Raw genomic sequence first — 144,179 nt, forward strand, 5'->3', positions numbered from 1 at the left:
AACGACGTACATGAGCACTCTTTCTTCTCATGACTTAATCCATGATCAATTTGGCTGGTAACTTCGTCATATATTTTCCTCTGCTCAACGTTGAGTTGTCTTTCCAAATCTTCTAAGTTAACCACATCCTCCTGAGCATGTGCCATGGCTCTTTCCACTTCAATCATGGCAGTGGCAGCTTCATTTTCGATAACTGGTCCTCCTAGTGGATCCTGACTCAATAAAACAGAACTCTGACTGTCCTGTGAACCGTCTCTAACAATCTCGGCTGCTATTGTTGCTTCCTGCTCGATTTCTGCATTCAACATTTCTAGATATTTTGGAAAAACAGGACATTCTATGGACTCCTTGGCTGCATTGAAAGAGTCTTCGTAACAGAGGAAATCTCCAAGCAGTTCTTCTTCTGCACGCCAAGGCTTGAAAAGTTGCAAAAGAGCTAAATAGAAAAACTCTTTTCTTTCTGGAGATTCGCAATCCAGTTTTCGATGATTTACCAATAGACATTTTTTTTGCTTGACCAGACATCCCTCACTTCTAATTACAGCATACACTCCTTTATCGATATCTTCTGTGATGTTCCTCTTGAAAAGGTAATTTTGTAGAACCTCATACAGACAAACATTCTCCAGGTGACTGCTTCTATTTGGATAATATGTATCCAACATGTTGGTCTTCAAAATATCTGTACTGCTTGGCTCCTTCTCCGCCAAATACTCAATTTCCCGTACAGGTTTGAGAACTCGATTACGCGTTGCAGCAAGACCAAGACTTGCCCAAATGATACTCCTAGATTTGGCATAGAGACTTGCTGAAGATAACCGGTCAGAACATTCGTAAGCTCCGATTTCTCGATGCGACAACATCTTCAGACTGAAACTGTACAACTTCTTACTGAGGCTCTTTTCATGGGAAATGTCCTCCCTCCCAGTGCCGATCGCGTGGAGGGCAGCTCCATCAGCGCGGCTTCCGTGCCGGACAGCTGTAGAGTGGGCACCATATTGGAAGCAGCCGGAAGGGCGCGCACACCGCAGGCAGCGGTCTAGCGGCCCGAGGCTGTCCTCCATAAAACGCCCATGTGTTACCGGAAGCGCAGCGGACGAGCGCAGCGGGCACGCCTTTTGCGCGCCGAAGGTGCGCCTAAGGTAAGCCCGTCTGCGCCCGTCCGCGGCCAGACGGGGCTAGGGGCACGACACTATGCCAATTTTCATCATTATTCGCCTGACCAGCTGTGTGCCTATCAAGGCCCTTGGAGTTTGGACTCTGCCACTAGGGAGCATATTAGTCATCTGAATATTGCTCGCACTCCGTCCTTGCCTACCCTACCACTCAACCTACTTCCCCTGGCACCCGGCCCCCCTTCTGCTGGGGTTCCCCCTCACATCGATCCCATTCCTTCCTCTTTACCTTCAGAGACCCCTCCCCCGCCCATTGCAGCTTTTCTGCTGAATACTCGTTCGGCGGTACAGCATCAGTCTGACTTGTTTATTTTTTTAGACACTTACAAGCCAGACCTACTGTTCTTTACGGAAACTTGGTTCCGCCCGGAGTCACTGCCCAACCTATTGGCTGCCCTACCCTCCTCGTATTATGCTTTGCGAGCTGATCGGCCTGGCAAAGTGGGAGGAGGGGTTGCCCTGTTGGTTCGCTCTGGCCTCCAGTTTCAGCTACTCTCCTTTCCTCCAATACCGGATGTCGACTTTTTAGTTGCTCGATCGACATCGCTCCTAACTCCCATCACCTGTGTCCTAATGTACCGCCCACCGCAAAAAATGGCTCATTTTCTCCCGGCCTTTCAGGAATTAATTGCAACCCTTGCAGTCAATCATTCATCGGTTCTGGTATTGGGGGACTTCAACTTCTGGCCCTCTGATCCAGCGGAGGATGCATCCTCCAAAGACTTTACCGATCTACTCAGCAGTTTTGAATTTCACTCCTCATATTCATATTCCCACCCATGTTCAAGGTCATATTTTGGACCAAATTTGGTCCCTTGATATTTCCATCCCTGCTCCCATTGTTTCTCCTTGTCCCTGGTCCGATCATTTTTTGATTTCCTTCCTTCTGGATCTGGGCCTAGGGAAGAAGCCGTCTCTCCCCAAGAACACCTGGGCACGCAACTGGGGTAAAGTGGATATTCCATCTTTGTGTTCCTCTCTTCTAACATCAAGCCCTGCCATTAAGAACTTGTCCACCCCATCTCAAGCAGTGGCCATAAACAGTTGGCTGTCCTCAACATGCGATCAGGTGGCCCCCCTCAGGCACGTCAAAGTGAAGCGCTCCCACGACGCGAATAAATGGTTCGGTCCTGAACTTAAGGAGAAAAAGTTGGCGGCCCGTCAGGCAGAGCGCACTTGGAGGCGTAACTACAGCGAGCCCTCCAAACTCCTGTACAACACCATCCAGGCGGAGTACAAGAGAGCTATCCTCAAGGCCAAGACCTCCTACTTCTCCGATAAGATCCTTCAGGCGGAGAACCAATCGAGGGAAATCTTCGCTACCGTGTTCGAACTGGCAACTTCAGACAGGACTTCAGCTAAACCAGTCCCTTCTCAACCTTTATGCGATTCCCTTAATGATTTCTTTATAAGTAAAATTTCAGATATTAAATCCAATATTTCACCTCCTTCCCCTGTTTTTGTTGACATCATTCTACCGCCCAATACTTTTCACCTTGATCAATTCACACTGCTATCTGAAGAGACCTTCCTCTCTATTCTCCCCACTGTAAAATCTGGATCCCCGATGGACGTCTGCCCTGCCCACATCATGTGTAAGATTTTTCAAACTTGCCCCCTTCCTCCCCTGACCTTTCTTAATGACTCCTGAAGAAGGGGAATAGTCCCCACTTTGCACAAGTCAGCTATGATCGTCCCTATTTTGAAAAAGCCTGGGGCAGATTCCACAGTATTATCTAATTATCGCCCTATTTCCCTCCTCCCTTACTTGGCGAAGGTCCTCGAGCGGCACGTCACTAAAATCTTCAGTGCCTTTGTTGAGACTAGCAAGTTCTTAGCCCCCTCTCAAGCTGGTTTCCGCCCCCTGCATTCTACCGAGAAGGTGGTGGTATCCGTTATGGATACACTTAGAGAGGGTCTGGACTCCAATCTCCCACAGGCGCTGGTTCTCCTCGATCTTTCTGCCGCCTTCGACACGGTTGATCATACCATCCTTCTTTCCCGTGTCGAGGCGGCAGGCCTCGGGGGCTCCGCCCTGTCTTGGGTCAGATCGTTTCTCAACGACCGTACCCAAGCTGTTCACCTGGCGGATTTTTCTTCTACTGCTCACAAGGTACAATGTGGTGTCCCTCAGGGCTCTTCTCTCTCCCCCCCTTCTCTTTAATCTTTACATCTTTCCTCTTATTTTTGCGTTACAGCAGATGGAGGTCACAGTGTTTAATTACGCTGATGACCTCCAGCTTATTTTTAATTTATCTGATTCCTCTCTTTCTATTTCCAACTTCCAGTCAGTGATGGTATTCATCAGGGATTGGATGAACACTAACCATCTAAAACTTAACCCTGACAAGACCGAGCTTGTCCTGACTGGTGGTAAACTCAACCCTTGGTCTTCTGCCTTCTGGCCTTCTCTGCTTGGTTCCCCCCTCTCCCTTCTTTCTCCGTTAAAACTTTGGGGATTACTTTGAATCAACATCTCACTCTTCAATCCACGTGAGCACGGTGGTTTCGGCCTGTTTTTTTGTTTTGCGCACCATTCATAAAATCTCACGCTTCTTTTCAGTATCTGCCCTCAAACTTATCCTAATGGCGATGGTCCTTTCACGATTAGATTATGGCAATGCATTATATAATGGCATTCCCAACTACGCTTTGCGCCGACTCCAACTGGTGCAAAACCAAGCGGCTCGCCTGGTCTTCAGTTTACCTAGATCTCACCACATCACCCCGTTCTTCGCTCTCTCCACTAGCTCCCAATCAAAGAGAGAGCTTTGTTTAAACTTGGCTGCCTCGCCTTCCAGGCCTTGGCTGGGACAGCCCCGGCTTTTATGATTTCTCATATTCACCCTTATACTCCAAGCAGACAATTGCGATCCTCCGCCCTCTCTCTTCTGGTGGTTCCTCGCTTTAGGAGGAAGAGATCGGGAGGATGCAAGTTTGCTGTCCTCGCCCCGTCCTTCTGGAACTCCCTACCCCTCTCTATCCGTACCTCGGTATCCTACATGGAATTCCGAGGGAAACTGAAAACTTTTTTATTCTCACAAGCATTCTCAACCTGAGCCAGTCTGGAGTCTCTAATTTGAATTGAGCTACCCCACAGCGCCATGAAACCGTCCGGTAAACGTGCGCTATACAAATACCTTTAAATTCAAATTCAAATGCCTATCCTTGAGTTCTGTCTTTTCTTTTTTTGTGATGTAAGATGTCACATACCGAGCCACAGCCATACAGTTGTCAGCCACAAACTGTATATCCATGTTAGCATTCCACATGGACAAAATCACTGGGTTGTAGTCATTGATGTTCTTGGACTCTTCGTTTCTCTTCAAATTGTATGTATTTTTGGGTGATTTCCTCGTCACATTATGTTGCAGCGAAGACATCAAATTGTTCACTCTTCCTTTAGATATCACCGATCGTGGAAATCCAAAACGACATTTTGTATAGTACTTGTTCTTGTTTCTGAATTTACGACGACAGTACTTTCCACAACGATGGCTTTGAAACCGTAAAACTTGTTCTCTTAGACTTTTGCCTTCCTTTGTCTTTGGAACAGCACATGTAGAATACTGTTCTATGAAATTCATCACTAAGTCATCCGGATCTGTTCCAAATGTGGGTGCATCTTTGATCCATAGCAGCATATGTATATGAGGAGCACCTCGTGCTTGATACTCCTTTCTCCAGAAGAAATCCAACACCTCTCCAAGAGGTGGATTTTTCTTGTTCGTGATGAAAGACATCATAGCTTCAAATCTATGATTGAAGTACCTGCATACATTCACTGGATCCAAAGAGCACAGTTCTCCGGGTGTCTTGAATTCAATATTTTCAATGTTTCCATTTGCCTCTCGTAGAAATTCAAGTAAGTCTTCCCAGCCATACTCAGCACAGCTGAGAGTGAGGAACCATGTGGGAGTTCCTAAGTTCCTCAGCATACATTTTAAGTCACCATGACGACGGTACCAATACTCATTAGTACCACGTTGACATGCCATCAGATTAATCAGGTGAGAATCCAAAATACTGTCTTGCACATTGACTTTATCTATAAAGTCCCTTGCTGAGATAATTCGCAGTTGTAGACCACTTTTCAGGATGTGGTTCACTGCATAAGACAGTCCAGACAGATCACTTTCAAACAATAGATGAAACAAATAGGGAATGCATTGACGAAACCTAGGATCTTCTGCATACAATCGTAAAGTCCGGTATTCAGAAGCAGAAATTTGATCAGGTCGCTCATCATATCGTCCTCCTCGACCTGTGGGAAATAACTGTGGAAAACACCGAGCTTCCAAACTTTCCTCCCAAACACTAATGGGACTCCCTTTGGCTTGTTTCATTTGAAACAACTCAATAGCATTCCCCATGACTTCCTTGGAATGCAAAGGATGAACACTATAATGTTCATATATTTCTTCATTTTTAGAGCCTTCTACTTTCTCAATTTGTCCAGCACACAATTCGCTGTCTTCTTCTTCACTTACTTCCTCTTCTGCAACACATACATTCTTGTAGTACTCATTGTTTTTTATCAAATACAATGTTGCCTTTTTGACTTTCCTAACATCCACTAAATCTTGCCAGATTTTCTTACTCTTTGTCGGAACCCCATTAACTAGGATAACCAGAGGTTCCTCTTCCACTTTCTCTACTCCAATTGTATTAATGTTTTTTTTCAAATCTAAAGGCAAATAAACAACTCTTCCCTTTAATCCTCTCTGTTAATCTGATGGAGGCAATTTCCCTGTCTTTGGCTCCATTCGTACAATAGCCTGAAAGGGATGCACACTTTGAATCAAAATAGATTCATAAGTATTTAAATCCTTCAATTCAGAAGGAATGTCAACCAATTCCAGATTATTATGAACCGCTCTAGCAGGCATCCGGTTTTGGTTTAATTTGTTAAAACAATAAGTACACATACGTTGGTCCGATCCCAAATCAAAACAATTTTCTACCATCAAGTATGTGGCAAAATCCTTCCATTCACTATTGTTTTCCATTTCACTTTTTGCATATAAATCCACAAACTTAGTCTGATTCTTATAATAAGTCCGTCGACAACACACACAAGTGAAATTAGGCCTCTCACTTGATTTCACCTGAAAGATTGTGAAACTTATCTATATTAGAAATCTGTACACTCTCTTCCACATTACCTTCTTCTATTGGGTCAATTTCAACATTGTTCTCTTTACTAGCAAAGTAACAGAACTCAATTTCTTTACAAATATTCTTCACATGTAGTTCTGAACCATGCAAAAGAGCACTGCTCAATTGTTTAAGCATAATTGCTGGACTCTTAGCATAATACAACATTCTCACTAATTTCCTCACTTTATTATGATGCACTGCTAGCATCCTGAAATGATAAAAACACTCTGGTATACTCTTCTGGAAAGACAAGCCAGTGAATGCCCATGCAAACCTGTTACTTCTCTCACTCTGCAAGGATCTAATTCTTGCAACAACTTCATTTTCTGTTTTAAACTTTTCTTATTAAATGTACGTACAAAATCACAAAACAAATTGATGGAATCCTGTCGCACACTACAAATACTACTACATTTCCAGGTGTAGACTGGTCCCTTAGGACGTCTTCCTAAAATCTCATCACCTAACACCTCTTCTGTATCTGCAGACACAAGTTTTTCTTTTTCAACCGGATAACCATCTTTTACCTCATATGCTCGACCACTGGTGTCAACTCCATGCACCAAATCATTGTCCTGAAAGTAACTCTCCTCATTGAAAAATGCCTCACAACTTGAACTATGCATCCATTCTCCTGAGAAAACTTCACAAAAATTACTACGATTAACTACTCTCTTCCATCTACTATTTGATTTGAAATCAGAAATTACCTTGTTTAGTTTCCTAATTCTATTGATTACCAAAATAAATAACTTTCGCTTAATTTCGAAAGCCTGATCAATAATTTTCTCTACATTTTTCTTTTTCTTATAAAATGTCACTTTCTGTTGGCCTTTCTTAAAAAAATTTCACAAATTGACAATTATCCTGTTGCGGAACATTCGCCTACGAATGTCCCTGAATTGATTTTCCCTTCTACTGCCATGCACAGACTTATCTCCTGCTCTAGCAGAAACTTTTTTGACGGGCCTTTCCTTTTCCTTTAAATTGTCTCTCTTCTTATGCACTAAAACATGTTCAATACTGGTATTTTTTTGTCTGCAAATTGTTTTTAAAAATGATTTTATTTTCTTACTCTGAGCTTTTTTGGCGACTTGATACGATTTAATAGTAGAGGACTGCTGCAAATCTTTACCAAGGTGGAGTGTAAGTCGCTTTGCTTCTTTTTGTTTTCTCTGCCTTGAGGGCATTTTTAAAGTTTTCTAAAGATCTTCAGTTAAATCTGTGGACATTTTAAAAAAAATTGATATTAACCACTATTACCAAACAGTAAACCAATAACAGTAGGCAAACAATTAACACACTAGTTGTCAATTCTATCTACAGTAATTTAACAACATAGACAAAGGGGGTGTATTTACAAGGCACTTGCACCATGGGGGAAGTGAGTTAAAATTCCAAGAACACATAGGGTCGTATTTACAAGCACCTTGCACCAGGGGAAAGTGACTTAAAATTGCCAAGCAGACATGAGGGCGTATTTACCACACCCATGCACCAGAGGGAAGTGAATTAAAATAGCCAAGCACACATGAGAGCGTATTTACAAGGCCATTGCACCAGGAAGAAGTGACTTGAAATGGCCAAGCACACATGAGGGTGTATTTACAACACCCTTGCACCAGGGGGAAGTGACTTAAAATTACCAAGCAGACATGGGGGCATATTTACCACACCCATGCACCAGGGGGAAGTGAGTTAAAATTGCCAAGCACACATGAGGGCGTATTTACAAGGCCCCTGCACCAGCAGGAAGTGACTTAAAATTGCCAAGCAGACATGACGGCGTATTTACCACACCCATGCACCAGGGGGAAGTGACTTAAAATTGCCAAGCAGACATGAGGGCGTATTTACCACACCCATGCACCAGGGGGAAGTGAGTTAAAATTGCCAAGCACACATGAGGGCGTATTTACAAGGCCCTTGCACCAGGAGGAAGTGACTTGAAATGGCCAAGCACACATGAGGGTGTATTTACAAGACCCTTGCACCAGGGGGAAGTGACTTAAAATTACCAAGCACACATGAGGGCGTATTTACAAGGCCCTTGCACCACCATAGGGTGTGGCCTATCCAGAGTTATGCTGGATTGTCTGTCTGCCATGGTAAAACCAAGAAATATCTAGGAGCAAAAAGGCAGGTCTTGCAGTCACAAAAGTTTGTTTGAGGTGAGGCCTACTCAGGGTTGCAGATGAAATTTTGGCTTGTTGAAGAGTACAGAGGACATAATACATGTGCAGGCCAACAGATGAAGTGAGTCATGTCCACTGCACACTTCAACAAAGGCCAGACCTCCTCTGTCTCCCTGGACAGGCCTAAACCTCATCTGCACAATGTGATTAGTAATGTTAGGAAACACAGGTGATGTAATTGAAAAACGTGCAAATATTTTTGCTCATTTCACAATCACATCACCTGTGTTTCCTCAGCTTAGGTATGTATCTCATTGAGCAGATATAGTCTAGCATATCCAAGAGTACGCAGAAGGTGAGGACTGTATGCAGCAGTGCAATGTACATAATTCTCCTCCAATGACAATTACAGAGGCCTCAGCATATCCATACCCCTAAACAGTCCTAAATGTATATCATAATTATCATAGTGACTATGAAACTCTAGCAGTACATATTGTGAAACCTAAATGACTTCAAGAAACGAGTTTTTAAACCATCAAACAAGCAAATTATTCTCCCATATTCATGTTGAGAAATGAAATATTTATTTAAAAAAGCAGACCCCTTGTTGTCCTTCTCATAAATGTGAAAGGTATTTCTTTTTTTTAAAAAACGATTTTCTGGTCATAATTTCAAAACACAGCACAGCTCCTATGTACAAGCACACCCTAGCTGGCTTCCTTATTTTCTCCAAAAAGCATACTAATCTCTTTCTAAATTAAAGGAATCTTTTCTCACCTTAGCACCATTTTTAAACACATCATGTAAGCAAATTAGTCTCCCAGATTCATGGGAGAAGTACCTTAAAATTGTCTAGCACACATAGGGGCGTATTTACAAGGCACATGCACCAGGGGAAAATGACTTAAATTTGCAAAGCACTCATGAGGGTGTTTTTACAAGGACCTTGCACCACCTTTAAAGTCACTTTTAAAATGGGGAAAATGACGCAAATGTGTCTCATAAGCCTTGTAAATATGCCCCTGTGTTGACTATGTAACTCTTGCAAAACATATTGTGAAACCTAAATGACTTCAAGAAACGAGTTTTTAAACCAACAAACAAGCAAATTATTCTCCCATATTCATGTTGGGAAGTGAAATATTTTTTTTAAAAAGCACACACCCTGTTATCCTTCTCATAAATGTAAAAAGCATGTCTTTTTGTTAAAAAATTATTTTCTGGTCATAATTTGAAAACACAGCACACCTCCTATGTACAAGCACACCCTGTCAGTACTAATACTTCACATTATCTATAATTATAATTTGTCAAAGAAGCAAAATCTTTTTGGAAAAAATAATGAAAACACTTGACACAAAACAACATTTTAAATGCACAGCTGGCTTCCTTATTTTCTCCATAAACTATACTAGTCTCTATCTAAATTAAATGATTTTTTTCTCAGCTTAGCAAATGCTTTTTGAATTTCAAAACAGTCTCAGAAACACACCAATTTTTCTTTAGCAGAGCAAAAGGTATGCACTCCAGAGGCTGCAACCAACAAAGGCACAGAAATGATGACATTCATCACACATATCTCTCATGTGACCCAATCAAAACTCTTCCCTCACTTTTTTCAAATCAACACCCTTCCCCCTCTGCCCTTTCTGTCCTTTTTCCATAGCAACTACCTCCTGCCAGACCTCTCATGTTTACAAGTTCACACAACAATGTTTCAAATGAACTCTGAAGTCTCAGTACACCTGCTAATCCACTGCAATGTTTCTTAAAATCATGTTTTCTTAACCATTCAAATTACATGTTTCAAAGAACACATCCATGCACCCTAACTTTCTGTTTTCAGCAATGGAAATCCACCAATCACTGCTACTGAATCATTAGCACTGAAACTCCACAGTTTTTTTCTTTACAAACTCCTACTGTTTCAACTGCCATTTCATTCCCACACTTCATCTGACTGCAGCAGAACCTCCTCTCACCATGTTTTCTGTCTGGATTGTTGGACATAGTTACATCCACTGGGCTCACAGGTATGCTGATAACAGAAATTTACACAACCTCAATTTACAAAATGTGGAAATCAAATGGATTGGCCAAAGAGGATTGAGATGTCACCAATTGATACCATTGGGGAAAACCTTTTTACATTTGCCAAACCCTGACCTCATAATAGTGCACTGTGGAGGAAATGATTTGGGCACTATGACTGGGGTAGGTCTGGAAATGCTCTTAAAGGACACCTTTGAGCAATTAATGGCACTTTTTCCTCAAACTGCCTTGGTATATTCCAATATATGCCAAAGACAGAATTGGAGGTGGTCCAATCAAATTTGTCCACAAATTGAGAAAGCGAGGAAGCATGTAAATAAGTCTGTTTCAGCTTATATGAGAGACCATGGAATGGGCGCCATCTACAACAATAACTTGCGTTACTACATGCAAGATATCTACAGAGGAGATGGTGTGCACTTCTCAGATGAGGGAAACAGAGTTTTCATACAAAATTTAAGACTGTGTATTGGTACCTACTTATAAGTACCTAGAACTTACACAGAACCCAAAAGCTCTTTTCAGAGCTACCTTAACTATAATTACTCTTTTAAACTTTCGAATGTACCTTTTTTCAATAATTTTCACTTATGTTCGCTTCCCGGTTCGCTACCCGGTTCGCGTACCGGCAGCTAACCGCGCGAAAATTAAAAAAAAAATTTCGACATATATGAGCCTCCTCAGCCACCCTCAGAAAACCTAGGGGGTCAGGATACGTCTCCCGCGCCCCCTTATACCCATTTCCCACATTGTTATTCCTCCATCTTGTGATTAAATTTGTCCGAAACACAAAATGGCGAACTCATTTTACGCTACCGGTGAGCTACCCGGTTCGCGTACCGGGTAGCGCTTCTACCGCAAAAAATCGAAAATTTTTATTTTTTTATTTTTTGCCCCACTAGACCCTTTAATAGCCCCCTCATCATTCCTAGGGGGTCAGGAGGGGTCTACCTTGCCCCCTTTCATTAATTTCCCCCTTCGTTTTTCTCCACCTCTTGTCTCTCGATCCTACCGAGAGACAAGATGGTGGCCGATCCGGACTGTTTAGAATGTTGACAGACACCGGAGAGCCAATCAGCTTCGCTTCGCGAAGTTCCGTTACGCGTCAAGTACGCGAACCGGAGCGCTAACCGGAGCACTGTTACAGATATATCTGTTTTTTAAAACGTTAATTTCTCAAAATCCACTGGAGCACATATATTGAGACATAGCAAAGGCACGTCGGGCAAACCATATCTACAATTTTGCCAAGTTTCGTGTAAATCCATTCAGCCGTTCGAGCTAAAAGTGATTCCAACCGCCCTATGGAAAAATGAATGGGAAAAAAGCGTTTTGGGACCCCCTTTTTTTCTCGGCCCCCTTGATGAAACCCCCCCACATTTTCAGGGGCTGCTCAGCAACAAAATGTGCCATTTTCCTGAAAATTTCAGCCAATTCCGTCCACAAACGCCAAAGTTATTCGACATAGAATTTTCAGAAATCCCATAGGAAAAAAATCCTAACTATATATACCTACTGGCGACTGCCAGTAGGTAATATATATATATATATATATAGAGAGAGAGAGAGAGAGAGAGAGAGAGAGAGAGGGAGAGAGGGAGAGAGAGAGAGAGATAGAGGGGGAGAGGGAGAGAGAGAGAGGGGGGAGAGGGCTAGAGGAGGAGAGGGAGATAGGGGGAGAGTGAGAAAGGGGGAGAAGATTAGAGGGAGAGAGGGGGAGAGGGATATAGGGTGAGAGGGATAGAGGGGGAGGGGGAGAGGGATAGAGGGAGAGAGGGGGAGGGGGAGAGTGAGAGGGGAGAAAGAGAGAGGGGGAGATGGCGAGAGGGAGAGATGGAGAGATCTAGAGATTAGTAGTTTGAGAGATCTAGAGAGATCCAGAGAGATCTAGAGATATATATATAATATAATATCCATTCGTTTTTTGGATATTCTGGTTACTATAGAGGATAGTAAAATTGAAACTAGTCTTTACCAGAAGCCGACGGCAGGCAATACTTTGCTCCATGCCAATAGCTTTCATGCCACCACACCATAGCTAGTTTGCCATATGGTGAGTGAGTTTTTGAGAATTAGAAGAGCTTGTAGCACCAATAAGGCTCTCGCTGAAGCACAAGCAATAGCGTAGAGTAGAATGCTTGAGTGTGGCTATAATGAAAAAAACTTGAATGCAGCCCTGCGAAAAGCTAACCAGATTGACAGAGCAATGCTTCTCCAGAAGAAACCTGAGGTAGAAGCAAGTAGTCTAAACAAGGAACAAGGGACAATTGAAACCACTCAGGAGGATAAATCCGGTAGAATCTGCAGATTTATTACAACTTATAGACGACAGTCCCAGACCATTAAAAAGATAATCATGAAAGAATGGCCTATAGTGATGATCGATAATGTCCTTAATGGGGTGTATGTAATTAAACCTAACTTTACATTCCGTAAGGCTCATTCCATGCGAACAGACATAGTCAAGACTAGACACACAGAACTCAACTCCCGGAGCAGGGGAGAGAGGGGGTCACAGGGAAAATATTTAAAGACCCAACCAGTTTCAATCCCCAATCCTACTAATAAATAACACAAGAAAACTGGTGGTCTAGAAAGAAGAGAAAAGTAGACACAGAACAAGGGTACGAGCAGGATCAAAACCAGATAATTTTGAATGTCTGACAATTAATAATTAGTAAAAAAATAATGGCGCAAATGCAACTTCATGCCAGGAGAAACCCTGAGGAGGGGAGAAAAAGTCAGCTAGGATTTCCATCATCTGCCCTTCGTGGCCAGTGTCATCACCTGGAAACGAAAAAGTACCCCTGTCACCTCAGCTCTTCTGGCAGCAAGCCAAATGCTGGTAGGCTAGGCGTATTGTGACAAAGATGGAAAAGACTAAGTATCTCAAAAAGTATACTGATGCAGTGCAAAGGCAAAAGTGAAAGTGTGAGTGAATTAAAAAAAGATACAGAAGTGGTCCAAAACACATTTATTAATGACCACTGGTGTACTTATTAAAAAACACAGTCTCGATTTTGAATTAATCTACCGTAGATTAATTCTTCTCCCCTCCTCAGGGTTTCTCCTGGCATAAAGTTGCATTTGCGCCATTATTTTTTACTAATTATTAATTGTCAGACATTCAAAATTATCTGGTTTTGATCAGTCAAGACTAGCCCAGAACTATACACCAAAGACAATTGGTTAACCGCCAGGAATTGCTTCCATAAGTGTAGCTCGTGCAGGGCCTGCAGATTTGGTTCTAATGCCACCACATACACCAATGCATTTTCAGATACCCCTATCAAAATCAAGGAGCACTACACGTGCAAAATGGAATTTGCCGTCTAGGTGTTGACATGCATTTGTGGCCTCAAATATGTAGGCAGCACAAAGCTTCCGGTACAGGCGAGAATACTGCAGCATCTGAGAGCCACGGTCAACTCTGACCCAACTTACCCAGTGGCCAGGCATGTAAAAAGTGAACATGACAATAACGTAAATGTTTTGCAGTATTTTGTGATAGACAACGTTCCGTCAAATAAGATGTAAATGTAAATGTACAGGAATTTATATAGCGCAAATCACCAAGCGGTTTCTAAGCGCTTTCTTAGGGAACCCGTCCTGGTATTCCCCTGTGAGATAACCCCGGCAGGGTATCCGCAAGGTGAAAGCCAGGCATCCCACCGCGAGGGGCCGTTGTGGAGATTAAGCAAGCTATTGCCCAGAGTCGCAGAGTGTGAACCCATGAATTGAGTAGGCACCGGAGCGAGAATTGTCGAGTCCATGGACATTTTAGGACTCAAGACCCCGCCGAGCCAGGAATTGAACCCTGGTCCCGGGCTGACCTCTGCTACCAGGTCTGCCTCCTCTAACCAGTGAGCCACACTTCTCCACAGGAGAGGGGGCGATAGAGAAAAACAGTTGCGCCGATTGGAAACAAGGTATATAGTGGAACTTGAGACAAAGGCCCCTAGGGGGCTTAATATTTGCAAAGATTTACATCATTTTTTGTAAATAGTTTGTCGTATAAAAAAAGCTGGTCTTGAAATACCTTGGGGTGGGGTTTTGATATGGACTCATTATGAATTGCATATTTATGCATTTAATAGAGTCGCTAGTTTGACACATTTTTTCACATATTTAATATTCTATATGTTTTAAATGTTTTAAAATTATATTTATCATAATGAGTGGTTTGTCCCCAATACTGGTATTTGTACTATCATGGAGTTGTCAGCTTATGAAGTTTAAATGAGATATGTGCTCTTTCTTTCCCTGGTGGGATTATAACCTATCATAACTACCGGGTTCACACAGCACGTAATTGCACAATGAGGAGATTATTCTTGCACTATCTTCAGTCATTTAATGGAGGAATAATACAGATATGCAACATTGTCATTCGGGGTTTTATGAACAAATGTTTTTACTGACAGTATGAATAATGTGCAGGTGTTTTTGTATGATGTTTTTATTAACATTATGTATAATATGATAGCACTTTTTGTATTTGTATTTGAACAGTAAGATGAATTATTCCCAATTGTTAAATTTGGTGTATATTTAATTATGTATATATTGAATTTATATGAATTGTGCTTTATTTTAAAACCAAAAGTATTATTTAAGCACAGGGGGATTTTAGACAGAAACCGTAATGAAGGGGTCTGTCGTTACATTCCAAGTTTGTCAGTATCTACATGCTCGTAGGAGTCTGTTCTCGATTTCCATGATTCCGTGATGACTGGGGATTGGTGGTGTGTTTATTTAAAAATTAAGGGGATTGTGAGCACTTGTTACCAGCGAGCAAAGCGACAGGGATCGCCGAAACGCGTTTGGTTTGGTTGAGCACGGCAATGCACTGATTAAATGAAAAAATAAACTGACCAGTGGCTGCTGAAAGAAGGAAGAGTATGTCTCTCTTTGGCGCGTGCTAGCGGCGCTGAGGGTGGAAACTGGATATATATATATAGAGAGAGAGATAGTGATATAGAGAAATATACATAAAGAGAGGGAGAGAGAGGGAGAGTGAGGGGGGGAGATGGAGAGATTGAGATTTTGAGAGAGAGAAATAGAGATGGAGAGAGAGAGATGGAGAGAGACAGCGAGAGCATGTGAGAGAGAGAGAAGTAGAGATGGAGGGATATATATATATATATATATATATATATATATATATATATATATATATATATATATACACTGAAAAAAACATAGGTTTCACACCAGTTATAGTTAGGAATTAGCATATAAAAAACCTATTAAATTCACTGAAAAAACCATAGGTTTCACACCAGTTATAGTTAGCTGGAAATTTTACTGACATAAAACCATTGAAATTCCACGTTATAGTTAGTTGGACTCACTGTAACTTGCGCGTGTAATGCACTGCTGATGACGTCACATATTACATCACTCATGACATGGTCAGTGACATCACTATGTCACAATATAAAACTGTTCAGAAAACCCCAAAAAAGTTAAAAATGTTCAAAAAAAACAATAAATAAAATATAAAACAACAAAAAGAAGAAAAAAACTGTTCTTTTTAGAACTACCTCCAATTTATAAAAAAAAAGGCTTCATTTTTTGAAAACTCTGTCATTCTTTTTTCACCATGGTCCGCTCCCAGGTGCGCGTACCGGGAGCTCCCCCCGCGCAAATCCCCAAAAAAAAATTTTTATTTGCCCCGCGGGGCCTTTTTATGGCCCCCACATCAAACCTAGGGGGTCAGGAGGGGTCTATCCCTGCCCCCTTATGGTCATTTCCCCCTTTTTTTTCCACCTCTTGTGTCTCTTTCCTACCGAGACACAAGATGGCGGCCGGGACGGTCTGTTTCGAATGTTTACAGACACCCGAGAGCCAATCAGCTTTCCGTGCACACCTCGCGTGTTGCGCCCGGACCGCTCCCCGGTGCGCTTACCGGGGCGCTGCCATAGATATATATATTTTTTGGAACCTAAATTATTCAAAAACCACTGGAGCACATATCTTGAGACATAGCAAAGGCACATCGGGCTACCAGTCCCTACAATTTTGCCAACTTTGGTGGAAATCCATTCAGCCGTTCGGGCTAAAAGTGAGTTTGACCGCCCTATGGAAAGGAACATGGGGAAAACACGTTTTGGGACCCCCCTTTTTTTCAGCCCCCGCTTCACGAATCCCCCCAAACTTTCAGGGAAGGAGCGGAGCGGGGCGGGCCATTTTCTTGGAGAAATTCGCGAAGATTCGGCCACCGGCGCCAAAGTTATTCCCAATAGAATGTTGCGGATATCCTATGGAAAGTAGATCCTAACTATAACTACCTACTGGCGACCGCCAGTAGGTAATATATATATATATATATAGAGAGAGAGAGAGAGAGAGAGAGAGAGAGAGAAAGAGAGAGAGAGAGGGTGAGAGAGAGGGGGGGAGAGGGAGAGAGGAGGAGAGGGAGAGAGGAGGGGAGTGAGAGATGGAGAGATGGAGATTTTGAGAGAGAGAGAAATGGAGATGGAGAGAGACAGAGAAGGAGAGAGAGGGAGAGTGAGTGAAATTGATAGAGAGAGAGAGAGAGAGAGAGAGAGAGAGAGAGAGAGAGAGAGAGATAGAGGGAGAGATAGATAGAGAGAGAGAGGGAGAGATAGATGTATTTAGAGGGAGAGATAGAGAGAACGATGAAAAGGTAGAGAGAGAGTGTGAGATAGAGAGAGAGAGTGATGCATTTGTGTGATTATAGCGCCTGTACGTTGAACTCATCAGCCTCGCGCCAGACGGTCATGGAATGCGCTCCTGCCCCGAACCCCCACAGCACTGCCAGTAGCTTGTTACTTGTGTGATGCTGAGCGGGTGCATGCTCGAGGCACACACCAATTTTTTAATTTTCTTTTCCTATGTTACTATTACAAAGGCAATAGGTCCAAACGTAGCAATTGCAAGACATATAGCGTTCTAATCGATCAAAAATCCATTTTTCTTTTGTTATAATGTGACCTAAATTGTCCCACTGCATGTGGAAGATAGAGGCTACTCTGTGTAACATATTACACCTCACTGCAGTTCGTGCAGCAGTTGTGCATGTTAAAATTGGGAGATTTTCTCCTCGGTCAAGTTCGGGCAGATTCGAAAGCACACACTCTCTTGCTTCATAAAGTTATAAAACAACGTAGAGCAGAATTTTGTTAACTGAAATACGAATTGTTTTGGGCATTAAACGTTGCCCCTTGCTCGTAACGGACGAAGCACTGCACGTGTTAATGTTGAGAATTTTTGCTTTATTCATCAATCAATATTGAGTTGATTACAAAGCACACATTCTCTCGCTTGCTAATGTTCTAAAACAACACAGAGCTGATCATGTCATCTATTTCTGCACCTAAAAATGCGTGTTTCAAACTGACAATGCAAATGTCATTTTTGCGTAAACATTGGCAGGTACTTACAGGATATCCGGTTGTATGAGCGCGACTTTAGCAAAATCCTCTCGAGACAATCTCAGTATTATCTGTGAAATAATGATTAAAACAAACGTTAATTTTCCACTCCACATAAAACAATATGTTGTTATTTTTAATGTTAGAAAATGCGGTAGGCCTACTACTTGGCAAACAATGTTACGTTGCTTCTCAATGTATTTAACGACAATTCTTTGAATTCATAAGACCGAAATTTTAAGAATAATAAAAAAAATTATGTATTGTGTTTTAACTTACAGTATTTTTTGTCAAATCATTAAAGCTTATTGTTGCAACGAAAAACCAAAATGAAGCATTGCATTTACTAAACATTGCACTTACTATTTCAAGATGTGTAGCGTAGTCTTCTTGAATGTGGTTGTAGGTAGCAGCAAACATAGCGTCGTTCCGTAGGTCACTGTTGTCTTTCCGGACAGAAAGAAAACGGCTATGTTTAAAAGTGACCCTGCGGGGCGTGGCTTGAACGCCGCACAAGATGGTGGCTTGATAGCGGAGCTCCGCTGCTCGATCACCGGAACCGGCGAATTTCTCCACGTTCACCGGGAAATTGTAGGCGCAAATAACATATTCCGCTGTCGGAACATGAGGTGAGCAGAATGAGCTAACCTGCTTTCCTCTACTCCAGCGTTTATGTGCTCTTCTCCTTGGTGACGCGGTTCGCTATTCCAGCGGCCGCCATTTTCTTCAATTCAGCCGCGCTTTTCTTCAGCCACCAAGCGCCGCTTTTCTACCTCAGCATGCGTGCTGCAAATACTTCATATGCCAGCCTCATGCTTTAACGAGACTCTCCTATACGTCATGTCTCTCCTCTTGAGACACTCCTTGCCTATTTTTTGACGAAACAGCGCCATTTCCTCTCAACCAACCTTAGCGCTCATTCCTCACGTATGACACTTTTCTCTACAGAATATGGTGACGAGCTAATCTGCATGACATCTATAGAACCTCTCAAGTCGACATAGGAGTTTCAATTTGTTATTCCTTGCCATGCGGTGATACTATATTTACATAATTTTTTCTGGCTTTTTCTGCGGAGAGGATATTGGTTTTGGGACTACTATTTGGTTGCATCTCGGCATTCCTCGTGCAACATATTTACGCTTTTCACAGTTTTTCACCATAAAGCGTAACTCCTGTTTCTTATTTACAAAACATCTCATCTGAACTCTGTGGTGACATTGCACTTCCTTCCTTAGCCATATATGGGGAAGCTCTGCACCCTCAAACTTACAGCTTCTAAGGCCAAACCACAACTTTCTTCGGATTCTGACTCCGCTGCGCACACTATGGATGATCCTGTTCTCCATAAACCAAATGCTGCTCACGGCGCAATTCCTAAAGTTACTCCATCCAGTAAGCTTCTACAACCTGGTTCAACGAAAAGGCAGAAAAAAGACCCTCCCTCTCCAGGTTCTTCATCGCACTCAGCGTCCATGGATCTTATCTTGGAGGAACTTCGTGCACTTAAACCCTTCATGGCCGAAACCACTAAAACCTTGCAATTTCTTCATGACAAATGGTCTACTTTGGAATCGCGGGTTCTTTTGGTGGAACAATCTACAGAATCTCTTCAATCTTCCTGCGCAAAAATTTCACTCTTAGAAAAAGATGTCTCTCTCCTGAAAAGACAGTCGGAGGAGTTGGAAAACCGCAACCGGAGAAATAACCTACGCCTTTATAATCTTCCGGAACTTACAGAAGGATCCAATCCAACAGCTTTTTTCCAAACCTTTTTACCAAAAATTTTGGATCTTCCTCCTTCCTCTTCACTTAACATCCAATGCGCGCACAGACTGGGTCCGAAAGTTTCCACCAAACCCCGCGGAGTCATCATGCTGTTCCTCAAATATACTGACCTCCTTCAAGTACTTTCGGCAGCAAAGGCTAAGAAGCAAGTTATGTGGGAGGGCCACAGATTATACCTTTCTCAAGATGTTGCTAAAGTTACAGCTGATCGTCGAAAGCAGTTCCTCGATTTGAGACCACTTTTGAGAACCCTTGGTGCCAGATTTGGACTGCTACATCCATGTCTCTTCAAGGTGACCTACAAAGACAGGACAACAACATTTGAAGATCCACTCGTCCTTGAAGATTTCCTTCGTCGGCACGAAACTGAAACCATGGACACTGCAAGACCTGTCTAACCATCTTTGTTTTACCATGTGTTATTATTTGTCTGCCTCTCCGTCACCCTGCTGTATCTTGTTTTTTGCTTCCTGTATTTGATTGAGTGCATTTTGCCCATGTATGTCTGACCTATTCTGTGCAGTGTTATCGTGCTACTTCTCTGTTTCGTTTACCACATGTTTCTATAATGTTTTCTTCTGATTTTTATCTTCTTACAGATCCTCTCCCCGTGTTTCTTCATCCCGGTGTTCCCATATTTTTCCTTCAATTTGTTCCTTCGCTGGTTCCTCAGGTGTTCGACGGTGTAAGTCTCCGTTGTTGATGTCGTCCTCTTCTGACGTCGTCATCCCTCAGTTCTTTTCTGACTTGTTTTCTATCTGTTGAGATCTTTTTACTGTCTTCATGCATTGTTCTCTATTTACTATTGTTCTCTTTTTCTATTCTTTTCTTCAACCTTTTCTCTTCCTTTCTCTTACTATGTTCCCTTTATTCGTTTCTGATTTCTTTCTCTTACAATTACTATTTTTCCATTCTCATTACTATTCTCTTACTTTTTCAGCTTATCTTTTCATATTTTTATATCATTTTACTGAAGTTGCAAATTCCGAGTAGTTACATGGAACGTTAAGGGGTTAAATAACCCCATTAAACGTCAACGTGTTCTAACACACTTGACACGGCTTAAAGCCGACATAGCTCTCCTCCAAGAATCCCACCTTTCAGACAAGGAGGCTAACAAACTTAAACGTTGTTGGGTGGGTCATGTTTTTCAATCTCCTGCCTTAGGTAAGAAAAATGGTACTGTTATTTTATGTCATAAAAAGTTAACAGTTTCTGTTTTATCCCATGAAAATGATGCTAATGGCCGTTGGGTTCTTACTAATCTTCTTATTGATAAAATTCCTATCGTTATTTTCAATGTTTATGCTCCTACAGGTGTTGATAAACTATTTTGGCCTGCTATTTCTGACAAATTGGTTACAATTAATGAGCAATATGTTATTTTTGGTGGTGATTGCAACCAAGTTATGGACCCCTTTCTAGATAGAAATTCCAAAGTTAAGTTTATTCCCTCTAAGATGCATTCCCAGTTTATTACTTCTATTCGAAACTATGCTCTAGTTGACATTTGGAGACTATGTAACCCTGACCTTAGAGAGTACTCGTTCTATTCCCCCACCCATCACTCCCAATCCCGTATTGATTACCTCTTCCTCAGCAAGCCCCTAGCACAGCTAGCTACTCACTCAGACATCGGTTCCATTTTAATTTCAGATCATGCTCCCGTTTATGTCGATATAGATCTTATCCCCTTCTCTCCTCATTCAGGACGCTGGAGATTTAATAACTCCTTACTTCTAGACCCCATTTTCTGCACTAAATTTACAGCTTTTACCTCTGAATTCTTTGCACTCAATCAACTCCCTGAGACTCCTTTTGTCACGGTGTGGGATTCCTTCAAAGCAGCTGCTAGAGGTTTTATCATCAATTTCGTTTCTCAAAAGAAAAAACAATCAATCACCAAATCAACTCAACTTTTGGACAAAATTAAGAAACTAGAATATACCTATTATAACTCTACCTCTGAATCTTCACTTTGCGAACTTATTTCTGCCAAAATTGAGTTTAATAAATTTACCACAAATGCGGCTTCAAATTCTCTCCTTAAATGTAACTCCCGCTATTACGGCGGCCAAAACAAAATGGGTAAGCTTCTAGCAAATTACCTTAAGATACGCAAAGAAAAAACAAAGATTGAATCTTTACAGGGTCCAGCTGGTGTTTCTTTCTTTAAAGACAAAGACATATTAGCTCAATTTATCTCTTTCTACCAGAATTTATACACTCCTGAATCCAGTCCTGACCCCATTGATCTTCTTGCTTATTTTCAGGATATTCCTTCCCCTCACTCTTCTCATGTTGATTTTCAATCATTGGACTTAGCTATTTCCCTCTCTGAAATTTCACACGCTGTTTCGATCCTCCGTCGTGGCAAAGCTCCTGGACCTGACGGTTTTACCATTGAGTTCTACAATCACTTTTCTTCCCTTCTCCTTCCTAAACTTTTATTATTATTTCATTCCTTTGTTAATTCTGGTTCCTCTCAGGGATCTTTTCAAGAAGCGTTAATTTGTCTAATACCCAAACCGGATAAAGATCATACCCAATGTAAAAATTATCGCCCAATCTCCCTAGTAAATACAGATTATAAGATTTTTGCCAAGATTATAGCCCTCAGACTAGATCCTCTATTACCAGAACTTATTGGTCCTGAACAATCTGGATTCGTTAAAGGTCGTTTATCGTCAGATAATTCTCGTGTTTTCTTTAATATTTTGAGTAAGGCCACCTCCCTCTCTTCTCCACTAGCTGCCATTTCTCTCGATGCCGAGAAGGCTTTTGATAGAATAGGTTGGGATTTTATGTTTCAAGCTCTTCGTTGGTTCGGTTTCCCTCCTAAATTCATCTCTCTTATTTCTTTATTGTACTCTAGCCCCCACGCTTCCATTTTTGCTAATGGAATTACTTCTGACTATTTTCCCCTTCGCCGCGGCGTACGTCAAGGTTGCCCTCTATCTCCTCTTTTGTTTATTCTAGCTTTAGAACCCTTTTTAACCAAGATTAGACGCGATGATAATATTTCTGGTTTTCAATATGGTCCCCAAAAGCAAGTTAAACTATCGGTATACGCTGATGATATTTTATTTTATTGCTCAGACCCTCAAACAACTTTACCTTCCTTCCTGAATCAAGTTTCCTCATTCTCTAAGGTCTCTGGCTATCGGCTTAACACGGACAAATGTGAAATTCTACCCCTAAATCCTTTATGTCAAAAACATCTATTTGATACGTCTGGTTTTTCCTGGCAACCCTCTAAGATTAAATATCTAGGTGTCTGGTTTGCCCCTCGTCTCTCTGATACCCTCAAATTCAATTTCGAATCTCTCTCTACTAAGCTCTCTACATCCATCAATCGTTGGAATCCTCTCTTTCTTTCTTGGTGGGGTCGCCTGGACTCCATCAAGATGATGCTAGCTCCATTGGTCCTCTACACTATTTCTATGATTCCCATCCGCATCCCTTATCACCACTTCAAGTCGATAGATTCTATTTTGTTAAAGTTTTTATGGAAAGGTAAAAAATCCCGAATAGCCATCTCTGTTTTAAAGAAGGATAAATCTCTAGGTGGAGTCAAATTTCCCAGTTTTAAAACATATCATAATGCCTTCTCCTTAAAACAAGCCTTGCGTTGGCTTTCTTCAGATCTTCCCTATTATCCTCCACTCTGGCTGATGTTAGAATCATCTTTTCTTCATCCTTATGAATTCATTGAGGTTCTTTCCTTTTCTTCTACTGTAACTTCTCTTCGATCCCCCATTATTACTCACACTCGTTCTCTTCTTCAGCCTTACTTGTTATCCTCCTACCCTTCTACGTCTTCTACTCACACCCAACCTATTTGGCATAATAAGCACCTTAAAATCCGTAACCGCTCACTCTATTGGAAATCTTGGCATTCACGAGGTTTGAAATGGATCTCTCAACTTCTTTCTGATACTCATCCTCTTCCTTTTCATCTCCTTCAAACCCAATTTTCGTTGCCATCCTCTTCTCGTAAACAATATTTATCGCTGATCCCCTCCCTTACCCAGTATCTATCCTCCCTCCCTGCTACCAACTCTATTCCTGCAACACACCTTTCTATTTCGAATGCTCTTGACCAATCCCCTCTGCTTCTTTTCTCTATAAATCTCTACAATCATCTATTGAACGTACTAAATCTAAGGTTGAGTTGGCTTGGGAAAAAGATCTATCTCAAATCTGGCCCTCTACTCTTTGGGATAAAATTTGGTCTAAAATTCACAGCACATCTAGAGCTGCTAACACTACTCAAACTTTATTTTTTATTTATAATCGTACACTATTTACTCCCTTAATTCTGTCATCTTTCTCCTCAGACACTCCCTCCACTTGTTGGTCCTGTCCCTGCCCTTTGGCCGATCTGAAACACATGCTCTTCGAATGTCCTCCCATTTTACTTTTCTGGCAAGCAGTTTGGTCCCAAATTCATAAAATTCTCAATTTCACTCTCCCCTTTTCAATCGTTCACATTTTTCTAGGTTCCCTTTCCCCCGATCTTTCTGGATCCCACCATGGACACAAATTACTTGATCTCCTGATAGCCATTGCTTTCCATCATATCACTTCACATTGGAAACAAGCTAAGGATGTTTCCTTCTCTGCTTGGTGGAACGCAGTTTGTTTCAATCATCGGCTAAACACCAATTTTGTCTCCCCTATTTCCCTAGCAATTAAACGTGACCTTCTATGGCTTCCCCTGACCGAATATTTATCCAGAATTGCCAGGCCTTCTCCCACTTCTCCAATACGCAATGTAGAAGTTCAAAAACCACCGTGATTGTTTTATCTTAATTATATGCAAGACCATTGATTGTTTCCTATGTTTCCTTTATATCACTTCTACGTTATACAATTCCAATATTTTCCCTCCTACCCAAATATTCCTGAATTTTTATTGCAAATTATTTTTCTATATACGATATTCTTTGATTAATTTCTTCCTATGTAAGAGAAATTTCTTGTTTTTATAACTTATGATTGTTTTTTCATGTACTGTCTTTACTTCTTTATGCCTTAATAAACTTCAAACTTAAAAAAAAAAAAGTGACCCTGCGCCAAGCTTAAATAGGGTCAAACGTTGAAAAAAGTCTCCCTAGGTGTTTGAGAGTGAACAAAGGATGAAAGATGAATTTCCTTCCCTTGCGCCGAATAGATGGTGCAATAGATAGTGTGTCTGACTTCGAAGTGTGAAAAGTTGTATGTATATGTAGATGTCGTTTCGCTCATGGCGCGACTGTAGACTTTCCCGGTCGATTCCCTTCCCACTGAAGTTGGTATTTCCTGTATACAAACTCCCTTATTTTGACCATTATTAATAAAATAAAAAAGTGGAGTAACACAAAGACTAAAGCATTTTTCTGTGCAAAGGGTAACAAGATGTAAGCAAACCAAACTGTAGTTGTATAAGTCCACCTAAAGTATCAAGGATTAAAGGAGGAGTCATGTCTAGTTTGTGCTTTCCTGGCGCCGCGAGTCAGGTAACTTGTTACACTTCTAAAAGTCCTATTGTAAAGCATCATTATGGAACTGGCGCTATCGGCATGCGTGCCCCCCAACGAGCACTTGTATTCCATATCCTTCGAAGCAAATACAGTACTGTTTCCAGCGAATATTTTTAGAACCAGTTAGACAGTTGTTAATGCCTTTTGATTTTAAAGCGCATTCAAGCAACTAAAATTTATGTCTGAAAACATTCCAAAAGTTAAGCTTCAAAAAGTAGTAATTTTGTGTTTCTTAAATTCATTAACATACACATTATTTTAAGACAGTGTGAGGCTGCAGTGTAGAAGGAACAGTGTGGAGGTGGCAGTGTGTACAGGTAGTTGTGAGTGCTCGGTGTAGAAGTGTAAGTGTGAGTGGTGTGTGTGAGAGTGATCTGTGTGAGTGTGGCAGTGTGTTATCGGTGTGTGTGTGTTTGTGTGACAGTGTAAGTCAGTGTGTGTGGTGTGTGAGAGGGGGACAGTGTGTGTACTTTGTGTGAGGCAGCAGTATGTGTTGTGTGTGAGAGGTGTTAATGTGGTTTGTGTGAGAGTGTGGGCTATTATGTATGGTTTGTGAGATAACGAGTGTGTGTGCAAGTGGGACAGCGTGTTTAGTTTTTTGTGAGTGTCGCAGTGTGTGTGGTCTGTGTAATTGGGGTCAGTGTGTGTGGTGTGTGTGAGAGTGAAGAGCAGTGTGTGTGTGTGTGTGTGTGTGTTGTGCGTTTGAGAATGGAGCAGTGTGTGTAGTTTGTGTTAGACTTGTGGGCTGTGTGCTGTGAGTCTTTGTGATGTAGTGGTGTTTGCGAGTGATGTTGTTAGTGTCCCTGAGTACTGTGTTGGTGTCTTTGAGTGATGTGGTGTTATCCCTCAGTGCTGTCTTGGTGTCCCAGAGTGATGTTTCAGGTTTCAGGTTTTTTTATTAACTGTACAATTAATTAAAATCTTTACAGTAAAAGAGAAAGTACAAAGATCGATAATTCTAAAAAAACTTTCTTTCATGTTTAAAAAAAAAAAAAAGAGTAGAGGAGTGTACCTATGCTGATTAGGATAATGGTATATAAGGAGAGAACAATATGGGTAGAGAGGAATACAACTCCCACAGTCTTAGTCCCATTGATTAGGAGTTCCCAGCATTTGTATTGGTTCGGATAAGTCTTTACGTTCTAGGTTACGAGGGCGAGCAGGTGGCATTTTCGGTGAAACAACGGGTCTGGTTCAGTTCAGCTCGTGTCAGTTCTTGTTGTGGTGAGTATCCTGGATGAAGAGATACTCTCGTTATGAGTTTTTAGTGCTAAACTAATTTGGTGAACAAATTTCGCTGATCTCGCTAGGAACATGGTGTAAGTGGTTGACAAGCACAGGGCTGACGCTTCTGAGCATGTTGTTATGCTCTGATTAAGGCAGATCAGGTGCAGCAGTCGCCGATGTTCGCTCTTGAAATGCGGACAGCAGCAAAGAAGGTGCAGCCAGGATTCCCTTTTGTACGTGCAAAGCCTGCAGGATATGGAGACCCCTTTTTGGGCCCAAGCGGGGTTGAAATCAGCTATCCCGAGCGTGATCAGCCTCATGGATAGAATTTTACTTCGGCATGTGTTGTGATGGCCTCGCTTAGATATGGTTGTGCTTTGCCCACCGTATAGGAGTTGTTTAGGGGTTCCAGATTAGAGCTTCGACAAATGGATCTATAATCAAGTTCAAAGGAGATTTCATTCACTTGTTTGTTGATAGCTCTCTTCCAAAAATTCAGCGGGATGTCCTGCCGCGATAGATTTTCTTCTACTAACTTAAGGGCTTTAGTTGCTTTTCCCAGCCTAATGTGCCATGTCGATGCTGGGTCTTCAAAGATGGGTCTCAGGTGATATTTTAGGGAATTAGCCGGGGCCTTTAATGTCCTTAGGTACAGTTTGATGAGCTCCCCCTGGCCGATCACGTCTGGCCTTGCTAGGCCAAGCTCCAGTCTCAGCCTGGTTCTCCTTACAGACCTTGGGATATGTAACACCGACTTATACGCCTTAATTTGGGCAGAGGTGAGAAGTGCGTCCAACTTCCCTGGAAATGCCAAGTGCCCGTAAGAGATTGCGGGCAGAAGTTTTGCTCTTAAAGCTATCAAAATTGGGCTAGCGGAGGGGCTGATCAGGTTCCGGTTTAGTTGTCTTAACAGGTGTATTACCTTATTGGCTTTTGAGACCAGATGGTTGAGGTGGACATTTGCTTTGGCCCGTTCCGAGAACCAAACTCCCAGGTAGGTGTAAGAGGCCACAGAGTGTATTTGAGCGTTCCCCAACTGCCACTGTGCGTGCCGTTTATGACGGAACTATCCGAAGATGATGACCTTGGTTTTCCCTTTGTTGACCGTCCGGCTATTGGCAATGTTGAAACTGTTTAGGGCCGTTAGAGCTCTTTGTAAGCCTATCCTCGTATGATCCATTATGGCTGTATCGTCGGCGTACTGTAAAAATGGTAGCCTTATTGTTGGACTTGGCTCTTCTGGCAGGTTCACCCCTAATCTTTTTGCTTTTAATTTATGATCTGTGTTGATGATTTGTGGTCTGTGCGCACTTTTTCCCTGTGTCCCAGAGTAAAGTGCGTGCATGTAGTTAGGCTGGCCTGCTCTCCCATAGGGATGCATGGGGAATGCCTGTGTCCCTGGTAGTTCCTGATGCATGTGGAGTGCATGCTCAAATTTGGTATGTGCAAGCTCGTGAGAATGAATGCTTCGCGATGATGTATGTGGCATGAGTGTGTCTTGTGTAGAAATGCCACTTCTAGGACTTGGCATATTAATGTAAAATATGCCTGCCGTGTGATTGGCTGGAGCTGGCTGGTGAGCCTGGCTCCAGGAAGGCTGGCTGGGTCTGCCCGGTGGTGAGTGTGAGATTAGCATGTTGATGGCTGGGGAGGAGTGCACCTGGTCCCTGATGGGGCTGGACTTTCCCCACACAATGCTGGCTCCACCCCCTGTGGTGCGACTGATGACCCTAGCCCTGCCAGTGAATGAAATGGGTGGTTGAGCTATCAAGGGGGCTCCAAAACCAGCTGCGACTGGTTTCTCCCCTACCCTGCACCTACAGACAAAGGAATTTACAGTATAAGAAGGGGCTGTGTCCCCATACAATTTGTTCTGCTTTTGGATCCTAGCTGAGGGGGCTGCTGCTGTTGCTGGGGCCAGGAGGACTGCCACTTGGACTGTCTCCCTGCCTGGAGACCCAGTGAGCTGGCTCTGGGCCCAGCCTTGCCCCCTGCCTGTCTCCAGACCTTGCTGGAGCTTTTTCTTTTGCCAGGGTGCCTGGAAGCGCTGTATTTTTAGTCCTAGCCCTGGGGAGCGCTCTCCCTTGTCCCCAGCGCTGGAAGCGCTTTATTTGTGCCTTTTAGCGCTGTGAGCGCTTTTCCCTGACTGCCTAGCGCTGAGAGCATTTTTCTTTACCTATAGCGCTTGGGAGCGCTTTGCCTGCCCTAGCGAGTGCCCACCTCGCTTATTTGTAATTAATTTGCCCCCTGGCAGGTGCCCACCCCGCCAGGGACCTTGCCGCTATCTGCGCGGCCCGATTGAGTGCCCACCTCGATTAATTTTGTATTTTGAAGTCGCCGGTGCCCACCCGGCATTGCCCCTCGAGATCACCGCCGCAGCCCAGGAGTGTGTGCAGCCCCCGCCGGGCCGCCACGCTGCCTGCGATGACCCGGAAGTGCTGGGCCGGCCGGCCAATCACTGCGCGGCCCGGGAGAGGCAAACCGGAAGTCCCACCCCCGCAGCCGAGCAGCGAAGAGAGAAGCAGCCGGCCGTGTCCACGAGGCTCCTGTGAGGAGTGGAGAGCCCCGCGCTGCCCAGAGGAGGAGCCCCCGCTACAGAGAACCGGTGAGTGGGGCCCTGGTGTGCAGTATCCAGGAGGAGGGCGTCGGGGCACATTGCCGGTGCCTGCCCCTCCCCTCCAGTACCAGTGTCTTCGAGCCCGAGAGGCTCGCAGGGGCATTATTTGATTCTGAGTCCCCCGTAAGGGACTCCAACGTGCCCGCAATTGTATTTACGAGCCCTGAGGCTCCTGGGGGCGATATGTGTGTTTCAAGCCCTGAGAGGCTCCAACGTCGTGCAGGGGCATTCTTCATTAGAGCCTGAGAGAAGGCCCCCGCCCCAGCCCACATTGTCTTTGAGCCCCGAGAGGCTCCCGCCCTAAGTGATTTACGAGCCGGAGAGGCTCTAGGGGCATTTCATTGTTTCAGAGCGCTGAAGCTCTATAGTGCCAGCATATTTGTTTTGCGAGCCCTGAGAGGCTCTTAGGGGACACGAGTGTGGTAAGAGCCCCGAGGCTCCCACGCAGTACTTGCCCTCCCCCTTGTTCTTGAGCCCACGAGGCTCCAATGTTGGCCATCTGTGATTTACAACTGTCCAGCACTTAGTGGACAGTTGCTACGTTTAGGCTTGTGTTCTTGGCTGCCTGCGCAGCCTCCCTGACAATTTGAACTCAGGGCATTTCAGCCCTTGCGAGGCCAGTTGGGCTGAGGGACAGTTCTAGTGTTGTGCTATGTGCACCCTGCGCATTGTGAGTTACTTGCTTATTTTGATTCCTGCGCAAATATTCTACCTGCACCTCTGAATGTGTTTTAATGCTTCATGTGCAATTATTTTATGTTTTATCCCCTTTGCTAAAAGTGACCTGCTTAGAGGATTGTTTATGGTATTACCTTTGCTAAAAGTGACCTGCTTAGGTGATTGTTTATGTTTTATCCCCTTTGCTAAAAGTGACCTGCTTAGAGGATTGTTTATGTATTACCTTTGCTAAATGTGACCTGCTTAGGTGATTGTTTAGGTTTCCTTCCCTTTGCTAAAAGTGATCTGCTTAGGTGATGGTTTTCCTTCTATAGGTCCTGCTGTTAAGGTCCTAGTTCGCTGCGTGATTTTCCTACAGTGTTTAGGGTTGCATAGGAGGTATTTACCCTTACCAGTGATTACTGGTTGTGTGCTGCATTTACTATTTTGGTGCTACAGTCATTATATGTTTATGTGCTAAGTGTTATACCTACAAGTATTATTTCTAACAAGTGCCTACCCCTGACAGTGGTCCATGTGGCCCTGTCCTGTACATAATCCCTTCTAAATTCTGCCCGTGCCTGTTGGCATATTGTAAAGTGTGTGTGTTATCTAATGTGTTTTTACTATAATACAAAGGCTATTTTTTATATAACCTTGTGTGGAGTTTCCTTTGTGGTGGGCTTTGGGTGTTGTTGCTGGGTGCGCGCGCAAGCGCTTTACACATCGCCTCCGAGATTAGCCTTGCTGCTCGCGTCACGTTAACTAGAGGGTGAGGAGGGGTTATCTTGGTGTGTAACTCCCTTGCCCTGACCTTAGACATGGTGATCTTTGACTGACTTTGGCGTGAGCCTTGGCCAGCCCGGGGTCCCGGGTCTAACACTTATGCTTCCTAGTCTGTGCTACTAAACTGGCACCTTTTAGGGCCTCTCCCAAATCTGCAGTGTATAGATTAAATAGGAGGGGGGCCAGCACGCACCCTTGCTTCAGCCCATTTGCTGTAGATATTTTGCGAGTGACAGTGTGTGTACTTGTTTTAACCCGCACCCAGGTGGCCTCGTAAAGTGCCATTATAGCCTTTAAAAGTTTTGGTGTTATCCCCCATTTTTCTAACTTCCACCAAAGGCGTTTTCTGTCCACTTTGTCAAATGCTGTACTATAGTCCACAAAGCAGCAGAATAGTGGGGGATGGTTCTTCTGGGTTGCCTTGGCTGAAAGATGTGCTAGCGCCAGGACATTGTCCATTGTAGAGGCCTTGGCCCTGAAACCAGTCTGATATGTTGGTATTATTTTTTCGTCGAGCAGGGCAATGAGCCTGTAATTCGAAGGCTCAGAGCGGTCGCCTTTTTTGAAGATGGGAAACAGTATGGAGCCCCTCCAAGAGTCGGGGATTATTGTGGTCTGGTAGGTGTAATTAAAGAGTGGAGTTAAAAGTGTCGCCCAGAACTCTGATGTCTGTTTAAAGACCGGCGCTGGAATCCCATTGGGCCCCGGCGCACCGTCATTGCTCATCCGCTTGATGGTATTGATGACCTGTCTGGTGTTTCTCCAGGTTAATGTAGTTGTGAAGGCGGCGACCGGGGAGCTATTACCCCTTATGTTGTTTCTTGGGGTTGAGGTGGCTGTTTCTAGCTGGAGGGAAGGCTGTTGGACTTTCTCGGTTAGCTCCGCCTTGTCCGTTGTCAGGGGTTCATGGCTGGGGGCTGTTTCGTATAGCTGTTTCACATATTGGATCCAGACTTTTTCAGCTACCCCGTTTTCTCTCGTTGGCCCTCGGTTACTCAGCTGATTGATGAAACTTCAGAGTCGAGCAGGGTTCGTTTGTTTGAGAAGAAGGAAGGCTTTTAGCCATTTGCTTTCCGTATCCGTTTTTTTTAGTTCCCATAACTTCTTCCTTAAGGAGGTCCTCAGTTCCGATATTGAGGGCCCTTCTGCTTGGCGGCCACCTCCTTTCTTTACTGCGCGGGCCTTGCGCAGAAGTCGTTTAAGTTCCCGGATATCCTGGGGGCAAGTTTTCCGATTCTCGAAGGGCACTTTTGTCGTTGAATTTTGTGATTTAGAATTGCCAAGTTTATTTTGTAGGTCCTCGATGATTTGCACCCATCCTGTTGTGGGGGGACCGAGTGCGAGCAGACTCCCTTGCTGTGTCTGACACAGCCATGATTGGAGTTTTCCCTCTGTCTTGTCTGTCCACTTGATTCTCCACAGGGCAGTGTGTGTCTCCTCCCCGCTTGACTCCCCAATGGTGTAGTAGAGGGTGGCGGCCGGTATGACCAGCTGAAATGATGCTTTTAATGGCCTGTGATCGCTGTCCTGTCGGTTCACGACTTCAAAGTCAATCATTTTATCCGCCAGTATTCCACTTATCAAGATGTAGTCAATTCTGGACAGGTTCCGAAAAGTGGGTTGTGGCTGCCAGGTGCTTGAACATAATGTTTTCTGCGTATGAGTTGATGTCAGTTTGTAGCTGCGGAAGAGGTCTTGCAGGGGAGCCGCCCTTCCTGAGCCTCGGGGCTCAGGAAGGGCCTAGATTATCTAGGTCTTTTAAGTTGAAGTCCCCTGCTAAGATGACCTGATGTGTATTGTATTTGTTTAACAAGTCCTCCAGGTTAGATGCCAGTGCCTCCAGGTGGTCTTTCATAAGGGTCTGTGCGGGGGCGGAATGAGTGGTCAGGGGAAGATGGCGGCCGGGTAGGACGCCCGGTCGGAGAGCTCCGTGACCAGACTGCAGTCCACAGAAACTATGCGCTAAACTACGCCGAGAGCACCGTGACCAACGAGAAAATAAAGCGGTAAGGTAATGAGACAGTGTAGCCCGATATCGACATGCTCCAGGGGAAATAGGATGGCACAATAACGTAATAACAAAAAAAAAAAAAAAGAAGACGGTATAGTAAACGAGCGGCGTAGCGCTTTAAAAGGAAAAATACTCGCAAGAAATGCTTTTCTACCTCGTATCCAGCGGACTCTCACGACGAGGGGAGTGTGGGGAACCCTGCACACAGGTTTTGAAACGTGGTACGGCGAACTGCGTGGGTGTTTAGGAGGCAGCGGGGAGAGCCAGAGCAACTTTCAGGAAGGCTTCCGGGAGGCTCAGCTTCCAGTTCCGGGGGATAAGCGGCAGAAGCAGCTCAGAGCAGGTTCTCTTCTCTTGGGGAAAACGCGATCAGATAACTGAAACCTGGAAAGCTCAGATTCCAATTCCAAACGGCACTGGCAATATTGAAAACACGAAGAAGAATACTATTAACCCCATAAATGCCTATCTCACAAACAGAGAAGAGACTTGTTCCCAGCCACAACACATGAGCGAGGCACTGAAAGAGAGAGAGGAGGAGGAGGGGGAGGAAGGCAAGAAAGGTGTGGAGAAGTGGGCTGAAAGGAGTGAAGAGGTAGAATAAGACAAAGACAAAGAGCAAGATAAGGCTGAAGCTTCTGAAGATTCTGTTACTACCCCTGAAATTAAGAGCTTGGGTGCACAATACACAGGAAATAAAAAGGGAGCAGAAGGAAAAAGGGGCCCCTCGAATATAGTATCCTGCTACAGTCTTAGGAACAGAAGCTTTTTAAAATAGGAGCAATATCCAGAGAACATTACTCCGAGGCAAGTTAATAAAAGAAAACCTAGGAACATCAAGAAGAAAACTCAAGAAGCCGCCAAAAATATTACTGTTAACGGGAAACACACCGCCGAAGATAAAACCGATGCAACCCTGAAAATAAAACCTAAGATTACCCCTTCATTAAGAACGTTTTTTAAGGTTCAAAAACAGCAACAAGTGCATACGGTAAGAAACAGAGGGTGTCAACTTGATCTTTTATCAGAAAGTCCTGATCCAGCATTAACGCAGTTGCAGAATAATCAATCCCTCATAACAGCAACTGTGACTACTGCGACTACGCTTCAAACAGTGAGCTTTAAAGAACCCTACAAGATGCAAAACACCCGCACTGACACAGCTGTGCAAAAAAAAATGAAGACAACATTCATATGCACACACAGCCCATAAAGAAGCCAATAATTCTCCTTGTCGCACAAAAAATGGCGGAGGCAGCTGCAGAAAATAGTACTCAAGAAAAAGATAGCAATGAAGAAACAGAAGTGAATGGAGAAATCATACAGAAGCCACAAGAAGCTGAAAAAGAAAGTTCTAAAAATCAGACAAACGAGTTTCTGGAAAAAATATGGACCGATATGAGAGACAAATTCACCATATCAGAAGCAAAACAAGACAAAATTCAAGAAGTATGTGAAAAGCTGGATGGAAAATTAAATGCACTAGGTGCGAGAGTGACAGCTGTGGAAGGAGAAGTAAATCTCTTGAATAGAAGAGTGGAAAGTAATTGGAAAGAGCTGAAAGCATTAAAACAGGAAGGGAAATATTTAAGCGACAAGGTGGAATCGCTAGAAAATCAAGCAAAGAAGAATAACATACGAATCCTAAATGTGCCAGAGAATGAAGAAGGGACTGACATTAAGAAGTTTGTGGTAGAACTATTAGTGGAACAATTTCCCTGGATTGATGCAGAGCAATTAAAGGAAGACATGCAAAGAGTTCATAGAGACCCGTTCGGAAAAAATAAAGAAAGGAAAACACCTAGAAAAATACTCATTAACTTCAAAACCTACACATTAAAAGAAAAAATTCTCGGAGAGGCGCTGAAAAAAGATAGCTTCAGTAAAGGTACATGGTCCTTCAGGATTAGATCCGATATGTCAAAAGCATCACAGGACAGACAATAGGAACTAGGAAAATTCATGCCAGAATTACAATCGTTAGGCGCCACAGTGCAAATGAAGTTTCCACCCTCTCTAAGAATAATGTGGCGAAACAAAATGAGGAACATTAGAGATCCTGAAGAAGTAAAGAATCTCATCGACCTAATGAAAGACAATATTCGAATGGAAAATCCCACATGTTTAAGAAAATATCAAAATGAAGTTTAAAAAAAGGGAAAAAAAATACATATAAGTAAATACAAGATAGATCGGTGTAGAGCGCGATAAGTAAAAAATTCACTCACAACCAAGTCTAGAGTCAAGGAGCTACAAAGGGGTCAAGATGAAGACCCAGAGAAAAGAAAATGGAGGCTTCCCCAGGGAGGGTAAAGACAAAGCACAAAAACAAAAAACAAAAAAAAACGCAGGACACAAAAAATGGGTGGGGAGCATAAGAGAGAAAAAAACAAAAAAAAAATAATCCTCAATTATTGGGAAAATGGAAAAAATGAAAAGTCGAAGCCCCTATCAGAATGTTCAATCTTCATAACCAAGATGCACCAATAATAAACACGAAAGATGGGAGAAACTAGTAAAAAAAAAAATACTCTGCTGGAATGTAAATGGTATGAGGACCAAAAGTAGGAGGAGTAACATTCTTGAATACCTCAAGACAACAGAAAGTGAGATCATTATCTTACAAGAGACACATCTCCTAAAGGAAGAATGGGATCAGGTGATGAAAAACCTAAACTGGGTGGATATGCATGTCTGCACAAATCAAGGATGTAACATTAAAGGAGTAGCCATTATCTTCAAGAAATCATTAAAAGCAATTTTGGAATCTTCGGAAGTCGATAGCAAGGGTAGATGGGCAATAACTCACATAAAAGTGGGAAACATCTCATTCACAATAGCAGGTTATTATGGTCCTAATCTTGACGACCCCGAACCACTCCAAAAACTATATACACACCTGTTAACTGTCACTACCCCGGTAATCCTAGGAGGAGATTTTAATCTTATACTAGATCCTAGAATAGATAGGTCCCCTCCAGGAAGACAACCTAATTTACCAAAGATGAGGGAGTGGATTGGGATATATAGAAAAGATTTAGACTTGATTGACGTATGGAAGGAGAAAGGAGATAACAGTCAGCCGTACACATTACACAACAAAAAACTGGGACATAGGTCAAGAATAGATTATTTCTTGATAGATAGAAGCCTAATAGAAAATGTAAAAAATCTGACCCACATGCCAGCCCATCTATCAGACCATTCCGGTGTGCAGCTAACTCTTCAAATTAAAATAGCCCAAACACAAAAGAGATATACAGTTGAAAAGGCTATGTTATTAGATCAACAAATTATACACGAACTCAAAACAGAAACAGAATTTTTTTTGGATGACAATAAATTAGGTACAACTAAACAAGTCAACTGGGATGCATATAAGGCCGTAATAAGGGGCAAGCTACTTAGTTTAGGAGCATATTATAAATCTATCGCCACATTAAATAAGATCCCTCTAACGATACTGACTGTCGATGCTGCTAAGGCATTTGACAGAGTAAACTGGGCTTTTCTGAAAACAATAATAATTAAGAATAATTTAGGTAATTTTTTCCTACATGCTGTAGAAGAAATTTATAAAACTCCAAGATCAAAAATATTGGTAAATGGAAACCTCACAAATGACATTAAAATACAAAGGGGTACCGGACAGGGATGCCCCCTTTCCCCCTTGCTTTCCAATTTATATATTGAGCCCTTGGCAAACAAACTCAGAAACAACAAGGAAATAACTCCCTTTAACCGTCTAGGATGGGAAAAAAAGATTGCTCTTTATGCAGATGACCTGATGTTATTTACAGAAAATTATGCCAACTCTAAGTTAATCATAGAAAAAACCTTAAACAGCTTTGGGAAAGTGTCAGGATATTTAGTTAACCATTCCAAAACTGAAATTATGACATGGAACACAAATTTCAATAGCCCAAATGTTAAACAAGAGCTCAAATATTTAGGTATCTTAGTGAATCAAAATTTAGAAACAATTCCACAGAACAACCTAAACAGAGTGGCACAAGAGGTAAGGAAATTATTAAAAGTATGGTCTAGTCTTCCCTTAAGTTTTATAGGGAAATCTAACATCATAAAAATGACTGTACTACCTAAATATACATACCTCTTTAATAACATTCCATTAGAATTTAAAAAAGATTCAGTAAGAAAACTGCAAGGAGAAATCACCAGCTTTATATTGGCATCTAAAGGAATAAGAATATCAAGGAAAAAACTTAGGAGGAAAAAAGAATACGGGTGGATAGCAAGCCCAGACCTGATAGAATATCATAGGGCATTTCACTTAAAAAATATGAGAACACTCTTAAACATTCATCAATACTATCCAGAACATTTACAGGCAATGACAGCAGATGAAGATCAGTTTCTTTTCAAGTTTGGACACGAAAAGTACTTTAAAAAAATGAAACTTAAGATATTAAAGGAGGCAGCTAAATTATGGCTTCAAATCAGAACAATTCTAAATATCTCATATTACAGCACAATGGCACCGGTAAGGGACTCACCAGGAACCCCGGATTGTTTAAAATATGCTATGGCTAATCCTCTGAAAAAAGCCGATATTAAATATTGGGGCCAACTTTTAAACGGAACAACACTAATCTCTTGGGAAGATTTCCAAAAGATTTCCTATGGAACGGTCTCAAAATTCAAGTTCTACCAACTAAATAGCTGGGCAAAAACATTACCGGAACATGATAAGTACAGAACTAAGCTTGAAAAAGAAATGATAAAAACTTTACCTATAAATAAAGAAATTGCAAAATGGTACTGGACCTTTATAACGGCAGGAGACGAAAATACCCAGATTGAAGGTCAAATTTGGGGGAGAGATCTGCCTACGTTAGACCTAGACAGAATATGGGAAAAGTCTCTACAGTTGTGCTGGTCAACATTAAAAACAGCTGCCTTGAAAAGAAATCATCTTTACACACTACACAGGGCATATTGGACGCCGAAAAGACTAGCAAAATTTAACACCTTAGCTGCGTGTAAACATTTCTCCCCAGTGCTGCGCTGTCCATTAGAACTAGTGCTGAATGGACGTTCAATGGTCGTGCGCAGCACTGGGGAGGTAGCGCTGCTGACGACCATTGGCCGTCAGCAGCACTTAAGGGGTTAAAAATGCAGGAGTGAAAAAGTGCCCTAAATGTGGAGAAGAAAGAGCAGACGACATTCATGTGTTTTGGAATTGTCCATCTTTGGAAAAATTTTGGAAAGAAGTTGGTAAGACTCTAAACTTGATCCCCCAAAGACAACTGAATGTAAGTACAAGTCTTATTCTTTTTGGGATTGTTAAGAGGGGCAGGAGCTAACAGTAAGTGAGACAAATTTACTTTTCGTATTAATGGTGATAGCAAGGAGGGAGATTTGTATTAAATGGATCGGACAATTGCCTCCAACACATGAAGAGTGGCTGAAATCAGTTATTAAGATTAATAGACTAGATAGAAGAGGGAAAGTTAGCAAAAGATACAAATACTGGGAAATCATGGAAAACTATCTGACCTCCAATAAAAGAACAGAACATGCGGTCTCATGATTAATGCGAAAATATTTTCTGGTTGATGAGTATAATACTCATAGAGTAGCCAGGACGGCTAGCTCCCCTCCCTCCGACAACAGATATGCCAATATGTAATGGTTTAAAGGGCTCCTCTGATACATCCAACTAAGGGAAACTCCCCAACCGAGAAAGAGCGAGGAGTAGTGAAGGCACCAAAGTACAGAGATAGAGACCTGAAATTCCATACACATAGAATTTTCGCAATATGAGGACTAAAAAAAAAAAAAGGTCTGTGCGGGGTTAATGTAGCAGTTTAATACAAGCAGATGAATTGAATGACTAGTGAGGCTCGGACCCCTTATCTGTAGCGCTTGTAGACCGACCATGTTCACGTTGATGGGGGAGGCATCGAGTGCGCACTCATGTTTTATGAATATTGATAGTCCGCCTGCTGGGCGGCCGAAAAGGTTCCTTTTCGTTGCTGGTACTTGGAACTCGTAATACCCAACCAGGGGGGTGGAGGTCAAGGCACAGGTTTCTTGGAGACAGATTAAGTCCCCACATTCCAGGAACTGCTTCAAATTCTCATTGTTGCAGATTTTACTAACCCCTGCTATGTTCCAGGAGATTACTGAAAGTTCTGGTTTTGCAGTGGCTGGATTGCAGACTATTATGGCGGCTAGGAGTGCTGTGTCATCTTGCTTTCTGGTCCCTTTTGCTCAGGGAGGGGGGAGATGTTATGTATGATTCGTTGATTGTTTTCATAGAGTATTCTGATTCCTGTGTGTACTCTCGGGCCCGTCTGGCTGCTGTTTTGGGGGCCCAAGCTGGTTGTCCCTTTTAGGACTGATCGGGTGACCTTTCTCCCGCTGTCTGGGACCAGGACGAGTGGGTATTTTGGAGGTGATAATACCTGAACTTCGATGCCCCACTCCGCGAGTAGAGCAGAGTTTTGTTTGATGGCTTGCTGTATTTCTTTGTTCTTCAGTCCCACCACAGTAGAATCACCATGTGAGTCCCCTTTCAAACTCACAAATTTCACCCAATCTATGTCCCCTGATTGTGTCTTATCCAGGGTGTCCAGATGTTTAAAAAGACGTAGGAGGTTACTCAGGTTCAGGGTGTCATGGTGTCCTGCGCTGGAGAATCTTGGAGTAAAAACCACCTCGTAGACTGTGAGTGCATTCAAGTTTTGAGCCCCGCTGCCCTTTTTTATAGGTGGTTCGACAAGAGGGGGCACTGACCTGTGACTGCCTTGGAGGGTTGGGGGCGTACCTCCTTGCGACCTCTTGTTTTGGTAGTCATTTATCCTGGTTGAGAGCTGGGGACTTGTTTGGGGTCGATGCAAAGTGGCACCTTGAGACACGGATGTTAACGGAGTTGGCTGTAGAGGCCATGTTTGGACTGGTAGGTTTTTCCAGCCATAGGCTGATTTGCCGTGGAGCTAGTTTGCGTTGCTGGATGCTTTTCTCCCTTTGAGCTGGGGGAACCAACTGATGTGAGTTGATTGTAATGCTCTCCCTTTGGTGGGGTGGCCTGAAGGGTCCTTGTGCCCCATTTTTTATCTGTAAATATTGGATACAGCTGGGCCACTTTTGCTTTTGTCCCCTCATTTGATGGTTGGTACTTGAGCTTCAAAACCTGTGGTTGTCTAACTTTTAAATTTAATTTTTCTGCTGCTTTTTTAGCTTCTTTTTTGCTCTTCTTGACAGTGGGGGATTCTACGTGTCTATTGTACCTGATGAGTCATCCGGCCCGGCTGTTTTGATTTCTTCACTGTCCCTATGGTTGGGGCTGTGGACGGTTATGGGTTCTGGTGAGCTACTCACTGGCTTTGTGGTTGAAAACCCTGCGCTTTTGCCGTTATCAGCTGTGTCCCAGAGTGATGTGGTGGTGTCCCAGAGTGATGTTGAGGTGTCTGTGAGTGATGTGGTTGTGTCACTAGACTGATGTGGTGGTGTCCCTGAGTGATGTGTTGTTGTCCCTGAGTGATGTGGTGGGGTCCCTGAGTGATATGGTAGTGTGGCTGAGTGATGTAGTGGTGTCACTTATTGATGTGGTGTTGTCCCTGAGTGATGTGTGTTTGTGTCCCTCACTAAGGTGTGGTGGTGTCTATGAATGATGTGTGTTGTTGCCCATGAATGATGTGTGGTGGTGTTTCTAATTGATGTGTGCTAGTGTTGCTGGTTGATTTGTGGTGGTGTCCCTGAGTGGTGTGTTGGTGTACATGAAATAGTGTGGTGGTGTACATGAGTAATGTTGTGGTGTCCCGAAGTGATGTAGTGGTGTGCATGAGTGCTGTATTGGTGTGGTAGTGTTGCTGAAATCTGTGGTGGTGTCCCACAGTGCTGTAGTGTAGTCCTTCTCTGTTGTTGTGAGTTCCTTGAGTGCTGTGGTGGTGTCTCTGAGTGATGTGGTGGTGTATCCCTTAAGTGCGGCGGTGGTGTCCCTGACTGCTGTAGTGTTGTCCATGAGTAGTGTGCTGCTGCCTCCGAGTGGTGTGGTGTTGTCCCTGAGTGCTGTGGTGATGTCTCTGAGTGGTGTTGTGGTGTACATGAGTGCTGTGATGGTGCCTATAAGTGATCTGTTGTTTTTCAGTAATATTACACACATCAAATGTAATAATGTTGTGGATTTATCCATTCTTTTTCATTTGAGTACTTGTTTTTTGCCAGTTGATTTTCCAGGACTTAATATGTATTGTTAGTGTTGTTGGGTATGTTAGTAAGTTGTTACTAATAATATTCAAACAGATCCTATTAACAGCATGTGCATATTTGACAATGGCGAATTACATGTACAAATTAGTGGTGCCTCAGTCGCAGTAACACTCGCAGTTATAGGGTGAAGTTATAGGGCAGTTATAGGGTGAAGCTTCCTGGCCTACAGTATTGTAAAGAAAGCGAATGTTTTAATGTCCCTGGTTGATGTATTTGACGGTTTTTATAAATGTGTTCCCTGGCTTGCTTCAATGTGTAAAAGATAGTCAAGTAACTGCCAAAAACTAAAAGGAATTGTCTTTATGCCGACAAACTAATACCATTCCAAGTGCATATGAACGTTTGCGAAGGGGGATTTGTGTTTTACCCCTTACTTCAACAGTTGGTTCCCTTGTTTTTTTTTTTAACCCGAGAATAGCTTTGTGCTGCTTTAATTTGCATTTTAAAGATGCTGGCAGACAACAGATACCAATCTTTACGACGCAGCTTAAAGCACTCAAGTATCCTGTTCTAGTTTTGTTTCAAAATGGTGAAAACATGTCATGTTTCACACAATTGCAGACTTTCAGCCGTTGTTTTGTTTTAGTTTGATGTAAATGTTAAGACTTCTCAATAACTTTGCTCCATTACAAAATGAACGTTTGCAAAATGTGGTTTACATTTCCGTTTAAAGTACAACTCAATAATGTATTTGTCCGATGTTTTTTTGTGCTTTTTTGGTACCTATAGAGGCGCTCGGGCTAATGTAAGTAAAATACAATTGTTGGAAATATATTTACATCTGTAAAGTTATTTTTCAGTGCGCATATTAAATGTGCAAATGTGTGGGTGAATTTTGTTTTTACACTTACAATGCTAATGCTTCTGTTGCATTGGCCATGGTTCATCCTATTTTAGGTCAAGTTTACTCGAACCTATTACTGCTAAACTAGAAAATTCCTAACAGGCGAATTTCAAACAGTTCACGAGAATAGAATCACGTGACAAGCTCCTCATGCACGAGCTTGCCTGAGCCTTCCCCCTGCCAGCAGCATTTCTCCTGCACTCGGCCCACCCCCCTCCCTCTCCATATGGTGCGCTCTGCCTCAGGCCAGCATCTCTCCTCCCCTAATTATTCACTGCATGGCCGGCCGGCACATCAAAGGCTGCTGCTCCCCATGCGTCTCGTCACCCTTCCTCCATTGTTTTCACTTCCCAAGATTTGACGTGGGGATGGATGAAAGCGCTTTCTGGGATATCTTAGGCCTATAGTGTTGCCTTAGAGCACCCGGAGGAGTCTCACTAACTTCTCTGGACATTTACTAGAAATCATCACTTAATATAACCCCGGAGGGCTGAGTGTTTCTCTCCCGCAGCTCCCTGAAGGGTTACCCAAAAAAACAGCTTATATTTTTTGGTCATGCATCAAAACTCGTATTTCATCGCTCATCACAAAATAACTGCGGTCCAATCCAACACATGTAAACCCCTGACCCGTTTAAAATCCCCTTTCCAACATGCTCTCCCGCCGCATAAATAAGGAACGCGCTTGCACAAATTTGGAAAAAAATGACGTGTGTTTCAACTCGGTGTGAAATGAAGGACTCGGCGCCCAAAGCAGCAGCTGCCCCAGGCACTTTTGGTCTGTAGTGGCGCGCGCTTACGACATTAACTGCGAAGCACAAAAATAAATACCATAAAAACTCAATGAAATATGTCAATTTCTTCCAGAGTAACTGAGATATTATCTTGCAGCTGGCGCTTTTCTGCTCGAAGGCAGCATAGAACAGCTCCAACTGCCGGCCTGACTCCACAGACCACCACGGAAGACATTTTAAGGAAACTGTGCGTCGAATAGATGGATTGCTGAATCTATATGGTTCGCTATAGAGGAATCAATGTTCTGCCTCTGAGTTAATTAATGTATTATTGAGAAAGTGCAGGTGTTCCTATGGCAGCAGAAAATGACGCACTCAAGGAAAGTGCCAATAAATTAGATTTCATGCAAAGAGTAGAGTACTGCTAATTTCCGCCATGCTGCGAGTCATGACAAGCGCTTCCCTCCCTTGTGGGGGGTAGCAGGAGGGAGTGGGGCGGGAGGTGAGGACGTGACTGCTCAAGTACTTTCCTAAAGATTGAAAGTGGAAGTGTTTGCCTCGAGAGTGCCGTGCGCAAACAATAGTACAAAAGGTTGATTCCAGCACTGTAGTGTGAATGCACCCAGAATAGTACTCAGTGGTGCAGAATAATTCAAACTATCTTTCAATCACTTGTTTGCTGTCAAGGGGTTTGCTTGTGTTTTAGTTCTTTAGCTGTCTGGGCTGGACTGTCGTTTTTATGTTGTCCCAAGACTGATTTGCGCACCGGTGCAGAGGCGGTTCTAGAATTTTTGGGGCCACAGGCAGAAAGGAGAGTCTCCTCTAATTCGCATGCACTGTGAGACATTCAGGGGTGTTTTAATCTATAGATGACCTTGCTCCTGTAGCTGCGTTATGCCACCAAAAATCTTCACTGCGCCAAGACCTCAGATTCACAAAAAGGTTTTACTGACACACCACTATTCTGCCAGCACATGTGGACACCTCACGAGTGCACCCAGGACCCTAGGTTATGCATTTATAACCAGTTTCCCTTCTAATGGATCATTAACATGGGAACCACATTGCCCAGAAGTACAGTAGATTGCATCCTTACTGCTTATGCAATCAGTCACAACATGAGCGGGAGGCAGCACTACAATTCCCAACCTACCAACCCACTTGACTCTTTAAACCAAACACTAGTCTTGCAGATTTCAGTGGTTAGTTTCTGGTATACCCCCCGTGCATATCGTGCACCACCATTTGTCTGCCTAGCCCCAGGCATCAGTCTTCAAAGGCTGCAGCTTCCCCGCCTCCCCCCCCCCCCCACCACAGCAATGCCGAGAGCTTTTTTTTTTTTTTTTTACGAGCAGAGAAGTCCCAGCAATTGCTCAGTTTTTCACTGTACTTGCACCACTGCCGAATACACCATGACTTCCCAGACTTGCACGCAGAAGACAGCATTATACTGGCCTGGGTTCTCATCAAGTATTTTACCAGAAAAGTCCCAGCAATGGCTCCGTTTTTCACCCTACTCGTCTCCTCTGTGCACAACCCTCACCCACCCTCACTCACCCACACACCCTCACTCACCCTCACACCCTCACCCACCCTCACACCCCCTCAAACTCACACACCCTCACCCTCACACCCCCTCACCCTCACACCTCCTCACTTACCCTCACATACCCTCACTTACCCTCACACACCCTCACTTACCCTCACACACCATCACACACCATCACACACCCTCTCACCCTCACACCCCCTCACCTCACCCTATCACCCACACACACCCTCACATCCTCACTCACCCTCACACCTCACCCCCTCACCCTCACACACCTACAACTCCACCCTACAACTCCACCCTACAACGCCACCCTACAACTCAACCCTACAAATACAACATCCAAATACACCCTCCAACTACAACATCCAAATCCACCCTACAAATCCAACCTCCAACTACAACTCCAGCCTCCAAATCCACCCTACAAATCCAACCTCCAACTACAACTCCAGCCTCCAAATCCACCCTCCAAATCCACACGCAAGACAACTACAGAACCCAAGTCCACCCTCAAAATCAAACTCCACCCTCCAACTCCACCCTCCTACTCCACCCTCCTACTCCACCCTCCTAATCCACCCTCCTACTCCACCCTCCAACTCAACGCTCCAACTCAACGCTCCAACTCAACGCTCCAACTCAACGCTACAACTCAACGCTACAACTCAACGCTCCAACTCCACATTCCAACTCCACATTCCAACTCCACATTCCAACTCCACATTCCAACTCCACATTCCAACGCCACCCTCCAACGCCACCCTCCAACTCCAACCTCCAACTCCAACATCCAACTCCAACCTCCAACTCCAACCTCCAAATCCACCCCTCAATGCCACTTCACCAATCAATGCCACAACACCACTTAATGCCACAGCACCACTCAATGCCACAGCACCCAACAACACAACAGCACCACCCAACGCCACAGCACCACTCAATGCCACAGCACCACTCAACGCCACAGCACCACTCAACACCACAGCACCACTCAACACCAGAGCACCACTCAACGCCACAGCACCACTCAACGCCACAGCACCACTCAACGCCACCGCATCACTCAACGCCACCGCATCACTCAACGCCACTGCATCACTCAACGCCACTCAACGCAAGAGCAACACTCAACGCCACAGCACCACTCAACGCAACAGCACCACTTAATGCCACAGCATCACTCAGCACCACTGAAGGCCACAGCATCACTCAGCACCTCTGAAGGCCACAGCATCACTGAACGCCACAGCATCACTCTTTGCAACCAATCAACAACAACTGGTTCTAATATGTTCTCTCAATGTTTTAAGCTTTATTAGAAATGTTACAAAATAATGTTAATATTTCACTTCTGTTCTTGGATTTTCATCACAGTAAAATACACTGAACATAATCTTCCCATAAGTTATTTACAAAAGTTTAAGCTATTGCCATTATACATTACAATAACTTTTATTTAAGTATTAATTATTAAAACAAATAAAAGCCCTTGTTATTTGTAATATTAATACTTCAAAGTCATGTAAATACAACACATATTGCATTAGAATGCTATAGGTGTCACGTTTGCAAAAGTTAAAAATATTGGCATTGTAAATGACAAAGCTAGTAATTTAACAGATACAAGACCTTGTAGGCACAAGGTGGATAACCTGAGCACTCCTATGTGCTAAAAAAGCAAATGTATCCAATGTTGTACGATAATTCAAAGTTTTAATCACTTTGTCTCATTCATGTGAGCAATTTTATAGTTCAAAAGATCTCCATGTAGAGAAAACGAAAACAAATTTCACACAGTAATATCCAAATGTTCCAAAAATTGGTTTATGGCGTCATGTAAGTAATCCAAGTCCCCAATGCATTTCGAGCAGGATGCTCTTCGTCAGGGGATTAAAGTTGTACTGTGAAAAAGTGGGAAAAAAGGGGTAAGTAAGTCAGGAGCCGAGTGTTTTTAAAAAAGAGAAATAGTAAAGTTCAGGGTTGAAAACCAGTTCCAGAAAAGGTTTGCATGGCTAAATGAAACATGGAGTCCAAGGTTTACAGGATGCTAAGAGTGGAAGAAGTGGGGAAAAAGAGTGATCACCCTATGTGTGTAGTGCGCAAATCAATTAAAAAGTGGTGAAGCTAGTAGATAGAAAAGGTTTTCAAGTGAATGTGTAAAAACGGAAATAAGAATCGTGCATTATTACACGCCAACGGGATGCCCACAGTGGAGTATTAATGTTATGAGCAGCATGACTTAGCGTCGTGCAGGAAAAATGCTAAATAGTGATCGCCGAAGAAAATGCGAGATAGTAATCACCGAGGGAGCTGTGTTTACCAAAGAAAACCACAAAGTAGAATTGGTGTGGTGGCAGAGATACCTAGTCACTTACCAAATGTGCAAAGATTAAACGCTACGTTGTGGATAGAATACGCCATCGGGAAGATGCGGAAGTAACAAGTGATACAGCGCATGCGTCTAAATTCTTCTAGCGTGTGCGGTAGAAAACGGACTAACTGCATAAGGAAGTAATGGAAGAAGAAAGAGGGGCGAAAAGGTGGAAAAAATAAGGGAAGAGACGTATTCACAATGTATGCGAATGGGGTGGCTGAAAAAATAAAGTGGTACAAATCGGGTGTGCAGTAGCGGTGTGAAAATAATGAAAATAAATGTGAGAGAAAGAACGGAAATATAAAAATAAAAAAATGAGAATATGAAAAGGATGAAGTGAGGTGAAATAATATAAAAAGAGAAATACAAGGTAATGTATGAAAAAACAAAAGCTGCAGTGGAAATAAGGAAAGACTGTAGAGTAAAGGCTGGGTAAAGCGGAAGATGCACAGAATAAGATCAATAAGACATTAAAGTACATTTAGTATGCAGGCACAAAATGGCGTTTGGTGGTGGTGTCCCTGAGTGATAGGGTGGTATCTCTGAGTAATGTGGGGATATCTGTGAGTGATATGGTGGTGTCCCTGAGTGTTCTGGTGTCCCTGAGTAATGTTGTGTTGCCCCTGAGTGTTGTTGTGTTGACCCTCAGTGATGTGGTGTTGCCCCCGAGTGATGTGATGGTGTCACTGATTGATATGGTTGTGTCCCAGAGTAATGTCTTTGTATCCCTGAGCGATGTGTTGTTGTCTATGATTGATGTGGTGTCCCTGAGTGATGTGTTGGTGTCCCTGATTGATGTGTTGTTCTCCCTGAATGATATGATGGTGTCCCTGAGTGATGTTGTGTCCCTGAGTGATGTGTTGGTATCTCTGACTGATGTGCTGGTGTCCCTGAATTGCATGGCGTGGTGATGTCCCTGAGTGGCGCTGGTGGGTCCTTCAGTGGCCTAGTTGTGTCCCGGAGTGGCGTGGAGAAGTGTGGCTCACTGGTTAGAAGGGGCAGACCCTGAAGCAGAAGTCGGCCCGGGACCAGCGTTCAATTCCCGACGTGGCAGGGTCTTGGGTCAATGTCCGCGGACTCGATAATTCTCGCCTAGGTGCCTACGCTAACCATGGGTCCCACTCTGCAACTCTAGGCAATAGCTTGCTTAATCTCCACAATGGCCCCAGCAGCGCCGGGGATGCCTGGATTCACCTTGGGGGTGCCCTCTCACAGGGAAAGCCAAGACGGGTTCCCCAGCGGTATACAGCGCCAGGACACCACGTAACGAGGTAACAGTGCACTTTACAAGTATACATACATTACATAAGTGATGTAGTGTTGGCTATGAGTGATGTGTTGATATCCCTGACTGATGTGGTGGTGGACGTGAATTGTGTGGTGTTGTCCCTGAGTGATGGGGTGGTATCCCTGAGTGATGTGGGTATATCCGTGAGTGATGTTATAGTTTCCTTGAGTGATGTGTTAGTGTGGCTCAGTGGCGAAGTGGTTTCCCTGAATGGCCTTGTTGTGTCCTTGAGTGGCGTTGTTGTGTCGTGGTTGTGTTCCTAAGTGATGTGCTTGTATCCCTGAGAGATGTGTTAGTGTCCTTGCTTGATTGTATCCCATAGTGATGTTGCCGTGTCCATGAGTGATGTTGTGGTGCCCATGAGTGTGTGATGTTGTGACTCTTTGTCGTGGTGGTTCCCCAGCGTGATGTGATGTTTCCCCTGCAGGATGTGGTTGTGTGCCTGAGTGATGTGTTTGTATCCATGCATGATATGGTGTTGTCCCTTATTGATGTTGTGTCCCTGAGTCAGGTGTACCTGAGCAAAAGATTGTTCGGGGTAGGATGCATGGGCAGTTGAATGTGACGATATTTTGAATATGAAGGGGGTGGCCTGCCTGGTACTCGAACGAAGAACATAGGTTGGAGGAGTTGTGTAGCAACCTACAATGACACGCGCTGTAGAGAGAGGCTGGGGGCTGCCTGTTGTCGTTTGTGAACAAACGGAGAGAGCGCGGCGCACCATGGGGAGGGAGGGGGTGGGATGAGTGGGCACTTGAATGAGTGTGGAGATCTAGGCGCACACTGGAGAGGAGGGAGGGGATGGCCTGCCTGCAACTGTAACGAAGAACATGTATGCTCTTAAAGTATTCCTTTGTTATATATTTTTTTGAAACCGGCTCTGTATGTACGCATTGTATGTTTTGTTAAAGTATTTAATAATTGTCTTTTTTTTTCGAATTACGGTTGAAAATGTATACACATTTATATTATTGTTCTCTTGACTATTTTGACATGTTGCATATTTTCTGTAATAAAATGTATCTGTTTTATTTTTTGGGCCGTTTTTTCATTTCGTATCCAAATGCAATGTGTCATTGTATGTGCCTTTATAAATCCTCAAGTATTGTTTTTTTGTTGTAAATTCAGATTTCCTTTTTTGAAAGTTGTGCTAACTCTATTTCGAGTGCGTTTAATGGTTTTATAAAATGTTTGTTTGGGTATTATTATAAGAGACATTTCTTTAAGCGTCTGACAGACATTGTTTTCCTGGACCGCACACAGTTTTGTCTTTCACTATGTTGTTGGTTTTTTGGGGCGGCTATTGTTGTTTCGTGTAGTGTGTTTGTGTGTGGTACAGTGTTTGTGTGTGGTACAGTGTTTGTGTGTGAGAGATTGTGTGTGTGTGTGATTGAAGTGGTGTGTGTGTGAGGGTGTGTGTGTGTGGCAAAGTGGTGTGAGCTGTGTGCCTTAGGGGGTAGCAGCGGAGGATGGACGAGAGGCTGTGCATCAGGGGCAGATTGTGTGTTGAGCTGCAGGGAAGGGGGTCTGTGAGGTGTGGCAAAGTGCTGTGAGCTGTGGGTGCATTAGGGGGAGCAGCGGAGGATGGACGAGAGGCTGTGGAGCAGGGGCAGATTGTGTGTTGACCTGCAGGGAAGGGGGTCTGTGAGGTGTGGCAAAATGGTGTGAGCTGTGTGAGACTTAGGGGGAGCAGCGAAGGAGGAAGGAGAGGTTGTGTAGCAGGGGCAGATAGTGTGTTGAGCTGCCGGGAAGAGGGTGTGAGGGATTGCGAAGTGGTGTGAGCTGTGTGTGCCTTAGGGGGTTGCAGCGGAGGATGGACGAGAGGCTGTGGAGCAGGGGCAGATTGTGTGTTGAGCTGCAGGGAAGGGGGTCTGTGAGGTGTGGTGAAATGGTGTGAGCTGTGTGTGACTTAGGGGGAGCAGCGGAGGAGGAATGAGAGGTTGTGTAGCAGGGGCAGATTGTGTATTGAGCTGCCGGGAAGGGGGTCTGTGAGGTGTGGCGAAGTGGTGTGAGCTGTGTGTGCCTTAGGGGGTAGCAGCGGAGGATGGACGAGAGGCTGTGGAGCAGGGGCAGATTGTGTGTTGAGCTGCAGGTAAGGGGGTCTGTGAGGTGTGGCTTAGTGGTGTGAGCTGTGTGTGACTTAGGGGGGAGCAGCGGAGGCACGAGAGGCTGTCGAGCAGTGTCAGATTGTGTGTTGAGCTGCAGGGAAGGAGGTCTGTGAGGTGTGGTGAAGTGCTGTGAGCTGTGTGTGCCTTAAGGGGTAGCAGCGGAGGATGGACGAGAGGCTGTGGAGCAGGGGCACATTGTGTGTTGAGCTGCAGGAAAGGGGGTCTGTGAAGTGTGGCAAAGTGGTGTGAGCTGTGTGCGCCATAGGGGGTAGCAGCGGAGGATGGACGACAGGCTGTGGAGCAGGGGCAGATTGTGTGTTGAGCTGCAGGGAAGGGGGTCTGTGAGGTGTGGCAAAGTGCTGTGAGCTGTTTGTGCGTTAGGGGGGAGCAGCGGAGGATGGACGAGAGGCTGTGGAGCAGGGGCAGATTGTGTGTTGAGCTGCAGGGAAGGGGGTCTTTGAGGTGTGGCGAAATGGTGTGAGTTGTGTGTGCCTTAGGGGGTAGCAGCGGAGGATGGACGAGAGGCTGTGGAGCAGGGGCAGATTGTGTGTTGAGCTGCAGGTAAGGGGGTCTGTGAGGTGTGGCTTAGTGGTGTGAGCTGTGTGTGACTTAGGGGGGGCAGCGGAGGCACGAGAGGCTGTCGAGCAGTGTCAGATTGTGTGTTGAGCTGCAGGGAAGGAGGTCTGTGAGGTGTGGTGAAGTGCTGTGAGCTGTGTGTGCCTTAAGGGGTAGCAGCGGAGGATGGACGAGAGGCTGTGGAGCAGGGGCAGATTGTGTGTTGAGCTGCAGGAAAGGGGGTCTGTGAAGTGTGGCAAAGTGGTGTGAGCTGTGTGCGCCATAGGGGGTAGCAGCGGAGGATGGACGACAGGCTGTGGAGCAGGGGCAGATTGTGTGTTGAGCTGCAGGGATGGGGGTCTGTGAGGTGTGGCAAAGTGCTGTGAGCTGTTTGTGCGTTAGGGGGGAGCAGCGGAGGATGGACGAGAGGCTGTGGAGCAGGGGCAGATTGTGTGTTGAGCTGCAGGGAAGGGGGTCTTTGAGGTGTGGCAAAGTGGTGTGAGCTGTGTGTGCCTTAGGGGGTAGCAGCGGAGGATGGAAAAGAGGCTGTGGAGCAGGGGCAGATTGTTTGTTGAGCTGCAGGGAATGGGGTCTGTGAGGTGTGGCAAAGTGCTGTGAGCTGTGTGTGCGTTGGGGGGAGCAGCGGAGGATGGACGAGAGGCTGTGGAGCAGGGGCAGATTGTGTGTTGAGCTGCAGGGAAGGGGGTCTGTGAGGTATTGCAAAGTGGTGTGAGCTGTGTGTGCCTTAGGGGCGAGCAGCGGAGGATGGACAAGAGGCTGTGGAGCAGGGGCAGATTGTGTGCTGAGCTGCAGGGAAGGGGGTCTATGAGGTGTGGCGAAGTGGTGTGAGCTGTGTGTGCCTTAGGGGGTAGCAGCGGAGGATGGACGAGAGGCTGTGGAGCAGGGGCAGATTGTGTGTTGAGCTGCAGGGAAGGGGGTCTGTGAGATGTGGCAAAGTGGTGTGAACTGTGTGTGACTTAGGGGGGAGCAGCGGAGGAGGCACAAGAGGCTGTGGAGCAGGGGCAGATTGTGTGTTGAGCTGCAGGGAAGGGGGTCAGTGAGGTGTGGCAAAGTGGTGTGAGCTGTGTGTGCCTTAGGGGGTAGCAGCGGAGGATGGACGAGAGGCTGTGGAGCAGTGTCAGATTGTGTGTTGAGCTGCAGGGAAGGGGGTCTGTGAGGTGTGGCAAAGTGCTGTGAGATGTGTGTGCGTTAGGGTGAGCAGCGGAGGATGGACAAGAGGCTGTGGAGCAGGGGCAGATTGTGTGTTGAGCTGCAGGGAAGGGGGTCTGTGAGGTTTGGCAAAGTGGTGTGAGCTGTGTTTGCGTTAGGGGGTAGCAGCGGAGGATTAACAAGAGGCTGTGGAGCAGGGGTAGATTGTGTGTTGAGCTGCAGGGAAGGGGGTCTGAGAGGTGTGGCAAAGTGCTGTGAGCTGTTTGTGCGTTAGGGGGGAACAGAGGAGGATGGACAAGAGGCTGTGGAGTAGTGGCAGATTGTGTGTTGAGCTGCAGGGAAGGGGGTCTGTGAGGTGTGACAAAGTGGAGTGAGCTGTGTGTGCCTTAGGAGGTAGCAGCGGAGGATGGACAAGAGGCTGTGGAGCAGGGGCAGATTGTGTGTTGAGCTGCAGGTAAGGGGGTCTGTGAGGTGTGGCAAAGTGGTGTGAGCTGTGTGTGCCTTAGGGGGTAGCAGCAGAGGATGGACGAGAGGCTGTGGAGCAGGGGCAGATTGTGTGTTGAGCTGCAGGGAAGGGGGTCTGTGAGGTGTGGTGAAGTGGTGTGAGCTGTGTGTGACTTAGGGGGGAGCAGCAGAGGAAGATTGAGAAGTTGTGTAGCAGGGTCAGAATGTGTGTTGAGCTGCATGGAAGGAGCTCTGCTGGTGTGTAATGCGGGTGGGGGGAGGGAGCAGGGAGGGAGGGAAACAGCATATGAGTGAGGCCAAGCGTGCGCTGGCGAAGCGTCACGCTTCAATGGAACACATGCATTGGGAGAAATCCGCAATAGAAGTAGCTCTGCTGGTGTGCGAGGCGGGTGAGGGGGCGGGGGAGCAGGCAGCATATGGGGTGTGAGTGAGGCCAAGCGTGCGCTGGCGAAGCGTCACGCTTCAATAGATCACATGCATTGGGAGAAATCCGCGATGGAAGGAGCTCTGCTGGTGTGCGAGGTGGGTGAGGGGGCGAGGGAGCAGGGGAGCAAGTGAGAGGGAGGGAAACAGCATATGGGGTGAGAGTGAGGCCAAGCGCGCGCTGGCGAAGCGTCACGCTTCAATAGATCACATGCATTGGGAGAAATCCGCGATGGAAGTAGCTCTGCTGGTGTGCGAGGCGGGTGAGGGGGCGGGGGAGCAGGCAGCATATGGGGTGTGAGTGAGTCCAAGCATACGCTGGTGAAGCGTCACGCTTCAATAGATCACATGCATTGGGAGAAATCTGCGATCTAAGGAGCTCAGCTGGTGTGCGAGGCGGGTGAGGGGGCGGGGGAGCAGGGGAGCGAGCGAGAGGGAGGGAAACAGCATATGGGGTGAGAGTGAGGCCAACCGCGCGCTGGCGAAGCGTCACGCTTCAACACATCACATGCATTGGGAGGAATCCGCTTGGAATCCTCTTGTTCAGAGAGTTTGTTTCAACTACATCACTCTTGTCTATTTATCCCTGTGGGATAGAATAGTCGAGACCTAAAAACAGGTAATCTTTATCTAAACCAAACAAGACCAAAACAACAAAAAACCAACATACAGTTATCAAGATTTGGCTTTTGAAAGGTAAAAACTGTTTTGTACATAGCAAACTATAGATTTGACACATTCAACACAAAGTACCTAGGATGCGTCAAAATAATAAGCAAAAACAGCCGCAGGAAAGGTGCTGCGTCAGTTCCTTACGCACAGCGAAGGTGATGCATCAGGTGCTTGCGTCAGGGGGAGGTGATGTGTCGGTTCCTTACTGCCATGCAAGGGAGGTGATGCGTCGGTTCCTTACTGAAGAGGAGGTAATTCTTTGGTTTCTTACTGCGACCCTACGTTGCCGTAGATTTGGCGCCCCGGTGCGATGCATGGGGATTTGGGAGGCATCAGCTCTCAATGCGGTAACGTCGCTGAGTCGATGTCTCCAGGAGCGGTCACCCGATGCGTTGGTTCTTGCAGCCGCATAGCAGGGTGTTGGAAGTGGCCATTTTTGCAATGTTATCCCCAAACGTTTTGCTCCTCCCTCCTATTTTTTTCCTAACCTGTGGTTGTTGGCTTTATAAGTCTGGGCACCTTACCACTGCTGATCAGTGCTAAAGTGCATATGCTCTCTGTGTAAATTGTTATTGTGATTAGTTGTCCATGATTGGTATATTTGTTTTACCAGTAGGTCCCTAGTAAAGTACACTGAGTGTGCCAGAGCTGGTAATCCAAATGCTACTGGTGGCTTGCAGCACTGATTGTGCCATCCACATGAGTAGCCCGCGAGTGTAGGTGGTGACAGCTCCTACGCTATCCGCTTGTGTTCTGGGGCAGTCTGCGAGTTGGTTTGCTATTGTTTGACAACTCTACTGCTGCACTGATTATTCCCTGCTTATTATCCATTTTTAATTCCCTTTTTAAAGCCTCGCATATTAACGCCTGAATTTTAAAGCTTTACTGTTTGCACTGTTTACGTACCTTAGCAATGAGGTGTGCTTCCCCTGCCCCGTTCCACCACGGCTTTCTGTGCCGCTTCATTGGAGGGCAGGGCGCCATCTTGGGGCAAGTCCCGGATCCCGGCAGGACCGTAGACAGCAGTCTAGATGGGGGAGGGTTTTTTGCACAAATTGACAGGCTGTGTTGGGCGCGATGCGGCGAGTGTAGGTGGTGGCAGCTCCTAAGCTATCCACTCGTGTTCTGGGCAGTCTGCGAGTTGGTTTGCTATTTTTTGACAACTCTACTGCTGCACTGATTATTCCCTGCTTATTATCCGTTTTTAATTCACTTTTTAAAGCCTCGCATATTAACGCCTGAATTTTAAAGCTTTACTGTTTACACTGTTTACGTACCTTAGCAAGGAGGTGTGCTCCCCTGTCCCGTTCCACCACGGCTTTCTGTGTCGCCTGCGTGGAGGGCAGGGCGCCATCTTGGGGCGAGTCCCGGATCCCAAACTGCACATGCCGGCCCGGACGCGCAGCAGACGTGCGCAGCGGGCGTGCCGCGTGACGCGCCGCTGGCGCGCCAAAGCCGTGCCAAAGGCAAGCCCGTCGGCGGCTGTTCGCGCCCCGGAAGTGACCAGCGCCAGCTACTCTGGTCGGGCTGAGCCTGATTCCATCAGCGGCTGGAGGTTTTACACTTGCGAGGAACTGCTAGCGCTCGATAGATGGTTCTAGTTGTGGTGGAGGTAAGCAGTGGGCTGTCCTCCACAGTTTATCTAGAACGTACCCTTTCTGTAAATTCTGCCCCCACACTAGCATTTTAAACCCTCCTATTTTAGCTATCAATGAGCCCAGAATTCAGGCAGCACTCATTAATGCGGGCTCCATGGCCAAGCATGCACCTGACATACATGAGCTTTTGTTGGATGCTAAATTGGATGTTCTTTTCATAACAGAGACTTGGCTGAGTGGGTCCTGTGCCCCGGCAGTGGAGTTCGCTATCCCTAGGGGCTATAAAATTGCCCGTGGTGACCGTAGAACCGGGAGAGGCAGGGGAACAGACTTGGTGTTTAGGGACTCGTGGTCTTTTACCTGCGAAGTCTCGGGTGGAGGGGGAGGCTTTGGATTTTACTTTCACCCTTTCCCCTCACTTTACGCTGGGTGGTATGTTGGTCTATCGACCGCCCGGTCCTCCTGGAGCCTTTTTGAAGGCGCTTGATGACATTATTATCCGCATGCCCGTCTCTATTTACTTCTGGGGGATTTTAATATCCATCTGGATCCCCCCAATGCACATGATTCTGGGGCTCTTTTGGATTCTCTCAATTTGGCTCAGCTGACTCAATGTGTCAAGATGCCATTGCACTCGGGCGGTCATCTTATTGATTTGGTGTGCACTCATTTTGCCATAGAGGAAGGGGATCCAGAACCCTTTACTTGGTCCGACCATTATTTGATCAGGTTCTCCTGGTCTTTGGGCAGGCTTTTTCGAAGTCCTGTTCTACCTCCCGACCTGCACCCTGGGAAGATCAATCTTCCGGCTTTCTCAGAGGGTTTACGTCAGACATGCCCGGTCCCTGCTCCTGATCCTGAACGGGCAGTTGACAGCTTTGACCACTGGATCGGCCGGGGGGTTAGCGCCTGCTCCAACCCAGCCCGTCGCAGCAAACAGCACTCTCCTCTCTCACAGCCTTGGTTTTCGAACGCTCTCAAGTATCTGAAATTGGGGTGTAAAAAACTGGAGCGCTGTTGGCGCCAGAAGTACTGTACTTCCGCCAAGTCAACCCTCCAAATAGCGCAGAGGGAGTACTACATGGCCATTAGAAAAGCCAAAAGCGACTATAATGCTGGGAGGATTCCGATGGCTAGTAATAAAAACAAGGAGATCTTTGCCATTGTTAAGAGCTTTTTATCGCCTTGTGCGGAGCAAAGGACTCTTCCTGTCTCCCAACAATGGTGCGAGGAGCTGTCCACCTTTTTTGTCAATAAGATATCAAGGATTCAGGACAGCGTGGGCTTACATTCCAGGGAATTAGGGGTTCCTTCTGTGGTGTCTTCCCCCATTTCCAGCGTCCCTACCCCTCAGTTCACATTTTGTATGCCTGCTGTTGAGCCCGACATTCTGGCCATTCTTAGATCTCTTAAGTCAGGCTCGCCTATTGATCCCTGCCCAGCTCTCGTATTAGCTGGGGTAGGCGAGGAGGTTTGCCCTGAAGTAGTGCCGATCGTCAATCTCTCCCTTCGGACCGCCACGGTTCCAGTGCGATGGTAATAGGCTAAACTGTTACCCCTTCTCAAGAAACCTACGCTGGACCCTTTGGTTCCAGCTAACTATCGGCCTATTACTCTTCTACCAGCCTTGGCCAAGGTTTGTGAGAAGGTGGTCTTTTGGCAACTCGAGACTTTTGTTGAATCATCGGGTGCTTTACACCCAGCTCAGTCTGGGTTTAGAACTGCCTATAGCACGGAGCCCTCTCTGGTGGAGAGGTAGGAGGCCATCAGGGAGTGCCTGGACGGGGGCGGTAGGGCGGCCTTGATTTTACTTGACCTCTCTGCCACCTTCGATACGGTGCCACACCAGCTTCTCCTTGCCCGATTATCTTCTATTGGCATTGCGGGTCCGGCTTGGGAGTGGGTCAAATCTTTCCTGGATGGTCGTACGCAGCAGGTTTGCATGGCTCCTTTTTCATCCTGTGTCAGGAAACTCTCTACGGGGGGTCCTCAGGGCTCTACATTGAGCCCTCTGCTTTTCAATATATATCTGACCCCTTTGATTTATCTGGCAGAGGAGCTAGGAGCAAAAATTATAGCGTATGCAGACGACACCCAGTTGCTATTTACCTGGAAGGGCTCGGATCTGGAAACTAACATCGCCCAGACGTGCCTAGCGTCCGAATTTCGCTGGCTTGCCCAGGCCTCTTTGAAGTGCAATGAGGACAAATCGGAGGTCCTCTTGTATGGCAAGTTCCTTCCGGCCTTCAGACAATCTCTGTGGCCACCAGATTTCCCTTGCCCTAACTCTGAGGAAGGCCCGGCAAAAAACTTAGGGGTGTGGTTCAGTGAGGATCTCCGGTTTACTGACCATGTAAAAAAACTTACCAGTGTCTGCTTTGGCACCCTCAAGGCCCTTAGAAGGATCTTTCCCTTGCTCACTAGAGAGGCCAAAGAGATGGTAGCTTGTGCTTTGATTCTATCCCGCCTTGACTATGCCAATGCTCTATTCATTGGCATTCCCGTATATTAGCTGACAAAACGGCAAATTATACAGAATGCCGTAGCCAGACTCCTTTTTAACATCTCTAGGAGATCTAGTGTTCGGCAGCATCTGCGGGATCTACACTGGTTGCCTGTGGCCCAGCGAGTACAATTTAAAGCCCTTACCCTTTCGCACAGGGCCGTTCATGGCCACGGTCCGGTGTATCTCAGGAGGCGTTTCGCTCTATATGTTCCCAATCAATCTCTGCGGTCTGCTTCTTTACATCAGATGGTTATTTCGCGTTTCTGCAGAGCACGCTTGGGAGGTCAGTTTCTCTCTGTTAAAACATCAGCGGCCTGGAATACGTTCCCCGCGGATCTTCAGCTCATTCAAGACTTCCAACTTTTTTAAAAAAAAATTCAAGACGCATCTGTTCAGTCAGATTTTTTAAATGGATCCCACCTGCTCCACCCCAGTTCACTCCTGCACCAGGACACTCCAGAATATTAGTGCGCACTCCAAGTACTTTATAACATAACATAACAAAGAAATGTCTCAGGTCTGCCACCGCAGGGCCTGCGTGCAGTTTGCTAACTGCCATTTTGACCTGACCAGTGTACCCTCTTGCCAGGCCTTACCCTTCCCTTTTTTTAAACATAGGACACCCCTATGGTAGGCCCAAGGTATCCCCCTGGGCAGGGGGCAGTGCATGTAAAAGGTAGGACATGTACTGGTATGTGTGCCATGTCCTGATAGTGAAATACTGCCAATTTCGTTTTTCACTATTGAGAGGCTTTCTTGCCCGTAGGACAGAATTGGGAATGCTGTGTTACAATTTAGAAGCACATCTTCCCATAGCAGTAAGATAGAAAATTGGAGACTGGTATCCCTGAACTCAGAATTTAATAACGCATCTTTTAGTAAGGATGTTTTTTAGATTCTGTGTTTGAAAATAGAACTTATAGAAAGGGGCTGTTTTCTCGTCCAACCTTCCTGTGTGCTTTTGCCTGTTTGTGGATTGACTGTCTGGCTTTGAAGTGAACGGGCCGGGGGTGGCTCCAGGAGTCTGGGTGAGTCAGCCTGGTCTGAATAGGTCAATCTACATTTGGAGTGGTGGGATGAGTAGTACCTGTCCCTGACTAGGGCTGTGCCTGCCTTCCACAAAAGACTGGCTCCAACCCTGCGGTGCGTCTTAAGACCCTGGACCACATCCACAAAGAAAGAAATTGTGCACTGGCAGGGTGCACCCAGAACTGGTTTGGACTAGGTCCAGAACCCCTTACACAGAGAGAACAAATATGTTTGGGGTATAAATGTGAGAGCTGAAACCCCTGTAATTTAAATCATCCTGCAAGTAAGAAGAATCTTTGCCAAGGAGAAGAGGGTGAGAAACTAAGAAGAAGGACTGCCCTTGCTGTGTGTTCTGGGGCTGACTTGCAGTTGCTATTCTGCCAAGGAAAGGAGAAGGACTTCTGTTATGTGCTGTGTCCTCTTCTGAAAAGGAAATCTCCAGGAGCCTGAGGAGAGCTGGCCTCCTGTTGTGGTAACTCAGGCAAGTCGGAACTGCTGTGAGTGGCACTGCCTGGGGCGGTTGTGGCTCTGTGGGGAGCTGTTCCTACTAGTGGAGCTCCTCACCTAGGGGTGTCAACAGCCCGAGGGAATCGGCGGCACCGGGGGCCCTGTCTCCATCATTGTTTCTTGACGAACAAACGTCTGGGGGCATATTTTCCTAGCGGCTGCCCCCGGAGTCAGGTAAAGCAGATTCTTGAGCAGGAGGGGTACCGCAGCCGGGTGCCGGGTGACGTGAGCTAATAACATTACGATTACTAAAGAAAGGAAAATATAATCCCCGGAAGTGTCTTATTTTTTAGACTGTTTTTGATCATGTCATTGGCCGAAAAGAATACTGCAACTACAAGGTTGTGTTTAATAACACCAGTGGAATGCAGATTCTGCAGGTTGTTTTCAATAATAACATTTCAGAGAATAAGCTTTCATTGTCTATGTTGGATGTTTGTCATTTTGGTCTTGTAAAACTCAGATAAAGGAACTTTATTTTTCTAAACCTGTGTGGTGTACATTTGTGGTGTTATCACTGTGTTACTGTGAGTGTTGGTACAAATACTTTACACATTGCCTTGAGGATAAGCCTGTCTGCTCGTGCCAAGCTACCAAGGGGGAGAGCAGGGGTTATCTAGAGTGTGTTACCCCTTACCCTGACTAGAAGCAAGGCTCCCTATTTGGTCAAAGGTACCTACCTCTGCCAACTAGAGACCCACATTTCTAACACAGGGCCTGCATCAGAGTCAGTGAGGTGATCTCAGACTTCAGGGATCGTGCACGAGACCCGGTGTGCAGTGATTTCTCCAGCCACAAGCAGTTGCTGCATCCGATTCTTCAGTGGGACGGCAGAAATGCGTGGAAATTCTTCTTGTACAGCGGTGCTGCATCAGAAACGGGTGCGGATGCGTCATGCTTCTTTAGTTGCTTCTCTTTTCTCAGCTTCCAAAGCAGGAATAACCTCAGAGGCCCAACATAGGACCAGACAGCTATTGACAGGTCCGAACTCCCAGCAAGGGAGTTCAGGTTAGCTGGTGGTGAAGTCCCTGTGTCCCTGAGACTTCAGAACAGGAGGCAAGCTCTACTTCAAGCCCTTGGTGAACTTCTTCAAGCAGGATACACAACACACAGCAAAGTTTTTGTTCTCTCCATGGCAGAAAAAAGCCACTGCAGACCAACCCCTGACAACACACAAGAAAAGGGCAGCACTTCTCCTTCAGCTTTCCCAGCCCTTCTCCTTGGCAGAGATTTCTCTTGAGTCCAGAAATATTCTAAAGTTCTGGGCCCCAATATTTATACTGCATTTTCCTTTGTTAGCTGGTGACAGAGAGGCTCTGTTCTCATTCAAAAACAGTTATGTCCTCCCTGGTCCAGCTTGCCGGCAAAGGGTGAAGACAGCGTTGTGTAAGGTAGACCAGGCCCGTTCAGGTGCAAGGAAATCTCCTTCCACTACTCTAAATGCAGCCCTGGTCTAGTGAGCCCAGAACTGACTCAGCCAGGAAAGCAGGGCACACCTCAACCCCCCAGTGGTTGTCTACAGTGAATGCACATCCCTAGCTCCTGTTACTCCAAAGCCAGACAGTCAATCCACACACCAGCAGAGGCACGCAGGAGGGCCAAGCAAGAAAATACCCACTTTCTAAAAGGAGTATTTTCAAACACACAATATAAAAATCATCTTTACCTTTTATATTCTGAGTTCAGGCATACTAAAATCCCATTCTATCCTATGGGACAGGTTGCCTTTCAATAGTGAAAAACTAAATACACTGCATTTCACTATCAGGACATGTCAATCAGCCGGAACATGTCCTAACTTTCACATACACTGCACCCTGTCCACGGGGGTACCTTGGACCCACCTTAGGGGTGACTCACACGTAATAAAAGGGAAGTTTAGGGCCTGGCAAGTGGGTGCACTTGCCAGGTTGGCATGGCAGTAGAAACTGTGCGCAGACACTACAGTGGGAGGTCTGAGACCCTTTTAAAAGGCTGCTTGTCTTGGTGACACAATCAGTGCTGCAGGCCCACTAGCAGCATTTGACTTACAGGACCTGGGCACCCACTGTACACTGTAGTAGGGAGTCAGTAGTAAGTCACACAAGCCAATCATGGAAACACCAATCAATATTCACAATTTACAAAGGGAGCACTTGCACTTTGCCACTGATCAGCAGTGGCAAAGTGCCCAACGCATCTAGACTCCCAAAAACAAAATTCATCACACAGCAAAAATACAGGAGGCAGAGGAAAAAAAGACAGGGGAGAACCATGCCAATGATGCCAGGTCTAACAGTCAGGCAGAAGCTGGTGCTTCAAGCTCAAAGCAAGTGTTCTTGATTCTCTTTGGTGATGTCCCCTCACCCAGCATGGGAGACTGGCAGACACTCAGTTCACAACTTATGCTAAGCTTTTCCACACTGATATACAGCTTTAGTTTGACATTTGGGAGTCTCAAATTCCACTTTATAGATTCAGTTTCCAGATACAATTACAAGTTAGTGTCTCTCACTATGAACTTTGTATTCTAGGTGTTTCCCACTTTGTAGTGCCCATTTCTCTGTCTTGCTCATCCTTCGGAGAGGAGTCTGTCACAGCAGGTTTATCTCCAAATCTGATGGCCCCAAACTAAACACAGGTCATGGGAGTAACTAGAGTATTACACCCAGATGTCAGCCCTAATCGAATGTGCTTCAAAAGCTTAGCAAGCCCCAGTCTTACTGTTTATGCTTTCCTTAGCCCCATGTCCCTCCTAAGATGTGCCCTGATCGCTTTCAGAATCAAATTGCACATGTGGGAGTACTGAAGATCCTGGCTTTTCCTTCCTCCAGTATGATTACCACCCAGCTCTCTGGAATGCAGCAATCCACAAATCTGTCTGGGGGAGGGGGGGGGGGCAGGGGGGGGGTCCCCTACATGTTCCTAGAGCAGGCCCTGGTGTTCCCAATATGGGACCAACAGGTCCTCATGTACCTCACCACCAAGAGGCACATGTCCATACCAGTGCGGTGGCTATAAATATGCATGCACCGCCTCCATGTACTGTAGCACTCACTGGTTCATGTACATACCAGTGTGGTGCACTAAAACATGAAGAACCTGTCTCTATATACTGTAGCACACACTAGCTTGTATACCTAGCATTGTGGTGCGCAGAAAACTGCATGTCTCCATGTGTTGTACCACACATTGGCTCATGTGCATAGTAGCCCGGTGCACTCAAACAGACATGCACTGTCCTTATGTACTATAGCACACACTGGCTCATGTGCATACTATTGTGGTACAGTAAAACATGCATACGCTGTCCCACGTATTGTAGCACACACTGGCTCATGTACACACAGCAGCTGAGTTAAACAGACCACTCTTACCCAGTCCAAAGATCAGGGCTTGATCCATCACCGTTATTTATCTCACTGCCCCATCCCAGCTCAGAACCTGGCTATATGCAAATCAGTCTGTCCCTGGCCCAGTGCATCATGGGAACAGGGCAGACTAAACTACCAAGCCAATTCTTCACCAGAAAGGAGACAAGCTACCGGGGACCGGTTTCTGGCATTTCAGCCTTCTTCGGCCCGGCTTGCTTGAATCCTGATGGAGCAGTGAGAAAGGGACTCATGTCTGAGTATACCCTGCCACACCTATAGTGGCCAAAAACGATTTAGAAAAGGGGGTGGTGATGAACAGAGTGTCTGAGTTAAACAGACCACTCTTACCCAGTCCAAAGATCAGGGCTTGATCCATCACCGTTATTTATCTCACTGCCCCATCCCAGCTCAGAACCTGGCTATATGCAAATCAGTCTGTCCCTGGCCCAGTGCATCATGGGAACAGGGCAGACTAAACTACCAAGCCAAAGGGTGATGGGGCGGAATTGATCAATAGAACTGTACCATAAACATTTATTTGCAACAAAGGGGGAGATGTTGTGACCCGACAGATAGGGCGACAGGACAGGAGGACGCTAGGACCCTGTGGGTCATGAGGGAGGTGACCAGGTCACCGGACACCACATCCGGTTAGGGGACAGGAAGGGACACACACAGAACTCGGACGGACAAGAGGACAGACGTGCAGATGATCGCTCCTGTATAAGTAATAAAAGAACATTGCATTCACCAACCTGTGTCCTGTGTTTGGTTGGTGAATAGCGTCCTCCTGTCCTGTCGCCCTATCTGTCGGGTCACGACAGTGACGTTGGACGGCCGGGACCATCCGACGCATGCAAGGGGTTAAAGCCAAAAAAGGCTTTATTTTACCTGTCTTCTGCTTAAAATTGCCTCTACTTCAAAATACGTCAATGAGGGAAATACATTCCCCTGATTGTGTTTTACGAAAAATCTCCCACTTCTTAGTTTCAAAATGTTGGCATGTATATGATATTAAATGTTGATGAGTTGACAGTTATGGATTGTTATTTGCCCAGAAACACATATTTGTATAGCAAAAGCCTGATTCAAACCTGATTCCCCAGCTCTAAAGTCATCAACTCTAGCTGCTGTGCCACATTTAAGAAAATAAATCTCCTTGCATGTTTACAAACATCCATCGCTCTCCATTTTTTTATTAACACTTACTTTCATTATATATCCCTTCTAAACGTATGGATGTACTCTCATTCAAAAGACAACAGTTTGATAGGTATGTGGCTTTATTGTGCTCTTTCATTGAAACATGAATAAAAAAGCCTGACCTATTGACGTTTCCCATGCTTGTTTTTATTGGTCCTTATTTTCGCTTAGTGTTATTGGACTTCTTATTGTAGGATTCGCACTTGTTCTGAAGGGTGATTGGGCTTGTTTTAGAACTAGCATCCATAAACGGCATCATTGGAATCACCGCACGTTCTGCGTGGTCGCCATGATGGAATGGGAGCGTGTAGAAAGAAACGGGCACTGCTGAACACCGTCCTATCCTTCCGTTTCTTTGCTGATCTTCTTCTTTCCCGGCGCTGACACTTATCCTTGGATTGACTGGCTATGCTTTGAGAAACAATGGGCGGTTTGGTTGCTCGCGCGTTCAGAAATTTTAACGTGGAAAGCAGGGCTCACAAGGTGGTCAGCCAAGATAAGCCGAAAGCGGCTCCTCTTCACCCTACAACACCACATGAATTACGCATTCGTAAGTATTTGTGGCATGCGCGCGTGGAGAATGTGCACGTGGCAGGTATCCTTGTTTTTACACTTATTGTGTCTATGCCGCACCTTCGAGAAACTCCGTTGGATGACATTTGAGTTATATGCGACAAACGTTTGTGCTTGCCCTCTACAAAGGAACTTGCAAGACTCAACTGCCCATGCGCAGCAACATGTCACCTTGACATTTCTAGGGTGTGTGTTTTGTAAACGATGACTTGTATTTGTCCTTGATTGGGAGCCATACTAATGTCAGGCAGCGGCTTCATAGTTGTGCTACTACGGTGTAGAGGTGCCACCTGCTGGATCGTACCTGTTTGACGTTCTCATGGAGCCTACGGGCGTTGTGTTTCTCACATGTTTTTTGTTATGAAAGTGGTAATCTATTTTTATATCTGTTTCTCGTCCATTTCTTGTTATGTTTTTTCATGCTGAACATTAACAACGTGTATAGTAGGTGACTCACCCCCCCCCCCCAACTTGTTGCCTCCACCCAGCACTCGCACACACCCGAAAAAAGTAAGCAGCGAAATTCGCTTGTGCAGTGTATATCACAACACTAGTATACATTGACTTTAGTGAAACTTCTTTTAAGGGTGTATTTTGATTCAGAGATCAATATAGGAATGGATGTATGCTCCATACATATATATATTTTTATTTTATGCGTATTTGTTATAGTTCATCTTTAAAAACCTGCAAATAGGTTTCATTGAAGTATGGAAGGTACAGGCCCGATCAATGGTAATGAATGCCAAGTTAGATTGAGTAGTAATTGAACACATATGCCATCTGTCTAAAGTACTTAACAGAAAGATTTCATTATTACAAATAAAGTACACTCCCCTGTGGAGGTGTACTACTTTTGTTAGCAAGTGACATTTTTTCAACTTTAATCAAAGTACAAAGACACAGGCAGTGTCTTTACAAGCCCTGTTTTCCTTTGGAATATGGGAATTTCTTCTTTCAATAGTATTGGAGAGATAGGCGACAATCTAACTGTAGCAACATGCAGACTGAATGCGGCCACTGACAGTGCGAAGATGAAATGGTGCTGCTTGCTGGCTCTCCAGTCCTTAAAATAGTTCACAATACATTTGACTGTTGTCACTCTAGCTATGATTATGTAAATCAAGGTTAAAAATTCACCAGATATTCTAAAAGTGTGTTAAAATATTGTATTGTAACATCGAAGCACAATCCCGGCGACTGTTGTCCAAATCGTACAGCTGCAGTTTTAACAAGCATTTGCAATGCAATAGGTCTCACATTTGCAAGCGTTTAGGCTATTGCATTGTAAATGATAATGCCTTTTATTTGTTTTGATAAATAAATAAAAGACATTGGGCCATATGTATCAAGCAGAATTGCATTTGCAAACGCCGAAATTCGCAGAATTTCTGCGTTTGCGATCGCAATTTTCCAAATGGTATGTATGAGGCAAATCTGCGTGCAAAATTTGCGATTCCTTATTTTGCAATTGCATTTAAGAAATCACAAATTTAGCAATTCCTTAAATGCAATGTAAGAACCACAACAAAAGTGCAATTTGGCCTTAAGGAATCGCAAATTACCACCAACTTCAAGTTGGTGGTAATTTGAGATTTCTTTGAAAAATGCACTTTTTTGCATTTTTTAAAGTGCTATGTGAAGCACATACAAGGGCATGTATGTGCGCCCATGCTTATTTCAGGGGTGCAACAGGGTGTCCTTTTGACACCCCTGCACCCTTGAAATTGCATTCTCAATTTGCGATTCGCTAATTGCGAATCGCAAATTGAGAATGTCTTCCCATTCATTCCTATTGGCCTCTAGGCATGAATGGGGAAGTATTCCTTAATTGCGAATCACAATTTGAGATTCGCAATTGGGGAATATGTAGGATTCGCAAAATTTATTGCAAATCCTACATACATAGCATTTTGCGAATCTCAAATAGCGATTCGCAAAAGATCGCAATTTAAGAATCGCAAATGGAGATGTTGATATATATGGCCCATTGCCATTTACAAGGCCAATAGCTCAAATTCGTGTAAATGCGAGACGTATTTCACTTCAAAGAAGCAGCTGCCATTGTCTCGGGCTGCTTGGAAAGTGAAAGCGTGCATGGCGAGCTGAATGGTACACAAAAGCATGTTGTGCCTGCAGTAGAAGAAACAAATTATTAGTTTCAGACTAAATCAGACCTGCTGTGTAACAACAGAAGTAAAAGGTCCCGTCTCATGGGAGGTTACAATTGAAGACAAGGCGGTACTTAGGAGGGACTAACAAGACAATTAACAAATTAAAAGCCCGGAAGGACAATGACCCAAACCTATGGAAAATATGAGCGGAGCGTGGGCGGGGCTTCACGTCCTTTCTCAAATGCAGCATGCCTCACAGAGCAGCGCATGCGCTTCCCAGCCTTAACCTAAAAACATGCAATACTGAGCTATCTTTCACAACCAATAGCAAATCTATCAGTTGTATATCTACATGTACTTTTCTGTAGAGACATGGGGAACTCATTTATTTAAGTGCATTTTCTCATACCTTCTCTGTGGTTTGGTTCTGAATATTCAAGGCTGTGATCAATAGCTAACAATTTTGCTGCTGCAATATCGGGATCTTATTGACCAAGACCCTTGGAAAGAGGGCACCGCACTTCAATCCTTTAAGATAAAAGCATCAGAGTGAATAGTTGCTCTATTGGCAGAGGGGCCCAGCTAGGCATTTGCATGCAATTTTCAGAGCCAAGAAAGTAAGAATGTGAAGGATTTTGAATCTGGTCGGTTCATTAACAGGGCTCGAGAAATGTACTCGCCCGCTCGCAAATGCGAGTCAGTTTCTTTCAGGGCGAGACACTTTTCAGGCCTACTTGACCGGCCTGGCGAGTGAGCTTTGTCGCTGTGCTAAAGGCAGTACCGGTAGAAGGCTCTAGAGGGCAGCTGGGTGAAATGTTCAGGAACTGCCGTGATAAAATGCGGGAAAAGCAAAGGTGTTAATTGGCTGATTGCAACGCGGGTTCGGTCTGCTGAGGCCTAGTTGCAATCAGCCAATCAGATGGTAGCTAATCATCTGCAAAGTAAAGTTTACATGCTTCTCATTGGCTGATTACAATGAGCCACAGCAGGATATACTGTCTGAAAAGCGTGTAAACTGCCTTTGGCAGCCCCAAAGGCAGACCCTGAACGAGACTGGTGCCCTAGCGAAGCAGAATTTCTCCTGCACCTTGGTGTTTAACCATGATCCTGGGAGCCCTGCGAGTGGAGCTCTGGCTGTGATGTAAGCCTGCGCCTGCCGAGGACGGCTCGATCTCTCTGCGGGGGACCCTACGGTAAGTGAGCTTAAATGGGAACACCAGGGGTTCTTGCTCCGATTGTTGGGGAGAGTGGCTTTGAAGGGGATTGACGCACAGCCGGGGCTATTGTCATGCTTGTTATTGTTTGAGTCTTCTATCCTGGAAAAGCACAAATTTACCGGCAACGTAAATAAACCTAGTTGACTAGAAATTAGGCATTAGACATCATTATAATTAACGTGTGCGATCACATTAGCACTGCGAACTGCCTGTGACATGATATGAAATAGCGAGCGACACAGGCAGCCAGAGGGCACTCACTGCTTGTGCCTTGTCAAATGGTAGCTCGTGAGGTGCCAACAAGCTGCCAGCAGTGCCCATCAAGGCGCCAGATATCAGCGCAGGACATTTTGTGTTTTGAATTACCGAGCTCTATAAAGGGGGTGCAGTCGAGGGTGCACAGTCTGGATGCAGAGGGTAAACAGCGCCCCAAGATTCCCTTTGTTATTTTAAGTACAAAAATATTTAGCTGTATAATACGAACTATAGTAAGGAAGGAGTGAATGGGTGGGTTGGCAAAGATAAAAGTGGTATAAATATAAGGAGGCTGGAGGAAAGTGGACAAGAACAAAAATATATGTCCACTCCAAATTGTACAACCAATCACGTTAAACAAAACACATATCTTTTTATTTCCCGGGGTGATTTGCAATTAACTGTATATGAAGCACGGCCGTTCACAGGGAGGACCTGGCTGGCGCCGACTTCTTTAAGTTGAAAGGCCAAGCCGTGGAGCCCACTAGGAAGGGAAACAGGTGTATGGGCAGGTTATAATCCCTATCTATGGTGTGAAATCGCACTGAAAGGCTTCACCGTCGCTTGACAGACAGGTCCCCACGTCACCAACCTGGAAAGTAGAGTGATGGAAAATGACGATATCATGTCACGAGCAAGCAGGGCAGTATTGTTTATGTGGCCTACTTGTGCTTACACAGCATGCCTGGTCTGCTAGCTGGGACATAAAATACAAATGCATGTAAATAAATTCCAGTCATACAGTTACTTCTGTCCCAAGCCATGGTGCGAGCTGCCCTTTCCTAGGCTCTGCTCTAGTATGTTTAAGGTACAGCAGTGTACTGAGTACTGGGAAGAGTGTTTATCCGGGGCCGTACTCTAAAATGTTTAAGTTACATCGGTGTACCCGAGTACTGCTAAAAGTTTTTTGTTGTTGCAGATTTATATAGCGCTTACCCGACCTGAAGGTATTGCAGTGCTTTACATGAGCACCAGTTAGGTTACACAAGGACACACTAATTTTTGTTAGGCACAAGGAGATTAAGTGATTTTCCCAGAATCACTGGATGCTGAGCCACCGGAGCCGTACTCTAGTATGTTTAAGGTACAGCTGTGAACCTGAGTTCTGCTAAGAGTATTCATCCAGGGCCACACTCTAGTATGTGCAAGGTTTAGTGGTGTACCTTATTACTGCTGAGAGTGTTTATCCAAGGCAGTGCTCATAACTTTCAAAACATTGCAGTGAGAATAGTAATGAGGCTAAAAATTTCGATCATGTCTTACTGGTCATAGATCAACTGCACTGCATATGTTTTGAAGTAAATTTGTATTCAACCAATTTGAGGGTCGAGTGCCTTGAAGTTAGGTCGAGCAGAAAATTCTAGTCACTAGACCTGCAGGTCAAGTACGATTTTTAAGATTTGTCGAGCCATTTAACTTAGTGATCTGTGCAAACTAATTGTGCTCCTATTTATTCATTTGATTGGAGCTGTAGGTTGATCTAAGCTTCGATTCCAGCTCCAGATTCGACATTTTGCTTGGATTTGGCAGTATTACATGAAACTTGCATTTAAGGCCCATAATAAATGGTAGTTTGAGTTTGAGTTTAAAACATTTGTAGAGCACACGTACATCTGGCGGTTTCATGGCGCTATGAGGTACTGAGCCCGAGAGGGTAAAAAGATCGGGGAGGAAGGGGAGAATAGGACAGTTATTGTGAGAAGGCTTGTGAGAAGATACAGGTAGCAAATGATGTCCTTGCAGCTCACCAGTTGAGTTCCAGTGAGGCTTTCTCTAGGCTTCATCTAATTTGTACACTTTTTGCCGCTTGTCTTGTGTCCACTGAGCCTGCACAGTATTTGTCTCCCACACTCCCATTTTGTTTGCACTTGATTGTGTCTTCTCTCTGTTCCCACTGTACCTCCATCAAAAGGGCTCACGATGGGCCGCTCAAAATGAGCAGTAAGCAGAGATGAAGGATGTTAACACTTCTGAAGTTGTGCACCAAAAAGAAAAATGTTGGCGGCTAAACACATTTCCTACCCAAAGAGAGGCATCCAAATAATTCTAGGGCTTCAGCTGCCCATTAGTTTCTAACCATTACAAAATGTGCACGATGAGAGACTGCAGTTAGCACGAGGACTTTTTTTTAAGGGAGCAGATTAAGAATGCAAATCTGGCTAAACATAAGTGGAAAAGAAATTGAGGCAAGGAGATTTTTGAGAGCCACATGGCCTACACCTGTCCATAATCTTGTCTATAAGAGATAGGAAATTAGGAGGTAGAAAGAAGAGGCCGGGCAAAGAAATCTGGACTCTCTTGCGAGCTCTAGTATCCACTATCCAGAACTCTGAAAACTGTTCTGAGATATTTTACAGAGTATTATGGGCTCCAAATTGTATGCCATTAGGACAGCAAATGTCTGAAATGTATTTATATTCAGATAGTGTGCCCTGTGGTAGTGTGGAGAGACAGTTACTGACATACTTCTGCCTCCGTGGCGATCGCACCCACACTTGTTATTTCACAGCACCACTTGCACCAGCATTTAAAAATCTTCAACAGTATTGACATACAAACAGAATTACCTGTAATGGTCCGTATATGGTTCCACCACTGTGGCTTGAACTCCCTTTTAGAAACTCAGAGACAATAATTTTTTCATTCTCATGCAGCATTGTGAATTTATGCTAACACATGTGGTTACTACCCTCATTTGGACTGTTCTTGACATGCTGGCAGTTTTCCCCCCGCTTATCAAGGACACTTGTAAGCCAATCCCTAGTGGACTTGGCGGTTTTCCATGGTGGTGGCATCTGAAATCATGAGATCTCTGCCAGCGTAACTAGGGAGGTTGGCTGCGCACCTTTTTTGGCTGCATCCTCTCTCATATTGGAGCTGGTGTAGACTCCGCCATCAATTTCATCTGTTTATAGGTCCACCGTCCTAATAGGGTAGGGGAACACAGATGGGTACAGATGGTGCTCTTGTTTTTATTGGTGCAGTTTACATTAACTCCTTCTATAAAACAGTCTTAATTCTTGGCATGGTATATCTAAATCATATTGAATCCACGTGGAATGCTTGTGTTAATCTAATCCATTGTCTGTATTTGGTTTTATTTTTTATTTCTGTTTGCCAAAGGCTTGATACTTAGAGTGCATTACATAAACTTAAGTCCTTTGGTTGAGCTGAGTTCTTGAAATGTCTGCTGGCTGGGGTATGTTTTGTCAACTCTTGTTTACAAGCCAAAGAGCTCACTTGAAGATGTGCCTCCATGGAAAGGGAGGAAGGATGGCATATTTGTGAGGTACGGGAACCCAATTGTTGTTCTTGGGGAAACACTTCTGGAGTTTTTGTGTGCTGTATGAATATGTAGGCATAATGTATTCACACTATTTGTGTGGGTCTATAATCTAATTGAGTAGCAGTTCACCTAAGACAAAGACCTGTGAGATGCAATGGTTGAATAACTGCACATCTTGAATAAAAGAATGTATTTTTCTTGAATTCTACAGAGTCAAAAAGATTGTATGTGTTCTAGTTTATTATTCACATATACATTTCATTTCATCAACTTTATTTCGATCATAACAGATCATAAAAGTACACAGCACAATACAGATAAAATGCAGAAGAAAGATAATCTTAAATAACATCATTGTCATAAAATATGTAAAATTACAGGGACTAAAAATGTAATATATCATAATGTGCATTTAGTGTGCCTAATCCAAAGTGCATGCCAGTATCTAGACAGGTCAAATACCACTCCTCTATGAGTATCGGTTATTAAAATTCTTAACACCTCAAGGTAGTGGCCCAGGCCGACTAGTTTTCACAATGGGATTATCCATTTTGTCCTTGAGGATTTATAGTCTGTACAAAAGAATAACAAATGTACAATTTTTTCTGGACTGGTGTTGCATGCAGGACAGCAGTCGTCATTAAGAACATCCTTACACCACTTTGAACAAAACTGTTTTGTGGGAAGGGTCTTCTAGCGAAAATGGAAAAATTTACGTGCCATTGGGGGAACAATTTCATCTATTGTCCTCAAAACAGTAGACCGATTTAAAGTCTAAAAATTCAGAAGTTAAGCGACCCTCAGTTTTTACGAGTTCTTTTTTTAGTATGACGTCCCAAAACCTTGCTTTCAGCGTTATTCTTGAGGTGGTGGCTAAGCTTTCTGGGTTTATCCAGAAACCCTCAATTCCCAGCCTCCCCAGTAGCGCTCTTAGTGATCTGAACCAGGGGATCGAGGATGTTGATGGTAACCTCAGGAGCTCTATTAAAGGCTCCCAGAAAGGGCCACGCTCATCCACTGACCATAACCTATGCCAAAACATCAAGAGGTTGTAGCTTAGTTTGTGTACTAGCTGTTTGTGTGCAATGTCCAGGTAAAGAGGCACCAACAGAGTACTTGAGGGTAAATCCACCAAAGTTCTAAGGAAAGGTTTTAAATTAAAGACAAACACTTTGTGATACCAGTGCCCCACTGCTCAGCTCCATAGAGGGCCCCTCTTAATACCTTTATGTTATAGATTTTCAGGGCTTGGGTGAGTTGTCTGGACTCTGTTTCCCTGTGTATTTTGATAATGTTTGCAGTCTGATGTATTAATTGTATTTTAACTTTCTCAATATGAGCAGCCCAATTGATTGTTGGTGTCAAGCGGATGCCACGGTAGTCAAATATGTCAACTCGCTCCAGCTTACTATTTCCGATTGACACCGATCTTTTGGTATTGATAGCTGCTCCTTTTTTTTTTTAAAAAAACCATATACTTGGTTTTAGACTTGTTTAACCCCAGGCCACGGGCATCACAAAATGTAATAACATTATTTAAGAGCTGCTGTAGTCACTGCGGTGATTTAGAAATTAAAAGTGTGTTGTCTGCAAAGAGAAGGGCTGGAACTCTTTTAGCACCAATTTTTGGAGCATCACACCCACCTCTATCTAAAAAATCGATGATGCCATTAATAAAAAAGAGTAGGGGGGAAGGACACATCCCCAACTTACTCCACACTGAACTGGGTAGGGATGTGTAACTTTGTTGTTCTCCCCCTACCTCTCTTGTGCTGTGTTAGATGTGTGGAAATGTACCTTTTTAGGGGTACACTGGTCCAGGTCACCCTTTTGTCCACTGGTTCAAAGACCAACAAAATCGAGATCAGCACTGGAGTAGGAATAAATAACAAGTTTATTAATCACTCATGAGTGGGACAACATCCACACAGCACTCTCAAGTCCTGGAGGAGGTAATACACTGAAGTCACAGAACACCGGTCTTTTATACATGTGTTCTGCAGTGTAAGCATGTGAACAGAAATAGGGAGAACACGTTTTAGAAATAGTTATCAGCAAACAAGGGCAGATGAATAACCACTTGGTCAGCAAAGTGGGATGGGAGCAGAAATGCTTATGGCAGCAGTAAATGATTGACTGTTAACATCTGAGACCAGGTGCTCTGGCAGCTACGAACTCTCAGCACATACATTGCTTTTAGCGGAGTCAGGAAGTCAACTAAAATAGATGATTCAGAAAAGGGGGTGGTGATGAACAGAGTGTCTGAATTAAGCAGACCACTCTTACCCAGTCCAAAGATCAGGGCTTGATCCATCACCGTTATTTAGCTCACTGCACCATCCCAGCTCAGAACCTGGCTATATGCAAATCAGTCTGTCCCTGGCCCAGTGCATCATGGGAACAGGGCAGACTAAACTACCAAGCCAATTCTTCACCAGAAAGGAGACAAGCTTTCGGGGACCGGTTTCTGGCATTTCAGCCGTCGTCGGCCCGGCTTGCTTGAATCCTGATGGTGCAGTGAGCAAGGGACTCATGTCTGAGTATACCCTGCCACACCTATAGTGGCCAAAAACGATTCAGAAAAGGGGGTGGTGATGAACAGAGTGTCTGAACTAAAATAGATAGCACAAGCAGAGTGAAAAGACAAGCAGCAGAGGACGGGAGACTTACAAAGGAAACGAAATGGACACCACAGCCAAAATGGCTGCAGCTTATGCCAAGTAAAATATTACATGTTTTCCACAGACGGCCCTTTTGGCATAAGCTAAGACATTTTCTTATGCTTTAAAAGGGGAACGATAAATGTTATGTATATCAATTAGCATCATGTTGCTGACTTCTTGATCTATTGCTAAACGGGCATTGACATTTTGGACATTTGTTTTCGATGGTAGACAAGTAATAGAAGTGGAAATACAGATGGAACGAAGCATTGGATCACATTGGATACATAAACAACAAGAGAAGGGAATTGCAATAATTATGAACAAGGCTGATATTTTTAAACCCATACAGAAAATATGTTCCAGAGCCATCCAGCCCAAGTCCATGTTTGAGTCTTGATGTATCTCAGTAGCTATTTTGTGTAGTTTGGTGATGACTGCATATACTGAAAGTGAATTGTCCGGTGTGAAGACACAACAGCTGGATCCGATGATACAGCAAGCTCCAGTCTATATTGTTCCCATGTGGTCTCTGTCTGGTCGACTACAGAGACATTGATTGCACTTTTTCTCCTACTACCAGCATAGTGATTGAACAAATGCAAATCTTGATGGTAGGTAGTTGGGAGCTAAAAACACAGGTGGTAGAAGGAAGGTTACGTAAAAGGTACCAGACCAGGCTGGGGGTAGGAAGTAGTATGCCTTAGTTCCAGAAACAAAATAACTGTGACATGATACAAGGAATCTGATTCGGCCTCTCGTAGATATCTGCAACACTGTAGTATAGTTACTGGGACCCACTGGCCCATCGCCTGTGCTTTGTACACAAAGGGGGCCAGTGGTCATGGCAACAGGTATAACAAGGGGTCCATTTCCTTTAGCCAACCTAGATTTTGGATACACATTGTTTGTTGCTGCACTTCCTTTACTATATTCTTCCATTTCTAAAGCAGTCCCGTTTGCTTTTGGGACCCCATCTTCGTTGGGGTAACAGACTTTGTTCATTAGAGGCACATAGAAGTTTGAACCAAGCTGGGCATGAGCCATTGTGAAAGAATGGCAGCAGTGACAACAGGATTCCTTTTATGTTCTGATTAGGAGGAATCTTGCCAAAAACCCAACAGTTAGTAGCATTGCTTAGCTAATGTGTCTGATGCAACATTTGAAGAAATGAATTGTTTCTCAGATTTTGCCGGTATCCCTGTTCATGTTGCGGCAAATCAAAATGATGGTGCTCTTTTCCACAAGTGATGTAACAGAAAGTTAGGTAAGGAGGCTCCAGGCATTACTTCTTCCACTACCCACATTACAGTAGCGATGATGGCAGCAGTCAAAGTCAGACCAAGGATGCAGACTGCACAGCCGTTGCAAATTGTTGGGTGATCTCCTTCTTCTTAGTCAAGCTCATTTTCATTGGCAAACAACAAAATAGATGATGCCCTAAGGTCCTGGGCAGGCGTTGGTTTCTTCACTACTGTTGAGACTAGTAGTCGCTAATGAGCTACCCCCCTTTGTAGTCAGTCTTTAACCACCCAGGACAGTGGCTCAAACAGTCTCTTTCTGCAATGAAATGTCTTTCTTCCTGGATCAAAGCAGATATCTAGATGTACCAGGGATCGTGTGGTCCGGGAAGACTTCCTCAGGTCCTTCAGGTGTGCAGCTTGTCCTCTCTCGGTGACCAAAATGTCGCAATGATCTGTCAGCATAGTAGGGCTCACGAAGGAAGAGCCTACCGCACCAGCTGATAAATTGAATACAAGCTGTCAGTTAACTGAGACAAATAGTCACTCATCAACATGTCTGGGGTACCTAATACTGCTGCAAAACAAAGGGCTTGGCGTAACTGTTGGAAGGCGTTCGCTCTGGCTCTCAGCGGTCCATGGCAGGGGCATTGGAGTGTCTTTAGTCAAAAGGGCCAACAAAGGTTTAATAATGTGCACAAAACTGCCTAAAAAGAAATTCGGCCAATCCGTGCACGAACATTCTTCTGAGTGCGGGGTACAGGAGTGTCTAGAATGGTCTGAATGTGGTTTGCTGTGAGTGCACGTCCCTCCTTAGACAGGAGGTGACCTAAATAGGTAACCTGCTGTCTACAATATTGCAAATTTTTTTAGCGAGACTTTGTGATGATGGAAGGCAGGAAATGATCACAATAACTGTGTTCCTTCTTCACACTAGGTAAGGACGCCAAAGCGGCAACCTCATTGATAAGACAGGATCTCTCATTTATTGGATAATTGTTATTTAAAATAACACGTACACCTTCCGGAGAATATCGTATTGTGGCACGAAAGTATTTAAGCATATCGATACCCACAATGTTGTTCGGCATGTTAGGGGAAAGCAAAAATTGACATGCTGCAGTGAATTTGTCAAGTCCAAATTCAAGTGACTGAAAGTGGGCTAGGTGTAGGTGTCCCATCGAATCCTATCAATGTTATCATTGTGCCAGACAGGAGAGCCCTAGTGACCAATTTTTTAGACCGAGCACTACGGGTAGCCCCTGTGTCAACCAGAAACCGATCAGTAAATCCCAAGACGTTTGCGTCAATATAAGGACCCATTTGATCTACTGGCACCTCAACAGGTTCCATACCCCATCCTAGGGGATGTATGTCGTTACTACGCATGCTTTTACAACGCATGCCTTTACCACGCAACGTTTACAACGCAAGTCGTTACAACGACTTGTGTTGGGGGGTGCTGGATAGTGAATAGTTTAATTTACTATTCCAACTCCAGTCCCCGTGGATAGTAGGGAAGGTTTTGGATAGTGAATTAAACCATTCTCTATCCTACAGCGCCCCCAGCGCAAGTCGTTGTAACGACTTGCGTTCAAGTCGTTGTAACGACTTGCATTGTAAAAGTTGCGTGGTAAAGGTAGTGCGTGGTAAAAGTTGCGTTGTAAACGCTGTTCCCCATCCTTAGCATCCCTATGCATAATCGGAATCTGCAAGGGCATCAGCAGAATAATGAGACATTTGATATTCATTTTGTCTAAAAGTTTTAGAGTAATTTGGTCCTTGTTCAACTGCCTCAAACCTGGGACTATCTCCTGTACCTCCCCTGTTTCCTGAATTCCCTGGGGGTCCTCTCAAATTACCGCTTCCCCTTTGGTACTGCTGACTTCGCAAAAGAGGGCACTCAGAACACCAATGCCCAGTCTCTTTACAATGAGCACACTGAGCAGGGGACACATTTGCTCAAGGGAAAGGGGGTGCTCCAGGTATATACATCGCACATCCGCCTTTTCCACCTCACCTAAACGGTGGACCATATATTTGAGCCAACATCACTTTTGTCTTTAATTATTTAACCTTCTTATCCTCCCTGCCTTTCGCTTCCTGTTCCTGTTGCTCATAATATTGGGCCATAGTCAAAAGGGAAACTGAGGAAGATGTGGTCCAAGAACTCTCGCTGGCCTTTAAGCGACCAGCCATTTCTGGTAACATATTAGCGACAAATTTCTCAACAAATGCTTACCCGTATCATCGACTAATTACTTATCATGGACTGTCTCTTCAAATCTTGAAAAGAAATCAGAAACTGACTCATCCTTTTTTTGTTTACAGGATGCTAACGTAGTCCAATCTATTTTCTTAGGAGGTATGGGAGTTTATAACTCAGTCACAATAGCTTTAGAAAGATCTAATATCTCCTTTTGAGGTTTTTACGCAGGCTCCCTTTCTACGTCTATTTGTTCTAGATGTTCCCAAGTATCCCCTTATGCTATATTGTCATCTATTGTACGTATCGTTCTCCACATATCAGGGGACAAAATAAGTCCAAAGAACATATCAATATCTGGCAAGGTTATAGTGCAGGAGCTATTGCCTCCTTCACCTCCTCATAGAAGGCGGCAGGATTTTTCCGGGGGTCAGGCAAAGCAGTCTTAAGAGCCGTCACATCTGTTCTACTCCAAGGAGTATAAACCCATTTATATATAAAATACCCCTTTGCATCATCGGAAGTTTTATCCTCATTGGTTCCCGCACCCTTAGGAAGAACATAGAGGGGTGCAGCTTCACACATAGGTTTTATAGCAACTGTACTACTAACAGGTACAACCTCATCCACTGGAGCACCTTCTTTCTGTGCTGTGTATTGAACTGTTTCTACACCTTTCTGTTTTCTAGCTAATTCTTGCTCCTTTAGTAAACGCAATGTTGAGTCTCATATTTTATCCATTCATCTAATTATATCAGATAAGGCCGAAAAAGGGAAAGTCCACACTGTTAATCGTTTGTAATCAGTATTTATATTTGTTGGCACTAATTCCTGAGAAATTTGTCTATAATCAAATATTACCTCCCCAAAATTTTTTCTTCAAAATAAAGTTGCTCCATATTTTGCCACTCTTGAACCATAGCTACGATGACAGATGCAATGTGAGGCCGGCGAGCCTCCTCTCTAGCAGTGGTTTTTAATTGATCTTTTTCTGCTTTAGTCAAAGTAGAGCGAGTCTGTCACCCATCTTGTTCTTTGTCATCTGAAGACAAATGATCGTTGTCAGAAACCTCATCAGGGGCACTTGGAGTGGGAAATTTATACTGTGTGGGGGGTGTTCTAATAGGATGCAGTCATCCTGAGGTTTATTAAATATGGGATAAATAGGGCGCCTAATAGGGTTCTGGCCATTTACCTTTAATCAACGTTTCCTATCTTCTTTTTCTATTTTTTCCTTCTTTTCTTCTTTTTTTTTTTTTTTTTTTTCTAGCGCCTTTTGATATATCGTTTTACGTTGTACTTTTTTCTGCTATAGCTTCTGCTCTCTTTATTCTCTCTCGTACTTCTTTTGCCCACATACGCACACAATCAAAAATTCGCTGTCCACTTTTTCTTTTAAATAAACACTGCTCTACATATAGAACCTTTTTAAAAAAATCAAATGACCCGTTCACTGGCCATTACAGATCCGAATCTTTTTTGTGTGTATTTGTTCAATAGTGGACCGTACTATATGGAAGAAATACCATATTTGACATACATGTCTCTATTAGGTGTCCCCTCTGGGGGAGCCTGCTGACTTTTTTCTAAACTAACTGTGGTACCACCAGAGCAGCAACACCACCTACAGAGTGTGCTGAGAACAGGCATGCTTTACCAATATGTGTAAAATATTACTACTCCAAACAAATATTTCAAAAGGAGAAAAATCTCCACATTACCTGCCTTCAAACTTTGCAAAGATTGAATAACAAATCCAAACAAAAAGCCCAGGCCAAACAAATCAAGAGTGCCGCTTCAGCGATCTTACCAAACAGAAGTCTCCAACTCCCACCTGCCGATCTCTGGTCGACCTAATGGTCACTACAGATCTGCACCAAAGAAAACCCCAGTTGAGACTGGCCGCCACCTGGAGGGTCGAATCAGGAAAACCGGAAAATTCACATCGGCCTGCAAAGACAAAGGTCTCCTCATGCAGTGCTCTTCCTCAGTAATATTCCAATCCTCTGTCAAGACCACTCCTTTGGACGACTGCGTCCCCAATGGGGTCGCACGACGAATGCCAATTGTGGAAATGCACCTTTTTAGGGGTACACTGGTGCAGGGTCACCCTTTTGTCCACGGGTTCAAAGACCAACAAAATGGAGATCAGCACTGGAGTAGGAATAAATAACCAGTTTATTAATCACTCATGAGTGGGACCACATCCACACATTACTCTTGTGCTGGAGGAGGTAGTACACTGAATTCACAGTACACAGGTCTTTTATACAGATTTTCTGCATGGAAGCATGTGAACAGTAATAGGGAGACCACGTTTCAAAAACCGTTATCAGCAAACCAGGGCAGATGAATAACCACTTGGTCAGCAAAGTGGGAAGGGGAGCAGAAGTGCTTATTGCAGCAGTAAATGATTGACAGTTAACATCTGAAACCAGTTGCTCTAGCAGCTACAAACTCTCAGCACATACTTTGCTTTTAGTTGAGTCAGGAAGTCAACTAAAATAGATAGCACTAGCAGAGTGAAAAGGCAAGCAGCAGAGGACTGGAGAATTACAAAGAAAACAAAATGGACACCACAGCCAAAATGGCTGCAGCTTATGCCAAGTAAAATATTACACGTTTTCCACAGATGAATATAGTCTAATTAAAACATCTAAAAGATTTGTCGGCACGCCCTGTTCCTTTAAAATACTTCAAAACCTTGCACGCTGGACCAGGTCAAAGGCAGACCAGAGGTCAACAAAAGTCACAAAGCTTTCCTCCCTTGACTGCCACCTCTTTCCAGTATATGCAAAGAAGGCAGAAAGCTTGGTCCAAGGTACTCCTCTTTGCTCGGAATCATGCTTGGAAGTCACTTAAAATACGAGACTCGAATCTAATCCTGAATTCGGACTAAAATTTGCTTGCAAAAAATCTTCTGTAAAGAATCAATACTAATAGGCCTATAGCTGACTGGCTTTCTCTCTGTCCCCCTTTTTGTATATGGGAACAACATCTGCTGTATTCCAAGAGGAGGGGATGTGAGTACCCGCTAAAATTGAATTAGTCAAGAGGTTTATGTATGGTCCCCAAAGTGCTATATCCTCTTTGTACAGGTCATTTGGGATTCTATCTGGTCCAGGGGCACAGCCTGGAACGCAGGAGCGGATTGCTGCTTGTGTTTCCTCTATGGTGAAAACAAGATCACCACTCTTCTGCGGACAACGTCCCATGTACATGGCGAACTTCCTCAACTATTTTCTCCCTAGATTCATACAAAGAGCTGAAATGGGTTACCCACTCCTCTGCTTGTACTGTCAAATCTAGGCCCATCTCACTCCCCTTAAGCCAGTATGTCACTTTACTCCAAAATCTCTTAGTATCTTCAGCTATCATTGCATTCCATAGAGATAACCACAGAGAGCCCACTCCTTCTTAACAGACTCAGTTGTCCGCCTGTGCTTAGCTCTACAGACCACAATCTGGGGCGGGATTTCAGCTTTATGGCCCGTATAAGCGCTTCCTTTGAAACCCTACAGTCTTTGTTGTACCAGGTACCCTGGCAAGGTGGCTTCTGGTGTGTGGAATTCCCTTCCTTTTTCTGAGTTTTACACTGGTTACTTAGCAGTTCCCTTATCTCTGTGTATAATACCTCATGCCTGGGTCCCAATATCTCCACAGTCTTATTTGTAGATTAATTTAATACCTTCTCCATTAAAAAGGGTACTTGGCTCTTAACTACGTCTAATGCCCTTGTTTATCCCTCCACCCAGTCCCATCTAATCGCTCTCTGGTTATTTGTGATTGACAAGACTCCTAGGTCTGGATCACCCCTTTGGCCTGGCACAGCTGTGCCCTGCTTGGTCAGTGTTAGTGCTAATGCGTTGTGGTTGCTATCGACACTCATGGTCACTATCATGTCTTGGTCTAAATGCCAGAGATTAAGGGATACCAGGCAGTAATCTATTCTACATTCGTGGCCTAATCTATTAAAGGTGGGGTCTCCATTTAAATCCGACTTTTCACTCCCGTTTGTGGCTCTCAGACCATGCAGTCTAGTAAGGGCCAGCAACTGGGCACCATATGCACAAAAAGAGGGAGTGAGAAGGTATGACAAGGGGGAACCCCTCAGCCTCCCTGACTATCACTAGTAACTACACTAAGGAGGGTTAACCTATTTTTTCTAAATCCTGTTGGAGTAAGAGGTCAGCTACGCGGTTCTTAGTTTATCTCTAGAAAATATCAGGTCTGCACCCAGCTGAATTAGTGTGGTCTTTGCATCTCTTGGATTTTTTTTATAGGATCCTCACCCACAGGTACCACCTGTGACATGTTTCATCATTCGATCCACACACACTGTACCTATTGGGATTGGGTGGACTCAACGCACTCTGTTAGCGGAGAACTTAAATTACGAAAGTGGGATTATTAGTGGATTAAAATTGCCTGCGGGATCCTATTCTTGCACTCTAGAGGTTCTTAAGCAAGGTTGAAAACAGTGGGTTGTCTCAAGGGTATGATGGCTCTGGATATCAGAAGTTCGACTTGTTTCAGTCGGAGTTGCCGAGCAGGAGGGTGTTTTCTTCCTCACCATTACACATATACACCGGTAACTCCACCGTTGTTAGATTATTGCAGTCCAAATGACCCTGGGGAGCTTCAGCCTCAGCCTCATTTACAATCATGTTGCCCGCATTTATCATGTGATGCTGATTAGGTCACATGACTTATGCTTAAAAACACTACTTGGCACCAACATAAGGATGCGAGGTGTGCAGGGAGCCAAGTAGGTATTGAGACGGCCGATTCCCTTGAAGAAGTAAGCGTAAAGTGGCTTTTATCAATGGGAGAAGTAATGTTCATGCACTATAGCTGGAGATTACATTTAACCCGGTTGTCTCTGCAGTGGGTGACTACTGGGATCTCCCACCCCCAATCATCTTATGATGTCTAACTAATATGTAGGACATGTAAATTTATAAAGGAAACCGTTTTAACTTTTTCTTACACTTGTGTGTCCATGTTGTTCACTGTCTGCAATTACACTTTTATTTCTGTATGCTATAATTTACTTTAACTTCTGTCACATGTGACTTAATGATATAGAATTGTTCAAATGGATACTGATGTATAGATGGAATATCTACACATGTTTGCATGTCACACACAATAGAGTTGGTGTGCTTAAACAAGTGAGAGATCGCAAAATATATTCTTTCTTCCTAACAGAGACCAGAAGAAGGAAAATGTCCTAATATGGTCTGTATGGTTGCGTGCATGCTTCTTTGATGTTGTACGATTACATAAACCTATCCGTTGGAATTAGTAACCACGCACTTTAGGTATTTAACTCTTATTCTGGTCCTGAAGAAAGTCTACAGACAAGCCGTGCATTACAGAGGTTGAGACATGTCGACCTTCTGAAGTCCGGGATCGTCAAACCCTTGATTCATCCTACTGTTTTTAACCTTGCCTAAGGACCTCTAGAGAAAAAGCAAGAATAGGATCCAGCAGGCACTTATGAACCACTAATAATCCCACGTTCTTAGTTTACGTGCTCTGCCGATATTGTGCGTTGAGCCCACCCACTCACACTAGGTGCAGTGGGTGTGGATCCGATGATGAAGCATGTGTGGGTGAGGATCCTACAAAAATATCCAAGAGATGTCAAGATCGCACTAATTCCCTTGGGTGCAGATTTGACATTTTCTACAAATAAACTAAGAATCATGCATCTGACCTGTTAATCCAGCGGGATTTAAGAAAAATTGGTTAACCCTCCTTAGTGTAGTTACTAGTTTTTTACACCTACATATTAAAATGGAGCTGTTTAGTGGCTAACCAATCTGCCATTTTAAACTTTGAAACTGTGGTGAAGTTTGGTACCTGGTAGTTTAATAGATTTGCACAGTACGCATATTGACACTCGCACACGCTTATAAAAACTCAGGCCAATTGTCTTTTAAGGATGTTTTCTCTTCATTCCATTTTGAGGGGAAGGAAACCATGCCCTTTTCGCGCAAATAGGGGTCTATGGAAGATAAAGGGCTACATTACACCAAATCTAGATTCTGGAACTAGGGTCATGTCAAAAAAGCCAGGACGATTACCAAATAAGATGATTACAGCAACATATATTTTACATAACCATGAATAAAATCATCTATATTTATTGTTACAATAACGTGGTAAACAGTTTTGGAAAGAAAAGCAGCATTGTCAATAGTGAAACCGCTTTTGCAACATGCATCATATATGCAATCCAGTGTAAAAATGTAGGTGTTTTCTTGTACAGACCACAATTTAGTTTAAGGTCATGCAGCAAGAACTAAATGTCTAGATTAATACTCTGCATATTTACATTAGGTATCACAAATGTTCAAAAAGTGGCGAGGCTTTCACTTTAAAGCAGACTCTTGATTCCAGAGTTTTATGAATATAGCTTTGAAGGATACATTTTCTATCTGCCAAGTGGCATTTCAATGAAATGTTCCTTCTTCAGCAATGGAAGATACAGAATATCATCTAACATTGATCAAATCTTTGAAATAATTCTCCGTCACTCGTCTGTGTTCTCTCCTTCTGCTAACTCCATACGTGCCCTATATAAGAAGGAAAAATGAATTTTCAGGTGAACAGTGCTTTCTAAAGTAAGAAATTCTTCTTTCCATATTTCGTTTAAAAAAAATGTTATGCTCATAACTCCACTTCTCATTCTCTCTTGTATTGGTGAACTGCTTTAAATAACGTTTCTTAATTTTTCCTTCTTTTTTTTCTTTTTTGTTTAGAAAATGCTGCAGTTAGAGAGAAAGTTTATAAGAAGGATGATCACCTTCTGTCGTTATTAAAAGAGGTTTATGTTGATTCTACAGACCCCACACCTGTCCAGGTAATCGCATTTTATTTGTTCTTCACACATTGTATGTAGTTGATTAAAGTTTGCAGATTAGTGCTTCCAGCTGTTGAAGTGCGAAAGCCCTACCAAACGACAGAAAGAGAAAGATATTGGGCTAGATGTATGAAGCATTTTACCGGTCACAAACAGCCCATCGGGCCATTTGTGATGGGTAAATTCATTTTCCTATGTACCAACCCCATTTGGCGAGTCAGAAACCTATTACAGACTCGCAAAATAGGGTATGCGAGTAGTTATTAGGAAACGGTGTTCCTTTCTAATAGCGAGTTACACTGGGATGTATAAATATTTTGTGACCGGGAATGCGGTCGTAAAACGTTAGCAGTTTACCACTAATTTCAAATTAGTGGCAAGCCATTCGCAAACGGGAATGGGTCCCCCAAGGCGCCCCTTTCTCTTTGTGAAAAGAGGCACCAACAATTTTTCAGAGCTGGCAGTGGTCCTATGAACCACTGCCCACTCCAAAACAAAAAAGAAAGCTTTTCGTTTTTCATTTCTGAAATGGATTCAGTTTTCCTTTAGGAAAACTAGCTGAATTTAAAAAAAAAAACAATAATTAAAAAAGAACACTGCCTTAGTTAAAAAGCGGACACAAAAAGGGGGTTGGGCCCAGAGGGACAAACACCGGGTAGGACCTTAATACTATAATGAAAAACAAGCATTTACAATGCAATGGTTTCGCCTTTGGAAAAGTTAGAGTTATTGGCATTGCTCATGACATTTCTTTTTTTTTTTACTTATAAATAAATGGCATTGTTATTTATATTGCCAACAGCTCTCACGGCCCACACAGCTCTCTCAGCCCACACAGCCCACAGCCGACACAGCCCACACAGCTCTCAGCCCAACACAGCCCACACAGCTCTCAGCCCAACACAGCCCACACAGCTCTCCCTTTAAAAAAATCGATGCTCTGCATACATGTTAAACAATCGTCTTACTCCACCACCATTAAGAACAGGTAGCCCTTTCTCACCGTATCATATATCCATTACTGGATTTTTTTGATAAAGGTCGCATGATCATATCTATGGTCAGATATACTTTTATGTAAAGATATATAAAGAGAAAAGAGTTGTAATGTCGGTGCCCAAGCAACTGATAGCCTGCAGTCTGAATCAAGGGCCTTTGAAATTAAAACACTTATGAAAGTAAGTCCAATATTGCTCTGAGCAAAGTCAAAACTCACTTTGTGTATTTTGTAAAGAATGAGTAACAATGGGTCTTGCAGACAACTGAGCATTTGTGTGGCATGTCTAGAGTTGTTATTGCAAATAAGTGTTGCAAGTAGCAATTGATGTGCTTGCTCCTCTCTGGGTGATACCTAAGACAAGTCCCCGGTCAGTAAGCACCAACAGTAACTGACACACAATTGCAAAGGCATCCCTTGTTCAGCCACCCAAACTTGTGAAAATGATTGAATGGCCCACAGGATAGTGTAATCAACAGTAGAAGATGGGTTTTCCATCAGTAGCAAGCTTTGAAAAATCATAAAAAGCTTACCAGACCTGCAGGTCTGATTACATGAATAATCTATTCAACCTAACTGTAATGCTCTTGGTCCATAAACTGGTCTCAAATTGTGTGATCTTGGGCAAATATCTTATTTTTACTGAGCCGCCTTGTTCTTCATAGCACATGAGAACACCTTCAAATATGTGCTTTCAATTCAATTCAATTCAAAAAATCTTTATTTCGGTAAAAGTTTACCATAAAAGACAATTATATAAAAACAATGTGCTTTCAGAATTTCTCTTATTAGAGGCACTCTTTTTTCTTTGATTTAATAGACTACAATTATGTTCCATGTAAAATTTGTACCTAGCCCACCTACAGGGTACACATGACCCCCGACTCGCCTCTTACTTCACTAATTGAAATGTCATCAGGTCGGTGGCAGGAATGATTTTTCAATTTCTGTTTAAAAACTTCTCACTTTAAATAAATATATTACTAAAACACACAGTTTCCCACTGACATGCAGTTTTACTGATCAAACTACACAGCGTACAACCAAAAATACTTGAATATCAGGTGTCAGCATATATTTATCTCTTGTACATTACCAAGTAAAGTGTTCGAATTTGTTTTGAGCCTATTAAACTCTTTGTTTCCAGCACACTAAAAAATAAAGCAAATGAACATTCCTAATTGCTAATATATTTTGAAATATTTGTACTGTCCATTTACAAGTTATTTAAATGTTATGTATTATAAAAAAAACTGACATCCTAAAGCCTTTCTTTTCACAAGGAATGTCAGACAGTTCACTTTACAAAATCCTCTTAACTTCACTGTCCGAGAAATAAAAGTAAACAGCAGTCACCAGGATAAAATAAGCGGCAATTTGTAAAAAAGACATAAGCTAACTTTTGATCTCTGGGTTTGAAGAAAGAGCAAATGTAACTAGACAACAAACAAGATTTAAAGGTGTTTGTATTTGTCGTTCACTTTCAGAAGGTTCAGAACATCTGTTCGTTGGCAGCTCCAGCTCTCTCCCCAGAATGGGCCAGCAGGCCCTAAAAATAGTTCGCCCTGATAAAATCTGACTTGCCATAGTGAGTGGGAGAGTAGAATTTTCAAGGTCTGAGTTGCTATGGTTTACTGGGTGTAGTTGTCAATGAATACACTAGTGTTGATTTACAAATTGCTGGGGCTGTACAATGGATTTAAAGGTGTTTGTATTTGTCGTTCACTTTCAGAAGGTTCAGAACATCTGTTCGTTGGCAGCTCCAGCTCTCTCCCCAGAATGGGCCAGCAGGCCCTAAAAATAGTTCGCCCTGATAAAATCTGACTTGCCATAGTGAGTGGGAGAGTAGAATTTTCAAGGTCTGAGTTGCTATGGTTTACTGGGTGTAGTTGTCAATGAATACACTAGTGTTGATTTACAAATTGCTGGGGCTGTACAATGGGCATCCATAACAGGTAGGAAAAACACAGTTGGACAGACACACGCAAATGCTCAGAACTAAGCAGAACCATACATTGCATAGGTAGACGAGCAGAGGCAGACAGAAATATGCGTGCATTCAGACAGAAAAATATTCAATGTGCTGTTGAGTGTGTATGGACCTCAGCATTTACAAGACAAGGGTGAGGCAGTTATCAGACTTTTTGTATCACTGCTTGGGCCTCAAGGGCTCAGAAATGAGTCATACACCCAAGCAATATATAGGGGTGATAGGAGAGTCTGCCAGACCTGCAATCCCCCATCACCCGTCCACTCCCTGAGAGCCCTGATCCCACCTTGGTGCCCTACCACCACCTTGCTATTTTAGGAATCACACTTGTTCTAGCACACTTCAATGAAAAGCTGTTGATCCCTCTTGAGCTACAGAATGTATATGCGGGGCTGAGACAGCATCATCCTCTGTGTGCCTGTGAGGCTGCGGATGGCAGGTCGGTGCACCAGGAGACCCCTCTCTGGAAGGCGGCTACGGTACACCTCTCCGCAGACCTGTGTCTGGAGCCGCCCACTTCAGCCACTACTCAGGAACCAGACGGATGTGCACAGAGTTCACACAAACTGAGCAATATAGTCAAACCGATGGAAACCATCCATCTTTGGAATATGAAATATACTGCGCCCTTCTACTGCTGACACGAACTGAGAGACGTGCTTCTGCTTTGTTTTCAACCTTAGCTCTGTGGTTATTAAAGCTTGCGGTGTCAGTGCTGAGGGATGGTCGAGTCCTTGGCGATGTGGGGAAAATAAAGTACCTATAAAGCATATCATGAACGGTGCATGACTCATAAGTGCAATTAAACAATATCTTAGGCGGACTACTACAACTGATGTCCAATCACATGCTGTGCTTCTGACAACCAACATGTGTGCGGAGCCGGAGCAACTCTATGTAGTACCCCTGATGATCACAGAAGGTCTCGCAGCAGATGGGCTATCAAGTCAGACCTAAAAAGGGGGTAAACGTACAGGAATCTCCTAGGTCATGTACTTTTACTTTCATTGTTCAATAGTGAATGGAGCGTAATGACGAAGTAAGCAATATATCCGGGTAAAATGTATCACAAATGGAGATTTATTACTAGAAGTCGACACAAAGAGGGGTAGTTACAAGCAGAAATTCAGTCCATAGCTGTCTTCATATAGAGCAAGATGTCCAATGCAGACGGCTGAAAGGAACTGACCACAGCACGTATCAAGCCATACCTGCGCATATCGATGTGGCACAAGAAGTGGGTTGTACGAAGTAAGTCCACTGGCAATATACCCCCACCAGGAACACGTTGACAGCAGTTCAGCACTACTTCTTCGCTCTTCCAGCTGACTGGTAGAATATACTGCACATTACTTCACAGACACTATAGACACAGTCAGCAGACACTAGATACACAGCATACAGGGCACACCCCTCCCTCTGTCCAACAAGCACAAGTAGGCATCCTTATTTACCACACTCACAAAGCAAACCATGGTGAGAAGCATGTGACAGCCCCATCCTGCCCACGGTTTACACCTAGCATGGAAAACAAACACAATACACACACAAATACACCACAAACACAATGTAGCCAAAACAATCATCATGGGACTACGTAGCTTGCTCATGAATTGCACACCCTCTGCAATGGTGCACGTGACCCACAGCCTGCCTATTAACTACAACTAGTCCAAGCAAATCATGCTGTGATCCATTGACTGTCCATGATTCAACCACAACATGGTGCAATGCAACACATGGGACCCACAGTCTGCCCATGACTTAAATACAGTAAAGACATGACACAAGCAAGCCCACGACTTATACACAAACATAGCACGATGTAAGCGACTACACAGTCTGTTTACATGTTGCTCACAGTTTGACTTAAGAAAAAAAAAACACAACTAGCCTGTTCAAGACGTAAACTTAACATGCAGCACATGATCCAAAACTGAATATGTGACGTGAAGATACACATGAAACGAGCCCATGAGCAAGCCTGACTAACAGCGAGAACTTGCAGCTCCCCAACATGCATGCCAAAGGTACCCGATAAAATCAGAAGCAGTATGTCCATGCGCTTAGCCAACATGCATGACACAAAGACACAAATCTAACCAGCATTCACCAACATACTGGATAAATATGTTCGCACTGTGCACTGTTACACTGCCATGCCCGAAACCTTTCATTCCTAAAATGGCATCCACAGCCCATAAAATAACCCAGAATTTTCAAATACCAATAAACAGTCAAGCAGACAGGCAGGACAGCAGGCTAATAAACATGCACTTCCACGGGTGAAACTCCTAGCCACGCAAGACAGATGCAGTCAAATGCACCAAATATAGCACATTAAATAGTCAACTCTCCCCAGGGCTCAGGAACACAATGCAAATACAAGTGGTCTTGTGTAACCGCCTGCTTTCCCTTGCGGTTCCGTCAGTGCAAGGAGTAACTGGGCTCTGCAGCCTTTCAAGACGCTGTGTTGTTATCAGATTAAACGGCAATGACTGGGAAGAGCTACCGTAAACACAATTAGATTTATATTTCGGCGCAATTTTGAATGTGGCCCGAAAAAAACATCAACCGACGTGCATATTACTTAAAAGAAACAAACCTTATGAACGGGGCAAAACAAGCAGTGACTGGGGAAGGAAGGGGAGGAGGGATGGGTGAAGCAAGGGCATGGGGATGTAAACACTATCGGGAAAGCTAAATGGGATGGAGCAGCCACTGTGGTATTTGACTGCACTTAAAACCCCTGAAATTGTTTGGGTGAAAGTACGCGTGTTTCAACCCCGAGCCAACAGAGTGCAAGACGGACCACACACACTACGGCTTGTGTGTTCGGGTCAGTTTGGGCATTATGTGCCCCCAGCCCTCGCGGAGTTATTCGGAGAATTAAATTCAGCATTGGGCACGAGGTGGTGTAGGGACGGCGAGCAGGTGCAAAAAAAAAACAAGCTGTGCCAGGAGCGCCGCGGCCAGTGTCCCTGCAGGTGCCCTGCACAGGCTGCACGTACCTTCCCTCATCCCCCGGGTCTGCAGGCTCAGGCTCCCGCCCGCCCTCGGCAAGGCGCACCGCAAGACTCGCAAAAGCATCGCAGCCGCCATGCTACCCGTCTGACAACCGTGCTTCCGCTTCCTCTTCCGGGTAAGTGAGCCGGGAGAGTCACGACACAAACGATGGACTGCTGGGCAAGTCGGGCTTCCCTCCTCCGCTCTGGGGGGGGGGGGGCGGACGGGAGAGGACGAGGGGGGCGAGAAAGGTCACGGACGTCGGGAGGGGGGCGGGAGAGGACGAGGGAGGCGGGAGAGGGGCAGCTAGTGAGCCGGGAGAGTCACGACACAAACGATGGACTGCTGGGCAAGTCGGGCTTCCCTCCTCCGCTCTGGGGGGGGGGGGGGCGGACGGGAGAGGACGAGGGGGGCGGGAAAGGTCACTGACGTCGGGAGGGGGGCGGGAGAGGACGAGGGAGGCGGGAGAGGGGCAGCTAGGAACAAATAAGGAGACCCGAGCAGCAAGGGAGGTGCCGGCAATGCCGGAACAGACTCGGGGGCGTTCCCGGCGTCGCGTGACGTCGGCAAAAGCCAAAGAATCTCGGGAACGCCCCCGTGTCTGGTCCGGCATTGACGGACGCCTCTCTGTTCCAATGGCTAGCCTCCATTTATGGAGCTAGCCAATGAAGCAGAGAGGCGGGGTAAAGTCACCCATACTAGAAACTACAGATTTCGCTGGAGGAGGAGCCTAACGGCTCCGCCCCCCAGCGAAACCTAATGAGGAAAGCCGGTATTTATACAACTTCCGCAATTTCTTTACTGCATACAATCAGAATAAGAGAATCTTTTGAATCGGATAAAAGATTCTCTAATCCTGATTGCATGCAGTAAAGAAATTGTGGAAGTTGTATAAATACCGGGTTTCCTCTTCGTTTCATTTTAGTTAAAAAGCAGTCACAGCTGTGGTGGTCTGCTGACCCTAGCTGGCTTATATCCCTGTGAATGTCGGCCAGTCCCAATGGTCGCAAATTGTGACCTGCCTAATAAATAATAATGAGGCAGGTCCCTTTGTTATCAATTTAAGAGTTGCAAACTGTGTCGGAGACACTGTTGTACATGAGGGTCCTATATGCGGTCGATTGTCTCTGTAGTAATAGATCTTATGTTTGTCTCTGGGGTCGTGAATGTGTGTTTTGTCTGCCTTTAGTGTAATTATATTGATTTTGTGTTTTGATTCTGGCGTGTACGTGTGTGATTTGTCTCCATGTTAGTCAGTACAAGGGTGGTGAGTCTGCCTCTCCTGTATTGTGTGGGTTTTTCATCCTCGCAAAACTGTGTGGTTTCTTTCTCTGGGGGTGACGAGTGTAGTGTTTGTCTGTGGAGTTGTGTGCATTTTGCTTGCTTTTGGAGTAAACTGACTGTGATTTCACCTTTTAGGGTAATATGTGTGTTGTGTCCACCTCTTTGTTGAATGTGTGTGGTGTCTGTTTGAGATAATGTGGCATTTACATCTGAAGTGGTGTCTGCACGCAGGCACATTTATTTGTATACAGTTTGCTACTGGGGCAGGATGTCTATTCGGTAGCTGCCTCTGGGATAATCGGTTTGTTTCTGTAGTGTTTTCTGCTGGAATGATCTGTGTGCTGTACGCCTATGGTAATCAATGTGTGGTGTTTACTTATATGGGGTAATGAGAGTCTGTACTGCCTGCCTCCTGAGGCATCTGTGGACAATGGCTATACAGGCAATGATAAAAGTATTGGGCCCATTGTCAGCAGTCCAATATAAGTATATCAAAGTTACCTTTGTAGTTACGGGTTCCATATTAAACCTCATGTTGCCAGTGCACATGAAAACCTAAATATGTTCTGAATTGTATAACTGTTCATAGCGCACCGTTTTCATTAAATAATCATTAAGATCAATGCAGTTGTTTCAAACCATTGTCATGTAGCGTATTTTCCCCTTTCTTGTTTTCATAACATTCTTCCATCCAAAACGTGTTTCATCCTCTTTGGACTTTTTCAAGGGTGTGGAGTATGCACACCTCCACTGTGAAATCAGTACATTGGCTGGCAGCATTTGCCCGTGAAAGCCATCACTATGTCAAACGTATCTCGGCTATTCAATGTGACAAGGTAATTAGTGTGAAGCAAAACACCATGTCACGGGTAAACAAATAGTCGTATTAGTGGAGTAACATACGCACCCGTAGACCCTGCGGTGCGGGCCCAAGCGCCAGGGGGCCCCGTGCACTTTGTAGGGGGACCCGCTCCAGGTTTCTTACGCTACTGAGTCATATGTTTGCCTCACTTTCCTATAGCACATCTTGTTTTTAATTAAAATAAACTTTGGCCTTACACGACTCGCTGGTTGACATTCTGTGGACCCTCTACAACAAACCCCCCTAAATAATCGGAGTTTATTTCTAATACTTCATTAATATTTTTTTCATCTTTTCAGAGATAAAAATATGAGGCATGCTTTCCAGTGTCAGTATTAATTATCTAAGATTTATTAAAATAATTGTGTGCTCTTGGACAGACACTGCTCACACAAGTTTGAGCAGAAATCGATTTTCAGTTGTAACGCCAGAGCCAAGAGCAGATTTTTGGAATTCAAGCTGAGGTGATCGCAGCAATTCTTAATATCATTCCGTTGTCTGCAAACCTTTCACGTCCAGCATAGGGTTTAGAGTTTGGTGGGCAGGGTACTTATCGCAGATAAGAGTTGGAAGATAAGATGGGTTGGAAACAGTTACTGTGGTATTTGGTGATAAAATCACAAATAAGAAAAGGAAAAGGAAACCTATGCTATCTCTGCCTAAAGCCGCTGAAAAATGTATTAAGAAATGCCCATTTGGAAATGGATCTAATTTATAGACCCATGGTAACTGAAAACCCACAAACGTTTTCAGATGACCTCTGGGCAATAGGTATTATAAGTAATTACATAGGACTCCGCTACCGCTCCTGTCACTCGTTCACTGTGTACGTAGTTTTGATCCCTTTACCAGGGCCGGCCTTAGGCATGTGCAAGCTGTGCACCTGCACAGGGCCACCAAACTCCAGGGGCCACCACGCCAATATATATCCTTAATATAATAATCCTCTGAGGATGGATACATATTTGCGTGGCAGCACCTGGCAGGGATTTGGCGGCCTCTGGGTCTGTTCCACTTCCAAACACTCTGACCCCCTCCCTCTTCGCTGGTCTCCGCGCTCCGCCCCGCCCCCCTCTTCCGGGGCCCCCTACCTACGCTTCCTGCCCAGGGCCACCATGAGCCTAGAGCCGCCCCTGCCTTTACAATGCTCTGCTGCCTTACACACACACACCACATACATACATACATACATACATACATACATACATACATACATACATACATACACACACTATAGTTTAACCATTGATCTTATGGGCCTCAGCATGGTCCATCTGAAAAGCCCTTACTCCGGTAATATTCACTGACACGATGATCCATTCTTAAGAGGATATGTTAAATCAAACTTGATTTGACTAACTTAGGATGGAGCTTTGGTAAAGAAAAAGCACCAGGAAATTGCCAGAAACCTGCTCAAAGAAATGGTCGAATTGTATCCGATCAATGCACTTGTTCGGAAGGGCACCATCCAAAGTAGCGTGAACGTTTATCTACCATTTATGAAGGAACAAAGGTCAGGTGCTAGGTGCATAATAGGAGGAATGACTAGTCTTGTGGTTTAATATCCTACTTTCATTTCTGATATTTCTCTTTTCACAAACACTAGCTAATGGAAAGTGAACAAGAAGACCAAGAACGTTTAACTGGCAGCAGACAGAGTCATCTATGAGCTGCAGTCATTAATGCTGATATTTACAATGCACTCAGCAATACTGCTGCACCCCCAACGTAAATAAAGGCATTATAAGCATACTCCTGATGTTGTTGCTTTAGAAGCCATGCATTAGATGCTAATTGTATTTACTTCTTGCTTTGTAACTTCTGTTTTCGTTTCAAATATGTCAATGACTTGGGTTAGTGGTCTCAACTGCACTGCAACAATCTACACTCCTTGCGTTTCTAGGATCTACAAAACTAATGTAGGGGAAGGGGTGGAGAGCGGTACCTGATCAGTCGAAGAGCCTGGTCTTGAGGTCCTACCTGAAAATGTGCAGGGTCGGGGAGCGTCTGATGTTCAGAGGGAGCTTGTTCCAGGTCTTGGCCGCGATGTAGGAGAAAGCTCTTCCGCCACTTCTGTTTCTGCGGATGCGGGGGACCTCGGCCAGGGTGAGGTCTGCGGAGCGGAGGTTCCTCTTGGGTATGTGGAAGGGTGCTCTTTCGTTGAGGTATTTGGATCCGATGTTGAGGGATTTGTAGGCGTGGGTGAAGAGTTTGAAGGTGACCCTCTTCTCGATGGAGAGCCAGTGGAGGCCTTGTAAGTGTTGTGTCATGTGCTCGTGATGCGGGACGAGTCTTGCTGTGGTGTTCTGAATGGTTTGGAGTTTGCGTAGAAGAGCGTTGCCGTAGTCCAGTCTGCTGGTTATGGGTGCATGGGTAACAGTCCTTCTGCAGTCGGGGGTGGGGTATCCATTTGAAGGTCTCACGAAGTATGCGAAGGCAGTTAAAACTAGTGGAAGCAACAGTGTTGATCTGGCAGCTCATGGACATGGAGGAGTCCAGGATGATGCCGAGGTTACAAGCGTGGTCTGTCAGGGTGGGTGGATTCCCGAGGGTGGAGGGCCACCAGTTGTTGTCCCAGGTGGAGGTGCAGTGTCCGAGGAGGAGGACCTCGGTCTTATCTGAGTTGAGCTTTAGGCAGCTGTCTTGCATCCATGCTGCCTAGCTTTTCATTCCTTCCTGGAAGCAGAGTCTGGTGTCTTCGGGATTCTTCGTGAGTGAGAGGATGAGCTGGATGTCGTCGGCGTAGGATACGATTCTGAGCCCATGTTGTCTGACGATGGCTGCGAGGGTGGCCATGTAGATGTTGATGAGCTTGGGGCTGAGTGAAGTCCCCTGGGGCACTCCGCAGTTGATTTCTGTGGGTTCGGAGAGGAAGGGAGGGAGTCTAATTCTCTGGGTTCTGCAGGATAGGAAGAATTGGATCCAGTAGAAGGCGTCTCCTTGTATCCCTGCGTTGTGAAGTCTGGCTGCAAGCATGCAATGTGAGACGGTGTCGTAGGCTGCGGAGAGGTCTAGAAGAATGATGGCCGCTGTGTGTCCCTGGTCTAGAAGTATTCTGATGTCATCAGTGGCGGCGAGGAGGTTGGTCTCAGTGCTGTGGTTGCTGCGGAATCCGGATTGGAAGCATAGAGGATGGAGTTTTCTTCGATGAAGGTGGTCAGCTGGGCATTCCCAAGTCTCTCAGTGACTTTGTCCGCGAAGGGGGAGGAGAGCGAATTGCCGGTAGTTTTTCAGGTCTGTTGGGTCAGCCATGGGCTTCTTGAGGAGGGGTTTCACCTTCGCCCATTTCCAGTCGTCTGGGCAGATGCCGGATCTGAGGGAGGCTTTGATCGTCTGTCCTGGTTCGGGTGCGATGACAACGGTGGCCCTGTGGAAGATATGAGGTGGGCAGGGGTCCATTGGGGCCCCAGAGTGAGTTTTCTTCATGGTCGCAGTGATTAGTTCTATGGTGCGTCTGGCTTCTTGCAGTTCTGTGGTGAACCAGGCTGCCTTCAGAGGGCATTGTTTGGCGGGGTGGTAGAGGGTTGCCAGGTTGTCGGCGCAGCAGGAGACCCATCTGTGAAATTCCCTCACTGCGGAGTTGGTGTTGGTCTTGTCGCTGGGGGGGTGTGGACTGAAGGTAGTGTTGAGGTGCTCCTCTGGGATCTTGCTCTAGTTCCGTCGTTAGTTAAAGTGAGAGAAAGTTTTGTTCTATTTCTTGTCCCCATGAATTTTCTTTGTGATTAACTTCAATACAATCAATTTCAAACATAACCTTTCTTTGCTGTGTGCTTCTTCTCTTTATTGTATTGTTTTACATTGAATATATTTACCTGAAAAGTTGTTGATTAATGTCAAAGTAATCCTGTAAATACATCGGTTTTAATTTGTCAAAGAACCTATAACTGATAATCATCATATTTAAGCTAATTGATCAATGAACAAAATCCCTTGTAGCCACCTCTCACTTTAACTATTCACTGCCCAAGCCTACAAGGGTTGATTGGGTTTTCCCACGTCTTTGATACTAGTTCCGTCGTGGCGGGCGCAGGGCGGGCTTGGCTGCGGTGGTGGTGTTGAAGGTGAAGTGGATGTAGTGGTTGTCTGTCCATATGGGCTGGCTGGTGTGGCCGAACCGGATGTTCGTTCCTCCCGTGTGACCCACTCTGTGGGTGGGCGTGTTGCTATTATTTAGAGCTTTGGATTCCACGTTAATTTGTTAGAAATTATCATAGTAGGGACAGCAGTGTGGCACTGATCTACATCGCTGTCAGTTCTTGTTAGCTGATGCTCCTATGCATCTGAATTACTTCTGGGAAGACAAGAAAACTGTTGCATCCCTTAGTAGGCACCCTCACTGCCCCCCCCCCCCCCCAATCCTTTAAAAGAAAAAAACAAGAGCACAGTCTTTATAACTACCAAAGGCACATCTTGGTGGTGATACTGCTACCAGTGCATCTGTTAGTTTCGAAGCATTGGAGATTCTCTGTTCCCTATTTGCATTATAATGGTCACTGGAACGTTGTAATCTGTCAGTGCTTATTTAGACACCACTAGTCACTCACTCACTTAAAATCGTCCTACAGGAAAAGCATTTGTGTGATTTCTCCTATATGTTGGTTTTAATTAAATGTAATACTGTGCACAGCCATTTTTGCCATCACCTCATTTTTACTGAGAAAACGAGACATTGTATGGTAAAGAAACTGGCTTGTGCTGGGTCCAGTGGTTCTGCTGGGGGGCGCTAATAAAAGGGTGATTCGCTCCTGAAAGTCACTTTTGAAAAATACTTTAATACAAAACAAAATGGCTGCAGAACCATAAAACCAAGAATGGGATAGCTCCTATAATTTATCCCTTGCTTAATTGCATTGTCTACAAAAGCACACCTTACTGAAAACCACTTTTAATACACCCAGCACTGACAGAAAACCAAGGGCAAACCTAAAGTCAGTAGATTTAACAGTGCTCCTTAAAAGCAAATGGCATGTCCAACCTACGCTCCAGTCCACCCTAGAGAATCTAAAGTAACAAAACAATGTTTGTTACTTTGTAGCTGTTGTTTCTGTGTTGCTTATGTAACTGTTCTAAATAAAACAACACGAGCATTCCCATGTAATTGTAATTCAAATTACTATGATGGTATAAAGTTAGTGAATTTCAGTTGATTCAGTGTGTGTGAGGGGGAAAATAATAAGGGGTGATATCACTGCAGTACTGTGAATGCGTTTCTTCATCCGCACATCTTTTCAGTAAAGCGGGGATTCGGGGTGGACGTGGAGTAGAGGTAGGAAACAATCTTGTATCTTTGCAACCCCCCAGGTTTTGGGTCCTCTTCATGCTTCATTATCCATGTGTATTTGTAGAAAAATAAACTGAGCATCTGCATCAGTGTGCTCACCGCACTCTGTGATGAAGAGCTATGCCAAGATCCTGATACATTCATGTCAATATTTACTGCTCATTTCTATGTTGCTAGGCAACATTTCACAAAAATGGCTCAGCCTTGTTTGAATGTCACCGTTACTGATATGCCTGGAATATCTATGATAAGTCGAAAATAGTGCTTAATATAACTGGGAGGGTGTAGCCAGGCAAAATGGCTTGACCGGATATGACCCGATGCCTGCTAATCCTGCACAGTCTGATGACTAGAGCAGCCATTAACCCCAGGACAGGCATTGACAAGTGACTGTAATTTTGAGGTCTTTGTCTTGCATCTGCTATTTTGTCCTGGGAGTCTGTAGCTAAGCAGTAACTCTGGACTATTATCCTGCACTTTCAACCTGGCATCTAAAGGTGAATGGGTTGGGAGATGCTGCCCTGGCCCCATGCGACCCAAGAGAGAGCTGGCAAGAGGACGCTGGAGGTAGCATCTGGTAGCAAATTGAACTGTTGGATGAAGAATACCTGGAGGCAAGAGAGAACAGCTGAATGCGCTGAAAAAGCACTGCGGACAACACACATGAAGAATGCAACTGATGGCAAAAGAGGCCCTAAGGGGACTTCTGTTTGAAACTTGAGTTATGCTGCTGACATTGGGGCAGGGGTAGAACCTCCATTATGAAGTGATATGAATCTGGGGGGCGACTAGGTATTGCTGACATGTGAGTGGTGAAACACCAGCTCGACAAGGTAGCTTGCGATATTGCCTTTTTGACGCAACTTCTCTTTCACACCTTGCCACTGTGAACGCCCAGGGCAGTCTGAGTTGTCTTCTCAACATAATTCTTTACTGGGACTGTTCGGTACTGATCAGAGGAAAGAGACTTTGCCCCTAGAAGAGACTGATACTGGATACAGAGGTCTTGCAGGGTCAACTATCTATTGGCTATTAGCCCTAATGATGTTACAGGGATGGGAAGCAGATACTATAATAGTGCAGTCACAGTACCATCTAATATACCAGCATGAAGCAACAGACATCCCCACATGTCTTTAAAATGGGTTTGAGAAGGTTGGGATGTAGTAGTTTTAAATTGAGCCCAGGGAGGGAGGTAGTTATAGTTCATGTTTGATATAAATCATGACTTAGATCAAGATGTGAATGCAACACAGTCCAGTGGGTTTAAGGGCAAGGGAATGTAGAGGTGACCGAGAGATGGTTGTAAACACTTATAAGTAGTTGCCATTGAATGGCAGAGGCATGGGGATCAAAGTACAAAGATATAAAATATTTTCATACCTCTGCAGACGTGGTATCAACTTTGCATGCATACTGGAAACACATTTTGCAGAGGCAGATGGGTTCCAACCTAGCAAAGAACTGGAGAGAGCAGTTAATTTCACACTAACTTTTTGTTGCATGTAAGTGATGTACTCCTATGGACCAGGCTAAAATTTTCCTTAATGCCACAGATAAGTAGTATTGATCCGGAGGGCAGACACGTAATAGCAGAGGGGAAATTTGATGGGGTCCTCATTGAGAAATTGTGCATATTTGCACAAAGTACTGAACAACTAACATATTTAGAACAGTAGGGGGGTGTTGCCTTAAAAGACTGGTTAATATACACACGCACCATATAAGTGGGGGACTATACACTGTATAGATCTAGCCCACCACTACATGGGTTCAACTTTGATCAGTCATTAAACGCTTTGTTAAATGGACCTGGGATGGGTGAACAGTGGATTTCATGGGGCCGCCGACACACAGGAGAATCCGAATACACACGCTACTCCCTGATGCATGACCTCCTCTAGAAGTTAGGTATGATCTTTCCTTCAGAACATGTACATGGACAGAACATGCACAACATTTGAGGCACACCATATCTGATCATAACCTAGTGTTGCTACATTTCAGATGAAGACCTCTTATTACTCAACATGTGGCTATTGTAATCCAAAGGATTAAAAGATGCAGCATAGTAAAGCGACAATAGATAAACCAGTACTTTAGTGACAACACAGATGTAGCAGAAGATACGTTAGTGGAGTGGGATGTCTTCAGGGCTCATCCGGCGGGCTTGTGTATTAAATCCATGGACCAGATTAAATGGACACTTATAGAGACAGCCACCAAACTGGAAGCACATATCGGAACCCTGGGGGCAAGGTTGATAGCTAAACCAGAAGTACAGACAGTCCTAAAAATAAATTAACTGAATGTAGTGCAGCTTTGGATAGGCTGGGTAATAAACCTTATGTAGCTAGGCGTCCCTCTGAAAGTGACAAAACTTTCAACTTGTGGGATGGATCGACACTCTAAAAACCTGTAAGCCATGTACCTGCTTTTAAAAAAGAAGATGGTTTGATCATTGGTTCACAATTAGAAATTAGCAATGTCATTTAGTACTACAGTAAGTCACAAAACACATCTGGCAGTATAAATCAAGCTCGCAGACCCAATTTATTGATGCAGCAGGCATAGGTACAGTAACAGAAGAGCAAAGGGAGGCATTAGTGAAAGATATTGTGGGTTCTATCAAGGAATTGGAACCAGGGAAGACCTTCAGAATTTAATAAAACATATAGAAATATCCCAGTGGCTACATTTGTCAATGTATGAAACTTCCAGGCAAAAAAGAAAAACTCCCCCATGCAAGTGCAGAAGCCATAATAGTAGCTATGCCCAATCAAGGGTGAGGCTCACAGAAGGTGTCCTTATACAAGCCGTTATACCTGGTGATTGTGAACTATACGGACCTAGGCAAAATAGTGCATGTGTAGTTCCTGATTTGGTACTCCATGACCACGGAAGATTTGTGGCACACATCAACATGGCACATAACATAAAGAAGCTCTTGTATTTTATGGGAGAATGGCCAAAGGAGGTGCAAAGGCCTGTGGTGGCCTCAATTGATATGGAAAAGGCTTTTGATTTGATGGATCGAAGTTACTTGTTTTTGATCCTGCACAACAGTGGCCTATGGCCTGGTATCATAGCTTGGAGCAAGGTATTACATGTGTCACCGACTACAAAAGTCCGGCCTGGTAGTCATTTCCAATGCCTTTGTGATGCAGTGGTGTACATGACTTGGTCCCCCTCTGTCACTGTTGCTCTTTGTGTTAGCGATGGAACCTTTTAACGCAACACTTCGAAGGGTGAATGTAAACAGAAATAAGCAGTTTGGTGCATGTAGTGTCCCTATACGCAAATAGTATTTTGTTCTATTTAAATAACCTGGCCTCCACCAGACACTGGAATTACTGGAGGAATTGGGCAAACTGGCAGCGTTGCAGGTTAATAAAGATCAGATGTGTATTTCTGCCACTCCGATCAAAGAGGAACCAACAGGTCACGTTAAACACAGAGTTGTACTGGAACACAGACACCTTTAACTATCTTGGAATTCAGGTCTACTTGGAGGATAAAGACCTAATTGAAGGGAATGTACAGCATTTAGTACACTGGGCGACCAAATCTGCTGCCTTCTGGAAAACACTTCCTCTCAACAATGGGCCAGATAGTAAGCACAAAAATGGTGGTTCTGCCTCAATTCTTCTACTTGTTTAGTACCATTCACGTTCGCGTGACGAGAAACCTCTTTGAAGAAATAGATGTGCTGTAACTGATGTTGTGTGTAGCCCGAATAGGTGTCGGATAGCGTTAAAAAAGTTTCAACTTATGGCCCGAGGGCAGATGGGGCTCAGGGGTGTGGCACCCGATCTTCAGGTTATGTTATCTGGTGGTGCAGTTATAAAATGCGGCTTAATGGGGGCCTCAGCTTGATAACCAAGAAATTCCATACGTATGATAATCAAGGTTGGGGTTGGATGAAAGCATTTGTTTTACCTCTACAGCAAAGCATCAGAAAGACATTGAAACTGCGGGCAGTAGCCAGATTCTGTTGGCAGAAAATGCTGCACAAAACACAAACCGTGACCTATGTACTGTCACTATCAGTCGAGTGCATACTTGATCTCCAAAAAGTTAAACTTGAGCAGATAAGGCAACATATGCAGAGGCAGGCATATGTATGTTGGGCGAAATATAGTAGAAGGACATACTGCTTACATTTGACATATTTCGAACCACGTATCCAATAGCAGCAGGGCAGTTCCTTGTGTTTAATGTAATACTGCCGGTCATGAGGAGCCTGCGATATGTGGATGCTGTAGCCCCGAAAACCAATACAGAAGTGGACATGATGCTTAATATAGGAAAGGGTGGAAGGAAAACAATAAACCAATTATATGCTGCTATGATGAGTATGGCAGGCCAGTCATTACAAATGCTCAAGGAAAGGCGGGAGCTAAATGGGGAAGTGAGCCCACAAATGGTGTTTCATAATGTCGGATCTAAGCTGCTGTAGCTGAATCCGTTGCATTGTATCCACCTGACATCACACATGCTGGATAGGATGGACCTGTTTGTATCACAGAGATGACCTTGGTGTTCAGCAGAGGAGGCTGTTCTGTTCCATATCTTCTGGGGTTGAACAAGAATAGCCAAGTATTGGAGGGAGGTTACCCGGGAGTTGTCACTGATAATAGGTTAATGCCGTGTAAACAAAAATATATTATGGAAGCTAGGTTTAAAGAGCTAGCTAGCACTGCTGTTCACCAAAAAGGCAATAGCTATGCAATGGAAAGCACATACACCCCTTGGCTGGAGAGATGAAGAAGAGAGCTGATTAAATGAGGGAGGCGGATGGCATGGTTGTGGTTTTCAGGACCGGTTGTGCAGGACTCTGGCATATGCACAGTGGTAGTCAGCAGGACTGTTTCATGTTGCCCTCAGGGATGTCATGTTTCATCATAGGCCTATTGCTCTTCGTTGGAACAGCGATGCAGTGCTCAACGGTTCCCCCGAAGGGTCACTTTGGCAGAGATCTTTTATTGGCATGCCGTATGATGAATGCAAGGTACAGTCTAGGATGGGGTGGTATCTCATGTCTGATGATGTGGGTTAAAACTGGTCCGGGAGGCCACCGACTATTTTTAAAACCTGGACCGCTCTGTCAGATTAAAAACCTTTATAGGTATATTCTACCCGTGGGGGGAAGCAGAGGACGAGGGTAGGTGCGACAACCAAATTGTACTCGGAAACCTTTAGCATGACTGAGTGCTACACCTCTGCCGCATCATAGGGAGTACTATCTCTAGTTGGAGGTTGAAAAGCGAACATCAAAAAGTAGGTACCACTCAAAGGGCACCACTTTTGACACATTTGTGGGGCTGGAAGATTCAGTCTGTATTCCTGTCTTGACGAAGCGCCACGGATCCTCCGGACCACTAGGGGAGCGAAACGTGTTGACTGACTAGAGTTGGACCCTAAAGAAGGAACTCACATTAGACTAACAAGGTACTTTATGACCTCATTGGTAGCATTTACCTATACAGGTTTTTAATCTGACAAGGCAGTCCTGTTAATAAAAGTAGTTGGTGAACTCCTTGACCAGTTTTAATCCACATCATTACACATGAGATACCACCCCACCTAGACTCAACCGTGCATTCCCAGAGATTGTGGTTATTGCTTGAATAGGGCTCAAACACCCCTCAACCAAAAACCCAATTTCTAACTGTGACCAAGTCCAAAGGAAAAACCTTAGATCTGGCAAAGGCGGTAGATTCTTCCCAGTGTTGAAGTCACCTCAGTGGCTATGAAATCGAGTTTTGTCTTCCTCTGAGCATTTGGCACAAACTTCTTCATCGGGAGCTTGGCGATGTAGCTGGCTTTGATTGATCCATGTTGGCTTCAGCCGTAGACCATGACCATCTGGAGGACTTTGACATCCGAAAATTAGACTTATTCAGAAGGTAAAACCTTTGCCAAGGGCAACATGACTTGTGTATATATTGGAGGCGTGACTTGGCAAGCCAACATGGCGGTCGCTCTCGGTTAGAGCTCCTTGCCACTGTCCCACAATCTCTTTCAATTCCATTCTGGGGCTCAACAATGACTGGCACCTTGTTCCCCATACCCAGGAAGAAGCCGGAAAATAACTACACCTGTAGGCTGCCCATGCTTAGGTGGTTGCTCACCCACTGAGAGTGGAAAGGCCAGGAGCCAGCGAGTGCTGCCCGCTGACTACATCAGTGAACAGCAGCAAAGTGAATAAGGCCTGCAGGCGGAGACCCCAGCGGGGAGTCGAGGTGAGATGGGGAGACTTCCCTGGCTGCCTGTGGCCCACACACTCGTTTCCCCCTTCCCAAGAGAGCCTGAGAGCAACAACACCTGCAGATCCCACTGCTGGTGCAGACATCTACCTGCTGAGAGGAAAAGGGCCGTGAGATGACCGGAACGGTCCGCTTGGCCACATCGGTGGACAGCCGCGAAAAGGCTGAGGTCTAATGGCCAGGACCCCAACTGAGAGCCGGAAGGGGTTGCTCCCCCAGCGACCTGCCGCCCAAGCCCTCTGTTCCCTCCCTCCTCCCCTCTTGGTTATAGTAATATAAAGCAATTGCAACTAATTTCTCAACCTTCTAGTTTTCAGTTTTACACCATAATAATTTGTATCTTCTCTTGGGAAGACTAGCCTCAGAAACAATCTTCTTACTGCAGCAGACTCAACCATACAGGAAATTCTTTTTTTTCTTCAGACTTGGCCTAGAGACAGTTTAGGCTGTCTCGCCAGGCTGTTGCAATCAAAAAATTCATAATTACTTACATGTATACGTGCGAAGAGGGACTTTGAACAAGCCCTCTTTGCCCATTGGTCTGTTGTTTAACTGTTATTCATATTTTACTTCTGAAGCATCTAGCATGGGGCCATGATTGTGCCCACTTCCACCATTCACTCTCTTGCCCTGTGACTCACCGCATTATCCCCTGATCAGTTATGCATATCTGCCTAAAAAGAAGCACGCTTCAGTATCTGGGCTAGTGGGCCAATATTTGACTTTTTCTGTACGTTCTTTATATTTTTTTTCGTTATTATTTTCGTCATCATTGCTGTCTTTTAAGGTTTCAGTAATGCAAAGAAAATATTGTGTTTTCTTTGTACCAATAAGAATCCTATTTTCCTCTGATATGCATGTTTAGAAGCACCCCTACTGTTCTATTATTTGAGGACGTGTGACGATTATAATAAAAAAGTAAATTTTTATACCAAGCATATGGCTGACAAATTTAGGTGATAGCATGTGTCAGACCTTGGTTTGGAGGCCACAGTGCAAAGCGGTGCGTCTTGGCTACAACCATGGTGGCTGTGATAGTTCGCCACATTGTTATATGGTCCCTACTACTATGTCTCGGCAAACTGGGTCAAACATAAACCTTTCTGCACTTGCCTGTCAGGGCGAGTAGTCACAGGCTTCTCAGGGAGGTAGTTTGAGGCACAAGAGCTTATAATTGAATAGCCAAACCAACAGACACAATAAGGTATTGCCCAGCTCCGTGTTCACCTTTCAAGTGAAAGACAATACTTTAATCACAGAACGTTACTAAATAATACATATTCCAAAATATGGTTCCATTACCGGGTAGTATCCCTCAACAGGATCTCATGAAAATCAAATGTCCCTATTTAGCCCACTTCCTCCCCTCTTATCTATCTTACCAAAGAATTGAATACAGACATAGGCTAGGCAAATATAATAAATGATTACCCCAAAAGACTGGCCCATAGGTCATCTCGGTTTTCATTTGGACCAGCAAGTGTGTGATTAAAAGGTTTGCATTAGCAGTAAAAGATTCCCTCTGTTGGCTTAGGTGCAAGCAAGTGCGACTGTTGTCTTCACACTCTTGCGCTGCGGTACCGGGACAGTTTATCCCCGTTCGCAGTCATGGACATGGTGAAGCATGCTCAATGGCTTGTCAAAAAAAGTGACCTTCCGGTCTACACAGGCAGGTGTTTGTCCTCCGCAGTTGAGTACCTTGGGGCGAGTATGAACGACAATTGTCTTTGGGTGCTGTGTCCAATGCAGACAAAGTGCTTGCCTTCGCAGTTATGGTCCTGGACGACGTTGCAGCTAGTTCTCTTGTGTCAGCACCTTGGCTGGTAGCGGCAACGCTAGGCCCTCGGGGATGATGGCTGGAGCGGCAGGTAACAAGGTGACAACTTGCTGAACACTTCTTTATGTAGCTTACGATGAGAGCTGCAACAGGAGCCCATGGGGACCTTGCAGATATCATGTCACGATCGGCTTTGTTGTCTCTCAGCAATTAGCTACGTTTGGATTCCCCACATCCTGGGAATACACCAGGCTTTTCCTCCTGGACAGTCAGTTCTTCTGCTGTGCCCAGCACTCTCCTTCCCCGTCCAGAGCAGGCAGGCAGGCTTCAAGGCACTTAGACAGACCATCTACTTCTAAAACAAGTTGCAGACTTCAGGTGATGTCCTTTCACTTCTGGGAGGCAGGCTGTGATGCCCCGGCTTTGGTCACACATCAGTCCTCTGAATGCTCTGGGAAGTGCTCCCTTCCTTAATCAGGAAGGACTTGCAACTGGAAACAAGTAGGGTAATTTCGATCCCACTTCAATACACATTTTCCAGAAAGGTGATGTAGGACCGCTAACTCAAGCTTCTGAACTGATTGGACTTTGGTTTAAAGGCTACTTTCTATTCACAGCCTTTGGCAAAAGTGTTGGTTTTCCAAGCAGGTAGCATTTGGACTGTTCCGAGCACGAGTATCCAAAATATGGGCACAGTGACATGTAAGTTCTCTGCACCTGCCAGTCACACCTTTCTAAAACCATAATCTGAGGCACACCAATGGCAGGCCCTGCCTAGAAACGTTCTCACCTCAAACATGATAAACTGAAGTCCCACCTAGTCTCACTACCCTCTACAAATAGCAGTGCTTCTCAGAAACCACGAATCAACAGCCTTTTGCTTCTGACTTTCTCATGGAATTTCAAAAGGTTGGCCTTTCTCCATTCTCCTCACTTCAGTGTCTGGGTCTCCAACCAGCAGTTACTGGAATGCAGGCAATTCATTTTCAATGTCTGCAGAAGCTATCTTCACTCTTTCTCTTGTACCATGCTAAACCAAAGGCATCCAAAATGTATCCCACTGTTTTCCATAATCTGACTCCTGCAAAACAGTCTTACTACCATATTTGTGCTAAATACGCATAGCACATACACACACTCGATATACACATGGTAAGACTGCTACAGAAGGGTAAGTAGATCTCCCTGTCACTGACCAAGACCAAAAAATCACACTATAAATTTGCAAAGCCTTCTCTATATGATGTACCTACTGCAAGAACAGTAGTGCATTGCTCTGTTTGACAGGGACAGGTCCTGGACCTTGCATTGTCGGGGGCAGATCCTGGCCTCTGTGCAGGCGCTAGATTAGTTCCCCACCGTCCCCTTGACCCATAGAAAAGGATAATATCTGTGAAAAATCCTGGTAGAGAGGAGTAAACATATGTACACCTTGCACAGCAGGAGTCTTGCCACCCTTGACTGGGACAGGAAGATCTGGAAGCACAGCCTCCAATTGGTAGAGAAAGTCCAGAGTAGCTTCAGGCTGTATATCTCGGCAGGGGAGTGCCAGGCCTTCAGCATGTACAACTAGGGTCATCCTGGCATGCAAAAAAATAAATATGCAGAATTTTATCTGGATGTCAACAAATGAGCACTGTGGACGCATAACTTCTCCATACCACATCGCAAACAAGCAATGTAAAAAACAAGAAATTTAACCTAGCTAGACACAAAGCAGCATCAAGCATAGACTCGACCTCTGCGAAATAGACACACTACTTCTGGGTGAAGGGTTAGAGACTTGTGCTCTCGAATGAGGCTGAAACATTTTGGTAAAATTAAAGGACTAGTTCAGTTCCCAGTTTCCTGAATGTAGCTTGCTTTATAATGTAAGTAATGTCGCGATGAAGAGGGATGAACTAGTAATCAAGGTAGACTTTTTACTGTTGCCTCAAGAGTAGGGTCTATCCAGACGACACGGTAAGCCTTAAGTAAAAGACCAAGGCAAACGTATGGTGAAAGAGCTGTTTTTTCCATGATCTTTAGGAGGCCTGCATAATTCCAATTTCTAACACGTAAATGGATAATGTCGTCCTAACACTAAAATCTAATTTTAATACCCTAATCGTAAAGTCAAATGCCTCAACAAAGGTTCTTAAACCTTATCCTCACTCTTGCCTTTCATTATGGAAGTTTAGCTCACATATTCTTTAATGAAGAAGGCCTGCTTATTGATTTTCATTGGTTTGATCATTGAAGTAGTCGAAAGCAATTTCAGTATGCATACCATTTCACAATGAGAGGAAATTGTGAATACTTAAACAAGAAGACATTACTTATTTTTCAAAAAGGTGCTCTTTGTGTGCTCTAACTCTTCTTGGACTATCTCTACGCAGTGGTGTTGAACAAATCTTTAAGGACACCCGTTTTATGGAAACCCTAACGTTGATGATTAGACATTTACTATAGCTGTGGTAGGTTAAAGGTTAAAGTTAACTCTACTGGAGTGTAGAAAGACCCTGGTTCAGCCACTGCGTATTAGCAGGCTGGATTACGGCAATGCTCTTTTTGTCGGTATGGCAGACTACATGTTTTCCCGACTCCAGCTAGTCCAGAATGCGGCGGCTAAAGCTGTATGCAATGTGAAGAAGTATAGATCAGCCTCGGAATGCATGAATACCCTACACAGGCTCCCTATGAGACAGAGGGACATGTTTAAATTATTGTGTCATGCACACAAGACCCTGCATCATGCCGGACCGAAAATTATTCAATTTATTTAGAAAAAACGAGGGAACGCGATAATTGGCTAGGGACCACGGGTAACAATGCTATTAAGAGGAACAATGGTCCTTAGCAGACAGAAGAATGAGAAACCAAAATACAATATAGCCCACAATGGGTTGCTATATGAATCCACTGTCCAGCCGGACATGGAGTTTTATTCAACAATTGTTTAGAATAGAATCAGCAAATTTTTGTAACACAAATTATATGTGCCATCGTGCTACTGACGAGGACAGCAGATTGTTGCTTAATCTAGCTTTCATTCTAGAAATTGAGCCGTTTTTATCAGGCGACCAGAAGGCCCGACCCCTGGGTACTCAAAACTCCTTTAAAAGCACAGGTTACTTAACCCCACACACCCATCTGATTCCTAAAAACTGCCCATGTTGCCAATTAAGTGTATATGTTTTTAAATTCAGCACGTCAACAGCGGCCATCTCGCCCTACTCCCTCTCGGTTGCAGCAAGTGCCATTAAGCCATTACTGGCCGATACTGTTTATACCAGGCAAAAGTTATGATTTAGTCCTGATGATGATCCCGATAATTAATGAGCATGGGATCAAAACGTCGACACTGGTAAATAGCGCCACAAATTTCCATTGTGTCTAACTATTGTGGTACCTATTTTTGGTTAAACTCGCCGCAGAGTACATTACATGCGAGTTACCACAGCTCAAAGTCTTTGCCTGTAATTATGTTACCTTGTTTTGTTTAAACATTGTGTATTGGTTTCCATACTTTCTTCTCAGAGTAGGGTACAGGCTTGTGCCCTATCATATAATTTGTGTTTCAAAAAATTTGCTGATTCTATTCTAAACAATTGTTGAATAAAACTCCATGTCCGGCTGGACAGTGGATTCATATAGCAACCCATTGTGGGCTATATTGTATTTTGGTTTCTCATTCTTCTGTCTGCTAAGGACCATTGTTCCTCTTAATACGAAAATTATTCAAGGCAGATTCAAGTTCTATTTATTTATTTAGATTTATATAGCGCGTTATCACCCAGGGGTCTCTAAGCGATTGTCCAGACGTACACAAAGAATATTCACAGGGCCAAAGCAACCTTAAAACGAGCCCCATGCCTCCCGGAAGAGCACAGTTTTGAGCATCTTCCTGAAAGGCAGGAGGCTTGGTTCTTTGCGCAGATGTATTGGCAAGTTGTTCCAGGCCACTGGGATCGCATTTGAAAAAGCACGCCCGCCCATAGTAGCTAGTCTAAAACGTGGGAGGGCCAAAAGAGTAGCATCGGTTAAACGGAGAGCCCTGTTGGGGATATATGGAACCAAATGCGCTTTGATGTAGCTTGGCGCGTTTCCATATAGGGCTTTATGGGTGATACAAAGTCCCTTAAACATTACTCTTTGTCTGATTGGCAGCCAGTGTAGCTTACGCAAAAAAGGAGTTACATGTGTCCTCCTCGGTTTTTTAAAGACCAATCTGGCTGCATCATTCATAACTGTTTGCAGCCTAGTCAACTAGTGCTGGGGAAGACCAGCGTACAGTGAGTTGCCATAGTCTAAGCGCGACAGAATCATGGCTGATACGGCGCGCCTCAGAGTTGCTGGAGACAGAAGTTGAGAGATTTTCTGGAGTTGTCTCAAAAGGCCTACACACGTTCCGACGACTGAAGATACTTGATTCATCATAGTCAGTTTGCCATCTATGTGGATACCCAAACTTTTCACAGCTACTGCCAGTTCTGGAAACGGCCCTAATTCCTTCGGCCAGGATAGATCGTTCCAAGGGCTACCAGAGATAGTAATTGGCAGCGCCTCTGTTTTATCTGGGTTTATCTTTAAAGAATTAGCGGACATCCAGTTGACCGTGTATTTCAAGATGTTCTGCAGTCTAGCATGTGCATCTTTCCAATCGGAATTTGCGATCATGCCATCTGGCCAAGGCAACCACTAAGCGTATTTAAAAGTCTATACTAGGGGCCGCTCCTTTTCTTATTTGGCTGCAAAATCTTGGAACGAACTTCGACTTATCAATTGCCACCCGCTATAAAAACTAAAAACACACCTATTTCCCAAAGCCTGATAAGTTATAGAATCCCCCTCACTACTGTATTTTTAACCTGTAAATGGCCGTCCGTCAGCGCAGTGATATCCATTCGGATGAATGTCGCGCTTTATAAATAAATAAAGTAATAATGCTGTGTTCAGTGGAGCATCTTGTAGTATTTGTGCAGAATAGCCTCCAAGTGCCTGGCTTGATTCAGTGTACCCAACATCAATTGGAGTACTGATGGATATTTTGTTCTTGTAACTTCAGCTGTTCACAATTTTCATGCGGTCCTTTCTGGCTCAGGTGTAGCTTCTAAATCAAGCTCATCTTATACATGTTCCATTTAATTAACTTACTTATTTCAGCCCTTGCAGAGCAGGTGGAATTTATTGACTGACTGTTTTGACTGCATCTTTTGCTTTGAATGTTAACATATGTTAATCATCTTAATCTCACTCTAGGCAAGAAAAGATGTCGTCCGTAATCAACAGGAGGAGCGCAGACTTCCAAAGCAGACCTTCAAGCACGAGCACTTTTCCATTTTAGCTACTGAGGACATTCCAAAAGGAAAGCTATCTATAATAGAAGCCCTCACAGTCCTCAGCAGTCATAAGCGTCAGCCTGAGTCATGGACTGCTGAGAAGATAGCGGAGGAGTACAGCCTGGAACTGAAAGATACCAAATCGCTCCTGGAATTCTTTATCCCTTTTGATGTCAAAATAATTCCTCCAAAAGACGCAAAACAAATAAAATCTACATAAAAGGCCAACCTTTGCATTGTTTGTGAGGCCAACATTACGCTTAAGGCTCAAGTACTTGCTGCCTGAAATACTAGGACTGGATTTTGCCACTCTTATTTATTTTTTATGTATTGATATGTGATGTAGCTAGGCAAATGGTGTCCAGCATGGTCCTAGAAATATTTCCATTAATTGGTCATAATATACTCACAGGGGTGGTAGGCTGAGTAAGTGGATATTTTTCAATTCTATATTATTAAAATGTTATGAAAATACTCTTCATTTACGTTGTATTTGGTTTGATATGTTGACTCCATTTTACAGTTTCATAAGGTTACTGGACATGGGATGGATAACAAAATATGCCACTGAACTCTGATAAAAGGCAGGTTGAGTGAGTGTTTTTTGCTCACATGAGGGACACCTTGGCTCACAAACCAAATCTTCTCAGAGGCAAATACAGATTAGCTAACTACCACTGAAATTGAATTGAAAATGTGTACAACAGGCGAGAAAGTACAGATTTTTTTTAAATTCCTACCTAAATTCCAAACAAAGGTATGGATCACGATGCTGTTTCACAAAACGTAGTCAAAAGCCCACCCAAGTCATGCTGTTTAGCTAATCTGTGACATCTACTGGACAAACAGGTATTTTGGCTGAGCAGCCTCTGAAGTGCTGTGTCCATTTTCAAATGTGCACATTCTAAAAAGAAGCCTTCGCTTCTGGGATCCCACAGTTAGCCTGGAGGTTGATGTGGCAGACCTATCTTTATAGTGTGAGGATGGTGGTAACGGGAGTTTGCAAGTCTCTATGGCTCCACCTTCCTCATCTGGGTCAGATTTTGATTTTTTCTTTGTATGTCCATGCAGAAATACTGTGTTGATTGTCCAAGAGAAATACAGCGCACATTCTTAATTCCTTAACACATTTGATGGTCCTTGACCTGCTTGGCTATAGTTTGACGTGCCTGCCTTGTAGGTTGTCAGGAGAGTCCTACTGATATTATGATACCTTTTGCAAATGTAGCTGCTGCTGTAGATACACTATGGAAGAGTTTGCGGGGTTACTCCCCGTGTCATACTTAAGTTCCAGATGGAATGCAGTCACATACAGGTGTTTTTAGATTAAAAGTTCCACTTTTTTGCATGCCAAAGTGAGGATGCCTCCCTACTTTCAAATCACCAGCTCTGACCTTACCATGCCTGGCCTTGGCAAATCATCAAGTGTTGAGTATTGGAGGTGAGATCCTGTCGTGGGCCTGCTGCATAAACTGTGGATCAACACCATGCAGTTTCAGACTGTGTGGGTAGGTCATTGGTGCTAAGAGGACTCCGAATACGGTGGTTGTCTTGATTCTATGGCTTCCATGGCCAGAGTGCCTATTACTTTGTACACTAGACTGGTTCAATGATAGTATGTGTTTTCTTGTGAAATATCCTTAAATTCCATTATTGCTGCTTTGAACATGTTTCTGCAAAAGCAGCATTAAATTACAGTACTACTATAGTTTGACACTGGTACCAGTAGACAACTCCACTGTCATGACTGCAGTGGATTGTTTACAGGTACATTCGAGAGACAAATTAGGTGACATATTTGAGCTGCAGATGAGTAGGGCAGAGGCAAATGAATGAAAGGTGAACACGGTACTTTGCAATGCACCTCATCGCTTTCATCTGCAAACTTATGCACTTTCACACCCAGCGGCACAGATTAAAGGACCTCTTTTATTTGGGCAAATTATTAACACCCGCTGAAAGAGAATGGCCATTTGCTATGCTAGAACCATCGACATCTGAAAATATTTGTGGTCAGACATTTGGTGGAATACCACAAGGGTGTCCATGTTGAAGCCCGTTCTTTCAAAGTATGAGGCCAAGACATAGTGCACAAAAATGCAATAATGGCAGTGGCAATTGAACTCCCCAATACATGTGAAATCGTTTTTTGTTCCCGTTTTTACTACTCCTGCAGCCATATGGTTTGAAATTGGTAAGGCTTACTCAAGAAACTTTGTAGCATCGTCAGTATTATATTTAATCATAAAAGTAAACAATAGACACACATTTTTCAGCAGTTGATCGATTCAGAAGATGTTGATCATTATGCTTTAAAAGATGCCTCACCAGCAATTTTGCAAGTAATAGTGTTTACACAGTAAAGTTAAATATCAGCGACTGTATAATTGTGTGAGCTTTTTCTGCTGTTGTAACAAAGTGTGTGTTGCTCCTCCCATAGGGGAATAGGAGAAGCACACTTTTTTTTAAATTATTTTTATTGCAGATAAAGTAAAAGACCAGCATGGTATGCAATTCTCAGCTGTCCCAGACGCGGGAGAGTCAATATGTAGAAAAAAAAAACACAGTGTCACACGGCCAATCAGCCCACACCCCGGAGGTTGGGCGGCGTTTGTAAGGTGTATGCTGAAGGCAAACCAGTTCAGCCGGTAATGACAATCCAGATCACATTGAATATCTGCTTTTTTAGTTGGAAGTTGATCCCCATTCAACCCTCAACTCCCCCCCCCCCCCCCCCCCAACTATTCAACTGAACTGCCGCAAGTGCGACATAGGAGAAGCACACTTAACACACACACACACACACACACACACACACGCACACACACACACACACACACACACACACACACACACACACTCTCTTATACTACAGCAGATAGGTACAGCTGTTTCCTATTCTGATCCCTATGCACCTGCTATCTGTGCAGTGCAGAGGAGGAGTGGAGCAACTAACAAGCTATTGTAGCCTCACAGAGAAGTCAATGGTCTTCTAGGCTCATGATATGAATGAAAGGCGAAGATATCCATTGGCTGATGTGATCCTCTGCCATCTAACACTGATGGAGAAACAGGATCGGGAAACGGGACAGCACCCCATGCTGCTCTGCAGCTAAAGGAATATTAGCAGGGCACTGCTCTCTGCAGGGAAAACACAAACGGTCCTGCAGCTCTGCATGGTCATATTTAATTAAAAACAAGCATTTGCAATGCAATCGGTCTCGCCTTTGGGACCTTATATGTATTTAGCCATGCAGCACATTAGCCTTGGTGCTGAAACATTACTGTTCTTTAACAAGTAAGCAACCAAACTGTGTGACACGCCAGGTATGGGAACACATGGAGAGAAATATAGCATTTCAGCAGGAAATGGTATAGTCCAAAGCTCTGTTTTTAATATAAAATCGGGGCCTTCGGTGGTCATTTCATTGAAAATACAAGATTGGAAAAAAAATATTGTTGTCTATGGGTGCTCGTGGAAGACCATTTCTATAGACTGGAATCTAGAGAATGCTAAAGTGATTCTGGTATTTTACTGACCTCTGCTGGTTGTTTTCTATCAAGAAAGTAAAATAGTCAGTTGAACAGGCAGAAAGCAATTCTGGTATTTTACTGACTCCTCTGGTCGTTTTCTATCAAAACAGTTAATTAGAGGCAGTTGAACAGAAAAAAATCCCTGAGCGAAAGTAGACCAGTCCTGGGGCTGATCTCCAGATCCCACAAAGTACATACACATATAAGTGTATACTAAAGTATGTACAAGAGGTCTCGAATGCTCGACTTAAAAAAGTTTGCCCTTTGGTGACTCATTTTGGTCTGGTGAAATGAGGAACAAAACGGGGGATTGTTGCCCTAAATTGTTTTCTTTTTTTTTGTTGCTATATGATGTTAGGATATTTATTTAACACCATCGCTGCTGATGGTATTCCCCTCCTGTGCCGAGTCTCATTTTTTCCCATTGTTTATGACAAGCTCAGCTCGTCATAAGCACAGCTCAACCGTGCCTCATGACGAGCTGAGCTCGTCATGAGCATCGAAGGGGCTAAAAGAAAGAAACATAATTACACATAACACGGCACATGCTGTCCACAGCCGAAAGTCGTTTCTAGCATGCATGGAGGGCAGAAGAATGTGAGCCAAGTGTGCCTCGTAGGACAGATTCTGTGCAGTGTGATGGGCACAGCCGCAGGCTTACACCCATAACTAGTAGTAGTGGCTCGGTGCCTTTTCATTCATGCCCTTCATTCAGAGACCACTGGCATACCATGTTGTATTAGGACATGGGATACTGGGTTTAAGGCATGACTGTGGTCCACTTGTTTCACTGATGAGACCCATTCCTGCAGGCTCTCGGGGACAAGAGATAAAGTACATCATAACACAAACTTTCAGACAAAACATTTGTAAAGGGAAGATGGGAGTTTCTGTTAAGACCAGTACAGATCCACCGATATAGCAAAAATACAATTCTGTCAAGAGGGACACTGTGGTTTTGATCCAAAAATCTAAAATTACAAAATGGACCACTTTTAGTGTGGTCATTTTCCTCCATAACTCCCCGAGCACAGATTATGACCTGACATGTGACATCACCCATGGGCGTTGAAATTGTGGTGGAGATTTTGAAGTGGGGGCATAAGGGACAACATCCAGCCCAGATTTTGAAGTGGAAACTGAAGATTAAGCAATGATAGACCCAACATGTCTGACACGGAAGCCACGCTGCACATTGTGTAACTCAGTGGGGATCTAATGCCTCTTTGTTTGGTTAATTATTTAACAGTGGTCATTGAAGTGTTGATCCTCTACTAAATCTTTCTGGTTGTCAATCCAGTGAGACCAGCAAAGAAAGGAATGGTAGAATATGCTATTTTATGTTCATGTTATTGCAAGGTCGGTTGACTTGAGAAAAGGAGTGATTTTAGGAGAGGCTCAACACTTCAATTACAGCAGTACGGAAAAAACAGAGGGCGTCTCTGAAACCACAAAGGGTTTCTTCCTGCAGCGTGATTTGAGACATGGGTGATCTGTCACTGTGTTTGATCTCCAGTGTCTGTGGAAACATTGCAATAGAAAAGAATACCTTTCAGTCTTAGGACTATATATATATATCTATATATCAGCACAAAGTCCCGTAGTAACCAGCAAGAAACACAAGGGCACAGACCACAGCAGCAGGTGAAATCCAGAGTTTATTTACAAGCCAAGAATGGTCCACATAATGCGTTTCGGCCGCCGACCTGCGGCCTTGATCACAAACGTACAAGTGGCATCTTAAATAGGCAGGTAAGTGAATGGTGTTGTAATGTGTATTAAAACATAGAAGAGTGCTGATGCTTTACGGTAGTGCATTGGTATATACAACAATGACCGTGCAAGAATACACTTTACTGTAATTTGTATGTTTGTATAGTCTGTTTTAAGATGGGATAAGTTGAACTTTATATACTAACAATACTTGAATAACTGAATACAAATCACTGACCTTTGGTGTTAAATTGAAGAGAGGAGTATGTAACCCTAATATCTCTGGATTGCATTATATGCGGTCCTTGTTTGAAATCCCGGCTTCCCCAGTGACCAATTTGTGTGATCCAAGGCCCATTGCTTTATTGCACTATGCACCATTTTTGTTAAACAGCCCAGTGGCGTAGCACCCTTTGGCCACCCATGGCGGTCCCTGCGCTTGTGGCCATATTGAAGAGCAGGTAGGGGAGGGGTGTGTGTTCTGGCGAAATGATTTTTCCATTTACTTCCCTGCTCCAGCTGCATTGATGTGTGGGATAGGTGCTTGCGATTGCCGCCCCAAGACGTCCGGTAGAACCAGGTAGAGGCGGGCGCCCCAAAAACTCGTGCTGCCTGGAATGGACAGCTGCCCCCCACCGCCATCTTGCTACACCACTGAACCACCAATTTGAGCGCACACAAGTGATTCAGTACAGGATATATGCTCTACAAAATACTCACATTTATACTGTAAATTTTAAATAATCTTGCTTCACTGTCTGTCATTGCCTCATTGCCTGTCTGTATAGGCTATATAAATAGAGAATATGCCAATCTGACATATTTTGTTTAACTTAACTTCGGACCCACCCACATAGCTGGCCATACGCTAGATTTGATTTTATCTAATTCTTCATTGGTCTCCTGTCTGCCTGCGGAGCAGGTCAGCTGGACCGACCATTTTGTCCTGGAATTTTACACTCCATTTCCTGAGCCTGTCAAGTCGCAGCAGATTTCACTACCCGCTGTCCGTAGACAATGGCATAAAGTCACAGAGAGCTCTTTTGAAGAGAAGTTTATTATGCCCACTATTCTTCCTAGTGAAAATATTGACAAAGCATTAATTAAATTCAGTAAGGCGACTAAAATAGCCATTGATAAAATAGCCCCTTTGAGACATTTTAAACCCAGACCAGCCGCTAAACAGGAAGTGTGGTTTTCTGATCACTTAAGGACCCTGAAACTTTCTGCGAGGAAGTTAGAGAAGAGATGGAGAACCACCCACTTGGTAGAAGATAAAAAAAGATACTGGGATTCACTTTCTATCTACCATAAGGCAATTCGGACAGCACGAAAAACACACAAACAGCGCAAATTGCCGAGGCTGGAAACTCCCCCAGAGTTCTCTACCAGTTTCTGCAATCTTTTGTTAAGCCCACAGCGTGCAAATCTGTAGAAATAGCATCCCAGCAGTTGTGTGATGAGATATCCTATTTTTTCACCACAAAAATTGATAAAATCTATGAAAATATAATTAATGCTGGTAATGATAAGGTTTCCTCAATAACAGCATTCTCTCAGGCTGATACAGAGTGGAAACAGGATACACATTCTTTGGAATCTTTCCCCCCCATTTCTGGGGAGGAAATTTTGACATTGATGACCAGCATTAAAAGTGGGAGCCCGGAGGACATTATTCCAGCCAGGATTATACCTGCTCTGGCAGGGCAGCTTTGCCCTGTTTTTGAGAAACTTGTGAATCTTTCTCTCACTTCCGGCCATGTCCCCAAAGATTGGAAACGAGCCCTTGTCAGACCCATTAGGAAGAACACTGCCATTCCTTGGAAGGAATTGACTAATCTAAGGCCAATCTCACTGCTACCTTTTCTTGGGAAAATATCTGAAAAGCATGTTAATTTCCATCTATCCAGATATATCGAATTGGCTGACGCTCTTGACTATTCCCAGTCTGGGTTTAGGCCAAGGCATAGTACGGAATCCACTTTGGTATCTGTGACTGACGACTTACACATGTACCAAGACAGGGGCTTTTCAGTGATCCTGGTTTTGTTAGATCTATCAGTGGCGTTCGACACCGTGTCACATTCCATCTTGACAGAACGGTTGTCGAACGCCGGGATCAAAAATAAAGCCCTTGCTTGGCTAAAGAGCTTCCTATCCGACCGCACCCAGAGTGTCACCATGGGTGCATATCGGTCAGCGGAGGTAGAGATCTCCAAAGGGGTGCCACAGGGCTTTTGTTTGAGCCCTACTCTTTTCAACATCTATGTGGCACCCCTGGCAAGAGTGATGCGTAAGTACGGTTTCATCCCGTGTCATATGCTGATGACACGCAGCTCCTCTTCCCGTTCAAAACTATCTCTGCTGAAGTGAAGCGCTCTTTCTCAGCTGGTATGAAGGCAGTGGCACAATGGATGTCAGCCAACTGCCTTCAATGCAATGTCAGTAAAACTGAGGTTATGTTGTTTGGGGAAGCTAAATTGCTTTGGTCCCCGGACTGGTGGCCCAGCGACTTGGGTGTTGTTCCCGAACCCAAGTCGATTGTAAAGAACTTAGGGGTCCGTCTGGATCAAGATCTGACACTCAAGCAACATGTTAATTATATCTCCGGTATATGCTTTCACACCATCAGCCTACTGCGCAAGGTTTTTCCTCTTCTGCCTGATTCGGTGAGGAGAACTCTAGTCCAGGCACTTGTTCTAAGCAGGATCGATTACTGTAATGGTCTACTGTTTGCTGCCAATGAAGGGGTATTGGATAGACTACAAGTCATCCAGAATACTGCGGCCCGCTTGGTTCTTAATGCCCCTCCTAGAACTGCCTCCAAACCCCTTCCTGACCAATTACATTGGCTGTCTGTCCGGCAGAGAACGAAATTTAAAACATGTTGCCTGATTCACAAGTGCCTAAATGGCCAAGGACCTGCTTATTTGAAAAAGAAATTTGTCCCTTACACCCCCACTCGATCTCTTAGGTCCAGTACTGATCTTCGTTTGCAGGTACCACGGGCTAAGAAAGCCAGACACGGGAGCAAGGCACTTTCCATAGCAGGACCTACTCTCTGGAATAAACTCCCTCTGTCACTCAAACAATGCACAGACCATCTAAAATTTCGGAAACAATTGAAAACAATACTGTTTAAAAATGAAATTTATCTTCCACCCACATTTATTTCTTGGTGTTCTACAGGTGTCAAAGCGCAGAGATACTCCACTGAAAGTTGATTCCAGCGCTATACAAACCAATAAATAAATAAATAAACTTGTGGCAATACAGTCAGTCTATGGTGGTAATCTTGAATGAAACTTGTTTAAAAAATATTATTTTCCTTAAATGTCAATTCAGTGTCATAATTTTATATTTAATTGAGACACCAAGAAATGTTACACAAAATCTATATTTTTTCCATTTTTAAGTTTATCATAGTTTTCCATGATATTTGTACACCGATTTACATCTTTTGAAGAATTGACTCTTGCTTTGGATCTTAGAGCCAAGCAATACCCCTAGGTCAGCTCATAAGGTTGCCTGTGTCTCCTTAACCTTTGACATCACCAACTGCATCACTGGTGATGTGGCATAAGCTTGTCCTCATTGGTGACATCACTGAACATCCTAAGAAATCATTAATGCCCAGCCCCCCTACTCTAAAAATGTCCAAGCACCACTACCTGCAGAATAAATGAGACTGAGTTGTAAGGGTTGAGTTTCCCTGCGGTGTTAACTGGAAGAGGTGTTGGGCCAGTAAAAGTAAGAACTGCCAAAGGTAAGGACCGTCTTGTCTGCAGTCAGTTTCAAGGGGTTAATTCTCAACCGGCTTGCAACCACCCAAGGCAGTTGTAAAAATTGTCTACCTATTTCTCTTTAGCTCCATTGAAAGAGGTGTGCCATCCCCATAGGACACCAGTGAAAATCTCAAACTGCAGATCAAGGAAGCTAGGGGATGACATGCAATTCGAAGAGTGTGGGGCTGAGGGATGAGCACTGAAGCACCCTACAGGTTTCTGGTTTGGAAAATAAAAAACAATTCATAGTAACAAGACAGCTCGAATGTTTAAAAGAGAAGAGATTCGACTTGGTTGGATAGGGAGAATAAACTGCAGTAGTATTGTGTGAGATACTGTGCCAAATGGGACACTTAAGTATAAATGCTGTACTGCCACCATAATACGATATAATTCATAAGTCATCAGCCGTGGCCATAATAGCTACGTCAGCGCTGAAGAACATTTACTGTTTGTAGTGGGAAAACATAGCCTCCTATTAATGTATGTTGTGTTTGTTAATATAGATTATATAGCAAGGACTGACACCACCCTGTGGTATTCTTTTGTTGTGGGAATGTTAGCCATCTATGCTTGAAGGCCACTTACATAAGTTTCTGTGTTTGACATAACATTTACTAACAGTTTCTGCACTGCCCTATTTCTCAGTTTGAGCAATTATGAAACACCTTCATCTTTAAGACTAAACCTATTGTATTACTTTGAGGGAACTGGATGTGGTTTTAGTGATCTCTAACTATCGAACTCTACTCTTGGGCTACCCAGTAGCATGCTACTGTAGGAAATCGCTTCAACGCCTCATCAGAGGAGGTAAGCGCCATATAAATACAAATGACAGTTACTATCTCCTATTCCTTTCAGGATGACATAGCCAGCATTGGTGCCAAGTTATCGGAGATAAAATATTCGTAGAAAGGAGGAAACCTATCTCTTCCTTTGTTGGTAGCAGTGTGGGTAAAAACCTTTGTGCTCTGATCAAACTAAGTCAATATTTGTATGAGACAGATGGCATGCCAATATGTACCACTTTAGTAATGCTCCTTAGGTGCCCTTTCTGTGTTTCAGTAATGATGAATGATGATTTAAAGCAAACCTAAGGATACCAACCTATCACCCAAGTCTAGTGGCATGCTTCATTTTTCTGTTGCTCATTTGCAGAAATGTACATCCAAAAGCCAGTCAGCGGTGTGATGACGATGACTGGAGTTGGAGATAGGTCAGTAGCAAAGAGACCTGCATAAAGAAACATCCTAAAGTGGTCTGTTTGCCTGTGTCCCAAATATTTTTACTTCTAAAATTGTAGGCACGATCCCTTGACAACACCAGCTTTGCGCCACCTCACAAATAACCCTCTAACTAAAATTGTGACCAGAAGGGTAGCTTTATTCTTCAACCCTCTTATAAAGTTTAAAACAGACCAGCAGCAATTCCAACCCAGTATTGTCCCAGAGTACTGACATATTTTTGCAGTATTTAATGCCCAACCAGATTCAAGTGCACTCATTAGGAAAAAAAATCAAGGGGTTCAGTAATCAGGTCAGAGTACAGAAAACAGAAGTGGGTAGTAATAACAAACAGGTTATCATCTGGATTCCTAATTCCCTGTCCCATGGCGGCTCGCATAGGGCGTGCTGCGGGGGAGGAGCAGGGGGGGGGGTAGTAAACTCGGACATACGACGGAACGGAGGAACGTAATAATTGCATTCCTCCGTTTCGTCGTATGTCCGAGTTTACTACCCCCCACCCTGCCCCTCCCACGCCCCACGTCACTTCCCCACAGCACGCCCTATGTGAGCCGCCACTGTCCCTGTCAAACAGATTTGATTTTAACAATAGCACTCATAAAGATAGGAGAAGACATCCGGGTCCACACATAGTAGGTAACATCAACAAAATAACAATTCTGGCATCATCCTGAAAAAGAAGTCTCCTCACAAAGCTTCGACACCTGGTTCACTCAAAAGTTGAGAGAATTACGAAAGCATTGTAGGCAGCTTGAACGTAGATGGCGGAGAAGCAACAAACAAGAAGAATTAACCTCTTTTAAAACTGTTCTCAAATCCTATCGCCAACAAATGAAATTAGAAAAGCAATCTAAAATTGTAAAATCTTTTACACATGCTAAAATACTTGAACAAGAGATTTCATCTTCACAGATTCTATGTGACCAAATTGCGGACTTTGAACAGAAAATTAAAAAAAAAAAAGATTTAAGACGACCGTTCCTCCTGGCACTGAAGTATATGCCGATGGCCTAGGTGATAGACCGATCCTTCTGTCTTTCCAGGACATCAGAATGGAACAATCACACCAAGCTATCCTTTCCTGTAAGTCAGGCTCCCCCTTTGACCCCTGCCCCCCAGAGGTACTGCATGCCTTTATCAACATCATTAACCCGACTATTAATAAGATTATAAACAACATATTCACGAGAGCAGTGGTACCATTGACTTGGAAAAACGCAGCAGTTAAACCCCGCCCAAAAAAAACATTATCTGATCCAAGATCCTTTCTAACCTCTGCATCATTTCCCTTCTACCCTGTCTCAGCAAAATCAGAGAAAAACTAGTCAACATACAACTGACTTCCTTCTCAAAAGCGGCTAATATCTTGCATCCAAACCAATCAGGATTCAGGCCCATGCACTCCACAGAATATGCCTTACTACACACCACTGAAACTCTCATATTTGCCGTAGACCAGGGGGAAAATGTGGTGCTGATTTTACTAGACCTTTCGGCCACATTCGATACGGTCACCCATGACATCCTGGGGGACTGGTTTAAAATCTGTGGTATTTCCCATTTGGCCATAGCATGGGTGAAATTATTCCTCTCCAATCGTAGACAAATAGTCATCTTCTGCCATTATCAATCAGCAGAGAAACCCATAACCTCTGGGGTCCCGTAGGGCTCAGCCTTAAGCACAGCACTTTCCAACATCTACATGGTTATCCTGATAAACTTGAAGGCATCCTTCAATATTGAAACCATTTCCTAAGCAGATGATACTCAGCTAATCCTAGTAATAGATAAAAACTCAACCATAGTGGAAAAAAATCAGCAGCACTGCCTTACAGCGGTGTTCCACTGGATGAAAGCTAACCATCTGAACTGTAACACTCAAAAACCCAAGATCCTGCTTCTTGGAAAGACAAACACTTTCTCACCCAGCCTTTGTTGGCCCAAAGATATTCCTTCTCCCCAGTGGGGTAACGAAACCTGCAAAGTACATGGAGGGGGCCCACTGACCCACCGCCCACCATTTTACCCCACCGCCAAAACATCTGGTATATTTTGAATTGAAACCTCCAACATTTAATGAAATGTCTCTATATTTGCGTACTCAAAATTTGAATAAGAACGTAAGAAACGCTCCATATAAGCTACACCATTTGTGACATTATTGCCAAGAGCAGATTATTTAACTGAGACAGGAATCAGAGCAATGCCAAGGAGAGGTTGTATTGTTTGAGGAACTACCTATCACTGAAGAACAAGGAACAACTACGTAAGCTCTGAATTAGAATCGACATTGATGGAAAATAACTTGAAACTTTGAAAGACAAATCCAAATCTGCAATTTAACAGACTCAACTGACAATATACACGAACAGTACACAAGATATAACCCAGTATCCTGCCAGCTCCAAGAGAAATAAACTGGTGTGAATTATCTGCATGCCACACACTTGTGTCTGTCAGGGATTTTGTACGATATTAACCTCTCTATAGTATTTAAAATAACTGAGGATGTAATTTCAATATCTACCATCAGGGCTTTATTAGTAAGCAGGGCATAAACAGGCAGGCACACAAGGCTGAGGATGAAAACTGCTTGGATGCTTCAGAACATTGATGCAGATGTGTGTCTGTATTTATCATTTCTCTATTGTAAACAAAGCTAATTACACGATTTCTGGTGCACATATTACAGAGAAGTGCAAACAACACCATCAATACTGCATCATGTAGGATAAAACCAAACCATTTTAGAAAGTACCTAATGACAGAATCTATAGTAACTGTAGCTGATGGAGCAAAGGAAAAAGTGCAAATACTTACAAAGGGCATAATAAAAGAACCAGGAATCCAGCAATATACAAAACTCAAGCGTGTTTTTTAAAGCAATCCCCCTTTCTTCTTGCATCAAGTTGAAAACACGTTCAAAGTGTATGATAAAAACAAGTGACGGGTCTCACAATAACATGCACAACAGCATACAAAAATCAAATTTAACCAGTTTAATCAGACTTTGGCCCTTTAGTTTGTGAATGAAGGCGCAAATATTATACAATGACTTTTTAAACAATAACAAGTACAGCAGGCAGCAGCATACAAAAATCAAACTAGTTTAGTCAACTAATGCCCCTTTGGTTTGTGCATGAAGGTGCAGATATTTAAAAATCACTGTTAAAACAATAATAAGTACAGCAGGCAGCAGCATATAAAAATCCCTGTACTGTACCCTTCCCAGGCGCACACACATCTAGTGCAGAGTCACTGCTCCTGCGCAGCACTGCACATCTACCTGAAGTAGGCCAAGGGTGAGTCAAGCACACAACAGCTGATCTTTTAAAAAAAAGTGAGTGAGGCTGTAGGCCTCACTCCAGTGACAGGGTAAAAAGGACCTGTTCACTACTACTGATCACTACACAGTATGCTGCCATCACCACCTTTGTGCTGCTTAACACCTACGATGGATGTAGCCTTCCACCACTATAAGGATAGCACTTTGGGTGCCCCTCCTAGTCCAACAAGACCCCCCATACCGTGAGACAGACCTGTGTCATGGCGCATCCGCATGATATGTGCTCACCTATGAAAAAAAATCATCAGTACGGTCCAGTGCTTTAAATGGGCCGTTACTCACCGGTACTGAGTACCAGCACTTCCCAGTTTTCTCCCCCTGAGTACCGGAACTTGTTTTTGGGCAAGGAATGTAGCGGTACTCCCAGGAGCAGCAGGGCTCATACCCTGAAGTACAGGTATGGCAATGCAAAAACTACTGAAAATAACCCTTTCAGATGGAGCGTGTTTATGTGCCGCTCTGACAGGCAATGGGTAGTGTATTCCTGCGCTGGGGTGCTCCTGTAGTGTTAGGTTCTAATTGGCATCGCAATGAAAATGAGCATGTGGCCAGAGCTGCCGACAGTGGAACTGGAGAACCAGGTTCGAATCCCAATGTCGGCTCATCATCCTGTGATTCTGGACAACTCCTTTAACCAGTGGTGCCTAAAAAAGAGTGAGCTTTAATGCAAATGTTCTGACTGTCATGTAAAGTGCTTAAATGTTTATGGCCCAAATTCGTGCAATATCAAACTGCCAAAATTAGGCCCTGCACCTATGACATTGGAGCTGATGCTTGCCATGTCTCCGATGTAAGGAGGCAGTTTGCTATTGTGCGAATTTGGTGCATGGGCGTTCAAGTGCTTTCCATGACAATCAGAACATTTGCATTAAAGGTTACTTATGTGGCTATTGTTAAATTTCTGGCTCATAGCCACCCCCCTAATGGCCCACCCAGTCTAATTAGTAAGTACTTCTCCTTTTCCATTTAAAGCACTGACTCCAATTGATTGGCTCCCTATTCTCCTCTTGGGGTAATACTGGTTCTGTTTACTCCAAGTAGAATGCAGCATTTGGAACCCAGATGTGCCTTAATATAGAAGATATGTATCTGCATGCAAAGTTCGGCCAGGGACTATGCTCAATCATTTGATTAATCATTCGAGGAAGAGGGAGCCTCATGTAGAAACTCAGCTTAAGTATTCCAAGTTAGAAGGTTATTTGGTTTGAATAACTTGGGGAAAGAAGAATCTACAACTAAGCATTTGAGGTGCTGAATCTGAAACACCAATACTGTTGGACTTGGCCTTTTTCCCCCAAAAATTTTCGCTTTTTGCCCCCCTAATTTGAATGACTCCCCCATGGTATTAAATATGTATGGACCATGTGTGGTAAGAGTTGCCCTGTTGTAAAATTAAATGTTATTAAATGGTGTGCAGAAAACAATCCCCATTTTAAAAATGTACCTGACTAAAATGTACTGTGTTCTTAAAATGGATGCCATGGCCCTGGGTAGTGCCACCTGACTGCCTTAGGGCGGCGGTCTAGATAATATTACCCAGCTATCCCTAGCTTTTGGAGGGAAAGCCTGGCACCCAGGGTGCTCACCCCCTCCCCTAGAACCAGTTTAGGCTAGATTTGCCAACATTCCGGAAGGTGCTGGCTCTGTGAGGGAGGAGGGTATAAATAGGGAGAAGTGCCACCAGATAGTCAGTCAGCGCTGGGACAAGGAAGAGAGGGGACCTGCTGTGAGGTGCTACCGCCACATGGGCCTGTGAGCTGGGCCCTGCACCCCTATAAACCCCCCTCTACTGTCCCCATGGGCCCCTGACAAGGAAGGGCCCCTATCCAGGACACTGACGCTATTTGACTGGGTACCACGCCAGCGCTGTGTGAAGAAGCGCCCAGGAGGTGAGGAGTGTGCCCCTGAGGAATTGCTGTGGGACTGTCTGCCCCTCTGAAGCACCCTGGGGAAGATTGTGCCCCCAAAGGAACTGCTGCGGGCTGAGGTGCTGTGAGGCCCTGTGAAAGCGCTGGGCCCTGGGACTGTTGTGGCCCCCTAGTGCTATAAAGCCGCCTGTCGAGCGCTATAATTACGAAGCGCTGTGGAAGTGCTAAAATCCTGCCCCCTCTGCGTGGTCAGAGGAGCAGAGCGCTGTTTTCTGAGGAGACTGTGGCAGGCTGTAAAGAGTGCTGTTTTCTGAGGAGACTGTGGCAGGCTGTAAATAGCGCCGTTTGTGGAGGCGCGCTTTTGCCGAGATAAATAATTAATTAAACAGGGAGCCTACCCCTTATTGCCGCTGAGGAGACTGTGGCGCGGCTGGAGGATTGCGCAGGTTGTGAGTGGGCGAGGGTCACCGCCGCGGCCGGGCGCTGCCTTGAGGGACCCTCCACTGCCGTGGGAATCGTCTCGGCGGCCCCTGGTGCCAGGAGAGGGCCGCCGATGCCAGGAGAAGACCGCGCTAGGCCCTGAGGCCATCAGGTCCCCCATCACGTGACGGGGGCTAGGCCACGTCATCGGCCGGCCCCCGCCACCACCGCGCATGGATTGGTTGTCGGCCAGGAAGGCCGAGAGGAGAGTCGAAGCCCCGGGTCCCCGTGAGGTAAGAGGGGGGACCCGGGTGAAGAGTCAGTGTGGGGCCCCCGTGGTCGAGGGGGAGCCCCGAGGCGAGAGCGACTGGAGCGGGAGCCCACCCCGCCGGTCTGAGCCCCAGAGTGAGGGACCAGTGGAGGAGGCGGGGCCGGGGCACACTGTCGGTGCCAGCCCCGCCGGCACGGAAGAAACGACCCGAAGGAGGAGGGCGGAAAGCCAGGCAGGCTTCCCCCTCGCGGGCCAAGTCCCCGCGCTCGTCTCCGGTGTCCACGCCGACGCCGTTTGGACTCCCCGGGCCCCTGTGAGGGAGAAGGGCCCGGGTAAAGCAAGACGCCAGGCACCCACACGGCCAGTGAGTGTCCCGGGTCCCCGTAAGGCAGAGGGACCCGGGAGAAGTGAAGGTTACCGCCGGGAGGGGCGCTCGAGGGAGCGCGAACCCCTCCTTCCCTCCACCCCGACCTGTCAGTACTGCAGGGGCCTCGAGGCACATTGTCGGTGCCTGGCCCCTACCGCGGAAGAAGAGCCCTGGGGAAGCCGGTGAGTGAAGCCTCAGCTGCGTGGTGGTTGGTGGGCTGGAGTCGGGGCACAGGGTCGGTGCCCGTCCCAAGGACCGGACTAACTTTCCAGGTGGCCCGTCTGGAAGTGGGCACCTGTAACGTTGGGCCCCAGCGGAGTCAGGGGCCCCATTAGACTGTGCCAGTGGTAGGAGGCCGATCACAAGCCCATAGGGTCCCCCAAGGAGTTATCGATGCCCCCCCCCCCCCTCCTGAGACACGGCCACACCTTATGTCAATGCGGGGTGCTTAGGTTACTGCGCCCCTGCCTATGATTGATACTACTGTTAAGTACTGCCTAGGTGATTTTACAGATAAGGCTTTTGTGCCCATCGGGCAGGTGAATGTGTCTATTCCTTTACAGGTGTCCTGGCCCATGAGTTAGGCCTATGCCTACCGTCAGGTAAAAGGGGTAATGTTCTACATCTGATAAAATGCTTTACATGGACCGAAATGTTATTTCCTCATGAAATTCCCTGCTTATTCCTGCCGAAGGAAGTGCTTTACCCTGGCATAAGTAGTTTTATTCCGGCCTGGTATTTTCCAGTTACCTGTCCAGGTGTGGTGCGCTTCTGTGCCTAATTTGAATTGTAGGCTGATTACCCTGCTAATGTGGTTATGCTAATGTTATGCCTACACTAAGGTTATTGAGGCCCAGGTATACTGTGGTTTTACACCTGATGGGTGATTGTATGCTTTTGTGCCCTTTTAGTGCAGTTGTGCCCCTATGCTGGCCTGATGAGTTATTCCAGGCCCTGGTTTATGCCCCTTGTTAATGAGCCTGCCGTACTGATTTCTTACAGGTGCTCCTGTCTAGTATGTGCTGTGAAGCTCTGTTGTTCTTCCCTTACAGGGGTGGGGATTGGCGTTATAACGCATGAGGTGTATTTATGCATAATGTTGGATTTTGCAATTACAGCCTACCCCGAGGATGAGAGCCTGAGTAGGCCTCGCCAGATTGGCCCCAGGTCTAATGTTCATTTAACCATCCTTTTTCCTTTCAGCATGGACTTTGGACTCAACCCTTTTTGTCCCATGTAAATAATCCCCCTCTGAAGTACTTGGCTCTGGTGCCAGTTGGCGCCTTGTTGTGACTACCACTATTTTGTTCCTTTTTACCTTGCAGGTTGGAGACATCACTAAACTTAATCTTTTTCCAACCAAAGGTGGTGTCGTGACTCTTTTGTGGTGCGACTGGTGTGTCGTCTGTGGATACTGCGTGAATGCTTCACATGTCCTCGAAGTTTGGCCTGCCCGCTTGATGCGATGCTACCCCTTTGGAGATTTGGGTAACCCCCATTTCTTACAAATACAATATATGACATGTCCCAATATAATGTAGTTAATATAGTTATACATATATACACAGTGCTTTAAATGGGCCGGTACTCGCCATAACTAAGTACTGGCACTTCTACATTTTCTGCTCTTGAGTACCGGAACTTCTCCGTGTCCAAAGAGGGTACGGTACTCATGGGGTAGCATGGCAAGCTCAGTGAAATTTGGCATGTACAGAAAGAAGCACAACAGACCTGACTAATCAGTCCGTTTTCGTGAAGCACTCTGATAATCGAGTGCAAATCTGCCATCAGTATGCTAACTGCAGCGCGGCCCATATGCATTTATTTGGAGCTGGCAGGAAGTTTGGGAGGGGCCCGCGTCAACACTGATATTTGAACTCAGGCTCTATGGCGTCAATAGCACTGTAGGTGTGTGAGCAGGCCCTGCTAATAGGTAACATGTCACGGTGTTAATTCTTAAAAAGAATTCCTGCTGGCATAGCAGAGTACGAATGCACTTGTTTGAAGTCGGATTGAGGAGGAAGGTGTTGTTCTCAGCAGAGAACTAAATCAAATAAACCTAAACTTGAAACTTGAGGAGGAAGGTGCTGATAGTGAAATTGTAGCACAGCCGATGGGAATCAAGTTTAGTAATGTGGGTAGCAGCCAGGAATGGATTGGCAAAGCGCATGGGCCCTGCCTTAGTGTCACCTGTGGGCTGGTTTCAAGGAGGACAAAGAACCACAATATCCTACTGGCCACCCAGCCCAAACTATGGCTACCTGACTAGGCCACTATGCAGGGCAGGCTTTAGCACTGGTAGCGCCCTGTGCAACAATGTTTGTGCCCCCCCCATGACTACCTCTGCCACGGATTCCCTCAGTAGCACCCTTTAACATGGCCATTTCGTTTTTGCTCATACTAGTGTTAGGTGTCCGAGCACTTTACACCACACACACACTGCACAGAGACAATCATATGTGTGTAAATCAGTGTATAGGGAATGTTACATCAGATAGGACTACAAGGTGTAGTGTAGGAGTGACGTCATCGATACTGGTAGGCAGTATAGTATGAGTCCTTATTCTCGAAACGCACAAATTTAGAATTTAAAACCTAACCTCATTGTTAGGGGTTCTCTTTCATAATAAGAATTGTTTTCTACCCAAATGAACCCTTTTTTCAAGATTAGGATGATGAAAGACTGGGCATAAAACCTACGGCTCTAACATATACCTTGCAGTTTGCATGCAGCTCTCGGATGACAGGTAATAGCTCAATGTAACAAGTAACAAATTAGCAGTAACCCACTGACCTATTTACATTTTATGCACTTTGTTATCTGCATGGTACACGTTCTTAGCAGCAGGCATCTTAACCCTCTGCACTACCTTATGATGAGTTAAAACTTACACTAGACAATCCTCCCGTCTCTTTCCAGGAAGATGATAAATCATCAGAGTTATATTGACCGTTTAATTGAAGTCTGAAAATTTCTGGAGGCCAGGAACACGGCAACAGGTGCTTTTAAAATGATAGTATACATTTTATCAAAATGACGCCTTCCCCCAAGTCAACATCTGTTGCAATCGCACCGATCGCACCGCCCTAAAGTTGACCCTGCCACTATGGAATGTGTAGGAGGGTCGCAGCACAAAAGGCTGTGCTTAGAGGTGGGGAGCCGAGACGAGTGAGAGGCCAGTTTTGTGGCTGTAGTTTTGGGCCGTCTTCACCTTAGCCCAGACTGCACAAGCAGTGGTATTCCACATTCCTTCCTGCCATTCCATCGCACTGTGCCTTAATAAATGTAGTTGGGGCGGGGCAGGTGTTCCTCTGGTCATTAGGCCTTTCACAACTCGGCTACTGCAGTAGGTGGAACAGCTAAACACAAAAGCAGTGTCTTTGCAGTACTTCTCTGCCAAGCACTCATTGCACTGAAGCAATGGCAGGCGGGTGAGAAGAGAGTGTGAGGAGGCTGAGAAGCCACACAGGGAGGCCAGGCCAGATGCTGTGGCCCTAGGGTCATTCAGCAGCCTAAAGGTTTTGTTTTTCCCATGCTCCCTCCCAGGCAGGCGCTTCACATTCATCCCGTGTTAGGCCGAGAGTGCAGGTACTATTCAGAGGCCTTCCTGAAAGGTCAGGTATGGCTCTGCCTTTTGGGCCGTTCCCACATCAGCTCTAATGTGCTAGCCCAGTGCAGAAGCAATTTGTTTCAGCTGACCTCTCTGCCAAGCCATTGCATTCAGGCAATGGTGGGTGTGGGAGTGTGCAAAGACTCAGGGGCCTCCCTGGGAGGCCAGGTGTGGTGTTGGCGCCATTGGGACATTTTAAGCTCGACCCCAATTTCAATCATTAGGTTACCTGCACATGTTCCATTTTTCAAACGCCAACAGAAGTACTTGCCAAAAAGATCTGTGCTTTATCTGATAACAGTTTTGACTCATCATAAGTTAGCAGAGAGGGTGCATGTGCTTGCTGCAAAACATAACATGCTGATCCCAGATTTGTATTTTATGTACATAGGCATGTGGGTTACTAGTTTTGCAAACCAAATAAATCTCAATCAAATCAACTATGTGCCCCTGGCCGGGTCCCTTAGCACTCTCCGTAGCCCTGCCCCATAGCCCCCTCTCCACCTAAGCCACACGCCCTAATCACATCTTAATATGGTGAGTACCTGCACTTATTATTTTCCATTTAAAGCACTACATATATATATGTACATCTGTCTATGTCAATAGTATGATTTTAATTAACTTGAAGCCCATAAAAGCTAAATTGGCCAAAAAATACATAGTAAGCCAAAACCGAACGTTTTGTTGAATGTGGAAGCATAACACTGCTGCTTTAAATAGTATTTGTTTTTTCGAACCATAGCTCATGCTGGCTTGTTTTTCAGCCCTTAGTATCATGTTCACTGAAAGCTGGCCTGGCTCAAAATTCATTAGCCTGGGAGGTTAAAGTCAGCAGCACATTTCAGAGTCCGTCTGTTACACATTTTGCACAAAAGCATATTTGTTCACAAGGCAACACGTGTGAACCTGCGGGCACATGGCCTCTTGTTTATTATGAAGCTGGCTAAGCATTATGCCCCAGACACACTGTAGACCCTAATTGCAAACCACAATGTTTCATCTCAGCTCCCCCTTCTTTATATGCTCACCTCCACCCCACTCTCAGCTCAGCGCCCTCTTCGCTTGAGGTTGCCTCCACCTCCTTCACCTCCGTTCCAAGAGTGCGTCCTGGGTCTGGGCACATAGAGAACTGAATAAGAGGAGTGAGGGGGTCTGCAGAGGGGCCTCTCGAGCAACGGCCTTCAGGCTCTCTGCACAGGAGAGACATTCAGCCTTCACCAGGCTCTTCCTAGTGGTGCCCTTCGGACATTAGAGGTGGGAGGAAGCGCAGTACAACAGGAGGCAGCCGATAAAACTGACAAAAAGAAAAGACGCTCTTCCCTGCATTCATGTAACAAAGACAACATGTGTTGCTAATGCGTTGCAGGGGGTGCTGGCTTTCTAATGTACCTGCGTGTTTTGTTGTTGTGGCAGTTTGTGTGTGAAAGCAGGTGGGGGATGCACACAGGGCAAGCGTGTGGCGGTGTAGTGTCTGTTCTCCCGGAGGGGCCCCCTGGAGCTTGGGGCCCCCGCACCACGGGGCTGCGGTGGCCTGTGTTACACCCATGCCACTCCCCCAAACACAGTAGACGTAGTGAAGAATCTGGGAGTAAAATTTGATACCGCACTATCTTTCCCTCAACTAGTGCTCTTTGTGGCCCACACCTGTTTCCATTTTGTAAAGTCTCTCTAAACGTTTTTTGACCTATTACCCTGTGTGGCGAGAAAGTCAGTAGCAGTGGCCCTTATTACACCCAGATTGGATTACTGTAATAGTCTATATGCGAGGACCAATAAGTCTGCCCTGAAGAAATTGCAGATAGTCCAAAATACTGCCACTCGCCTAGTTCTAAAACGGTTGCAAGGCTCTTCAGCCCCAGCAGCCTTAAAATCTTTACACTGGCTGCCTATTCACAAAAGAATCTTTTTTAAGATCTTAATAATCGCCTACAGAACCTTTAGATCAGCTGGACCCAAATATCTGAGGGCCAGAATTAAACCATATGCATCTCAGCGCCCCCTAAGATCTTCATCAGCCAACTTTCTCCCCCCTACTTCAGCTACATCTCTAGAGGTGGCAAAAGTGCAGCAATACTAGGAGCTAAAGCCTGGAATTCACTACCTATCCATCTCTGGTTCTCCCAGACTGAATCAATTTTCGGGAAATCACTGAAAACCTGTATCTTCTGAGCCCCAGACACCCTAGTCCTCTCACTTATCTGATCATGCAGAACTCCAGTTGCCTTCTATGTATCGGTCCGTTATAGCGCCATGATGCTCCTCAGAGCGACAGTTGCGCTCCACAAAAATGATTATACATACTGTTAGACCTGGCATCATTGTGTGAGTCTCCCTTCCATTTTAACGGAGTGCCTCCTCTGTTTTGATATGTTTTTGCTGGATTAATGCTTTGGGCACTGTGCCACTGCTAATCAGTGCCACAGTGCAAGTGCTCCATATGTTAAATTAATGTACTAATTGGTTATTCCATGATTGGGTTATTTGATTTATCGGTCAGCCCCTAGTACAGTGCACCATGTGTGCCCAGGGCTTGTAAATCAAATGCTGCTGGTGGGCCTGCAGCACTGGTTGCGCCACCCACAGAAGCAGCTTGTAAAGTGTGTCTCAGGCCTGCAACAGCAAGGCCTATGTGCAGACTAGCACTGCTATGTCGACTTGGCCAAGTGCACCCATTTGCAAGTCCCTAAACCTTCCCTTTGCTTCATATTAGACACCCCTATGGTAGGCCCAATAGAAGAGTGCATTGTAAGTATAAGGTAGGACATGCTCTGATGTGTGTAGCATGTTCTAATAGTGAATTACAGCCATTTTTGTTTTTCACTATTGAAGGCTACCTGTTCTCATAGGCCAGAATGGGCAGTTAGATTATTACATTCTTATAATCCTAACAGACTCAGGGAACATTGTATAAATTCGAATTTAGTACGCCTGAACTCCGAATAATAAAGTATATATTTTAGTAAAGTTTATTTTAGTATTCTGTGTTTGCAAATACCACTTTTAGAAAGTTGGTATTTGCTTGCCTAACCATTTGAGCCTGCCTCTGCTGGGTTGTGTATTCCTTGTCTGGATTTGTGTTTGACAGGGCTGGGGGATTCCAGGAGAAAGGCTGGGGCAGCCCGGTGGTGAATAGAGAGATCTGCATCTAGATGGGAGGTAGCTGAATAGGGCTGGGACTTCCCTCTACAATGCTGGCTCCACCCCCTGTGGTTTGCCTGATGTATCTTCCCTGAACAGTGAAAGGAAGAAGAGAGTCATGTAAACAAAGTGCTCAGGAACTGGTTTGGACTAGGCAGAGGCCCCTCTGCCTTCAGAGAACAAAGGATTTTGGGGTATAAATATTGGGACCCTGATCCCAAGAAATCAGATCACTTCTGGAACAAGAAACCTTTCTACCAAAGAGAAGAACCAAGGAAGCTGCAGGAGTTTGGACTGCCCCTCTGCCAGCGTGCTGTTTGCTGGGTTGGCCTGCAGTGGTAGCTTCATTGCCAAGGGAAAGGAGAAGGAACTTTTTTTAAGGACTTTCATCTACAGAATATTCTCCAAGGGCTTGAACTGTGCTTGCCTCCTGCTGATGTCTCAGGGACAAAATACTTCACCTCCAGCTACCTCCTGAATTTCCTTGCTGGGAATTCTGACTCCAGTCATTTGCGTGCCGCTGGGAGCTGGAAGCGCGACGCATCGAGAAGAAGCGCGTTGCCGCCGCAGCTGAAATCATCGCAACGCCGGAGAAGCGTGCCTTCGCCGCATCTCCCTGGAAGCGTGTGTTCATCAAAGCTGCCTGCTGTCGCATCACCGGAGAAGCGTGACGCCATCGCGAGTGTCGCCATCGCATCACTAGAGAAGCGTGTCGCAGGGCCTGTCGCTGCTCCAAAGTACAGAGTCGTTGCAAGGCATCCAGGGCGTCATCGCATCGTCATCGCATCACCGCATCAAGGGCGCCATCTTCTCGCATCGCAACCAGATCATCGCATCGCATCAATGGGCCTGCAGGGAGTGAATCTATGCATCTCCTCTGCACCGGTAAGGCTCACGACGAGTCCCCTACTCTGCACAAGCATTGAGGAAGGACGCAACCTTTCCCCCGGGTCACGGAACCAACGCATCTCGCCTTTTGCGAGCCTTTTGTTCACTTTTGAGTTACGCATTCAGGTACTTTGTTGAGAACTTTGTCGCATCTACCAACAACTTGAACTAAGAGACTTTAATCAACTTTTAAGTAATCTTAAGTGTAGTATTGTGGATTTTTGTTGTTTGTGGTCTTGTGATAAGTCTATAAAAAGAATACTTATTTTTATAAAACCTGTGTTGTGTCCATCTGTAGTATCTTTGCTTTATTACTGTGTATATTCACAAATGCTTAACACACTGCCTCTGGGATAAGCCTGTCTGCTGGTGCCAAGCTTCTTATGGGGTGAGCAGGGATTTTCAAGGAGTGTAATCCCCTTATCCTGACTTAGAAGTAAGGGTCCCTATTTGGACAATGGTGAATACCATTGCCAACTAGAGACCCCCAGATCTAACACATACATACATAAATTGTGCCATCCCACTGAGCATGTGATTTAACCAGATATTAAATTGTAATCTTTATTTTTTTATGTAAAGGCATTGGAAACTCTGTCAAATTGATTGTTGAAACTCTTCATGGCATTCACCTGCCAAAGAATACAACCAGTGTGATGAAGCAATACAATAAATAGTGCCCTAGATTTACATTTCCTCATGCCTGTAGCGTTGTGCTGTCATGATCTGTGTCCAGCATTTGTCATTCTACACTCAGTGGATGTGTGAACGCAATGTCCCAAACTCATAGGCTCTATGGAAATTTTGAGGAAAGAAGGTCTGGTGTTCCGCGCCGGAACATTGGTGTTGCTTGGAGGATGCATTAAACAAGGCACCCGAGTACGATTCCACTGACTCCACAGAACTCTTGCGATGTTTGCAAATGGTGGCGGCCATTCTGAAGTTATCGAGCATAAATTCCTCCATGGTGCAGAGCGTCCTTGCTAGTCAATCAAGATACTTTGTTGCTGTAGGAAAGTGAAACCCAGGAGAGTATTTGGATACAGGGTTTAATTTAAAGCTGAATACAGCGAAGTATTTTTAGGAAGTTAATCATATTCTAGAAAAAACTTCAGTAGTTAAAAATACTGTTTAGAGATATTTTGAAGGAGCATGACCCCATTTTCTTTTCCACATTTGTATATTATGAGACTTGACTAACGGTAACGATCCTCATCTCTTCAAAAGACTGCTGATATTGTCATGGCACACTTAACTTTTAATTGTGACTTGTGCTTAGGAAAGTGATTCTTTTGGTATTGGTGTGAAATATATAAATCTGAGGGATTTTTATTCTTCTTCAACTTAAGTGACAACCTTAAATGTTTATCAAAAGCAGTGAGCATTTATATAGCTAAAGGGAGTGAGCTTAGGCCAAAACTTCAATAACATTTATTATATTATTTTTCAAGTAATGTCAGAATCCCACTAGACACAGAGTGTGAGATAAACAGATATTCTAAGGTATATCATTTATTATAGCAAGTGGTAGATGGTTCAGTGAAGCAACAAGCCACTATGATGTTGTTCTTGTCCCCTGATATTCTCTTCGACACAGTAGCCAAGAAGATTGACAAGCCAGAGTGGGTGGCATCATCCAGTGTCTCTGTAGTGACACACTGAAATTGACATGCAGTGTGCACCCAAACATTCTGTCAGGGACTATTCAGAACAAGAGATCCAAAGCAAACCTACACGTCACTAATAAACAAAGAAACAAATACACCAGAGGTCCTTTATATTTTAGGCCTTTCATGGTCCTTAGAGGTTAACGTTGTGTTGCCCACGGTCATCTACAAACACACAGAAATTATTCACACTAGTTTAACAACCGTAAATCTATTCTTTCATTCTCCAATCACTCAAGATCAAACCTGCAATAAGTGTAATTTAATTTCTGCCTATAATATGGCATGTTATGTATGTTCACGCGTTGCATCATGGTATTTATCAATTTTATTCTTCGAGTTTACCAAATGTTGAATATTTTCTTTGAAGTAAATTATTCCTTCAATACATATACTGATACATAGCTAGCATTTAATTGCAAATTCTGCTTACTTTACAATATTCATTTTCACAATTTATTGTATTTTGTTCTTATGTGCTGTTAAGTCTATGAATGATGATAGTCAGTTTCTCTTTGTCGAAATAATGCGCAAAGATTACAAAATTCATTTTTCAGAAAATCCAGAAGAGGGACCCCTTTTCAAACTATCCTAGAGCAGGAGACGATGCAAAGCTTCCTTCTTCGTCCTTGATATTATGAGCTTCTATTTATGTTCAGGCGTTTTTTTTCCAGTTCAGACAAATCTTGGTGTGTTTTTGTCCTTATTGGAGGGATTCGCTGGCCCACATAATTTGCTGCGGTCATGGCTTTTTAACAGAACGGTTCACATTTTTACTCCCGTCTTTTAGATACCTAAAGACCAGATCTTGCGCACTGGCATTAAAATAATGTTTTAACCGAAAGGATTTGGAATTGGCTAGCGGTTTTATATGTATATTTTTAATGCAGTTTTGGCCAAGCTAACAGACAAAGATATTGCATTGTAAGTCTCGGACATGTTATGCAAACACCAAAGTACGAACAAGTTACTTTCCACCAGTTTTTTTGGGACATATTTTTGCACATTACTTAGAGTCCCCGTAATTTTGTCCAGAAATAACCTCTTAACCTTTCTTTTACAGTGCATCATTGTTTTATACATTCTTGAACTGTCATATATGTATCCTTTGAAACAGTACTTATTAACCGTGCAATAAAGTTTATTCTTCGTAGTCGAAAATGGAATCCAATCTGCCTTCACCAGTAACCTGATTCTTGTAAACAAAAAAGAAAATGGATTATGTCATCACAGAGAAACCTGAATATAGAACTCTGGGAAACGAAACGACTACACTGAATAGACCTTAGATCGAAAATAATATTTTACTTTTACGCAATAATTACTGTTCTATTTTTACATTAACTAATTCATACAAATAAAGGGGGGTCAAAGCTTTAGCCATAGGGTAACCATAATGGTTAGTCTGAGGGATGAGTTTAGGGATAGGGGAAGGGTGAGGTTAGGATGGATAAATTCCCATGTGCATTATATAAGTTTAGTTTTAGAAGCACTTCTAGTTTTTAGGTCGAGCCTGGGCAGTGCATGCGCTGCTCTGCGAGCCATGCTGTATCAGAGTATGTTCTTGAAGCCCCGCCCACTGTCCGCCCATATTTGTCATTGTTCTTCGTAAATGCTGGCTTCTGATTCGTTATTAGGCTAGTTAGTCCTGCCTGGTTACTGCCCTGTTTTCATTTGTAACCTGCCATGAGGACTGGCCCTTTTACTTCAGTTGTCACAAGGTGGTCTTCTCTAGTCTGGAAGCACTATTTTCGTTAATGAGTTTCTCTTACTGCAGGAGGGCAGGAAAGTCACTCATGCGCAGTTGTGACCAGGGCAGAAGTCCTAAACAAGCATTTACAATGCAATGGTCTCGGCATTATTAAAGGTAGAGCTATCGGCATTGTTCATGACATTTTTTTTCTTTTTTTTTAACACATAAATAAATGGTATTGTTATTTACAATGGCAACAGGTGAGCATTAGAGAGTAGTAGAGAGTATTCACAGAGCCACACACACACACAGAGCTCCACACACACACATACAGAGAGCCACCCACACACACACATAGAGCCACCCACCCACATACAGAGAGCCACACATAGAGAGAGCCACCCACACACACACACACAGAGCCACCCGCACACACATACACAGAGGCACCCACCCACACACACACAGAGACACACACACACAGCCACCCACACACAGAGAGCCACCCACACACAGAGAGCCACCCACACACAGCCACCCACACACAGCCACCCACACACACAGCCACCCACACACACAGCCACCCACCCACACACAGAGCCACCCGCCCACACACAGAGCCATCCACCCACACACAGAGCCACCCACACACACACAGAGCCACCCACACACACAGTCTCACATACCCATACTTAAACACCTCAAGCTAACACAAAGCCTTTCCACTTAGCATACATTTGCATGGACAGTGCACAGCCACAAACTGTCTCATCCTGCAGTAGATCAATGATACATGCCGCATCTGGAGCACCTTTCCATTCAACATTCAGGCATGCAGAATGCAACTGGGAAACTTCAAGTGCAGCAAAGCATTGTACTGTACAGTACTAACGTATCGTGCATGTTGAGTACTAAAACATACCCATTCCAGCCATCATCTGGCTACTGTATGCACCACTAGTGCCCCCTGCTGTAGAATTCAGGAACACTGTCACCAATGAATAACGTACACTGCACTAGAGACAAGTGTGCACTATTCCGCACAAGCTTTCTCGTGTCCGGTGAGCCCTGCCCCCCCTTCACCCCCCCCCCCCACCATACACACATACCCGTCGTGCAGGCACCAACAGCAGCATGTCAGTGATGTGCGTGCAGAGTGCCAGAAGCAGTAAGAAAACCCTAGTGACAGGAGTGCACTGCATAAGAGACAACCTCCGTTACCAGTTCACAGCACCAGCACATCAGTGACAGGAGAGCACTTCAATATAAGCAGCACCCAGCTTACAGGCGTGCACGGGACACTGCACTAGAAATAATCCCCCCTCCCCCAGTGTCAGTCGTGATCTGCACCAGAGGCAAGCCTCCAGCACGGGCATGCACTGCACGATAAAAGAAGGGCACCCCACCCTGTTCTGCGAGCTAGGTTTTTTTAAATGAGTTGCAGGAGTACATGCATGTTCCCTTCAACATAAAATACTGAGAAAAAAAATAGTGGTAAGAAGACGATAGGCACCACTTGCACTGACCCGCTCATAGGAAGCAAATACCAGGGCAATTCAAAGGAGGGACGAGTAATAGCCTTAGTGCTTTAATTAACCTGCACAACATGACAAGCCCAAACACCACCCCATAAAATGATGGCAAAGAGATGTCGAATTTAAACAGTCTACCCTGAAGGCCATGTAGACAGTACAAATCGTCGACACCAATTATTTTAAACCTGCGAGTTGTGCGTCAGCTAGGAGCCCGTCACGGTACCGGTCTAGATTCCGCTGCCGCGCAGAACAGAACACGGTTTCTCAGGCAGATAACCTCCCGGCGGACTGGTAGATTAACCCACAAGGAGGCTGGTCCAGGAAAGCTTGACCGCTGCAGAGCACTCTGTGCAGCGGGTGGAGATTTCCACAGGAGCCCGACATAGATCAAGGACGAGTTCATATTCGGATGATTGGAAAATTTGAAACAGGACCTACCCGGCTGCCTCTGACAAGTCATACGGCAGTATCACGCCTACCTGCAGTAGCACAATCTTCCCAGATTTAGGGTTGGCGTGAAGAAATGAGGTCCAATTATCGGACGGAAGGGAGCACTTACACTTTCCGAGCTTGAAGTCACTTTACCCAGCCCAACATCAGCACAGTTTACGTTCCCCAGTTTTCAGGTCACAATATAACTGTCACAGGAACAAGCACTTGTTTATCACAATCACTCCAGTCTGGAACTCATAGCAAATGTCCCAAGTTAACTCAGGAGATCATCCCTCCTCATAACAATAATTTGCAAAAAGTTGCATCCCTGTGACATGGAGTCATTGGGTAATCCTGCTTAATTTATACTCCATAATGTGGGACCATCATAAACTACCACTTTTCAGCAGTGAAGCAACACCCAAACTAGATAAGCTACAAACATCATTCATACGTTACCATTCATCCCATTAACTAAAGTACCAGGAAATGATTTTGGTTTTGTGCAGCTGGGTGACCCTGCATACTGAGCACAAACCGGCTACTGCTAAAAGCCACTCCGGACCACCAACCCACAGCGCTGCAGCCATATCCAATGAACCGCTGCACAGATGAAGCAAGCTCACCCTCTCCATCATAAATCACAGGTAACAGTCCTCCGTTTGGAAAGAACTTGGGGACTTCTGCCGCCCAATCAGTTTCTGCACAGCGAGTTCTCCCTCCTAACTTTGAGACAGCTTCTCCTTTGTCACTTGCATTTCAAGACTGCAAAGATCCGTGCAGTGACATGCACCGTTTTCTCCTCATTTGAAGAAGTGAGGTCGCTTGCAGTTATGCAGAGTGGTTGACTCGCCGGCTTCTGAGGACAGGAAGAGGGCGAACTCATGAGAAAAGAAAGGTGAAAGGTGTCTGGGAGTAGAACCGGTGGTCTTCCCTGCCGTGCCCGCTTCTGTGCCGAGGTGTTCCTGCAGACCTGTGAAGGGCCGAGCCCCATGCGGGCACTCTGCGACCGGACTTCGGCCAGCTTTGCTCGGTGGCAGCGCTGTCTGCCCTCCCCATGGCCGGTGTGCGGGTGTTGCTGCCGATAGCCGTGCTGCTGGGGGCTGCTGCCGGGTGCCGGCTCATCTGCTGGTAATCGCTGCTGCAGTCCATCACACGCTGAAATGGCGGCGCTGCAGTGCTAGTGCTTCTCGCCGTGCATGCTCTCGGGAGGGAGGGCACACTCGAGCCGCAGAGGTAAGGGCAAAAGGGAACTTGGAAGGGGGATCGCGGGGGACTGACCTGATCCAGGGGCGCGGAAATATGACCCCGAACTGCACCGGAACCCGGACTGACTGGGGAGGGAAGGAAAGCAGAGATGTGGACTCCTCAACAGGGGACCCAAAATGGCGGCTGCAAACCTCCGAACATTTTCGATTCGGGGCCGTGTTTTGGTGTTCTGAGTGACGGGTGACGTCACAGTCGAAAGAACGCAAAAAAACACGCCCCCGAATCCGAAAGAGACGGGGCTTTATTGGAGTGACGCCTGTCTCCTCCAATGGCTGGCCTCCGTTGAGGAAGCCAGCCAATGGAGGAGAGAGGAGGAGAGAGGCGGGTTCAAGCCCCCATACTTCAAATCATTAAATCTCCTCCCGGAGACTGCGCAAGCGCAGCCTTCGGTCCCCGACCTAAAAAAGAAGTGGGGGGAGGCTCCAAGGTAGGTGGTTTCACCGGAATGGACGTCACGAGAGAAAGTGACGTCACGAAATGTAGTCAGTTCCCTCTCATTACAGGGAGTCCCGCTTCACTTGGGGCCACGTCGTTTAACCCACTGTGGAATGTAGTGTCATTGTTAATAAATCAGTTTATTAGGTATTAACTGATTTATTAACACTTGAGCTTTAATGTATTACACGTGTCTCTTACAGAATACTTTTAGGTAAAGATTTAAAAATGTATTTCGAAAAGAGCAAATAACCAAAAGCGAGTTAATCTTTAAAGATAAAACAAAGGTACAATAAATTAAAGTACAAATGTTGTGTCTAAATATTATCCAAACCTCACTTGCATTCAAACAGTACGCTTGTTAACTTCTTAAATTTTTAACCTTATTTCCTAGGTGCGTTTAGCTTCTTACCTCATTCATATTTAGAGCTGCGCTGCGGATGTTTTTGGAAACATGCACATTTCATTCATCAGCTGCGTGACTTCGTGCGCACACTAAACACGTTCAGGGCGGGTGCCAGAAATGCCAACGGCTTGATTTGGGTTATGTGAATGTATTAAATTGCATCAAAGGGCCGTGTATTCGAGTTTCTTCTTAACAGCTTTTGGGCAGGGGGGACGCCGTCCACCTGCATGGTCCCCCGACTCGAGCCCTGGTTGTGACCACCGGCTTGTTTAACTCAGGAGCTGTTCAGGGGCCATGGGAGACAGAAGGCAACTCAGCAATGCCTTTAGGGAGGTCTAAGGTGCGTGATGCAAATTCCACTAGATCTGTTGTGTTTATTTTCTGAACGAACATGAATATGCTTTAGGTTTGCTCCTCCGCTCATTTGCTAAAAACCATGACTTCACAAAGGACTCTTACCCTCTTTTCTCACAAGTTGTTCCTCTGTGAAATGAATACAAAAAAAAGAAAGAAACTCTTTGGCTGCAAATGTCTCTTTGGACCACTCTCCCTCAACCACAAGCGCGAACCCAACCGGGAGGTATTGGAGCGATTTACTGAGCAGTTCTCCAGTTCCAAAGTGGCAGCTTGCTGTACTTTGCTCCTTGGCTCAGAATACCTGTAAAGGGTGTGCTTTCACCCCCAGTTTAACCTTGCTCTCGCTCATTTGCTTTGCTCCCCCTGCCCGTGACATTGTTCTATCGTTTGCCTCCCAATGCCCTCCATGTCCCTTCTTGTGAACAGCAGCACAGTTATTTATTTTATAATTAAAACAGAAATATGTCCTTGTTTAGGTTTTTTGTGTGTGCAAATAAATGCTGCATACTACAAAGTACAAAAAATACACAAAAAATCACTGTGCTTCAACGAACCTGCTGCGTAAAAAAGCAGGACATACTTTGTGTAAAAGGGCACATAGTGTACGGGCAGGACACGGGTTCAGGCAGAACTTTTCTGTCCTGACATTTTCTGCACGAACCAGTCTTCCATAGGTGAAAATTGTGTGAAATCTCAAAATGTGTAATGTTTGACAAATGTAACAAATTTTGTGGAGTGTGAAATTTGGACTTATGGGCATTTCAGCAGCATAATTATCGACCTATAGCCAGCCTTCCATTTTTTGACTAAGGTGGTAGAAAAAGCTATGAATTACCAGCTGTCGGAGTATATTGAAGAACATGCCCTGCTGGATAATACCCAGTTTGGATTCCGTAAACATCAAGGCACAGAAACGGCCTTAATTAAAGCCGCTGATGATATCAGATCCATCAAAGATCAGGGAGGAACGGCAGTGCTTGTACTGCTGGACCTATCTGCCGGTTTCGACACAGTCGATCATTCCATCTTGATCGACCGTGTCGGAAAGATGGGAATCCAACAGGGAGCAAAGAACCTTCTCACTTCTTTCCTAGCGGGAAGGACCCAGGCAGTTACCCTTGGTCCTTTCAAATCAAGTGAGCTTTCTCTACCTTGTGGGGTGCCTCAAGGCTAATCCCTAAGTCCGACACTTTTTAATATCTATGTGTCGGACCTAGCTAAAGTCATCAAGCAATATGGGATGGGCCTTACTTCCTACGCAGACGACACCCAGCTAATTCTAGCCATTAATAAGGATGGAGAAGATGTGGCGGAACGTTTTCAGGAGGGTATGCTGGCGATTGGCGATTGGCGATTGGATGTCCGCCAGTTCCCTTAAACTAAACTCTCAAAAAACTGAGGTTGTAATTTTTGGGAAATTTTCTCCCTGCTGGTCTCCTGTTTGGTGGCCTTCAGCTTTTGGAACTCTGCCAACTCCTGTCCCAAAGGTCAGGAATTTGGGAGTGGTATTCGACGAAATCCTTAATTTCTCTGCTCACGCCAATCAAACTGCGGCTACAGCTTTCCATAAGTTGAAACTCATTAAAAAAATTATTCAGTTTTTACCTGACACCGCAGGTAAAACCCTGGTGAGTACACTTGTACTATCGTCACTTGATTATTGCAATGGACTATTTGCCAAAGCACAACCAGGGTTGTTAATAAAATGCAATCAGTACAGAATACGGCAGCAAGATTGCTGATCAAAACTCCTAAATTCAAGCCAATTGCCCAATCTATTCGGAATCTTCATTGGTTGACAATCAAAAACCAAATAAAATTTAAGGC

The 144,179-nt window shown here is 44.6% G+C and overlaps 1 protein-coding gene across 1 annotated transcript; it reads left to right on the forward strand.

Moving 5' to 3' along the window:
• Positions 1 to 63,369: 63,369 nt before the first annotated feature.
• On the forward strand, positions 63,370 to 110,851 carry NDUFAF4 (NADH:ubiquinone oxidoreductase complex assembly factor 4). Its single transcript, XM_086926631.1, has 3 exons — positions 63,370 to 63,707; positions 83,483 to 83,583; positions 110,291 to 110,851. Exons 1-3 carry the CDS (start codon positions 63,581 to 63,583, stop codon positions 110,588 to 110,590), a joined length of 528 nt encoding a protein of 175 aa, XP_086782757.1. The 5' UTR covers positions 63,370 to 63,580; the 3' UTR covers positions 110,591 to 110,851.
• Positions 110,852 to 144,179: the final 33,328 nt, after the last annotated feature.

The sequence above is a fragment of the Lissotriton vulgaris genome, chromosome 6 (assembly GCF_964263255.1).
Source record: "Lissotriton vulgaris chromosome 6, aLisVul1.2, whole genome shotgun sequence".
In the NCBI taxonomy this organism is placed as follows: Eukaryota; Metazoa; Chordata; class Amphibia; order Caudata; family Salamandridae; genus Lissotriton; species Lissotriton vulgaris.

What these genes read in the sequence shown, in the direction of transcription:
- NDUFAF4 (XM_086926631.1), top strand. Translation starts at nt 63,581, where the DNA reads ATGGGCGGTTTGGTTGCTCGCGCGTTCAGAAATTTTAACGTGGAAAGC. An exon ending in ACCACATGAATTACGCATTC is followed by an intron (nt 63,708 to 83,482) that starts GTAAGTATTTGT and finishes TTTTTTGTTTAG; the next exon opens with AAAATGCTGCAGTTAGAGAG. An exon ending in CAGACCCCACACCTGTCCAG is followed by an intron (nt 83,584 to 110,290) that starts GTAATCGCATTT and finishes ATCTCACTCTAG; the next exon opens with GCAAGAAAAGATGTCGTCCG.